The following is a 144,179-nucleotide window of genomic DNA, read 5'->3' on the forward strand; positions in this document are numbered from 1 at the left end:
CCTTCCAAGGACATTTTGTCCTCAGCTCTGTCTGGGATGGTTGCTACAAAGTTTCAGTCTGTCAAATTCTGTCCATATGTATAAGTGCCTGCAGTACCCCCAAGCATGACAGATCTCCACAAAAGCCCCTTTTGAGGCTGACTTCAGGCTCCCCCGTTTTTGACCTTGGCAGAAATACCTGGGTGGAAGACACCAGTCTGCCCCACCACTTCTCTGCCTGTGGCTTCCTGAACCTCCAGGTTGCAGTGACAACTATCTTGGCCATGGTGCACTTTTGTTTCGACTTGCAGGAAAAGATTCAGGAGCTGTTAGGATGAGTGGGGCAGGAGGGAAAAGGTTATTAGGGACAAAGAGAGGGTGACCTACTGTACACTCATCTTGACTGTGTGCTGATGTGGGAAGGAATGTGGGAGTCACTGAATTTCAGATCCAATGAATCTGATTCTGCTCCAGGATCTGAACTTAGAGGAGGCATCTATTTTCAGTGGCCTTGCACAGCCACAAGCATCACCCAGAGCAGCTGGAAATGGGAGTAGGAATCTGCTGAATCTCAGCATTTGATCTGGGACAGAAGACATTTTCTCCAACTCTCCCTTGTTCATGTTCTTGCTGACAGCTATTTCCACTGTCAGCATCTGCCCTGGACCAGTCTGTAGGAAAATCTTGACATTTGTTCCTTATACCTGTGCCAAAGTTTGTATCATAGAGATGTAGCTCATTTCACTGGATGTCACTTGTGTAAAGCTTTAAAATTTTTATAATGTCTGTGCCAAAACCCTAATTTCTGCATGGAAGCAGGTGTGAAAAAGTCTGTTCCTCTAGCTGCAAGCAGTAATCAAACGATTTCTTCATATTTACATTGCAACTGCTCCAACTGGAGGTCAGCCCTGCTTGCTCATATCTTGCAAGCTTTACTCTCATGCATTCCAGTTTGGATTGTTTTCTGTGATAGTGTGTTAAAAAATGATTTTTTTTACTAAAGCAAATAAAACCAAAAGTATCAAGATTCTATTTTAAATAATCTAGGAAGATATAACCAGTGTATTTTGGTGCCAGAGCACAGAAGTGATGTTACAGCAAAAGAAGTGGTGAAGAATGAATGGAAAGAGCCTGGGAATCTTAATGCTTTTTAAGATCCCATAGAGGAAAGTTGATATATTTAGCAATCAATGGCATGAAATTTCAGAATGCAAGAATTAGTTTCTTAGAAAGACATGAAACTGAAACAGTCCCACAGTCATCACAGAAATGTAGTGAATTTTTTCCCTTGAGACATAGAGGATCATGTAATTAAAAAAAAAAAAAAAATAGAAGAGCTGCAATCTTACAAAAATCTTACTTGTGCTGGGAAAAGGTGGCCTAAGAGTCAGTAAACAATAAAGATTTTAAATGCTTTGTTTTTTACTAGCAAATTTATTTTCTTAAATGCAAAGATCTTTCTAGTTTGAGGTCTGATAATATTAATCTAATACATTATTTTAGACATAAGAAAGAAGTTTTTTTATAATGAGGGTGGTAAAAGAATGGAACAGGTTGTGCAGGGAGGTAGTGGCAGTCCAATCCCTGTAAACATTCAAGATCAGGTTGGATGAGGCTCTGAGGAGCCTGGTCTATTTGAAGATGTCTCTGCTCATTGCAGGGGGGGTTGGGCTAAATGATTTTTAAAGGTCCTTTCCAATCCAAACTGTTCTGATTCTATGATTCTTTATACCATTTTGAAGTCGTAGCCACTCACTGCCTACAGTATGTCCTTACTATTCCAACTCAAATATATTAGGAACCTCAGAAAACATATTTGAAACTTATTTGTAAGTAGTTATTGACCCCTTCAAAGTCAACATTGCTTTATTTGCCTTGAGCGATTAAAAGAAAGTATTAAGAAACAGTAAATAAGGTTTAAGAAAGAGTTGGAGCATGGGATTGTAGCACAGGGGAAGCAAATAAAGCCTGTGGCTGGATAGGCATCAGGCACAACACTGTCTTCTGTGTGAAACTAGAACCCAAGACTACATTCTGAAACATGAGACGTGGCTGAAAAAAAGGCAGAAATCTGCTACACTGAAGAAAGGACTGAAGCCTGATGAAATAAATTTGAAAACTTAGGATAATTTGGGTTTTATACTGCAGCTTAAGCAGAATAGGAGGTTAAAAGATGAGGATTGCTTAAACAAAAAAAACCACTTGATTTTCTGTTTGTTTTTAAAGAGAAACAAGTTGAGCAGCATTCCAATACACTACCACTTTAACAGAATTCCTTGTAAAAAACAGCTGCATTTTTTTTTAGGTGACATGCCTGTATCTAGAAATGTCTTCTCATTTGCCCTTGAATAAGTTCCCATGATGTGTACGTTAGTGGAAAAAGGCATCTTTTACCATTCTTACAGTTTTTAATGCCAAACTGCAGCATCGTTTATGACAGTTTCTCAAAAATGTCTCCAGTTGCCAAGGAAGAGATAACTGAAAGAATGCAAATAACCTTGATTCACAGACCTCTGCTTCTTTTCAGCTTGTCTTGACAGGCACCTAGAGTATCCAGGCAGTTCTTTTAACCCTTATTATTGCAGAATACAGACCCACTCTTCTTACAGTGAATTTCTTGTATCTTTAGTATGTAGAATAAAACATTAACACGAAATTTGTGTAACAAAGGTTGGCTGTATATCAATAAGAGAAGTCATAGTACTGGCAGTACTGATGTGTTGCTAAACTTATTTACAGAGAAGGAGCTGCTTTGAGTTGATGCAGACCTAACCTCCCCCACACAACCCTCGCCCCCGCAATCTCATGACAGAAAAAAAGGTCTCAGACTCATGTTCCACTGAAATCAGATTATCCCATATATAATTCAGGACAGTACCTGACACAGGATCACTTGTTTAGCCACAGTAGTTTTATTCTGAGTTGGTCACTCATGGTCCAGGGTTTGGTGAAAATGTGCTTCTAGGAGTAGAACAGCTGCTCCAGACTACGTGTCAAATGCCATTATACAAAGCCTCAGGAATTTGCATGAGGCAAGAGGAAATTCTGCTGGACAATATCGCCCCAATAATTTTTTTTTTTCACCCAAGTTTATAGTGCATTTTTATGAGTTCTGAAGGAAAGCACGTTGTGGAAGCCCATGATGTGAAAATAACTTTGAAGTATTTAAATCTCCTCAACACATCCAGTGTATGCAGTCCTGTCAGGTAAGGAGCTATTATTAAGTCCACTTGAGATGGCCCTGGAGCACTTAGATGAACAGCATGATTTGTGCAAGATCCTATAGGATATGCCTGATAGAATTTGGAATAATTCTTATTTGTCAGTATGTTAACCGTAATATCACTTTTCTACCTAGAATATGGACATATATTTCTATGGACCTTAAAACACTCATAGTTGCATTTCCTATGATAATTTGGGTTTTAGCTTTCTATTTTTTTCTTTTTTTGATTTTGTGGGTCTGGATTTCATATAAGGGGATAGTAAGGTATAGGTTTTCATATAGAGGGATAGTAAGGTCTCTTCATAGAGTAGGTAGACATAACAATTCCTTCTCTAGCTGGGAACCCAAGGACAACTGATCTGGATCTCAGGCCCAAATATGTAAACAACGTGGACTGAAGAGAGAAAAACAAGAAAGATGGGACTTCATGGGCTGGGGCTGTAACTGGACAATTAGCTTCAATATGCTAATGGACCAAAACTTGTAAAAATGTGAGATCTTGTGACCAAGCCCTCTTTTACTTATTGGAGCCATCTGGGCAGAGCCAAAATCGTGGTGGCTCTGGTCCTGCCAGGTGTAGCCTTTGAAGGCCTTTCAATAAATACCCTTTTATTCCTCCTAACTCTGTCTAGCCTCTGTTCCAGCTGCTTAAGGCAGCCGTTCTTGCACACCAGATGGGACCCTGAGGCATCTGGAAAAACCCTGGTCCAGCTGAGATCCAGAGGGATCAGAGCCAAGAACCCTTGAACAGAGGGACTTGAGTGACCAAATAGCATGTTTAGCATCTGGGTTAGGTGCTAAGAGGTATTGGTAAATTGTAATCTTGTTTGGGGAACCCTAGGGTTCTGGGTGGATATATTTTGCTCATTACCCTTGGGCAAGAAGGAATGCCCTCTCAAAAGTGGAAGTTTAAATTGTAGGAGGGTTGGCCTGAAGCCAAAGGGTGAGTAGCTTTTGCTTTGTGGTTCGAAAGGTTTTGAGTTCTAATGTCGATTTGGATTTGCATGTTTTGTGCCTCTTTGCTCTTTATTTTTGGTCATCCGAATGGCCTGTGTATCCTCTTGTGCATATAATAACAATAGTATTCCAAGAGATGGCCCTGGGGTTAATACTGAAGAACTGGGCAAATTTAACCAGAGAAGAGTCTATGCTTTTAAAATCTAAACTAGTTAGACTCTCAGAGAAAACGTGGCCAACGTATGAACTAGATAATGGAGAAATATGGCCTAAATTCGGAAGTTTAGACAGAAAATTAATGTCAAGCTTAATACCCTCCTTACACAGGGACTGATATTTTGAAGAGTTGCAGTATACCTGGCTTTTTATGGTGGTAGCATGTGAGCAAAGCCTAGATGACAAGAACATATATTGCTCTTAAAAGGTAAAAAGAGCTGACCTTCATTAGGGAATATGCAAACTCAGAAGAGGCAGACCTAGACGTGACTGCTCCGAGCACGAGGGTGGAGGCGGCCCCTCCCCGCCACCACCTGCACCACCGCCGCGAAGCGGGGCCGGGGCGCTGCGGCTCGGGCGGGGCGGACAGTAAAGCAGGAGAAGGCAGGGCTTGGCAGCGATGGACATCGCCCCTGCCTCCGTCTTCTTCAGGGCCTTTCACGTAGAGGGAGGAGAGGGAACATCCTGGAGGAGCGTGGTGTCTCCTCCGTTCTCAAGCCCGTGAGTTACCATAGCGACCCCGAAGGCCAGGGAGCTGCCTCCGGAGATGGCATCATCAAAGGTGGCAAACACACAGCCCAGGAGCTGCGTCGGAGTAGGTCCTGTGTGAAGGAAATCCTATTTTTTGTTCTTTTACCTTCAGTTTTGTTCTAGGAGAAGAGATAACACAGTCTTGTCACAATCACTTAAAGGGAGCCTAAACCCAACCTGACCACTGAGCGGTTGCCATCACTGCTAAAATCAACCAGAATCAGCTTGCGCTTACATAACAAGTGCTGAGACCCTGCCCTGTCAAGATGATGCAAATCCTTCAGGCTTTCATTTGTAGTAGTAGAAATGGTCTTTACTTGACTGCAGATGAAGCCCTGATTCTTAAAGAGGACATTGCTGTAGGCAGGGCAGCTTGTATTTATCTTTGCAAGTGTACCAGAACATTACTTGTTATCTCTTTGTGTGCCATTAAAAACCGTCACAAGCAGAATGCTTATGCAAATTAATCATGTCACTATGAAGGCAGCCTTTTCCATGGTCATAAAATGGTATAAAGATGGAACTTTTGACACCAAATGTATGCCAGCTTTCCCACCCATTACAATAACAGCATCATTCCACAGCATTTAGATTTTTCCAAGCTACTGCTCATGATGATGGTAGTTTTTTTGTTTTCCTACTTATATTTTCCTTTGCAACAAACCATCTTCTGGACCAATCAGGAATTATGAAACAAAAGGACTGTTTTATTCCTTTGTTTTTGTAACTTACTTTCTGTGTGACTGTGTATTCTTCAGCATGTAAGAGTTACTTTTATGAAGTGTTTTGTGAGGCCCTAATGGTGTAATACTTCTGCATAACATTGTATGTATTCTGTTACTGTTTTTTTCCTCAGGGATTTTGTATATTCTGAAAGATATGGGGTTTTGGCATGTTGTCAGAAGAAGCTTATTATGGACTTAAAAGTACTATACTAACTATATAGAATTATATATTACTGGACAAAAATTAGAGAAAAATTAAATTATATACAGGTGTCTTCATCATGAGACATAAGAAATAAATTTGTTACAGTCAGAACAATCCATCAGTGGAAAAACCTCCTCAAGCTTGCAGAGGACCCACCCATCACTGGTCCAAGGTGCAGCTGGGCACAGTGCTAGATAATGTCATCAAGGCTCCCTTTCCCACCAAAAACTGGACTGGGTGAACTCAGAGGCCCCTTCCAACCTGAGCTCTTCTATGGTTTTGTGTTTATTGCATGACTGGACTGCAAGGAAAAAAAATTGCTTTCTAATATTTTCATTACCAGTAAATACTGGCAGTGTTTTAACCTAAATTTTATTGTGATTTAAGTCTCATTTTGATTTTGCTCTTTAACTCCAATACATTACAAAAATGGACAAAATACATGTGCTGAAGTTTCAATACCTTGGCCCATAATAGATGAACTAGCTCTTGAGAGATGTCTGAGTCTTGCGCTAATCCCAGAAAGAAGTGCAGTGGGGGATAAGCCATACTTTTTTACAATCAGTCAGTGATCTGCATGCTCTAAAATGTAGAAGTCACATTTTAGGACATAGGTGATTCAGATACTGGGCGATGTCTGGAAAAATTTTACCACCACTCTTCTCAAGGTATTTAATGACTTTTCAATTGACATCAAAAAAAGCAAAAGCACCATGAACTTCAGTCAGCTCTGCAAAATTTTCACTTTTGTGTTTCTCTTGTGTGGAGACACCATGTTCCAAATAACAAGAAAGCCTAAAGCAAATAGCTACAAACCCAAACAGAGAAATCCCTTACTGCAATATGGGCTATATGCCATAACTGTAAGAACACCATGACCTCCAGATTCACATAACAATTGTGTCATATTCTCCAGAAATTTCTGGGGCTTTTAGATAATATTATCTGCAGCATGCAACTCAGAATTGGTTGCTTGCCTGTGCTCTAATGAAAAATATAATGAAACTATTTTGTAAGCTTGTAGGAGTTAAAAGAGCTGTGGAAATTTTTTTGAGACCTTTGAATAAGTAGTACACAGATGCTAAGTTAAAGAGATTCCTGCTATTTTCAAAGGTAATAAGAGTATATCACAGCTATTCTGTCTTCCTCTAGTGCTGAGGGATTTCTGCAGGAAAATGGACATATGCACAATCCAGTCTTTATTGAGACTGAGTAGATGGTCGCAATGTCCTTGAAGGACATGAAAGAGGAAGAACACACTCAGCAGCAGATGGTTCAGGATGTAAAGGCAGACAAGAAAACCACACGAAGAAGAAAAACTAACTAAATTAACTGAAAGCTTAAAACATGCACAAAAGGATTTAGCCAATCATGTGTGAAAAACACCTATCACTAGTTTTTAGAATTTTTAAAGTCTAATAATAATAAAATGGTTAAAAAATAGTAATACAATTAGAATTATAAGAATTTAGAGTTAAGACAATTACAAGAAAATAAAAAGCAAAGAATTATGGACATCCATATGTTTTTGGACACTAAGCTGCCAAAAACATGCCTTGCGAACAAAGGGATAACCCTTAAAAGCAATAGCCTGTTGCATATTCATATATCTTATACATGATGCATAAATGCCTTACAAATTAAGATTTTTTCTGGTTTTTGTCAACTTCTTCCCCTTAATCCTGGTGCTTCCATAAAGGCAGAAAGAAGGCAGAAGGATGTTTGTCTTTTCTGATAAGGAGGCTGTAACTCCTTGTGTCCTGTCACTGTTATCTCTGTGCGAAGAGTTCCTTGATTATCTTATCCCTTGCTTGAGCTAGTAAAAAAACCTTACATCACAGAGTTTCTATTTTAACATTATGTTATAACCTAAAACTGTATTTTACGCACCACTCAAGTGGTGCGTTAAATATTATTATTTAGTATTTCGTATTAATTTTAAGAATTAACTAAATAATAATTTATTATTATTTAGTATTCAGTATTATTATTATTTAGTATTTAGTATTATTATTTAGTATTTAGTATTACTTTTAACAATTAACTAAATAATAAATTATTATTAAGTATTTAGTATTAATTCAGCATAACTTTCTAACATTACACATATAATATTCATTTTAATATTTGCCAAAAGCCAATCATAAAATATGTATTTTTTACACATGTATTAGCTTGAGGCACATGAACAATAGAACACAGTATAAATATAGCTTACTTTTTGCAATAAATTGGCTTCACTTGATCACACTGATCGTGGCACGATGTCCCATTTCTGATCCTCTGCACTCTAATGGTATGACAGTAACTGTGTAAAACAGAATTTCCTTTTTTTAGACAAGGATCTTTTTTTGACAAACTGGAATGGTCACATAAGCAATTATTTCAGCACTTCCTATATGAGTGAGAGGGTTGGGTGTATTGCTTGGTAAAAAGTATGTAATTCAGGAAGAGTAAATCCTATCAGCATCTCCAGAACAAGACAGAAGTCTAGATACAGACCAAACAATCAGTCCTACAGCTGGAGGAGACATCCTGCACAGATGCTCAGTTGTAAAGGAAGGGTCATGTCAGCCATGCTGTACCCCTGAGGTGGAGGAGATCACATTGGCTCCATTCGAAAGTCCTGGAGGATGGGTAGCAGAACGTGTCCTTTTTGTAGTATCTGTCATGGGTTGGTTTTGAGAGCCTGAATCACAAAAGGGGGCAAGAGAAATTTGTAAAACCTGTTTGCACTTCTGAACCCATGGCGGTGCCCACTGTAGTCATTAAAAACAAATACCTCCTGCTTAAAACTTGGCATGAACTCATTAACAAAACAAACAGAAGATCCTGCCAATCTTTCCTGGTGTGCTGCCAGACGTATGCTAGTGCTGAGATCTGGATTGGAACATATTTGAATAAGTTGACCTAGTAAACTTGCACAGATTCTTTATTTGTTTCTTGATATAGAAATATCTCCTGACCTTTGGGCATCTCTTCCTAGGAGCAGTCATCTTCCTTTGTGTCACCAAGATTGTCACTTCTGTTTCTCATGAAGTAAAGCTCAGTGCCACTCTCCCTTGCTAAAATCCTGTCCAGTCCTTGGTGTTGTAGGTGGCATGTTCTTTACTGGTTAGAACTTGGTTTTCATGCTCCAAAACACCTAATAACCTTCTGCTACTGTTATTTTCACAATTGGCTTCATACAGTCTTAATGATCTCAGGGAAGTGGCATTCACATATTACAGCATTGTGAGAGACTGAACTGTTAAGGGATAATGACTCAAAACATTCCACCATTTGTGGAGAAGCCAGGGTGCTTTGCTGAAATGGAGGAGGTGAGCTTTTGGGTGTGTAATGGATGAGCTCTGATCTCACAAGACAGAAGGTGAATGATAGGCTACGAGTGAGTTAGGAGACAATCTCTGGAGACTGGATGATGCCTCTTGTCATACTATATTGTCCTCCCTTGCACAAGCCACTGGGTTGTAGGGCTCTTCCTCCTCCTCGGATTTTCCTGGGGATTTTTCCCCATCATTACTTTGGGACTTCTGCCCCCACCCAATGGATCTGGTCTGCAACCACCAATTCAAACAAGATTGTGCAGCAGCCAAGTTTTGTCCCTGGGCCTAGAGGTGCTGAGATCTTCACCCTCTCATCCTTTCTCTCTCATAATTTCTTTGTTTTCCCTTGTGCATGTCCATAGGTGATGTTGTTGCACATTCATATTGCAATGTTTCCATGTTGTTATATAACTATAAATAATAACAACAACCAAAATTGCTACATACCTGTTTTTCTTTGCAACCAAATTGTACTATAATAAACCCTACATATGAATATTTACAAACACCAATCATTTTGTGTTTTCACTCCAATCCGCTCCAAGGGATCTATTAAAAAGAACTTGGGTTACCCTTGCCTTCTGTAGCAACCACACGTAAGTGTCTGCACCCCATTAGAACATACAGGGATGGAAGCAACAAGGACATGAGTCTGAAGTTATTGACCCAAAATTACCTAACAAGAACTGGGGAAAATTATGTATCTAATTCAAAACAAAACTGTACAAACCCACCTTCGTTTTATTATTATTTCAAGTTTGTTCCAGGATGACTCATCTCTGACCACAAGCCTCATGTTTTTGTTTCTTCTGCTGCTGCCAGCTGTCGGTTGCCCATTCTCCAGATTCCTTCAGGTGTCACTACTGGGGAGACTTGCCAGTCCTAGCCCTACCAATGAGCCTCAAGAGGTGGCTTTCCTTAAACTTTCATAATCCCTTCTCATCTCCACTTTTCTCTTTCTTCTTTTGCCCACTCCTCCTTGCTCAGCTCTTTTGCCTTCAAAACAAATAGATTGAGGTGACAGGTACAGAAGGAGCACATTTCTTTGCCCTGGTCACACTTACTGCTCTCCTTGCCCATTCTTTGTCCCTTGCTTGGCTTTGTAAGATTATTCAAACTGCTCCCACAGGAGTGACTACACTTCTTATAAGCAGTCTTGAACTGGCTGGGTGATTCCAAATTGTTTAGAAGCCAGAAATAAAAACAGGAAAGGAAACATACTGTACTACAACTGTTTTAAGTGTGTAAAGAATCACACTGGAGAATGGCTGTGTTGGTAGCAGACACAAGAGGAACAAAAATCTGTGTATTGGAAAGAGGACCAGAGATTGCCTGTGCACGGCTGAAAACTGTACAATCATACAGACTTCTTCATGGGGGACAAGTAGTCCTTCAGGTGGTTTAGGAGTGCAATGGTCTACATGATGCTAGGACAGGTGTGGTTAAGCAGTCAGGCTTTAAGAAAAAGGAGTAACAGAAAAGGATAATATGCAAAAAGCATTAGACTGGAGAGATGTAAAGGGATTTTTCAGCATTAGGGTAACTAGCAGCAAAATAACAAATTAGGCATGTATTTGCCATTGCTTGCACTGTCCTTTAATTATTATGTGCTTAATTAAAACTTCTTTTAAAGGTATTATTCTGAAGCACCAGATTTCTCTGAAACCTGTTTTTTGACTCAGAAATAAAGCAGGGCAAACAGAAGTCAATCACCAGTATTACTATATAAGTTGGAGATAGGCTTTTAAAGTCAATTAAACATCCTGAAATAGTCACGCTGATGGAAGCTGCGGCTTTTTACAAAACCACACCTACACCACAAACTTTTACCCTCATAGCTGTAATAGCTGTAGTTATTGTTTATGGCCAGCATTTTTTTGTTGCTTAGCTGTCTTGTGTGGGGCCGTTATACAAGGAAATACATGTTTTTCTGTGTGTGGTATCAGGGAGCAGCAGGGGCCAGCTCCTTCCCAAGGGTTGGGGACATGAAGAGATCCCCAGGAGATAGGCCAAGCAGAGGCTTCCCCAGCCAGGGTTCATTCTTCTGCCTTCAGTGAGGGAGCTGGCAGGATGGGAGGAAGCCAGGCACAGTCCCTAGCTCGGGGCATTGGGTAGGTAGCCCTGTAGGGATGGGGATGGGCTGAGGCCAGTCTGGGATGTGTGCTGGCTGGTATGGGTCAGAAACAGGCTTGGTGAGGGGAATGAGGGTCAGATTCAGCCCTGTGATTGCCAGGCCCATGTGTTACCTAACCTCTGAAAATGAGAATAGTACCAATTTTAGCACTAATTTTTCTGTGTTATAGAGAGCATCATTTATTTAAGGGCCTGGAAGGCATGGGTGATCACTCCTCCTAACATCCCCCTGATTGTTACAAGCAAGTAACAATATACAGTCACTACATGCATATTATGATTTGCCTATTACCATAAAAACTCTCCCCATGTCCTCCAGGTTCCCAGAGTTACTCCTTGTTTTGGCTGTAGCTGTATTCGTCAGCCAGATGTCCCCTCTTTATGTTCTAATATCCTTGCATGGGGAATAATATCTGCATGCCTTGCTTCTCTGCTAAAGGCCTGCTGACACGGTGCTTTGTTCACAGTCAGTGTCTTTCTACTAAAAGCTCACAGTTACAATAGGAATTGAATTAACCTTTTTGGAATCACAGGGGCTGAAGGGTGCCCCAGGTGAGGTTGGTCAGGGCTCTTGAAGATGGTGGATGTCTCAAGGCCCTCATGTATGGTGTAGTTTGTCCTCAGAGGAGAGGGAATGATGTTTGTTCCCCATTTCCATTTGTGCTGATGTCAGGCACATGTTGCCACTGCAACAGATGCACTGCCTTCAGAGCTGAGTCTGCCTCACAGCAGGTGCAGGTCTGTGATAAGATGCAGCAATATTTGACACAGGCTTGGCATTGTACTCTCAGGAGCCAGGAGATGCTGACTGCACAGGAGAGCGAGAGCTGTTGGTGGAGAAGCTCTTTCAAGCTCAACATAACCCAAGGCCTGTGACATGCACCGCAGTTCTCTTTCCTGGATGTGTTATGAAGGCTGTTCTTCCCCTTAAAGTGAGATTTGCCTATCATTGAAAAAGAAGTAGAGATAAAAAGAAGGATTGCTAGCACCAAGACCCATCCCTTCCATGCAATGGCTATACATGTATCATGAGTTCTGATGTACAGGTACGTGTGTTGAGTGATAAGGAATTTGAGGGATCTATTACTGAATCTACCATGCAGAAGAAATGTTTTCCCTTTGAAATGTATCCACACAGACACCTCTACTCTGTAGCCACAACAGAAGCGATTTAGGAGCTATGTATAAATGGCTTTGTACATCATTTTCTGCTGCCTTACTGGTCTTTATGAGCACCTCCTCCCAGTGCTCTTTGTCCTTTATGAGCAACCCATATCAACCAGTACAGATAACTCCTTACTGCTTACAAACAGTACTGCCTCTCCAAGTGGGTCCACCCTTTCCAGTTTCTGCTTCTTCTGCACTTATCAGATCAGGAAATGCAATAATTTGCAGACTCAGTAATTCACTGGAAGTACATGTGATACACTACATGAGAAGGAAACGCCCTGCTGAACACCAGAAAGAGGCTTGCAAGCTGCCAAGTTTCATTTTCACAGCAGACTTATTAAAAAAAAAAAACTAGTTTTGTTTTCTGTCTCATGACTGTTTTGACAAACACACCCACACTGCCAACAGATGTAGCAAAGAAGATTGTTGTGCCAGTGACACCGGTCAGAGTCCCTGCTGAGTCAAAAAGCAGGGAGTTTCACTTTCTGCATCGGTGTTAAAGTGGGTTGGTCCTTGATTTCTCTGTGCTGCACTGAAACATCCCTAATGATCCCCTAAGACGGGGAGTTTGGACGTGTCAGAGACTGCAGAGATTGATGTCTTGAGACATTTTGCGGTGCATGTGTATGGGGGAAGGGGCGGGTGCCACTGCCTGAATGCTGGAAAAGAATGGAGACTCGGACAACTATTCATTACGAATAGGAACCACAGCTCAATTTATTCATTTTCAGCTTCAACTTTTATACAGTTTCTACCCTCAGCCCCAAGCGATAAGCATTGTTCTTATTGGTTTCTTGCCTTGTGGTTACATCATAAGCATGCAGTGAATGGTTACATACCTTAAAACTAAATATATCATATAGTTTCCTGATAACCTCATTGCCAGATTTCCACAGCCTTAGTTCTTAACCAGGAAGCATATCCTTTATGACTCTGTTTACCAGGAAGCATATCCTTTAAGACTCTGTTTACTATCTAGCTCTCATGCCAAGGACAGACTAATCTTGACTCTTTGTTTCAGGGAAATCGTCTATAGGTGGGCTGAAGAGTAATAGCCCCCACCAATCCCCCAACATCTCCCCCTCTTTTTTCAAAGACAGCATCTGTCATTTTATGTATCTGTCCTGACAAACATTGTAGGATACATGGTCCCATAACCAATACAACTATGATTATTAAAACAACTACCAAGCAGATTTTTATAATTTCTTTTACCCATGCAGAAATGCCCCAAGACATAAGCCAATCATCAAAAGGATTGTGTCTGACGGTAAACTTTTTTGTATGATCTTGTAACCATTGCAATTGTTTATGAATAGAATCACAGTGATCTGACAAATTAAAACAACACATTCCATTGAAATCCTCACAGCCCTTTCCTTGGGCTAGCAAAAGGAAATCAATGGCGGCTCTGTTTTGAAAGACGGCCTGTCTAAGACTGTTCATATCTTGGGCCATTTGACTAATTATCATGGTAGTCACATTAGCTTGTTTGGCAGTCCAACATGCTAATCGTTGTATTTCTTTTAGAGATTCTGCAGTTCCAATGGCGGGTATCAGGGATCCAAAAAATCGGGCAGTGACACTCCAAAATTCTACCTCGTCCTGACAGTCAGGGTTTAGGTTATCAATGCTTCTCTTTTCGCAATGGGAATGATTCAGAGATTGAAGGAAAGTTATGTTTGGAGTAAGTAAGGTAAGGGAGCCTAAATAGCAGGGTCCACCATAAGCACTGCAAGGGATCCCTTGCCAAGCACAATCACCACAAATTAAGTAAATACTCTGAGGTAAAGCCAATGGTTTCTTTATCTTAATAGGGGTCTGACCTCACTGCCACCCATATGGCTGCTCCCCACACAGAAAGGTTGCGTTCTAAAAGGGACTTCTTTTAGGGGTTAGCCACACTTGTTTCTCATTAGATATATTCCAATGCCCAAAATTTATGCATCCTGTTTTGTTGGCTTGTCTACTGCCAAGGAGGTTAAGCTCCTGAGGGTCCCACTGCAAGGTCTTGTTTATGGAATTTATTAATAGAGCCATACAGTGACTGCCGTTGGTTGCTTTGGTACAATTCTGCACGGTGAAATCATGAAATTGGTTCTCCTAAAACCCAGGGACTCCTATAAGGCATGTACGAAAAGGGTCAGTGATAGTGGAGAGATGAAGACAAAAGGCTTGGTTGCCTGTTTTGTTTGCCCAATTAATCCAAAAATTCTCATCCTCTCCCCGTGCCCCCAAATACAACAAAAGGGATAAGCTAAAAATCAGAGCCTTGTCCATGCTGATTACAAGGATTCAAATAAATCGTTCTTGTTGCTGTACTATTTTTAACTAAATATGCCAAATGCTCTAATCTGGTTAAATCAACTACTTGCTGGGCTAATTGTCGTTCGTCTATGGATTCAAATAACTGTAACGCTTGATTTCGAGTTAAGTCTGGGTTAAGTCTGGTTTACGTCTAAATAGCTTGATCTATAAAAAGCACTGCAATCAGAGCAACCTGAGAAACAATTACCTATAAATGTACTTTGAAAAATACCCCCGCAACCCCCATATTGAATTTCACCCAGAACCCAGTTGCGACACCCGCACCCAGGATTCAAAGTCTGTTTAATCTTTGTGTCTAAAAGTCTATTGATTATTCTCTGGATCGCGTGAGGCCTGGGGATGTCTGGTAGATCCTGCTGTAGCGAGTGTTTCAGTAGTGCTTTAATCCATTGAAGATGTGTCAGCCACCTCGTCTTTTGTCCACTCTGTGGTGACATTGCCTGCGCCTGGGTGTTTGAGCCAAGGCCGCACCCACTTCGCTGGGACCCACACCGTTCTTGAGCCTGTAATGATACAAGCATATCCCCGACCCCATGTTAACAATCTTTTTGGACCCTCCCATGTGGACCGCTGAGGGTTCCATGCTGATACCAGGACCTCCGCTTCTAATAGAGGTTTTGATGAGCTGAAGTGTAAGTCTTTTGGTCCCACATATTGTCCAGTATCTGCTGCTTGTACATACAGTTTCCAATTTAAAACATATAGTGCCTTATGTAAAACTTCAGTAGGTGTGAGGGATATCTCCCACTCTTTTTTCAAAAGTTGAATAAAACATTTAAGATCTTGGTGTTTTCGTTCAACAATAGCCTGTCCAGTGCTATTGTAAACCACCCCAGTCACATGCTCTATGCCCCAACAACGGAGGAACTTCCGGCTATAGTTACTAGCGTAGTTTGACCCATTGTCAGTTTTTATTCTTTTAGGCAACCCTAAAACAGCGAAAGCTTAAACCCAGTGACGGCACGTAGCTTTCGATGAGGAATTGCTCAGAGCAGTGGCCCATACGGCCTTGCTTGAGGTATCCGTCGTAACGTGGACATGTTTCAAACGTCCAAATTCTGGAACGATGGTAACATCTGACTGGTACAAAGTCCGGGGGGCTAAACCCCTAGGGTTAGCCCCAACAGTTTGTAAGGGATTCAGTCGCACACAGTCTGGGCAAGCAGCAATGATCTGTCAAGCTTCTGTTCTTGAGATATCAAATTCCTTTTGTAGACTGAGGGAGGACTGATGGAAAAACGAATGAGAATGAACAGCTTGATCCCAGGTGTTCAGTGTAAGGCCAGAGGCAGAAACAGCAGAATCGATAATGCTCTTCCCGGTAGCTAGGAATCCTGGGGAATCAGAATGACTACGTATATGGTTTGAAAAATAAGGAAACTGTCAGAGGTTTATGCAGTTCAGCAACCTCATGAGCAAACAATTTATAATCATATTTGTTGTTTTTCCCAGAAAGGCATCTTCAATCCTCTGCAAGATGGATGCAACATACATTGAATCAGTGACAATATTCAGAGGTATTGAAGAGAAGCATTCAAAAACTACTACTAATGCTTTCAGCTCTAACACCTGGACAGAGCCTCTTTCTTCTGTAAAAATCTGAGTATCCCAATCAGTTCCCGTCCAGACAGCATACCCATATTTATGTGTCTTCCCGCTGGCATCCGAAAAGACAGTAGGAACATTCTCCAAGGGGTGTGCTTGTCTTAATGGAGCCTCCTTAAAGTACAGATTAGTAGCAAATATAGGACATCGAGGGTAATGATTATCAATAACCAAACCTAGGATGGCAGTAGCAAATACATATGAGGCAGATTGCCATTCTTCTATTATGGAGCATAACTTAAAAGGCATAATCACAGAACCAGGTTCTACAGTGAAAACTAGACGGATTGTCTTGTGTGCTTTAAGAATCAATGATCCAAGAGCATCAATGCGACTCAAAATTGTGCTAGATGGTTGGCAAGAAGAAAAGATCCATTCCAACAGGTAAAATTTGTTACAAGAAGGTTTTTAGCCTATAACAGCAGTTATTTCTTCAGTAGCATGTAAAACATAAATGTTAATTGGAAAGGCAGGATCAAAGCGGTATACTTGCATAAGTCACAATTTTACATTGATGTTTTGTATTGCTGCTTTACAATCTGGCGTACAGGATCGTTTGTCCGTGATAGAGGTCGAACCCTCCAGTAACTGGCAAATAGGTTCCAATTCTTTGTTAGTGATGACGGCCCAGACTCTTATGCATTGTAAATCTCCCAATAACTTTTGAACATCATTCACAGTACTTATAAAAGTGTGTAACTGAACCTTTTGTGGACGGAAGCATGTAAGAGACACTTCGAAGCCAAGGTAAGAACATGTATCTGTCCTTTGTATTTTTTCTTTAGCCACTCTTAGGACCCAATCACTGAGTGCATTCATAAGTTCCTTCTCCTTGCTTGGAGTCAATTTGGTAGGAGAAGCAACTAGAATATCGTCCATGTAGTGCAATGTAAGGTACTCAGGATTGTTTAAGCGCCATTTTTCGAGAGCTTGATTGACGAACCATTAACAGATCATCAGGCTATTAAGCATGCCCTGTGGCAGGACGACCCATTCATATCTTTTCATTGGAGCCATGTAATTTGGTGTAGGAAGGCTAAAAGCAAATCTTTTGGTATCATCCGGGTGTAACGGGATGCTGAAAAAGAAGTCTTTTATGTCTATGATAAATAAATGCCAATCTCGCGGCAATCCTCCTGGGGATGGCAGTCCTGGTTGCAATGCTCCTAATGGAATCATTTGTTCATTTACTGCTCATAAATAATGCAAAAAATGCCACTTCCCTGACTTCTTTTATATAACAAAAAACAGAGTGTTCCATGGGCTATGTGACTCCTGCAAGTGTCCTAGCTTTACTTGTTCCTCCACAAGATGATAAAGATGCTCTAATTTCTCATTTGACAGTGGCCACTGAGCCACCCACACCAGTTCATCAGTCTTCCATCCCAGGTGAATAGTGGGGCGAGCATCGTTCTGCCCAGCAGCTGCAATTAAAAATGTTGTGATGTGAGTGACATACACCACTGACTGAGAACATCTCGGCCTAGAATCCATAATGGTGTTTTCATGACGTATGGTCTTACCATTGCCGTATTACCTTCCTGGTCTTCAATTTGAAGAAAATATACACGTTGAGAGGTGGAAGTACACCCTGCAATTCCCAATACCTTTTCTGAAAGAGTTTCTGTAGGCCAATCTGCTGACCAGGCAGTATGTGGGACAGTAGTAATGTCTGAGCCAGTGTCCATCATCATGTGTGCATGTAGGGTCTCCATACTGCTTATTACTTGTTCATTGGACATTTTAATCATCACCTGTCGAAGTGGCTTCTCAGAAGTCAGCATTTCTGTGAATGCTACTAAAGGGCCTGTGCTCCCAAAACCTTGGGCGCCTCGTTCTCTCAAGTTATTATGATGAGGTATCTGGCCGTGAAATGGAATCAATTAGGCAATCTTGCTCCCCTTGGGAATAATCACAGGAGGACTCAATACTCGAACCATAATCTTAATGAAGCCAGTATAATCGCTATCAATGAGGCCTGGTTGCACATATATTCCTTGTCGTGTTGCCGAGGATCATCCTAAGAGTAATGCCGACAGTCCATGACCTAAAGGGCCTTTTGTTGTTGAGGGCACCAAAGTGACACCTGTGCCATCTATTTTTATTGTTTCCGTGGTTACCAAATCAAGTCCTGCGCTTCCTCGAGTGGCTGGTTGAAGGTCATCAAGACAGCCATGGTCATTGGGGAGTTGTCTATTGTCGCCACGCTCCCTATGCGGCTCCTGCCATTTCCCTGCATAGTAAAACTTTCAAGAGGGGTACCATCCTTTTTGAATCTGGATCGACATTCATTGGCTCTATGTCCAAACTTGTCATATTTTCAGCAAGTTCCTGCAAAGGGACTGACTGTACCTAAAGGTGAGGCTTGAGTCTTTTGTCCCTTTACTGGGCGGTTTTTTTGGATGCGTCCCGGTTGCCCACAATTAAAGCACTGGCCTCCTTTATCCCCTTTTCCTTGTTTTTGCACCTGAGTGAGAGCTACTGCTAACGCAGAAGCATGTATCTTTGCCTTTTCTCTTTCCTCCTCAAGAGGGGGCTGGGAGCAGCGATCGATAATCTGAACTAAACTAGGACCTGTAGGTAATGTTGCGATGAGTTGTCTAGAGTTAGCATTGGCATTTTGGACCGCTATCTCCTTAACTAAAGTATCTTTCATATTGAATGGTATATCTGGAGCTACTTCAACCCCCTCTTTTATGCGATCAACAAAAGCAAGAAAAGGTTCATCATCCTTCTGACGAATTTGCAAGTATGGTTGTTTAGGTCGTCCAACCTGAGGTAACAAAGTGAAAGCTTCTAAAGCTGCAGCTTTACTCTGAGCAAGCAATCGTGACCCAAGAGCGGCTTGTCACTGAGGGTCTACATACTGGCCTCGTCCCATGAGCTGATCTATAGTGGCAAACCGTAATGGATCACCTTGTGGCAAATGCATGTTGTCCATCTGCTTTGCTTCCAAGTGTTCTTGCCACTTATTCAGGAACATGTAACTGGTTGCTCCAGCAAAAGTTCGAACAAGATCTTAATGTCAGCTGGTACCAGCTCCTGATGTTTTATCACAGCTTCCACCTGTCTTCTTACTAAACGATTATCGATTCCGTAGTCTATAACAGCCTTCTAAATTCTAGCCACAAAATCCCAGTCCAATGGTTGCCAAGAGTCCCCATTTATATCTCTAACAACCGGTGCCGCAGTAAAGTCCCCTGTCATTTCAGCATTTGTTATAACTCCTTTCCATCTTTTATTCATGTTAAAGCTTGGATCCCAAGGTATATCATCTCTCTTTTCTTCATGCTTTTTACTTTCCTGCTGTCCTTGCTCTCCCTTCAACCACTTACTGAATCTCTCTGCCAGTCCTTCAACCTGAGCTTCTTGGTATCCTTTAGCACTATGATTTTTGCAGCGAAATTCAACAATGTCCATTAATTGCTGAGGCAACAAGCACCCTTCAGGACCGAATTCAGACTGAAGAAATTGGTTAGCTGTTTCGATCAACCATTCTCCTTCCTTTACCATATTTATCACCCAGTCTGTCTTTCCTTTCCTTGCTTGTGACTGAGGAGTTAGTGTGGGTGTTTCAACAGAAGCTAGTTGTTGCTCAATATTCTGCAACCCATCAACTATAGCTGAATGTGCTTTTTTGTATGTGTCCTTAACATCAGCCGCTTTGGAACCTTTATCTAATTGTTTCATTTCTTGCAATAGATCAGTCATTATCTCAGCCTGTTGCTTAAGTAAAGTCTGTAGCTGCTCTCCTGGCTGATCTTCGGGTAGGGGTACAGAAGCCAGGTCAACCTCCATAGGAGGAGCTGATGGTACAGCATCAGCCGACTTCACTTCTTTCCCATCCCATGGGGGACTCAGATCATCATAAGGGCCTCTCTCTACGGGCTCCAAAACTACCCCTGCTGCCACGATACGCTTATCGGCGGCTGCAACTATGGACCGTGCCGCTGCTTCTATCTCAGGTTCAGCTCCCATCTTTTCTATTAACATTTCTACTTGTCGATAGATAGGAGCCAATGATTTTGCTTCCTTACTCTTGGATTGAACCGCTTCCCACAACTCTTCCCCACCTTCTTCCAGGTGTCTTCACAGAAGACATGAGCGGGCTCAGTCAATAAACCACGGTGCTTTGCCCGAATAATAAATCTGTTAACAAGGAGCAGTTAAGCGACTCCCCCGGCCTTTGCGCCAAGCGAAGGAGCGTATTGATTATAGCCTTCTCCACTGCTGATGCAGTGTTCCCCATCCTGCGTCTAAGCACAAAGTCCAGCTTTAAGTGCAAAGTCCAGCTTTTCAAGCTGCTGACTCACTGGTCAATCTATGGCACCACACACGCGTTACTCTCGAATGCCCGGTCGCAACCGCTGCGGGAATATCTTCGTCCTCTTCTCCGTAACGCACTCAAACAAAGATCACGTTGGGGTCACCAAAATGCTGCTGCCTGAATGCTGGAAAAGCATGGAGACCTGGACAACTATTCATTATGAATAGGAACCAGAGCTCAATTTATTCAGTTTTCAGCTTCAACTTTTATACAGTTTCTACCCTCAGCCCCAAGCGATAAGCATTATTGGTTTCTTGCCTTGCAGTTACATCATAAGCATGCAATGATTGGTTACATACCTTAAAACTAAATATATCATATAGTTTCCTGATAAACTCATTGCCAGATTTCCACAGCCTTAGTTCTTAACCAGGAAGCATATCCTTTAAGACTCTGTTTACTATCTAATTCTCACGCCAAGGACAGACTAATCTTGACTCTTTGTTTCAGGGAAATTGTCTATAGGTGGGCTGAAGAGTAATAGCCCCCACCAATCCCCCAACAGGCAGGTCAGGCCTTGTCCTGGCGAGGTGGTACACTGCCCTGTACACTCCCCCTGCCCTAGAGCCTGTATCCCAGCCTAGCAGTGGCTGCCAATCCCTGGCACATCAGAGGCAACATTCCATACCAATCTCTGGAGCCCCATACCAAGCTCCTGAGTGGCCAAATGACCAGAAGTCCCACTTGGGGGAATGGACCAGGAAGGCCAAGGTGTATTTAAGGCTGAACATGAGACAAGCATATGTCTTGACCCTATCTCCTCTTGGAACTTTTACCTGAACACTGCTGGAACCCAGTTGGGGGTAGCTGTATGTATCCTTTTCTGTATCTTTTCTGTCTTTCACTCCTATTCCTTATTCTAATTTCCTCTTCTTATAATTTTTGAGGAACTTAAAACTGAATAGATGTACCATTTGCCAAGTTGAATGGACCAAGTTAATGCTTTGGGAAGTGTTTCATGTTGATTGAATGTTGCTCTAAACATTTTGCTAAAGTTCTTTGATTTTCTAAAGATGATGATAAAGTATTTTTTTGTTGTTTTGACCTTTTGAGCATATCTTGTCAGTATTTCTCTCATTCCCCTAACTCAAGAATACATGAACAACCATAAGCCCTTCTAAAAGTCTCTCAAGCGAGTTTTCTGGGGGCCTTGCAGGAGGTCACATAAAATTCCAGATATATTAGTATCCATCAGACACTCATTCCTCTCAACCTTTATATAATGTTGACTCACTCAGGCACTTTTGCCTGAATAAGAACTCTAAAATCCCACCCATGTACTTTGATATCTTCAAATCACTCAGGAAACAAGATTACACTGTATTTCCCCACCTCGTGTGGATGCAGCTACAAAACAATTGTGGTTGTATTTTGACAGTTTTCTTTCAAAGCAGATTTGCCTATTGTTTTGATGCACTCCCCTAGGAGTCAAGTGATATAAAACCATATGTGCCAAGGTTAGTATTACTTTATTTCTCTAGTCCCTAAATGGGTAGTGGGATAATTTATGTGAAAACTCAGCACAGAAGATGGATGCTCAGCAGAAATCCATTTTTTTATGAGAATGGGATGGGTTGACACCAGGTGACCATCAAAGCCACTCTATCAGTCCTCAGCAGAAATAGAGGGGGGGAATAAAGTGGGAAAAACCCTCATTGGTCAAGACAAAGGCAGTTTAATAAAGCAAAAAAAAAAAAAAAAAAAGGCTGAGTGCAGAGGCAAAGGAAAATAAAAGATTTGTTTTATATTTTCAAGCAGGCAATAGCCAGACACTTCCTGGGAAGTAGGGTTTTAACATGCATAGTGGTTGCTCTGCCTCCAATACAGACAATTGTTGGCACTCCTCTGTCACTGAAAAGATACAGATGTGTTTCGTGCCCCTGCATCCTGATGGCACCAAGGTCTGCCATGGCTTTTTTACTTCTGTGGGTCTGATGCACCAAGCAATTGAATCTTCGTGGTCCAGTATGCCTGGCTATCCCTTTTCTCCTCCTGGTCACACAGAAAAAAACAAAGTGTGCCACGCAGCACATGCCTGGGGCTCCCTTTCCCTCCAACCAGGGCAGGAGAAGACTAATTTCTTGGGGAATGTCCAACTGCCAAGGCATTGACCCATAAGGATGAAGATGTACAGAGATGGTCTTCAAAGTTTTGGGAAAGACTTGACTCCAAAAATGGAGGTGTTGATATCTGGCAATACATTGCTACCAGATTGTTAGAATATTAAGCTGGAACACTTCCTCCACATGGCCTGTGTGCACAGGATATCCTTTGGATCTTTGGAGACCTCATAATTGTTTAGATCACTGTAGATGACTTTCAGCACCACTAATTCTCTCAGAATGGATCCTTTGTCTGTAGTAGGTACACATTCCTGTCAGGTTCTCAAGATCTTCCTTGAATGGGCACCTTGCTCTCACACTTGAGATGAACCATTTCCAGAGACTGTAAATTGCTGACTCTATTCCACTCTCTCAACTCTCCCGTTTCTAGTGAAGGATCCCAGCTGTTGGATTTCCTTACTCTCCAGCTGCTGACTGCTGCTCGGTTCTGGAACAGTGTAATAGACAGTCCAAAGATCCCTCATCTGCCTCGTGACCACAATCAAGAACGGAGATTGTAGCCCCCCCCCACAAGACTGGGCCTGAGACCCTTATAATTCTAATACAGGGGCGCTGGCTTGACTGAAGTGAGATGTCTGCCAAGTGTGTCCTGCAGCTGTGTTCGCTGGACCAAGACTGGTTCACCCATGCGAACCAGTCCTGAAACAATGGGTCCTGCTCACTGCTGGGACTGGTTTGTCCTGTTCAGAGCTGGACTGTCTGTACTTGTTCTCAATGGACTTATTCTCCACCATCCTGTACCTGTTCCCTTGACATACTGTCCTGTTCCCCACCACAGCAGAAGACTATAAAAGACCCCTGAGTTAACCAAAGACTTGGAGATTCTCCCTGAAGTGACAAGACAGATCTATTGGCCAGACCATGAGGATTTTGTCTCTCCATTGGTAGCTATTCTTTTTCTCTCTCTGTCTACCCTTTATCTCCTTGCTAATCCTTCTATTGCATTTGCTGTGGGCACTCAATAAAAGGTACATTTATTTTGATTTATACTGAAATCCCTTGCTGTGTGTCTTTTGCACTCTGATACTGGTAAAATGAACCATCACAACTCCTCTTGTACTAGCAGATCATGACAAGCAGCCAGGCAGAAGTCTGCTCACTTGTCTGGTATCTGTGATCTTCCCACATATCTCAAAATTCTGATGAAGTCAGGGACTGGGTAGTTTCTGTTTCCTGTATGAATTCTCCAATTTGTGTGCAGAAAAGGCACACTGTGAAAAGCCAGTGTCCACAAAGGAAACAGAAGAGTCTTGCAATTTTCTGTAAATAAAGGGAGAGTGTCCACCAGGCCATACTCCCTGGGTGCTCTCTTGAGGTATAGAAGGTGCAGCATCTTCTAATCCTAAACTCCCCACCACATGTTGCACTCTTCTTTTACCTGTTGGCTGAAGTACAGCCTTCCTGAACCACCTACTACACATTCTCCCCTTGGACTTGTATCATAATTTTCCCCTAAATTTTGGACATTCAGGTTGTTCAGGTTCTGCAGACCCATCAGAGGCTCAAACTGCAAGACTTGTTGCAGACCCATTTCTCCTATTACCCTAAAGTTCAGAAGTTCAAACTGGATCAAACTGCCTGTGTTCTGTTATAAATTTGCAGGTCTTGATGTTCGTAGAGGTGTTAGACCCATTTTGAAGACATTAACACCCACTTCTCCTAAAGAGCCCCACAGCTGTTCTTTCAATATCTGATTGGTTTTTTCAGACCTAGGCCTCAGTGAAGACGTTAAAACCCATGTCTGCTACCATAGTGAAGAGTCCAAACCCCATCTTTCAGACAGAGTAATTTGTGAAGACATTAGCATTTTTTTATCATTTCTCAAAGAACCACCTTCTTGCTCAGACCCTTCCTCTTCTTCTTCCTCCTCCTTTACTAATTGACAATATGGATCCATTGTTTTCTTCATCCACTGTTTCTTTCTCATTACTGGGAGAATTATTGTAGCTGTCAACCACATTCCTCTGAGAGTACTGAGAGTACTGAACTGTGGCTCCATAGGTATAGGCCAGGACCCAGTACAGCTGCTGGCTTTCCCTGGGATAGGCAGGGCACCTTTATATCAGTTTGTTACATGCCAGTTTGCCAGGGTAACCTGCCTCTTCAGGTGTGAATTTTCAGGATTTGGTAGGTGATAACTGCCCCAGGAACCTGCCCAAATCCTTCCACACATCCTGCCACCCCAGGACCAGCTGTCCCAGGGCACATTTCAGTATCACCTCATCCAAAAATTGTCTTCTAGATCAGGATGACACTAGGTTCCACAAACCCCATAAAATGTTACCAGTGTTAATAAGTAGTATTAAACAATTCATGTAAGGATGAACAAGAATATCTGAAGCCTGCATAATAAAACCATCTGCATTATTCCCAGGTATGAAGAGGATATGTGTTTCCTCATGTTCACCATAAAATGCTTCCTCCAGAAGAGCAAGGCCAGAAATCCCAGGGCAAAAGACAGAGCCATTGTTTTTATTAACAAGTTCTCCAGCTCAACTAAATAATAAGATAAGCGGTGCAGCCAGCAATCTCTGTGACCTGCGTAGGAGCTTGATGCTGAGTAGCCACTATAGCTATAGCATGCTTCATACAAAACTCTTGTTATCTCATGCCCCATACTGGGCATCAAAAAGACAGTAGTGGGTTCACTTTGTGTGGAAATCAAGAGGCCATCAAGCAGCTGTCACTCCCCTCCTCAGCAGGATGGAGGGAGAAGGAACTAAGATGGAAAAAATCTTCATGGGTCAACATACAGGCAGTTTAATAAAACAGAAGCTCAAGCAATAGTAAGAAACTCTAAAAGATTGCTCTCTACCCCCCATCAGCAAGCAACATCTGGCCATGACCTGGGAAGCAGGGCTTCAGCATGTGTAGTGGTTGCTCTGGAAGGCAAATGTAAATAATGAATGCCGCACCTTCCTACTCCTTTCTATTAGCTTTTGTATTTGAATAGGCGTCACATGTTCTGGAATATCCTTTTGGCCAGTTTAGGCCAGCTGTCCTGGCTGTGTCCTCTCCCAAGATCTTGCCCACCCCCAGCCTACTGCTGAAAGAGGAATGTTGGTTTTAGCTCCCAAAGCAAAGCACAGCACACTGGGGGCTGCTGGCAGTGAAATTAACTCCATCCCAGCCAGCCGGATACAAAGGAAGACGTCCAGGCAATAATACTCAATGCCAGAGAAAAACTTGATTAGAAACGTGGTTCACAGAGGGGTAAAGCATGGAACTGTGAAGTATTTTTTTACTTATTGATCCACTTTTTACGGCTTGAAAAGAGCATGGGAAACGATAAATTAGCAAACAATTGCATCGCAGGAGGAGAAGCCTTCACTCCCCAGGTGATGCTTGCCCAGACCAACGGAGCCACAGCTTGCTCTGAGCGGGGGCTGCCGTGGGAAGCCAGAGGGACAGCACGGCGCCTCCGGACGCGGGGGTGCTGGTTTTCCAAGTATCCTGAAGGCATTGCTACGTCATTTAAAAAAAAAAAAAATACTCTACAGGCTTCCCGCTGCGGAGGAAGCCCAGAACCATCCCAGAGCCACTTCCCGAACGTTCCGGCGGGGAGATGGCCGCCTGGTACCTCCCACCGCCAGCACGCTCCCTGCTGCGGGTGGGGACGGGGAGGGGGACACATCCCCCACGGGCGGGGCGGTCTCGTTTCGATTGCCGGATTTGCGCCATGGATTTGTTTCGATTCCCCCATTCCCACTCCCACGGTGACGCGGGCGGCGGGGCGGGACGCGGGGCGGGGAGTTTAAGGGCGACAAGCGGAGCCCGCCCCGGCGGCGGCGGCGGCGGCGGACGGGCCGGCAGGGAGGCAGGTAGTTAGATGGATGGCTGGATGGATGGCTGGATGGATGGATGCGCTTCCTCGGCCACCCCTTGTGCTCCCCTCGCCCTCCCGGTACGGGCAGCCGGCCGGGATGCGGGTGCGGCGGGCCGAGCCGCCCGCGCCCCCGCGGCGCTCCATCGATGCTCGGCGCAGCGCGGCGGCAGCCGCGGCCTCCCGGGGCTGGCTTCCCATCTCGGGGCGGCTGTTGGGAGCTTCCTGCGTGCTGCAGCAGTTCCGGAGGGGGACGTGCTGCCCCGACGAGGAGCGTGGGTGCGGGATTTGGAGTGTGGGCAGCGGGGCTGGCTGTGCTGGTTGGGAAGCATGCCAGGGAATGTGTGGGGTGGTTGAAGGAAAAGGAGAAGAGTGCATTCTTGCTCCGGCCAGGCATCTGGGAGTATGTGTTGGCTTGGTATGGTTTGCGAGGAGGAGCTGGGGGAGATGGGATGCCGTGTCCGTGCTTGAAAAGAAGAGGGAGAACTCCTTTAGCATAGCCCGGAGCGAAGCATTGTTTTCAGTGGTTTTGGATCCTTTCCCTGAAAAACAAAACTCTTGTACAAGGTCGTGCAGTGGTCACTTAACAAAACAGACTTTTTCAACTGGAAAGGAGTTTGAGCACAGTGTGCACTGCCGAAGAATAAATGCAGAAGGATCTCTCACCAGCTTTTGATGGTTTTTTTTTTAGCGATTTACAGAGAAATAACTTCAGATTTATTGAGAATGGGAAGAGGCTTTGCTTTCCCATGAAAACACGCCAGAGGGAATATTTCCTATCAGTGTTTTTTTATCAACATGCAATTAAGTTTTTCAAGCATTGGATGTGAACTGTGCAAGCTTGAAAACCTTGATGTTAGGGCAATTTTGGTGTTTTTGTCTTGGGGTAGTTTTCGTTTGTTTTTTTTCCTCATTCCAGAGTGAATACCCTCTGGAGTGAATCTATACAAAGGAAATATGCAGGCTGTTTGTTGCCGTTTCTCTTAGCCAGTCACAGAATCATAGGAAATGCTGAGTTGGAAGAAAGTTATCAGGATCATTGAGTCCAAGTCCCAGCCCTATACAGGACACCCATCCTGATAATCACACCATGTACCTGAGAGCATTGTCCAAATGCTTCTTAACTCAGACAGACTTGGTATTGTGACCACTTCCCTGGGGAGCCTCTTTCCAGTGTAAACCTTTCCTGATTCAGCTTCAGTCAATTTTGTCAAGTCCTGTGGCTGGTGACCCCTCCTCTTTCCCTCATGGGGAAGTCACAGACAGCAAAGAGTTATCCCCTCATTCTCCTTCAGGCTGAATAAACCAAGTGACCTTAGCTGCTCCCCATACAGGTTCCTCTTCAGACCCTTCACCATCCTTGTGGTCTCCTTTGGATGGTCTCTAACAGCTTAATGTGTTTTTTATTTCGTGGTGCCCAAAACTGCACGAAGTATTCAAGGTGAGGCCACACCAGTGCAAAGAAGAGCGAGACAATGACAGGAACATTGCCAGGCTGAGCAAACAACTGCAGCAGTGTAAACAGCTCCCTCTTGGACTGAGTTAGGTCTTGTATGGCTGAGCTAGACTAGGTATTTCGAGACTCTTGTTATTTCAGAGAGAAACAGAAAGATGAGCATTTCCGCTGTTGTAAGGTTTGGTGGTTTTTGTGTTGACACATTAATGACACTGTGCAAACAGAATATTGAACATTCTTTTGCATAATTTTTTTGTATATAAAATGGAAAATGCAAGTCTTTTTTTCATTTACTGGAAATCATAGGTATTTGTGTGTATAAACAGATGTGTTTCTTGAAAAAGCAACTCCAAACATGGCTCAACCATTAGTTTTCTTAGGTATGACTTGTTACTGGTAAGTTGCAATGAGGGAAGACTCATTTGAAGCTGAAGGCAAAGAAGCCTGTTTTGTTTCCCTTAACAAAACAGGATATGCTGTGGAGCAAGGCCAGACCTGTTGCTGCTGCAAGCTGTGAAACAGTCTTCAAGGAAGGCTAGTCAAATGTGCTTGGCCTGAGCCAAGCTTGCAAGGAAAGGAGGAAGGATGTTCTGAGGTGTCATCTGGTTTTGGCTGGGATAGAGTTAATATTCTTCCTAGTAGCTGGTACAGTGCTATGCTTTGGATTTAGGATGAGAATAATGTTGACAAAACAGTGATGTTTTTGTTGTTGCTAAGCAGTGCTTATCCTGAGTTGAGCGTTTTTCAGCTTGTCCCACCAGTGCGGAGTCTGGGTGGATGGCACAGAAAGCTGGGAGGGGCAGCTGGGGCAGGTAACCTGAACTGTCCAAAGGGATATTCCATACCATGGAATGTCACATCCGTTTCTATCTTGTCCATGGGTGTGAAACTGTCATTTCCCAGGGTCTAAAGCAGGCACAGAGCTGGTGTCCTGGGGTGTGTACACCCACCTCTTTTTGTGAAAGGTGTTGTCTTGTTCCTGGTAAGGTGCTTCTGGTATTAATTTCCTTGCTATGTCACTTCCTTGCCTAGTGCCTTTCCTGTATGCAAGTGAACCACAAATCTCTGCTCCAAAGGTCAGTAACATTTCAATGTCCTCTTCTTGAGGTTTTGCATGGATTTCTGCTTGTCAGCAGGGCTGGTTCAACTTCTGGCTGGGTTTGGGTCCCGTTTCTGTAGTCCTGTTTGGTGGTCATGCATCTGAAGAAGAATTGAGCTGCCAAGCTGTGTCAGGTGTGAGTTTGGTTGGAGACATCAGTTAGCTGGGCTTTATTATTAATAATTCCTTTCTGGCAGTTTGCACAAACAGAAAGCAGCACAGAGTGGTAATCTGAAAAAGGAGGACCTTAGGAGGTCGTTCAGGCCAGCTCTGCCCAGAACAGGGCCCTAGCCCAGAGCCTTGTGTGTGTATTCTGCTTGTAACCCTTGTTTCATTCAGACCTTGCACAAATCCTCCCTATCTGGTTTGTATGTGGTGAGACATCTGTGCTAATTGCATCCTGGGCTGCATTTGCCAAATGTTGATAAGGATGTTTGTCTTGTTTCTGACAATGTCTGTGCCCTACAATAATCAGATTACAACAGCACATTTCCAAGGAAAGCTTGGTATAAAATGAAGAGCATCCTGGGAAGTTCTGTCGCACTCTGTGCTCTCTCACCCCAGCCATTTAACATCTTTTGAAAGCACAGCCAGAACTTAGAAGTCTCACAGCTGACTCCCAAAATACAGAAATAGTGCTTGCCTGCTAGACCCAGGTCAGGTGAGAATTCCTCCTCAATAGTGAGAGATCCTTTCTGCTGTCAAGGTGTGCTGAATCAGTGTGGTACTGCATAGGTGAAGCTACAGAACAGTAGCCTGAATTCCCCAAGTAGTACTTCTGCCTTTAACATTTAGGAAGGAAGAGTGTGGAGTTGCGGTTTGCAGAAGAGTATCTAGAGAAACAAAATTCTGCAAGTGGTGTTGAGGGTTGCTTGTGTCCAGTGATGGAGGTTGTGCACAGATCTCCCGTTCAGATTGAAACAACCTGATAAAATGTTCTCTCTCACTTACCTGGGAAATGGTTCTCTTTTTCTTTTCAGAGACACACAGCTCCAGAGATGCATGCTGTCTTTATCTTTGGTGTTCCGTCATGTATAGGACGCTGACTGGCCATAGAGCCCAGAAGCAGTAAAGAAACTTCATTTGGTCCAACTTGTGCTGAGTTCAGGACAACATTCTCATAAGAAGCTATCACTATGCTTCTCTGCTTGCCCTAATCTAGTCCAAATCTGCTCTAGAATCTCATTCATTATTTTCCAAGCGGTGCTGGCTTTTACTGGAAGCTAAGGGTCTTTGGAACATCCAAGGTCTGGTACAAATCTGGCAAGGTGACTTCTTACAGAATTTTTTTTTTCTTGTTTTGTAGGACTGGGTGAGAATCTATCTATAGATAAGGCTATCTCTATCTATCTATCTGAATATATCCCTAATGATAGGGATGTGTGATGACAAGCTGTCTAAATTAGAGGCTCTTCATTGGAGTTGACCAGTTCCTCCAACATGAGCTGACATTTTACAAGGGCTGAATATGAGATCTTCATGTTCATTGTCATCTTCTTCAATATCTCTTTTTATGAGATACTGGCTGAACATTCAATTAAAATATTGTTCTGATAGTCACAAATGCCACTATAACCATTTTCAGACTAAGCAGATCCATGAGGATGTCTCTGTCTAAATCTCAGCTTCTTTCCTGTCTTCTTCATGAGATTTCCAAATGTGTCTGCTTGTAACCTGGTCAGTTATAAGCTGTTATTTTTTGTCTCTGCTGTTTCCTCAGGGCCTCCTCTGAAAATACAGGTGATGTCCAGATTTTTCATTTCACTTTTCAGCATGCAGTGGAAAACTGAGAGAAGTAAACTTTTCCCTGCTTTTCACTGTCAAGGTTAGGCTTATACACATTGAAAGGTGACTGTGTTCTCTAAATATGTCTTTGGTAGCTGTTGTTGTCAGGAAAACAGGTAAAACTGGCTAGCAGGCAGAGCATTGCCATAGTTACGGCCACTTTCAGCCTTCTTGACCTGTATTTTTCCTTCTTTTACTGGGTCTGCTGTGACATTCAAATATGTCTGTATCAGGTCATGAGGAAAGTGTCATTTGGAAGATCTGAATATAGTGTCCTTTTGCTGGGTGACTGCAGGGCTGCCTGCATGGTGCCAGATGGTCCTAGTGGTGGGCATGCAGCTGCAGATGATAGTGAAAGGGTTTTAAAATCATGGGGATTTGGGGGTTAGAAGGAAAATTAAGCTTAGTAGGCCCTGGGAAAGTATAGGCCTTGTACTTACTAGAACTGCACCTATGTAGATAGTATATGATAAATGATATAATTGTTAGATGTGATGATTGTTTAGTAATTAAATATAACTATTGTTTAATCATAAGAATAATCATGAGAAACTGTGGCCAGGGGCTTGAGAAAGATCACGAGAAACTCATGCTTGGATAAAGTCAATGTATACAATAGAACAATATAAGTTTAATAATTAATATGTAAGTTATATAATGATAGAATATAAAATACATTCAGCTCGAAAGCCATGTGAGTCAGATTTGGGTCTGTACCTCTGATTCCCAAAGCTCTTCATTAAAAGCACCTGCATATAATCATATCCTGTGATTATGTGTGTTCCTCTGGTGTAGCAGAAGGGGTGATGGCCTTTCTTGGCATCATGCTCTTGGAGCCAGGATGCTTTTGTTAAAGGAGAGCTAATAGAACCCTGAGGTTTCCTGTTGTGAAAGCATGAATTATTTGAATGCTATTAAATGTGTTTAGTTGTAACTCAGCCACAGTGTAGATGCATTGTTGCATCTTTTCCAACCTGTTGTCAGTTTGTAATATCTACATCTTGGGTTAATGAGGAAGAAGGAATGATTTTCCTGCTTAATAGGACCGAGGAAAGCACAGTCTTTAGAAGTCAGATTTCCTGAAAATAGGAGGATTCTTATTTGTCACCATTCTTTAAATTCAGATGCAGAGCTCCTAAGATTGCTGTACTTTATTTGTTCTTTGAATTATGGAAATCTACTGCGCTTGGAGAATAAAAACATTTTTCTACCACTGAGTAATGCCATAGGGATGGATCCTTAAGGCTTAACTTTCAGGATTGAAAATAATTAAAAGCATGGCTATGAAGACCTTCTAATTTTTTTCTGTGAATTAAACAATGTCATGCAATTTCTCTTTTTAAAATGTGTAAAGCAGATGCAGACAGAAAAATCAAAGGCTGGGGTTCAGTCTCAGATTTCTGAAATTTTTAGCACTGCCAGCTTCAGATGTTCAGAAAGCATAAGCTGGCCTCTTGAGACCCATAGCTGGCATAAGGACCACAACATTTTTCAATAGTGACAAATGGCTTTTCTGGGCAGTCTCCATTTGTGTTTTCAAAATTATCTTCTGAAGCAAGAGGAATCAAAACTTAGCATTGTAACCACTCTAAAGCTCCCTGCTTCTGACAGCAGTCTGACTGAAGCAGTTCAGTGGGACACTGACAAGCACAGTAACGCAAGGGTTGATGACATGTAAAGTAAATGGGAATTTTGACCACTGGCAGCAGTAGGGTTTAGAGTAGATTGTTTCTGACTTAGCTGTATAATCTTTTGGTTTAATTCTGTGAGTAAAAATTAATGTGCTTCATTTTGCTGTCACATTTGGGCTGGTCTCAGGAGTCATGAAAAAAGTAAACCAAGTAGATCATGTTGTCTGTTTTATTTTTTTTTTGTTTGTTTTGTTTCTGTTTTATTCCTGTGAATTATAAGGTCTCAACAATGCCCTGGGAAGGGTCTCTCATACCTTAGGGTGGCCCCACACCTTTTTGTGTGAGAAATCCCTGCTTCATGAGGGTGACGTGTCTGGCTGGGATGTAGTTAATTTTCTTCATGGTAGCTAGCATGGTGCTTTAAATTGGTAAGCAAAACAATGCTGATAGCACAGTGATGTTTTAGCTATTGCTGAGCAGTGTTTGCACGGTGTTGATGCCTTCTGTTCCTCACTCGGTCTCCCGGTGAAAAGGTTTGGGGTGCACAAGAGACTGGGAGAGGGCACAGCTGGGCAGATGACCCAAACTGACAGAAGGGATTGTCCGTGCCCTATGGCATCATGCTCAGCCATGGTGATGAGAGGAGGGGACTTAGAGGGACTAGCCTTCCCTCTCTTGGGAACCTGGGCATTATTCCATGGCACGGGGGTGGTTAATGACTGCCTTTGCATCACTTTGTTATCTTTCTCTCTTCTTCCAGGTCTCTTTTGGTTACTGTGCAATTTTTATCTTGACCTGCAAATTTTTTTGGTTTTATTTCTTGTTTTCTCTTTCCCTATCCCACGAGGGGTGGTGGGATGCAAGCACTTAGCTGCCCAGTGGGGTTAACCCACAGCGCTCACCCCCAAAAAATCTTTCTAGAGTTGTATCCAGATACAGCTGTGGCTTTTACCTGTGCCAGTTAAGGCAGAGTAATAGACAAGTTTCATTTAATGCTCCTCACGCTTGATAGACTTTACATAATAGGCCCTTTGTTAGTCTGTTGGTTTTGAGTTAAAATTCTTTGTGCTGCAGGAAGATGTTGGGCAATAGCAAGACATGCTGTGCTAGTCTTCACAGCAGTTCTTTTGGAGAATTAACTTCGATGTCAGATCTGCATACCCAGTGTATCTCATGGGTCTGCAAACTTGGGTGTAGTTGCTAAAGCCTGCAGCAGACATCCCAGTTATTTATATGATCTACAGTTTAAAGTTTTGGCTGGGAAACTCCAGTTCTGGAAAAGGATGGGAACTTTTATTCTGGTGAAAATTCTTGCTGCCTGGAAAGGGGAGGAAGGCATGCTGCCTTCTGATCTTAAATGGGGAGTTCAGTTGCAAAATTTATCAGCACAGGACACGTTGGAAAGTTGTTTTAAAATGTTTGTTGTTGCTTCTGCTGTACTGTGGGAAAAACAATCTTTTAAATATCTTGTAAATGCCTTTTATTTGTACTTGTACTTTTAGTATATTCCAAAGAAAAGACAAAAAAATACAATTCTGGGGGAAAATATTACACTGAGTAGAAGCATAGCTTTCTTTAAAAAAAGAAGAAAACTGAAATTAAGCTATAATTTGGAAAACCACCAGTTCATATGTATTCCTACTTGAAAAAACTCCTGTGTAGCTGACCTATTTTAGTATTTTTCTTGAGAAAATAATTTGTCAAACTTTCTGATGATAAAGAATTGAAATCTGAAAGAATTAGACAAAAGATGAGGTAGAACCATCTTTTAGCACTTGTTTTTTTTTTCCATTGTTCTGTTGCTCTATTTTTTAACCTTTTTTTCACCTTAATAATGCTCATACCATACATTTCATGCAGTGTAAAAGAAGCCCTGAATATGTTATGAGTACAGTTGATTTGCTATCTGGAGAAGTAGTATTTTTAAAGTATGTACTGTATGCACATTGCTCAATAAAGTAATGATTTCATTTGCCTGGGAGAAATGTAAAAATTACACCTCTAGCATGACTGATTGTCATACATCCTCCAGGTAGCTGGGACCTCTTTTTCTTGAGTTTAGTTTTTATCCAGGATTTAATCTATTCTTGGTCCTTCCCTGGAATTAGCAAGCTGATGGTTCAATTACAGATATCATCATGGAGTGTTCATTTGTTTAATTAAGATGTGACTTCTGACAGGTCATTTCCCAGTCAGTCTGAAGCAGTGCAGATCTGAGCTTTATGGTTTCACCTGATTTTTCTGCTGTTGCCTTTTGAGAGCTGTGGGCTGCTGCTCTCCCATCTGCTTAGTGCACTTTGTGAGCCTGACAAGTCCTTTTTGTGCTTGGATAAATGCAAAGGCACAGTGCCATCTGTAGTGTGCTTCATCATACCTCTGTGCTCACAAGACAGCACTGATTCTTGGTGTTTCAGCCTCATCATGAGGAGTACTACAGAGAAAATACATCAGTAATGTTTCTTGCTTTGTCTGTAAATTCATATACTTAAAAATATCTAGTTTGCTGTGTAGTCAGGAGATCTTGCAGGTATTTCAGTCCTGTTTTCAGCTAGGATAATTTTCTACTCAGTAGCTGGTACAGTGCTGTGTGTTAGATTTAGTATGAGGAGAATGTTGATAACACCCTGATGTTTCAGTAGTTGCTGAGCTGTGTTTGCCCTAAGTCAAGGACTTCTCAGTTTCTGATGCTGTCCTGTCAGCTGCAGAGGGGCACAGGAAGCTGGGAGGGGACACAGCCAGGACAGCTGACCTGAACTCACCCAATGCATATTCTCTATTATAGAATGTCTGTGGAAAACTGGCCAGGGACACTCCTCAGGAGCTGGCTGAATGTTGTTCAGTGGGTAGTGAGCAATTGTACTGTGCATTAGTTGTTTTGTTCTACGTTTATTATTAGTACTATCAATGTTAGTATTTTCCCTTCTTTTTCTATGATGTTAAACTATTTTTATGCCAACACACAAATTTTACTTTTTTTTCCCCCTAATTCTCTCCCCCATCCACTCAGGGAGTAGGGGGGTGAGCTGAGGTTTATGTGGTGTTTAGCTGCCTGACAGACTAAAACCTTTACATTATGTTAGCATGTAGCAAAGGTTGCAGATCTTATGGGTTTTGTTACAGGCCTGTTAATACCTGGATAATAAGTAAATCTCTGCATTCTTATTTGGTGAATTAATCTTACTTAATTGCACTGAGGTTTGTGAGATTCATACAGGTTTTTACAGGTAATGGAAACAGCTTTTAATCATAAAATTAATCTATAAAGAATGATTCTACACAGCACTTTAGCACTGGATATTTCTCTTGTCTGTTTCTTGTGTTCTGTTTCTCATACATGTAGCATGTAACTGGTTTTCCTCTTGGGTTTGTTTCTTTCATCTAGCTGCTTGACCATGTGATTAGTTTTCTTTAATGACACTGATTTTAGAATTTTAATGATGAAATAGGTTTTCAGTAAGTTACAGCTGATGCTAGTTTCAACCTTTGTTTTCTTTGGCCACTTCCTGTATTCACTTTAATAACTATCTTAAGTCTGATTCAAGGTCCTTCAGCACTATTACTGTACTATGTTACAATATTTTCTTGCAGTAGTTAAGTTTCTAAGCAGTTCTGTATGCATTGGATTGTTGAGTATCTAGATGGAGGGCCTGGATAAAAAATTCATAAATAAAAAGCAAGTAAATGAGTTTTGTGTTTAATTGAAATGTGTAGCTTCATGTGTTTCTTAAGCATATAAATGCTGTGTTTTCTTGGATATTTTCTCCTGCGTTGAGCATATGCTCCCACATTGAAATAATTTAGACTCCTAATTTAAAAGATACAGTTTAAGACCCGAGGATAAAAATTGAAACAACAACCAGTGGTAGATCTGGTTAGCTGAAGTTTATTAAAAACTAGATTAAAAGTTGAGGAGGCATTAACAGCAAAGAGAGCTCTATTTTACTAGTCTATTTTGCAGGAAACAAAAAAGATGTGCTCTTTTGTCCTCCTTACCAAATATGCAAAAACTAAGATGAAAAATTAAGTAAATTATTCAGGAAAAGAAATGTCTCATAAGTCAGTGCTTCTGTTTGATTATTTTTTTTTCTTTCTTTTTTTGCTTTCTTTAGCATGGATCCCATGACATATGCACAGTTGAAGAGGCAAGCTGGGAACCAGGATTTTAAAAATGGAAATTACTCTTTGGCCATCAAAAACTATGATGAAGCTCTACAAACACTTGGTTATTTAATGCAATGGGTTCCGTAAGTATTCTTGAATGATGAGATGTAAACCATATGACAAGCCTGAAATATGTAAATATGTACAGCTGCACTGTTAATTCAAAACTCTGTTTTTTGACCTAACAATTTTCTTGTATCTTTTTTTCACACTCTTTAGTGTACCAGTTTTATAGTTATTCTGTTCCATACATTTATGTGAGAGATTAATTAGTGACTTAAATCTGGATATTCTTGCATAAACATCTATTATAAATTAGTACGATTAAAGCTCAGATGCTGAGATTTTGCCATGTCCTGGCAATCATCTGATTATCTGTATCTGTATCTGTAAAATGATTCATGCAGGTTACTTTGTTCTTGTTATTCTCAGTATTCTGTGACTTGTTAAAAATAGTTTTTCAGCAGGAGATTTCTTTGGGTATTTCTTTCCAGATGCACTTTTAAGTGCTTTTTATCAGTTGGTAATATTATTAATGATTAAATAGTTAGTATTATGTTAACTATTAAATATTCATTACTACTGTATATTAACGCTGCTGTTAACCTAATTGAACACAGGCCACTCATTTATTTTAAATGTGGATTTTTCTGTTGACTTCACCAAGTGGTGATACACCAAAATGCATTGAGGTTGTTTTTTGATGACCCAAAAGTGTTTAGTCCTCCTTCCATCTCACAGCTTCCATTCATGTGTCTGTTTTCCCCCATTCCTGGCTGCTGGCGTTCACTGGCCCATATGGAGGTGTATTGAGGTGGTCTGAACTCTTGCTAAATCCTCATATTACTTCAGAAAACACCAGGTTATCTCTATGGGTGTCACTAAAGTATCATTAGGATATCTCCATGACATTTTATAGCCAATATTCAAATGATCTTTATTATCTCCAACTACATTTTTTTACCTCTGATTTTGTCAGGTGGGTGATATGTATAGTTTTTTCATTTATTTGTCTCACTGACTATAAAGTATGATCCTTTATCAAATGAATAAACAGTAATGCTAAAACCATATCTTTAGGTGTTCCCGGGACATAGCTGTGTTGTTGTGCAACAAATCAACTGCTCTGTACTGCCTGGGCAAATGGAAGGATTCAATGGTTTTGGCCCACCAAAGCTTACAGTGGGATCCGGAGTATGTTAAGGTATTCAGATGCTTGAGCTGGCAGTTTTTGCATGCCTTGCTTGCTTTTTTAGAATTTATTTTTTATTTAATAGTGGTGTAATGATCTTCTTTTTATTGTGTTTTTGCTTTGGGGCATGATGAGTAAATATAGCATAAAATTCCAGAATCAGTGTTGATTCTACACATAAGCATGAGATTCATGGCTGTAATATTATTTTTAATGGAATGAAGCAGCTCTCTTTTGCACCGGGAGATGCTGGTTCTCTCTAGGTCTCAGTGAGAGAGGTACCAATGCTTTCAAGAAATGTAACTATCAATATCCCAAACAAGAGTTACATTTTAATACATCTCCAGTTCCTGGGAGTGGTACTTGGTGACCGAGGTCATATTGTATTTCCTGTGGACAGAACAATACGTTACACTTGGCTTGTGATTAAATGCACATTGATTAAGTACACCTTGACTCAAGTAGACATCTCCTAAGAATAAGTAGGAGTTGTACAATATTTATGATACAGAGTTTACTCTTGGATTGGCTTTTATGTGCAATAAACAGTCTTCTGGTCTAACACAAAAGACTCCTGGAGCCTTTAGTAGAACGTTTTTTGTTTAGATATGGTGAAATTGCATCCAAATGCCCATTTAACTTGTGCTGTGTTGCAACATTGCTAGTTACCTGATTTGAACAAATTAACTCCACTGTGACTCTGAGCTGGTACAACCTAATTCAGGGTGAATATAAATATGTTTAGGTGCTGTTGGCTGAAGAATACATGCATTGTGGGAAATACTGCAAAATGCAATGATGTGGAAACATAAATATATATTCTGGACCTTGTGACACAAAAAACTTCAGTCTTGTCCAGAGGATTTTAACATACAGCTGCTGAAAGTATGTCTTTCATCCTGTAGTTATTTTCCAAGCTTTAAATTTCAGGATTCCACTTTTAGTGTCTGTGATAATATGAGTAACATACTGTGAATTTCAAGGGATTAGAATAAAATAATTTATTTCAATTTTTTTTTACTCTGTGTAAAAGAAGCAGTGGAAATAGTCCTACATGTAATTTTTATAACATAATGTGAGAATTAAAAAAAAAGAAAAAAACAAACTTTTTTGTTTGGTAGTAAGTATCTCTGAATATTTTCCCAGCATCTTTTTTTTCTCCTTTTTTTTTCAGGCTTATTATAGAGCTGGCCACTCATTCATCATGTTATCAAAGTCTAATGAGGCAGTTTCTATGTTCCACAGAGGTCTGGTTCTCCTGAATTCTGCAGATCAAACTCAAATTGCTGAGTTTATAGCAGGAATCTTCATAAGTGTCAATGGTAAACTCAAATTAAAACCTTAATTTTTCTAAGAGCCTTTCAGTAGTGATGATGACACTTAGTAGCATGTCCTTTGTGAGATCATGCCTTTGATTCTTCAGTGTGTCAGGCCTGTTTGAGGATTATGAATATACTGAGGATGTGATGAATTTGGTCCAGTTTGCATACAGCAGACACCAACAATCTCAAAGCAGTGCAGGGAAGTGAGTTGTCTCACAGGAACACATCAATTATGGAATAGTTAGGAAAGGTCAAAATTTACAGTCAGGAAGACAAGATTGGAGATTGGGAGCTCCAGATCCCAGAGGCTTTAAGTGGGTTTTGTCCAGATCACCCTTCTTTTCTTTTAGCCAGGTAGATTTGAAAATAATTAGAAGATAGGCAGTTTAAACTTTGTTACAATGGAGTGTATTTCAGTGTGGATGATTTTCTCGCAGATAGTAATGGACAACAATGTGGTCTTCCCCTGGGATTGTATGGTTGTTTTTCAGCAATGTCCATTGTCTGTCTCCCTGCCCTCTCTCCCCAGTCTCTCCTCCTCTACTTGCTTTTAGTCTGTTTAGTATGCTTTGTCTGATGGGCCTACAGCCATGGCAGGAGATTTCAGGCTGTGCCTCTGCTGCCTTTTCTTGAGCCTGTAGCCCAACGTTAAGGTCCTTGATTGATGGTTGCTGAGTCAGAAGCTGATTGACATGTAAGTGAAAGAATTGCCATGAGGTTCACAATGCCTTGGCGCTTTGAGGTGTTTCTTGAGAGCAGGGATTAATTTCACCCCCCTTTAATGAAGTCTAGACACTGATAAAGAGGGTGCTGAATCAGTTGGGTGTGACCAGTGTTTGTTAAGCCCTCACTGGGCAATCCCCTGGGTATTGACCAGTGCTAAAATGATCACTGTGTTATGAATTAATTGAGCTGGACACTCTGACCTTTGAAGTGCTGTGTGTACCAAATAGTCTTCTCTATTGCTTATTCTTGCAGACGAACGACTCTTGCCACCAGCTTTCTACCCTGCATATGATTATATCTTCAGTGCACGTTTCAATGCGCTGATTTGGCAAGCAGTGATAGAAAGGCTGGCCCAGAAAGGGAAGTGGCGGGTAAGTGTGTCACCACGTCACCGTGTCACCGCGTCACCCTGCATTGCATGTTGGGCACTCATGTCTTACCACTTCAGCATAGATTTGTGTTGCCTTTAAAAGCCAAAACTGTGAATATATATTGCTGCCTGGTTCAAATGTCTTGATTTTTAAGACTTGGAAAAATGCTTTCAGTGATAAATAATTTCTGAAATTCATTTCTGAAAGGGATATGATAGACTTGAAATCCTGCTTGTCTCTTGCTGCTGTCTGTTGTCTCTCTTACAGTACCACCTAGACTCACTATTCAATTCAATAATATTCAAATTAGAGGGGAAATATACAAATTTATTTGTGGTCCCTTTTACTTTTCCTTCTGTATGACAAGCTGGATTTTTGAAACTGTCGGTGAAAAACCCACAATAAAGGAGCATCTCAATGGAAGTACATGGTTGTTGAGAAAAAACAGATAATAGAAGGTAGATAATCTGAAATTATTTTAGTCCTCTCAACTGTGGAAAAAACTGATCATTGTCAACAACATTGGGATGTTGTTGGTGAGGTGCAGTAGGGGCAGCAGGGCACCTGTGAGGAGTGGCTGGAGTGTGTCACTTCCAGCTGGCTCTGCTGGCCCTATTTTAGAGCATGGCTCAGCCAAGGTGGTGGTGCCTCAGAGAAAGTGTGTTTTAGCAAGGGCCAAGCTACCTGGGAGAGTGAGGGGGAAAGAGTGGGAGAAACCATCCTGCGAGCCCCAGGGGTAAAGAAGGAGGAGGTGCTCCAGGCCCAGAGCAAGGGGCTCCTCTGCATCCTGTCACAGGCAAAATGGAAGCTTCAGCTGAGGTTTATCAGGGAACCCTCTTGTTAAATCATAAGGTTCAGATAGGACCCACTTGCTTTTTGAACTCTTCAGAGGGTCGCCTAGATACTGTTGGATCCAATCCTACTCCCAGACTTGGTGAATGGTTTATGTTTAAAGGATAATATACATATAATTGAACTTTTATATGACTTTGTCCCACTGGGTTAAGGATGGCAAACCAAATACATATATATATATATATATATATATATATGAATAAAATTAATAACTTGTATAAATTTATGGTAATGATCAGACTAAAATACATTAGTCAGAATTATTTATTACACGGAACAGATAGTTTTAACAGTTAATAAATATTGTATAATAATATATACACTATGTAATAGTGTGCTATTTATTGAAGTAATAATAAAGCATTGGTATTAAAAATGGAAAAATTGTTATTATGTAGAGATTGGTGTTACTCAGCCATGCCAGTGGCCATGAGCAAACCTCTTTTGCTCAGCCTCCAGGAGTAACCTTGAGGGCAATCTCCACTCAAGGGAGGAATCTCTGCACACATATATGAAGGGTTATGTTAGAAGACCCTGCTTTTAAAAAGTGTGACTGTGCTTTTGTCATATAAAGTGACTGTCAGTCATATATTTCTAGACTGGCTGTGTCAGCTTAACAGCTTTAGATAAGTTATCAGTAGTATCACCTGTTGGTTCCTGTATCAGGAACTTTGCTGTGTCATCACTGGTAGCAGTGTCTGTCAGAAAACGCTGTTTTTCACATCCTCAGAATGTGTAACTGGGATTGATGAGTCAGGCTGGTCTCAGCATTCTTCAAGACCATAAGCAGTGTGACCTTCCCTTCTCTATCCATCACTGATAACTTTTACAAATAAGGTAAAGTTCAAGCTGTTTTACCACCACTTTACCATCACTCTGCTTAGGCAGAGTAGCTTGTGGAGAGGCCATGAAGGAACAGGGTTCTGACAGTAACCACAGCCTGTGGAGGACTCACACTGGAGCTATGGACTCACTGGGGCCCCACATTCCCCATGCAAGCTCCTACTCTGGGCAGGGACATCTTTCACTAGATCAGATTGCTGAAAGGCCAGCCAAACCTGACCTTCAACACTCTTAAGGATGGGGCATTCAGAGCTTTACTGGTCAGCCTGTTCCAGTGCTTCACCACCTGTATCATAAAACTTTTTTTTCTTATGTCCAATGGAACAAACTTTCTTTCAGGTTAAAACTGCTGCCTCTTGTCCTGTCACAAAGGCCTTGTTAAAAAGTCTTTTTTTAAAGCCCCTTTTTTTATATTGACTTTATTGCAGTAAATTTTCCCTGCAACCTTCTCCAGGCTGAATAACTCCAGAGAGTTGCTCCATCCCCATCTAATAGGGGGATGGAGAGTTGCACCATTTTGTGGCCCTCCTCTGGACTCATTCCAACAGGCCCATGTCTTTACTGGGGATCCTAGAGCTGGATGTAACATTCCAGGCTGGTCTGCTGGTCGAGCAGAGTCACCTCCCTTGACCTACTTTTCATGCAGCTCAGGATCCCCTTTGTTTTCTGGGCTGTGAGTGCACATTGCTGGCTTTTATCCTATTTTTCATCCACCATTATCTCACAGGTCCTTCTTCTTTAGTCTGTATTGATACTGGGGATTGCCCTGGCCCAGGTGAAGGACCTTGCACTTGGCCTTGTTGAACTTCCTGGGGTTCCCATTGGCCTGCTCCTCAAGCCTGTCGGAGTCCCTCTGGATGTCATCCCTTCCCTTGAGCATTATCAACTGCATCACTCAGCTTGGTGCCATCTGCAAACTCGCTAAGCAATTGAAGGCACCTGACTGGCAGTGTCATTAAAGAAGACAGTGAATGTACTGGTCCCACTAGAGGCACTGGAGGGACACCACTCACTGCTGGTTTCCACTTGGACACTAATCCATTGACTACAGCTCTTTGGATGCAGCCATTCTGCCAATTCCTTATCCATCCAGCAATCCATTTGTTAAACTGACACCACTTCAATTTAGAGCTAAGACTGTTGTGGGGCACTATATTGAAGACCTTATAGATGGCATACATAGTCCTTCCCTTGTCTTCTGGTGAAGCTAGGTGGGTTTTCAAGAAGCAAGGCAAAGTTTTTTAGAGAAACTGAGAAAACCGAAGAAAGCAGAAGATACAGTATGCATTTCTTGCTTTCTGCTTGGGATGTTGGTGTTAGCTGGACAGTGTTGTCCCCAGGATAAATGTCCCTTCCTAAAGCAAAGCACTGGAAGTATTCCAAGTATTGGAGAATGTTTTAGGGCCTAACTTTTTTAACAGGGTTTTTATTTCTGAAGAAACTTTCATCACTTCATACCTTCCTACACTCCAGTGTATATTACATTAATTCAGTTGAAAATTAGAAACTGAGATTCAGTTGTGATGTGACAAAAGACCTGACTGAAATATTGTTAGCCTGTGTTGGCTTTCTGACAAGATCTGATGAGGCAGTGGAAAACAAAGTTTTAAGTGTACTTATAAGAGCATTAATGTTTGGGTTTTTTTCAGTCTTGTCTGTTGTTGTTGTCTGAGAAGCAAGAGTTGCCCCGTGATCTCAGAGTTAACCAGGTATCTCTGAAGAATCTCTTTGAGGTAAGTTCGTGTTTTCTATTTCTTTTCTTCCGAATAACTTTAGTGAGAGATTTTCCATCTTGAACCAAGAAAAATAAATTGAAAAATAATACATGGATGTTATATGAATGTACTTTATCATCTATTTGTTTGAAAATTTAACTTCACGTAATGTAGTATTTCTGAATGAAATTTAATATTTCCAAGGTGCATTAATATTACAAAGGTGTAGTTGGAAGCTGTCTGTGAGCCAGGAGCTGCTGGGAGTTCACCAGCTCTGCAGCTCCGGAGCAGCCAGTTTCCATAGCAGTGACATACCAGCTTTCTAAAGGCATCTCACAGTGTTTGTGAGAAATTGAGAAATTCCATTGGGCTTACCATTGGACTCTTAGAATTATTTGGGTTGGAAGGGACGTTAAAGGTCATCTAGTTCCCCTCCACCCTGTCATGGGCGGGACACCTTCCACTAGGCCAGGTTGCTCAATGGCCCATCCAACCTGGCTTTGAGCACTGCCAGGATTGGGCACCCACCACTTCTCTGGGCAACCTGTTCCGATGCCTTGCCACCATCACAGTAAAGAATTTCTATATTTCTTACAGTTTCTTTCCTGGCAGGAACTTTAGAAGACATTAGCTGTAGTATCTCTTCTTGCCATTAAGTTAAGGTTTGGTGATGTATGAATGCAAGACTCACAAGCTGAGAGCAAAATTAATCTGTTTATTGCAGAGTTAAGACAGTATTTATACACTTAGTGTGAGAGTCTTTGTCCAGTCCTTCGCACGCAACCTGGCTGCAGGCCTGTAAGAAATCTGTCGGCCTGAACAGTTTGTTAAGTTTCCTCAAGGTTTGGAGGCTTCGAAGAAACAAGATGTCTTTCCTGTTCTCAGATAGTGCGTGGTTTCTCTCATGCTTCCCAGGAATTTTGTCAATATCAGGTTTTGCTGATTCTCACAAAGGTTTATGTTGCCCCAGGCCCCCAGCCGGGTAATAATTAGCATTGACTCTATGATTCTCAGAAGGCTGATCGATCCCTTTATTATTCTATACTTATTAAGAAACCCACCCTTATAGACAGTCATGATACAAGTGGACCCAATTGGTCCTTCCATCTAAACACCATCACCATTAGCCAATTAAGACTATTTTTACCCTTTGGGTAAACAAATCTCCGTAACACATTCCACACGTTCACAACAACAGGTGCAGCAAGTGAAGATAAGAATTGTTTATTGTTCTTTTCTCTGTTCTTCTCACTGCCATTCCCAGGACAATGCCTGGGAAAGTTGTACCTGTTGCTCTCTGTGGCCAAAGACATGCTGCCACAGGTTTAAGTTGTATTGATGGAATATACTAGAATTTGTCATTTGGCTGTTAACAGTCCTTGTGCTACTTTGGTTATAATAACTTAAAATTGGTGCTTTTACCTTAATTGTATTTCAGTTAGGTGCCTGACAGAGTGAGCAGGAGTAATTCTAAGGGTAATGCAAGGGAAATAAATTCTCATCTCCTTGTCTTTAGAGGTAGTGGAAGAATTAGTGAATGGATACATGCAAGCATGTCTTGTCTGGGTATCATTGGTGTGCTGTGCCAATGCTAGCACAGTAGCTCCACACTGGCAATGAAGCCTGGAAACACAGCAGAAGACCCATGCAGAGCGTCTTAGCAAAGTATCTTCCAGCAAAGCAAAATGCCCCATTGAGACAGGAAAAATGGGCAGGTTTTACAAAATAGTACTGCCCTTTTTTTGTTGAATTGGACCAACCAGTCTTACCTGTTCTAGTGGGTTTCTTGTACACATGGAAGGCTGAAAGAATCAAGACAAAAAAACCTTAAGTACTGATCCTCCTTTGCAAAAATTAGAAAATGTGGCTTTCTGACAACTCAAACTTCCCCTGCTGCTGCTATATTCTCTCTATAACCTGTTGTATTTTGGTTTGATAACTGTGCTCAAAGAGTAATTCTTGCCAGTCAAAATTTGGCATGAAGTATTAGAAAAAAAGACTTATTTGTAAATGTTGCAAGCATGTGTGAAGGCTGCTATTTAAAAAGATGACTGTCACAAATGGAGAAGTTTTGTCTGAACACTGTTTCCGACCACCTCCTCATGTCCTGATCCTTCTGGCATATTGTCTCAATTTCCATCTTAGCTTCTGCTGCACACCTCCAGAGTATCCTATATTGCTATACCCCTTGTAGACTGTGCTTCATGTTCATTAAGTCCTTGCTAGAATTTTTAAGTTCAGCTTGCTTCTGCTCAGGCTGTGTAGTTTCTCAGAATCCCAGAGTCATTGAGGTTGGAAGAGACCTTCACAATCAACACAGCAGCACTATAATCATCCCTAAACTCCAACTGACACATCCAGATGCCTTTTGAACACTCACTGGTTGGCAGCTTATTCCAGTGCCTAACCACTATTTCAGTCAAATTTTTTTCCTAATACCCGATCTGAACCTCTGCTGACCCAACTTAAAGCCATTTCTCCTCCTTCTTTCACCTGGAAGGTGGTGAAAAAGATCAACCCCCATCTGGCTACAGCCTCTTTTCAGGAGTAGTAGAGAACAAGGAGAGACGTCCTTGTTCTCTACTACTCCTGAAAAGAGTCTGTAGCCTCCTTTTCTCCAGGCTAAACAATCCCAGTTCCTTCAGCCTCTCCTGATCAGACTTGTGCTCCAGGACCTTTCACCAGCTCCATTGCCTTTTTCTGGACATGCTTCAGCACCGCAGTGTTTTTTTCTGTAGCGAGTGGCTCAGAACAGAACACAGGACTTGCAGTGTGGCCTTGCCAGTGCCAAGTGCAGATGGACCATTCCCACCCTGGTCCTTCAGGCCGCACTATTCCTGACATCAGTTTGTTGGGACTGAGGCCACCAGAGGAGGCCACCAAGATGATTACGGGAATGGAGCGCCTCTCCTGTGAGAAAAGGCTGAGAGAATTGCAATTGTTCAGCTTGGTAAAAGAAGGCTTTGTGGTGACCTAGTTGTGGCCGTCAGTACCTGAAGGGAACCTACAGGAAAGATGGTGAGAGACTTTTTACCAAAAGCATATCGTGACAGGAGGAGGGGGAATGGATTCAGAGTGAAAGACAGTCGGTTATCAGGAAGAAATTCTTTACTGAGAAGGTGCTGAAGCACTGGAACGGGCTGGCCAGAGAAGTTGTGAATGCCCCATCCCTGGAAGTGTTGGACATTGAATGGAGTTTGGAGCAGCCTAGTGTAGTGAAAGATGACCTTGCCTGTGGCAGGGGTTTGAAACTAGATGGTATTTAAGGTCCCTTCCCACCCAAGCCATTCTGTGTAAGTCTATGAAATAAATAGTTCCATTTTACAGTGGCTATGGCTTTGTTGTTGTTGTTCTACTGATTCTTGTCAAGAAAATATAGAAGTTAGTGAAAAAGAAATGGTTTTTGTGTATGCAAAAATAATGTGTTGTAATTGCTCTCTTTGCTACCAGACTTCTGAGTTGTATGGTCACGGAGAGAAGCTGCAGGAAGTAGCAGAGTTAGTCAAGTGGCTGATTTCCATTGGGGCGAAGGCCGAGTCCATCGGACTGTATCCACTGCATGCAGTTATCAGACTGTGTATCAAAGCAAGTGAGTGACATCTGCAGCTAAAATAAAACAATGCTGGCTTTTATCAGAGGACTGACTGGACCGTTTTTAAATTTAAAAAAATGTCCCAACATTTCAGGTCAGGTGATCTAGGTATAATCTTGCACATGCCAATAAAGCACTCTTTTAGAAATGTTGTAAACACTCTCCTTGATCAACCATGCCTGATAGTGCTGGAAACTTAATATAATTGTTCTTTTCTGTGTTTTGAAGCAGAAGTGTGAGTGATATGGGTGTTTTGTAACCCAAATACATCAGTTTTAAAAAAAGGTACAGTTTTTCTTTCCACCATCTCGGTGTGGAGGAACAGTTTCTTTGTGTGTGGTAGAGTCATGAGTCAACCTTAGATTTGCATCTTGCCACTCCAAAGGGGAAAAAGCCCCCAAGATCTGTTTCTTTAAATGTTTTTTTTATCATTTCAGCAAAGAACCATCTCTTCAGATGGTTACTGACTTGGAGGCCGGAGCTGAAGGATAGGATCAACCAGAAAGACAGAGATGGACAGACCCTGCTGCATATTGTGGCCTCTTCCAGTGAATATTCACAGAAACGCAGTAAATACTTTTTTTTTTTTGTGTGTGTGTATTGTTTTGTTTTTGTATGGAAAAATCTATAATGAAAGAAGGTTTCAGACCCTGGTGTTAACTCTTTCATACTAAGGAAGAAAATGAGAAAGTACCTGAATGCAGACTTACAGTAACAACTGATATTTAAACACTCCAAGTTTTCCTTTTTAAATTTCTGTGCCTGATGTGTGACCATTTTCTTTACTCTTTGATTTGTCTGGTTAGGGTTTTCTCATAAGTATGCTGCAGTTTTTAGAATCCTAGAAGTTACCTTTTAAATTTTGATGTGCCCTTAAAATCACATTAGACGACCTGGAGGCCTGAAACAAAGAGTTTTAAATCTAACAGCAGAAAGCTGTGAGACAAACATTCCTAGTAACAATTTTGAGTCAAAATTGGAAACATATTGGGAATTCACTTGCCATAGACATATTCAAAGAAACAAGAACTTTCAGATTGTATATAAACAGTCATTTATATACACTATATCATCCAACATTTTTATAGACACTCCCAAAAGCCTGCCCAATTTTGTGCATTATGGTATAGGTGTTTTGTTCTTAATTACCAGCAGAACATCTCATCTATCTTTTTAAATTAATAACTCAAGTTTTATTCAGCTAAACAGTACTTTATTACAGTTCCTGTCCTGGTTAGACAGTTACTACTGATTAGGTTTTCTGGGCTGTATAAACCTATGAAGTGGCTCCTTTACTGCACCTGCAGTGTATTAATCAAGTCCTCCTTAACTTTCAGGATCTTTCTTGTTCTATGGTATTTAATTAATCTCTAGTTATATGATAGCATTAAACAATCCTTTATTGAATTTTGTCCTTCAGCTATTGATTATGTTCTCTTCAACTATTAAGTTGTTCTTCAACTATTGATTAGAGGGTATGGGTCCATTGAGTTCCTTTCTGCAGGTCAGTGAGGTAATTTCTCAAGGTCTTCTACTGACATTCAGCCAACACAGGTCTAAATTAAAACCAGCTAATTAAACACAGTCGAACATTTCTTACCTAAGTAAACATAGTTCATTATAAAATTTTTAAAGGACCACAAAATTCGTGGGTCAGATATAACTTGCTGTCAGGCTTCTCCTATTCTTTTACATAGTTGAAAATTTAAAGCCTAGATAGCAGTATGCCTTGTCAGAGGAGGTAAACTAAATGCTTTCCTTCACAGTTTCTGTGGGATTTCATTTTGTTGCCCTGGCTTTTTTCCTTGTATCTCTTACTCTGCCCACAAGGTGGCAACAGGAAGCAAACATGACAGCCACGGCAGCACCAGACTTTTGGTTTCTTAAAGTTTATTTGGTAATATTCATATGGAATTTATTATGTAGAGAGCACATATTTTTGATATGTATTTATTTACTAACATTTATAACTTTATGTATTATATATAATATTGGAAAATATGTATTTTTATATGTATCTGCTAAAGTTTATTTCTTTATAGCTATATATAATAAATATTATAAATCATAAAATCACAGAATTATTACATTTGGAAAAGGCCTCTGAGATCTTCAAGTCGAGCCTTTGACTGACTTCCACATTGTCAACTGGAAGAATTTAGATTGTTTTAAAGTTAAAATTATGCTAGAAATTGTGCCAAGTAATTAAAAATAAAAAACAGAACAAAATAATATGAATTTGTGAATGTTAATTATTCTTCCCCTAATTTTTTTCCATGTATTGCTTTAGGACAAACAGAAGATGTGATCATGCTCCTGAATTTTGGGGTTGATCCCACTGTTCCAGATGCTCAGTCAAGATATGTCATAGACATGTTGAAAAAGAATAAAAACTTTGATGCTGTAAAAGAAGTCAGCAAGCAGATTGAGCAAAACACTTCCTCTGGGAAACAGACAGGTACTACATGCAGTTGTGCTTTCCCTGTTTTAAAATTACAACCTTTAGGTACAAAATAATTTTATTTCAAATAACTAATTGCATGTGTGTTTTATTGTAATTTTTCTTGTGAGTTGTCACTGTGATCTCCTGCTAGTCAGTAGTGAATGAACATTTTGTCCTTTCTTGAAAGCAACTGCTGTCTAAGTGATGTTCAAATCAAGCTTGGCATAAGGAAAGTTTTTAGGCTACATCTCAATTTTCATGTGTGTATTGCTTGTAAGTTTATTGGAAGACACTGGGTTTCATTGTGCTTGCATCTTACGGCTCCTGGAAAAGGAGATTTTATTTTTTTACTGTGGAGATCTCTGCTCTGGAGAAGGTTTTAATACAGTGATTCTCCATTAGGAGGTTAACACCAATACCTCAGTGGTAATAATGGCTTTGGTTGGCATTTTGGGTTGCACTGTCTTTTGTGGCCAGGATTTTTTTTGGTTTTTGGGTTTTCTTGGTGATGCACAGCCTGCAAGTTTTCTAAGCTTTCTGCAAATGAGAGGCTGGAGAATGAGCCTCAGCTTTACAGGTAACAATCTGAAGTTAGTCTTTCTTTCTAAAAAGATGACCAACCTTGTCTCTCTCTTTGTCCTAAGAGGTAAAGCTACTGTTTTGTGTGGTCTTTCATGTATCTGAATTCCTTGAAGCATTTAGGAAGTCCAAGCCAAGTTTTTTGGTGTTTGTTTAAGGGCATGTATTGGGACATTGTTTAAAATCTGCTATTTCTCATTACATAAATATCTCTTAAACTTCTAGATAACATTTTGGTGTGGTGTATATTTTTGGCTTTGTTTCTTAATTTTGAGAGGACAAATTCTTTTATGGATGTATTTTGTAAATGGCACTGGGGAATCAGACAAGCGCATTAAAAGTGCATGCTGCAAACATTACTGGGTTTAGTCATCTACTCAAAAATTTTGAACAATTATATAATTGCAGCATTTTCCTGCCTGCATACAGAAGATAGTACAGTTTTCAGCCCAGTGAATTATGGTAAATAGAGCCATGGTTTGACCTCAGTTGCCAACTAAGTATCAAGCAGCAGCTCACTCCCCCCTCCCTCCCATGGTGGGTTGAGATAAGAACAGTCTAAAAAATGAAATAAATTACTACCACTCCTATTATTATTATTATTATTATTATTATTATTATTATTATTATTATTATAGTTATTAAAAGGAGTGAGAAGAATGAACTCCAAGAAACACAAGTGATGACCAGTACAGTTGCTCACACCTCGATAACTGATGCCCAAATCATCCCCAAGCAGCAATGGTCCCTTCATGGCCAATTCCCTGTAGTTTATATAATAAACATCACATTTTTTGGTATGGAATATCCTTTCGCCAGTTCAAGCCAGCTGTCCCAGCCATGCTCCCTCCCAGTTTATTGTGCACAGGCTCGCTGGCAGAGTATGGGACTTGGAGAAGTGCTTGTCTCAGGGTGAGCACTGCTCAGCAACATCCAAAACATCACTGTGCTATCAACAGCATCCGCGTCCTACATTCAAAGCATGGAACTGTACCATTTACCAAGTAGAAACATAACTCTGTCCCAGAAAAAAACAGGACAAGAGTGTATTTGATGAAAGTATCAAACTTCCTTTGGGGTCAGAAATTCATCACAGACTGGCACTGGCAGTAAGAGTTTCAGCCATCTGTTTTTAATCTGCCACTACACATTTCTTAGAGCTCTGGCATGTAATGCATTACAGTCTTGCCCTGAAAACTTGCTGACAGGGAATTGGATTTTCAATTTCTGTTTTGTTTTGCAGGAGAGAATGATAGTGCCACAGCTGATACAGATTCTCTCCAGGATGTTCTGGAGCAGTTTGTCCAGTTCTACAGGTGTGAAAACGGAGCACATAATAAAAATGTGTTGAAGGAAGATGCGGTTAAGCGATTTCTGAAATGGCTGTCTTCTGTAAAAGGTACAGTGAATTCCCAGTTCTTCCTTTCACAAAACTTAATTGCCATGAAAAATGTGTTTGGTGCTAACATAAGCTTACTGCCCTTTTACCCTTCCTTCTCTTATCTGTTTCTCTAACTTTTATGACTGGAACAATGTGCTTTTAATTATATTTAAAGTTGTGTTTTGCACTTAGAACCAATGGAATATGCACAGAAATCAAAATCAAACATCAAAATGTTTAAACTTACTTGGATGACAATATAAGAATGAAAAAATATTTTGCTGTTCCTTACTTTCAATTTACGAGTTAATTATTCTGAAATTAGTTTGCAATGAGGTGGGTTTCATTATGTGTCTTTGAGTGAGTTATGTTGTCTTGGCTGTCTTACAGAAATCCCTGAAGAAATCTCATGCAACATCTCCAATGCCTGTGCTAGCAGCTTCATAAAACAGTTGCTGGGAAAGCAAATGTGGCATAAAGTTCTGCTGCTCCTAACAGGGAAAGCCAATGGGGAAAATCCATCAGGTGGAGGACTCTTCAAAGCCTGCAGTCTTTCAGATGTTGACATTGGCAACATTATCCAACAGTGTGAAAAATTGGACGCGCAAGTGCACCTCATAAGATGCTTGCTTGAACGAGGAGGTGAAAAAGTGTGATATTACTGTGCTATAAGAGATGCAGGATATTATTTGACATGTTGGGAACAAGATAGTCTCAGAAATACCAACACATGGGGTTTTTATGGCTCTGTGTAAGTGCAGCAGCTTGTTGGAGAACAGTGCATTGGCTGTATCTGCTGTGTGGGACATGGTGTAGCTAGTAAGGCTGCATGGGTGGAAGATGTTTATCAAATGAAATTTTCTGCTAGGGTTAGTAAAAGACTAAGGACTACCATTGCTCCCACCTGTAGTTTCTTTTGGGCCTTAATTTCTCTGTCTTTAGCCACAATGTTGTCCTGGTAGAAAGTGTAAGCTACAGCCTTTGAGTTCAGTCTGCTGTTATGGTACAAGTAACAGACTACTTCATTGATTTCAAAGGCTTGACCAGATGTCTTTCTTTTTTTAACTAGTGTAGACATCATCATACTTCATGTTTTGCATGAGCTTATTCCTAGGATCCCTCTGGCATATTTCATTTAATCTTACAGCTTGATGTTAGCTGTAAGTTATGGACACATGGTCCTGTTGAAGCCTTTTGAATGCCAGAGGAGCAAGGAGGTCTCTTGTTTCGGTCAGTGACTGACTGACTTGGAAAAAATATGTTCTGCCTTTATGTCTTCCTTTATGCCTACACAACAGAAGGACTGGTTGTTCAGTTTAACGGGAGACAAGGGGAAATGATGAAGATCTTCTTAGTCAAAAAGTGTTTTAACAGATACATGTAAAAAACTGGCAAAAAATACCCCTATTACCTGCCCGGCAATCAGCATCTGACTGCATCTGTTGAGAGCTTTCTGCAGTTAGCAGATAAGTGTATGAATTTTAAACCCTGATATTTTCCTGTCCTTTACACCAGCTCTGCCTGATGGTTTTGGAACCAAGTCTGAAATACCACTGAAAATATGCCTCAGAAAGAATTATTTTGAACTGGTATATTTGCTGCTGACCAAAGGTGCAGACCCTCGAAACCTCTCTGTTACACAAGGAGATACTCCTTTGCATGCTGCAGTTTTCATCTGTTTAAATAATAAAGGTAAGGCTTTTGCTGTTGAAAATGTTCCCCATTCCTGCCCATTCTGCTGCTGCAGGGGGAGTGGATCAGGATGTCTGAGTGTGTCTCAGCTCCCAAACTCTGCAGGCCAGAGGATACACAGCTGTTAATCTGATGTGTTCTGCTTTGTGGCTGCACTGGCTGGATCTGTGAAGAGATGTTCAGGTGACATGGGGGAATCAAGGAAGGCTTGTCTCTGAAGCTCTGTAAAATGAGTGCTAGGTGGGTTGGAAGAAGCAAAGGTATAGTTAGAGCAATGACAGCAGACTTTGAAGGAAATCCTGCAGTGGCATCTGAAATCTGTTTATCAGTTTTTGTTGAGTTATAAATCAAGTGAAGTTTTGCTCAGGGGAGAAGTGAGTGAAAGAACTGCAGGGCCTATGTAAAAATGTAGAATCTTAGGATAATCTGTGAAATTGAGCCCCTAAATCAGGTTTGATTTTAATTTAAAATAATGCATTTTTGAGTTGAAGGATTAAAATTATTTCGAATGTTGAATTTATTAATCTTTAAAGCACAAACATTTTATTGAATGGCTTTAGAGAGATTAAAAGCATAGGTAATGCCAATTGTAATTTTTAAATCAAAAGTCTTAGAAGTCCTGTGACAATGTTCTCTGAAGTATTTTTCACTGTGTAAAGTTTTTGGTGTGCAATTTCTTTACAGTGATATTAGCATGTCACTATTTTGTAGCTAGAATAGAAATGTTTCATATATATTGTCTCATTTAAATCACATCTCTTATCTGGATGAAATCCAGAAAGCTGTAGAATATATATGTATTTTTTTCCCCCCAGGGAAGTAACTAATTTTATTTTGTAGGAAGTTGCTCCAGGGACTTCAAATATCAGGAAATAATTGGGATTTCCTGCAGGTTATTTTAGTAAAGCAAAGTTATCTGCAGCAGATTACTTCTAGGCGCCTTCTTAAAGTGAACCAAAGGACCCCAGAGCACTATCTGGAGCTGCTGCTTGTCTGGATGACAGGGCACCAGTGTCCCTTAGGTAGCAGTCAGGACTGATGTTGGAAATGAACAAATCTGTCTGTACCCAGAGGTTAGAAAGGGAATGAAATTGACTGATGCTATGGGAATAATTGCAGCACTAGGAATTTCTAAAGCTTTGCTGCCTTTGTATTGTTTTCCTGAAACTTGGGAAAGCTCAGTTTTGAGATGTTTCATGTGAGCATGTTTTATAAACATGAAATGTAGATCTTGTTTTTCTTTTTAAAAGCAACTGATTTTAATTTACTAGCAGCAGAAAAGTATTGAAATTGTTGGCATATGATGCAGACCTGTAAAGCAAGTTAGTTTATTTTCTGTTTGTTCTGCTTTCAGATTGTACTGGTTTAAACATTCTGAATTATTTACTTGACCTCTTTGCTTCAAGACCATCTGACTTTCCATATCTTAATCCAAACATACAAGATGACAATGGAAATACAGTGATGCATATTGTTTTCCAGAGAGGATTTTCAAAGCAGACTAAGAGAATAGCGGAGTTATTGGCAAAATTTGACATTAACTTCAACATAAAAAACAAATCAGGAAAAGATGTGATGCATAGAATTAAAAAGAGAAATCCACTGCTAGAAGCTTGGAATAATGCTGCACAGGAGAAGAAGAGGCACCGCCAAGATAGAGCAGGGCAGTTGGTTAAAACATCTAAACCCATTCCAGCCTCTGAGATTTCGCAGTCAAAGAGCACGGGGCGTTCTTCATCTGGGTTCTCATTAAAGGCACCATCTGGAAACGCAGTGCATAATGATTTAAAAACCCCATGTTCCATAAAAACAAAAAAGGGTCAGTTGGCAAAGCAGCAAACAGAAGGATTAAACAGCCCCTTAACACTGCAGGAAAGTCTAGTGCAGGCAATCACAGTTTTAATTCAGCAATTGAAAGTGAGCGACACCCTGAAAAAGGATCATCCTCTGGTGCAAAAGCCACCTTCAGCCCAGACTAATTCGGAAGAGGGAAGGAGTTCCTTGCAACCTTGTGGAAGCATAGCTCATCCTGAAAGAAAAGGAGGTGATTGGGAGAAAAAGAAGGGAGCAGAGGAGTTTAGTATGGCCCTGCCTAATGGAGAGAAGGAAGAACTAGAGGAAGAAAAGGGAAAGAGTCTAGATATTGAAGCATATGTGCAGGAGTTTGATAACATGACTTGGGAGATAGAGTGCACTCCTGAAATGCTAAAGACTTTGAGCAGTAAAGCTGTGCCTCATTTTCTGAAAGCTAAAACCATAATGACAATTAAGCGCCTTGGCAACGGGGAATGGTCTAGGGGCCTCCAGAAGCCACTGAAACACTTGAAAGCTGATATCCAGCTGTATGAAGCCAAATTGGGCAAAGGTGCAAGAATGCTATGGGAACTTGCCATTGACTTTTCTCCTCGTTGCAGTGAGAGTCCAGAAAAGATAATGGAGACAGAACAGACAAAAAGTCATCTTGAAAAATCGGGTAGAGTTTACACAGAAATAATTAGAATTTGGGCCATTGTTCTTGACCACTGCAAGTTGAACCGTGCCTTAGAAAATATATGCATTTCCTACAACCGTGGCTTATCCTGCATTTTGAGGAAAAAGCTCAAGGGTATAAATGAAGGACATCAGAATCACAGCGTGACAACACAGAAGCGTGTTCCACGTTGTTATGTTGAAGACATGGAGGCAGAAAAATCAAAAGAACATACCATGCCTGAGTATTTCCCTCCAGCTAGTGCAGCAGAACTGGAATACAATATAATGAAATTTCACAGCTTCAGTACTAACATGGCACTTAACATTATAAATGATGTGCAGTCTTCTGTTGATTACCCTTTCCGTGTTGGGGAGTTGGAGTACGCAGTGATTGATCTCAATCCAAAGCCTATGGAACCAATAATTTTAATTGGCCGAAGTGGGACTGGGAAGACAACTTGCTGCTTGTATAGACTTTGGAAGAAATTCTATTCATACTGGGAAAAATCCACCTTGGCAGATGGGCCTCTGTTGGAGAGGCAGACATGGCAGCAGAGACAGTGCAGTGAGGTTGAAAAAGCTAGTTCAGGGAAGGAAGACGGTGAACTAAACCACGAGAGTGATAATTCAAGTGAGGAGCAGGTGAGTGATGAGCAAAACCAGGACAGTGAGGATGAAAATGTTCCCGTGGGCACAGCTGGTGCAGAAATGAATTTTTGTGGTGACCATGAAGGAGACCAAACATGTAGCACAGAAGCATGCAACAGGCTGGAGCACCTGCACCAGATCTTCGTAACAAAAAATCCTGTCCTGTGCCGAGAAGTTCAGAAGAATTTCATTGAACTTAGCAAGTCTTCCAAGGTGACCAGTCACTTCAAACCTCTGGACCCAAATATTCACAGGCTACAGGACATTAAAGATGAAAATTTTCCCCTGTTTGTCACCTCCAAGCAGTTGCTGCTGTTACTAGATGCATCCATGCCAGACCCATTTTTTCCAAGAAATGAAGATGGAAGTCTTAAAAGAGTAATTGTTGGTTGGAGTCCTCAGGAAGACTTTGTTGTACCAAATTGGCAGGATGAAGATGAAGAAGGTAATCTTGAAGCAGAACATGGTGATGATGGAGGTGCTGCAGATGCATGCTCTAAGGAAAGTGATCCTTGGATTTTTGTGACTTACAACGTATTTGCAAATGAAATATGGCCAAAAATGATAAAAGGCAAAAGCTTGTACAATCCAGCACTGGTTTGGAAAGAAATCAAGTCATTTCTGAAAGGCTCTTTTGAGGCACTGAGTTGCTTTGGCGGCAAGCTTACTGAGGAGCAGTACAAAAAGCTAGGCCGAAAGAGATCGCCGAACTTCACGGAAGACAGGAGTGAGATCTATAACCTCTTCTGTCTTTACCAGCAGATACGGTCACAAAGAGGTTACTTTGATGAAGAAGATTTGCTGTATAACTTATCTCAAAGACTTTCGAAGCTCAGGGAGCTGCCGTGGTCCATCCATGAGTTTTATGGCGATGAGATACAGGATTTCACGCAAGCTGAGCTAGCCCTGTTAATGAAATGCATCAATGACCCTAATGCCATGTTTCTAACTGGTGACACTGCCCAGAGCATAATGAAAGGAGTTGCTTTTCGATTTAGTGACCTGAGGTCGCTGTTTCATTATGCAAGCAAGAGCTCTGTGAACAAGAAGCAGCGTGTTAGGAAACCCAAAAGGATTTATCAGTTGTACCAGAACTACAGATCCCATTCAGGTAGAGTAACAAACTTATTTATGATCTGAGCCTGTGCTCTTCAGATGTCACTAATAATTGAAGTTTTCTGCTGGCCAGTTGAAAGCCAGTCTCTATGTAGCCTGTTTTTCAAAAAGATCAGATGGACATCTTTTTCTGATATGTCAGTTCTGGTTTTTGACATCTCAGCTGGGATACCAAAAATTAATGTTTTTAAAATTACAGTTTTTTTAACTCTCATGCTTACTGGATGCTTTGGCTGTGTTTGAGGGAAAACTTAAGAAATGGTCATTCTCATTTCTGTTGGCCTATCCCCAAAGCACTAGATTTTTTAGTACTGGTGTGCTGCTGCTTTTCTTAGTTGTTTCTCATTTGTGATCTTTATTTTGTGAGAATGCTGCAAGCCACTGTAGCATGTTTTCTGGTCTTCAGAGGCCCAAGAATGGCATCCACTCAAATTGGCAGAAACATGAATTGAAGCTTACAGCTCCACCCTTCCCTGATTAGTGTTTTTGTCTTATTTTGTCATATTTCTTGATTCCAAATGTCTAACAGAACCTTTTTAAAGTGTGTTTTCAAGGACTTCATGCTGAAATTTAAGACCTTATTCTGCTTTTTGCAGGTATTCTCCGTTTAGCATCTGGAGTGGTTGATTTGCTCCAGCATTATTTTCCAGAATCTTTTGATCGCCTTCCTCAGGACCGTGGTCTCTTTGATGGGCCAAAACCTATGGTCTTGGAGTCCTGCAGTGTTAGTGACCTAGCAATTCTGCTGAGGGGCAACAAAAGGAAAACACAACCCATAGAATTTGGAGCGCATCAGGTTTGCTTTTCTTAGGCTTTTTGCAGATTCTGCCAGCTCTGTTGCTAAATAATAGTCTTGTATGAGCTGCCCACAACTTTCCTTTTTAAGCCCTTGTCTCACTGATAAATTAGACATTTCAAGCTTAGAATCCTTTATTGTGTTGGTTTCTGTTTCTTCTTAATATGTCTGGTTCTTTTTGTTCTTTTTTTGGTGTGGGGTATTGTGTGAGGTATTGTCTGACCTGTTCCTTTCTAACTCCAAATTTTCTTACACCAGATCTAAAACTGTCTGCACATACCACGCATTTGTCAGTCTTCTAGTGGCAGCTTTGTGACCTTTTTTGTGGAGTGTGGTGAAATTCTCTGTGAAATGTCTAGTTTTTAGAAGGCTCTTGTATTATCATCATGTTTGTCTTCCTCCGTGCAATTGTTTTGTTTTTTTTTTCCTTTTTTGCTTTCTAATGTTTTTTTAAATGTATCTTCTGGCAGGTTGTATTAGTGGCAAATGAAACTGCAAAGGAGAAGATACCTGAAGAACTTAGTTTGGCACTTGTCTTGACAATTTATGAAGCAAAGGGCTTGGAATTTGATGATGTCCTCCTTTACAACTTTTTCACAGATTCTGAGGTATTTAATTCTTACCCTTTTTCTGCACTTTTTCTGAAGCCTGTCTTACTTGTGGTCTAATTGGTGATTCAGCTGGGAAAGGATTCCCCCTTTTCTCTGAAGATGAGTGGTTTCTTTACAGTAGAAAACAGAGAGGTCATAGGTTTATGAAATAAGAACATGTTCTTTATGTGCTTCATTTTCCTTCAGATTTACTGTTAAAATTTAAGGGAGAGCCTTAGGGTACACACAACATTGCACACACACACACACACACTCTTCTGCTGCACACCAAGACTACTCCTTTGACCCCAGTGAGGCAAGTATTCCAAGTATTCCTTACTGAGCATGCCTGCAGACACTCCATGTAGCCATGACTGAGTTTCTCTGTGATTAAACACTCAGTGTGAACTGCCCTTTTGCAGATGTCTTCTGCCCCTCAAAACAGTGTCTCGTGGTTTTCAGCAGATGAAAACCACAAGAAAACTGAGGGCAGCTTACTGGTATCTCTTCACAGAGGTTAGTGAATGTTACGTGATAAGGGCAGAAGGAAGGAGTTTGAGGTAAATACTGGCTGTCATGGTAGATTTCTCAAAGTTGATTTGTTTCTGGTGATTCAAGTTGTAATCAGAAAAACAACAAGACATTTATCAGGATTTAGCAGAATCAGTTTAGCAGAGTTGAGTTGTGTAGAGCATTTTAGCTTAGAGTAATGTATGTCAAGCTGTTTTCATACAATTCTTCCATGTTTCTGTGAGTCATGAGTAATTGAGTTGATTTGAGCAGCTAAACAAGCAGGCAAGAAAGCAGCTCACCCTGAGGTTTTCTAATTTAGAAAAGCTGAATCTGTGAACCATTGTAAACACAGCAGTGTGGCCGTGTGCACTTCATAAAGTGTTGGGTTTTCTTTTTATTTGTCTTGAAAATGAGATTTAAGAAGAGTCTTGTTTCAGGAAACAGATGTGAATGAAAAATCTAGAAGGCAAATAGACCAAGCCCCCAAAACACAGCAAGCTCTTGGCCAAACTGATACCTTTAGCTGGTTGTCGTGTTACAGTCTATGACAGCCTTAGGAATATCTTCATTTATGATTTTTTGAAATCTTAACTTCAATATACATTTTGCAGGAAAGATTTCCTGCTTTTTTTACCCCATGAGAAGACAGTTAAATTGTTTTGTGTTGCTCAAAGCTCAGAAATATATAGATTGTAAAAACGTTATTTCAGCCTTATTATGTGTATTTTTCATTTTGTGCCAGAAACTTGGCAGTATTTAATCACATTTCAATTAAATGGAATTTTCAATACCAAAAGGGAAAAATGAACTTCACTTAGAATATAATCACAATTTTAAGGTTATTAGTTTTATAGGGATCAGGACCCTGCAGAGCAGTGTGATCAGGAGCTGGCATTTCCTACATGGCATGAGAGTGCACAGCACTGATCTGCTGCCACACTTAATTTACAGTTTAGAGTGCCTGTGCATATTTATAGATATCTTTCACATGTCTCTGTGTTGGAGTCCAATATTTTCTGACCACGCTTTTTTAGACTTTCCCATGAGTAGGTTTTTTTGCTCACCTCTGAGTGTTCTTACAAGAGGAGGTGTTGGCAGGTGCCATTCCACCCCCTGGCTGAGACCAGCACTAGCACTTACTGGTGTTCAACACGAAGCTTAATACATTCATCACATGAATGACCAGCCAGATCTTTTCTGGGAGCCCTGAGGATGAGCATATAAGCCAGCATGGGATATGTGTGGGTCCCGCTCACTGAGCTTGTCAGTCTTGTAGAGTCAAGGAGACTTAGTGGCTGCCCATCCTAACCTGAAGGCCAAGATCCCTCCAATGTGTTCTAGATAGTAGATTTTAGTACGACACATTGCAGCTTGTGAGTGTTTTCCCACCACCATTTACCTTTCATTTTGCTCCAAGCTGTCAGGGAGCTGCCTGCCCCTGCACTCAGCACACCCCCCCCTCAGTGAGTTTGCCTGTTGTGGTATCGTGGGTTTGTAGGAGAATCCTCATCCCTAGGACTAAAACTTGACCCTCCTCCGTGGTGAAGGTAACCTCACTTCCTTCACACTGTAAGGGTGTTTGGCTGAAAATGTGTAGTCCACCCAAGGAGGTTTTAATGTTTAATATAAAATTACTTATTTGATATCTTGAGCATTGCATATGATTTGGATCTACACTAGTAATATAGCAGTATCCTGAAATCTGAAGGCAAGCATAATAAAACAGTGGCAATATACATTGGAATCACAATACAGATGAGACTCCCATTAGTGCTCCCTGTGTACACATACACATACACATACACATACACATACACATACACATACACATACACATACACATATGTATGTATGTGTTCTCATTGGCTTCTCCATCATGATGCTGTCCATCCCCAGTCCCTGAAAAGTAATATGCAGCTTGTAGCCAAATCAAGCCAGTTGCACTCTTAAAGGTTTGTTTTGTTTGCTCCTCAGATTTTCCACAGTCTGCTGGGCTGAGGCACATCTTTGCTTTTGCCTGGGCAGCTCAGGAAGGTGTAATTGTCTATTAGCTGGTTTAGGGAAAGTTGTTTATATGCCTTTATGACCACCTGGTACACATAGTATCTTAAGCAAAGGCTGTGTTGAGATGAAGTTCAGCTCTCTCATTGAAAATTGATGATTATTTTTTACATTCTCCCCGGAGATAATTTTCTCCCCCCGTCTTCTCTTCTGAGCCTTCTTCCCTTGTAGGGTTGAACAGGTCACACCATACAGTCTTATCTTGTGCATATGTAGTCATTAGTAGTTAGTACATACAAATAAACCTTATTCTCTTGATATTTCAGGCTAGCAAAGAATGGAAGATAATTTCTTCTTATAGTCCTGATCCAGATGTGCAAGTGGGAAGTAACTTGCTAATTGAAGTGCCATTAGAGGATGCCACTGGTATGCAGGAAAGGACTCCATTTAATGTAGAAATGTACAAGGTGAGTTTTTTGTAACAATAGGAATAGAAAGGACAAATTAAATTCTTAAATCTTAAAAGTAGGGAAATTTCTTAAATTCTTTCATCCTGTTAGTTCTGTGTTTATCAAGGTTGCTTTACCTTTTATAGTTGTTCACATTTGTATAATATAATATAATATAAATATAAAGTAATATAATACTAATTTTAAAAGATAAGAGATTGTTTGCAAATGTAATTTGATTAGAGAACAAAACCTGTGTCATAGACTTTTGGGTATATTTACAGAAGAACTGTGGTTAAAGCAAATAGCAATTCAGCTTGTCAATATTCATTATTCCTGTAGTCTGGTTTCTGATTGGTGTCACTACCTTGAAATTAAGGAAGTTGCTTAGAATCTGGTGAGTCAGATATTTTCAGGATTGTATGGTAATTAATAGTTATATGTGTAAGTGATTAGAAGGAAAATAGCCTCTCATATCTGTTGTAAGTTAGCTAGATAATGGCTTATGTAATTGAAGTCCCATATTTAATATTTAGATTTGCTTACTTAAAAGCACTTTTTAACTTGTTATTCATTCTGTATAAATTCTCTGTTTTCTTATAACTGCAAAGTTTGTTTCTTTCTAACAATTTAGCTCATCTGGCATTTCATTTATTTAAGCTAATTTTTTTGTTCTGCTTTAGATGCTGAATGGAGAACTCAAGCAACTGTACACTGCAATTACAAGAGCCAGAGTCAATCTTTGGATCTTTGATGAAGATCGTGATAAACGAGCTCCAGCTTTTAAGTATTTCATCAAACGAAAATTTGTTAAGGTTGTCAAAACAGATGAAAAGAAAGGTAAATTGTCCTAAAACTTTCTTAAAAGACTGTCAGCCAAAACTTCTTGTTTTTGGGCTGTGTAATAAAGGTTTAATGCCTTGGTCCTTCTAACAGTATGCATTGATAACTGCCCTTGCAAATTTCCACTTATTTCAGTGGGTCTTAGTTATTTTGTCTCTAAAGATCAGTTGAATATGTTTAAGTATAACTTTATTGCTAATTCACTAGTTTAAGTTTTGTCCCTCAGATGGATCTGATCTTTTAATTAGTTTATTGAGTTCTAACCAGTAAATTCAGATATGTAAAATATTCAGTAAGTATGGATGGATTGGTGGTCAATATTCTACTTTTTACATTAACTTGCCATACCTATTTTAAATATTACACACATGCAAAAATATAATTTACCAGCTCATTGATGTCTGGTGTTGAGTAAGGGATCCCTCAGCCTTGAGGGGTGACCTTGAGAGGTGTTGCTACATACAGGGAGATCAGGTCACTGCTGCTCAGCCAGTTACCGTGGAGAGAGCTCAATGGACCCTGATGGCTGCAGATATTTATAGCTTAAAGTGGTCAATTTGTAGTCAGATTTCTGCTGAGTTAATGCAGTTTCAGCCACTTACCAGCCCAGTCTCCAGCTAAGCTCTGGGGCTTTTTGTATGAACTGGTAACTTCACACAACAGTGTTACCACGCTTGACTCATAGTTACCATTACTGGTGTAAGCACAAACACAGAGCTTGGAACGTTGTGAGATAATGCTTAGTTTTGGTACATGATAAGTGGTTTCTGTGGTTTATCCATTCTAACATAAAATGGTCACCCTTGCCCTTGTAGACTTAGATGACAGCATGTTTGCTAAAACTTCAACTCCAGAAGAATGGATTGCACAGGGAGACTACTATGCCAAACACCAGTTCTGGGAGGTAGGAACATATGTTTATCTGAAATAAGGATTCTTGCTTGTTCTGAAGCCTTTTCTCTGTATCTATAAAACCATCTGTAAACCTTCAGTTGCTCTGTAGCAGTCTGGCTTAATTTGTGGTTTGTAGCTGTGTGTCTACTTGTAAATGACTTACAAGAAGTGAGCAGGGAGAGCAAGCCTTTTGTTTATAATCTTAAATTCACTGCCCAGAAATTTGCAGTCTCATGAGGGAAATACATTTTAATGCAAGCAAATTAAAGACAGTTGGAAAAACAATTATTAGCATCCATCAGAATTGACTGATATGCGTGATTCTAAACCATATTCTTGACAGTATCATTGCACATACTGTAGAAAAATGAAAGCATTTCTTGGAAATGTACTAATTTGGGTAGGAAAATGATGGTTTTATTCCCTTTGTGTTTAAAGAACATAGAGATTTTACAGTCTTTAGTTTCCTAGCTTCCTAGTTAATACAGTCCAGATACAGGATGACAGTTAATGGCATTGAAGCAGAACTCAGCCAATGTGACAACATCAATGAAGTATTCTACAGGGAGATAAAATAAGGGATCTCACTAGATCAAATGCTTTTTGTCCTTATGGGTGATTTTAACTTCCCAGACCTAAACTGAGAAAATCATACAGTGGACACAAACAGGAGCATGTTGAGATTAACTTCTGGGTGCAGGTACTAGGGGAGCTGACTAGGGAAAGATAACCTCCTAATAAACAGAAAGGCATTTGTGAGGAACGTGGGGATTCGTGTCTTGGTCACAGTGACCACAAAATAACTGAGTTTCAAGTTGTTGACTGTAGGAAAAAAAGTCCTGCATACCTTTGACCCTGGAGTTGGGGCAAGCAGACTTGGGCTGTGGAAGGAGCTGATTAGTAAGGTCCCTTGGGAATTCATAAATGACAGGTACTTTTTAAGGGCTACCTCTGAGAAGTGCAGAGGCAGGAAATTCTAAAGGGTCAAAAGTCAAGCAAGTGGGGCAGAGTCTGGCTTGGATGATCAGGCATCTTCTTGAACTTAGGGGAAAAGGGAAAGTATGTAGATGTTGGATCAAGGGGAGGTGACACGGGAGGACAGCAGAAATGCTGTTTGTCACTGTAGGGAGAAAATTCATGTGGCCAAAGCTCGAGTAGAGTTCAAGCTATCCAGCATTATGAAGGACAACAGAAAAGTCATTTTAAAACACATTAACAGCAAAAGAAGGATTGAACATAACATCAGTCCATTACTTGATAGGGTCATTTACCTCACAAACAGGGACATAGGCAAAGCAGAGACATTTAATGCCTTCTTCACTTTTGTCTTTAACACTGATGATGTGCTGGAAGACTGTGACTTGGGGGATAATAAACTCCCAGCTGACTCTGCACTAGTTTGAGACTTGCTGCTGCAGCTGGATGAATATAAATCTATTGGGCTTGATGGGATTCATTCCAGGTACTGAATGAGCTGGCCCATTTTATTGTAGTCCCTTTCCATTAATTTTCAAAGGTCTTGGGAGTCTGGAGAGGTCCCAGTCAATTGGAATCTGGCAAATGTCCCAGTTTTCAAGAAGAGTAAAAAGGAAGACCCTGGTAATTACAGGCCTTTCAGTCTCTCTTTGGTGCCTGGTAAAATTATGGAGGAGGTTATTCTGGGAGTTACTGAAAATAAAATTTGAGTGACAGTGCAATCATTAGTCATAGGCAGCATGGGTTCACTATTGGAAAGTCCTACTTAACCAACTTAATTTCCTTTTATGACAAGGTCACTCATCTAGTTGACCAAGAGAAGCCAGTAGATGTGGTATATTTTGGTTTTAGCAAAGATTTTAATAGTTTTTCTCACAGTCTCTTTATTCTGGATGGAGTTTCAACACACAGCCAGACAAGTCCATAATACATTAGGTGAGAAACTGGTTGACAAGTCAGGCTTCAAAGAGTTATTGCAAATGGGGTTATATCAGGCTGGTGGCCCGTCACTGTTTGGATTCCCCAGTGCTCAATTTAAGGGCAAGAGCTCTTGAATGTTTTTATAAATAATTTGGACACAGGAACATTAAATATGTTTGCCAACTATGCTAAACTAGGAGGACACTAAACTGGGAGGAGCTGCTGATTACTTTGAAGGTAGAGAGGTCCTGCAGAGATACCTTGACAGACTATTGGGCTATCACCAACCATATGAAATTTTATGAGGGCAAGTGCTAGATTCTGCACCTAGGATGGAGAACTCCTGGTTATACATTCAAATTAGGGAATGAGAGGCTGGAGAGCAGCCCCATGAAAAGAGATGTGGGAAGTTTGGGTTGGTGGCAAGTTGAAGATGAGCCAGCATCGACAACCAAAAAGGCAGACAGTGTCCTGAGTGCATCAAATTCAGCATTGTGAGCCAGTCAAAGGAGGTGATTGTCCTGCCCTGCTCTGTGCTGGTGCAGACTCACCTGGAGTAGTTTTGGACTGCTCACCTCTGTGCAGTTTTGGGCACCACAATATAAGAAGGGCAACAGACTATTAAAGTATGTCCAGAGGAGGGTGACCAAGATGATGAAAAGTCATAGAATCATGGAATGGTTTGGTTTTGAGGAGGCCCCCAACTCATCCAGTCCCAACCCACTGCCAATACCACAGGCAGCTCTAGAGGACATGTCTTAAGAAGAGCAACTGAAGTTGCTTGTCTTATACAGCTTGGAGAAGAGATGGCTGAGGGGTACCCTCATCACAGTCTACAACTTCTTCAAAGGGAGGTCCTGATCTCCTCTCTCTGGTTACCAGTGATAGGACATGGGGAAATGGAATGAAGTTGGGTCAGAAGGAGATCAGATTGGACATAGGAAAGGGCTCTTCACTGAGAAAGTGGTCTGCCACAGACACCCCAGGAAAGTAGTCATGGCATTAAGCCATGAGTTCAGAGTTTGAGAAGCATTTGGATGATATTCTTAGTCGTGTGGGTTTATTTTAGGTAGTCCTACAGGGAGCACTAAGTTTGCCTCTATTATCCTTATAAGTCCCATTCAATTTGAGATGCTCTGTGATTATATTAAATAAAACTTCAGATACTTTTTTGATCACAGCAGAGGGGAAGCTTCTGTGTTTTGCAGGTGACAACATAAAACTCTTGGAAGGGAAAATTAATATTTTTAACAAGGCAAAAAAACAAAGTAATCAGTTGACACTATACAGATAGTTTTTATTTCCTCTTGAAAAGAAAAGGCAGTTTTCTAAATGGACAGAAAAGAGTTGAGATAAAAAACACACACAGCTAAAAAATAATCATCTTGAAATCTGAAATATATAACCCTCTATCATCTGTTTTCTTTATAACCCTGATCTTTGCTTATCAATGCTACCCAAGATGACACTATCTGGTGACTTTGGCACTTCCAAGAGTGGCTTGCAGTGTGCAATTTCCAAACAGAAGAAACACTAAATTAATGGCTAGAATAAAGAAATCATTGCAGAATAAGCAGGGTGATAATGAAGAAAACCTTGCTAGGAGCATGGTAACTCCTGGTGTTTCTGTTTAGTTTTCACAGAAAGAGCCTAGTATGATAAAAGCATTGAGCAAATATTCCTTGCTTTTCAATTTCACTTTGCACACATTAGTCTTCCTTACTTGTAGTAATATATTGTAGATGCCTGGTGACTTACCAGTTAATGGTTTAGGCTATCATCCAGATTGCATATGCTGTTTGTTCTATCAAACAAATATGTTCTATCAAACAAAATGTTCTATGGGAATTCTTCTTTCACTATTTCCATATATAATATTGTAAGTAATATTCTAATTTTGATAGTTGCATGTGGACTGATTTTAGAGCTTTTCTTTTTGTCTTAAAAATATACCACAATGTATACCTTTTCCTTTTTCCAGGCACCCTGCCAATCTTTCTGCTTTCCATTCCAGTGACTGTAAAATTAAGTATTGCTTTTATGTGATAAGCCATGGGCTGGATGCACATCTGTGAATGCTGTGTGTGATTTCACCCCAGGTGGCTGCCAAATGTTACCAAAAGGGAGGAGCAGCTGAGAAGTCAAAACTGGCCCTGACACACGACGCTGTTCTCAAAGTGCATGCAAAGAAAAGTAGCCCAAGGTAGGGTATCAGTGCAGCTGAGTGAGTGTCACTTTGTGGTGCAGAGGGTGAGATTCACACCACAGCTGTGGGACCGGACCGGAGATACCAGAGAACAGTGCAGGAGGGATGTCTTTATGTGATTGTGGTTGGCAAGAGAGATTTAAAAAATTGGAAGGTCTAGCAGCATAGGATCCTGGGACACTGCTCCCTCTAGGGACTAGTGGAAGGGCTGTCCAAATGAAATTTGCCCTTGCAAGGGCTTACTGGTTGTGTGAGAAAAAGCCTCTTATGTCAAGAGGCTTTACATCCTTAGATATAGATGGGAGAACATATATCATCAGCAGGGCTGATGGCAACTCACTCTGTTGAGTGAATATGCTAATCCCACTGCATAGTCACTCAGGAAAGGAGAAGGAATGGTGGTGTGCATTGGGGAAAGTTGCAAGCAAAAAGTGAGTTTTAGAGTAAAACTAATGTTCCAGTCATTTTAAACTAAAAGAGCAGAACCAGATCTGAACCAAAGGACAGTTTTAAAGGAACAGATTTTGAGATTAATCATTTAGTTCATGATTTCAGCTGAGTAAAATAGCTCAAGAGTTTGACAGGGGAGAGAGTTTTCAGTTTCCTGAAGAGGCTTGGAAACTCTTTGGGGACTCATCTGAAATAAGACAGAATAAAACTTAATGGAGAAAGATCTAGACCTAAGTGAATCAGTTCCTTTTCATGCTGGGGAGACCAGAAACTAGCAATGATAGCAGAATGGGAAAGGAATGACTAGATCAGAGGAAGCTGGCACACAAGGGTGAAGAGGGAAGATCTGAGAGAAATGCTATTACTGGAGTTAGTTGAGATTTTATCTTTTTTAATTACCTGCTTTATATTAGTGGCCCTGGTTATAAGTATAAGGATACTCACAAATTTTCATGATTATAGAGAAATTGTTGATGGGACTGATAAAACTTTTTCTCAGTTCACTGTGCTTGTCAAAAGCTTGCATAAAATTTGAAGAGAAGGAATTTGGTGTATTAGGAAATGTTGACAGAACATATGTAATAATGAAGCTGCCAAAGTTGAATTACTTTTTTTAATAGAGGTATTAATGCTGGTGTAAAAAGCTTAAGTAAGATTTTTGTGTGTTCTATATGAAATGCTCTGTACAGTTCTGATTCTCTAGGCTTGATTGTAAATTCAATCTAGATCATGCTGCAGTGATAGCTGGAAGGCTTGGACTGTTTGATCATAAGAAACAAAGGCTGAGAACACATTTGCTTGTGTCTCTAATGACATTGGTGCTAAACAGCAGAAAGAAGAGAACAAGCTAAGAAAAGAGAAGCAGTACAAAATCACAGTACTATACATTAGCTAAAAAACCTCAAAATAACTGTTTGACTGTCAAAGCTATCATATTTTGGAACAGACTTCTGGACAGAGCAGTGTCAGCACAAAATATAATTTTAAGAACATAACTCATCAGGTAATATATTAAGAATGAATGTGTCATGTCAATGTTGGTTGGATTTAGTGACAGGTCACATGATCCTAAAACTTAATTTGGATGTTAGTGGTAATTTTCTCTTGCTTTCTACAGGGAAAAACAGATGGAATATATGACATTGGCTAAAACTTACTTGGAATGTGGAGAACCAAAACTGTCACTAAAATGTCTGATTCAATCAAAGGAGTTCCGTCTTTGTGCAGAATTGTGTAAAAAATTAGGAAAGGTATTGAATCCTTATCATATCACTTTGCTTTTCCTACAGAATTTTTTCCTCTCATGTTGCTAAGAAAGTAGTAGTGTCTTTTTGTGTCATGGCAATAGCAAAACTGAACAAGCTCTTTAAGTCGGGCTGCTCAAAAGGAGTAATTTGTCAGAGAGTAGGTAGAAGAGGAATGAAGTGGAGAGTGATGCAATTATGCAAGCTGGCTTTATTTCTTTGGCTTTCCTCAAATGTCATTATCAGTCATTTACAGTCAAAAATTAGTGAATGATTGATGTAATGAAACTTAAGCTGTTGCTTTCTTCAGTACTCTGATGATACTGAAACTTCATTGATAACATCCATCTAAATGGAACCTTAAAACTTGGAAGGGTTAAAGTAGTGTGCTAAATATATATAATATTTTTATTTTCAGTGTGTTTCCATTAAAAGAATGTAAAGTGATTGTTTCCAAATATTTAAAGTTTAAGATACAAAGTTAGTGTTCTCATTCAGCATCCATAACTGTTTTAATTTAATACTAATCATTCCTAGAAATCTGTAAATCAGCAGACGCATGTGTAGTGTTTCCTAACAACAGGCAGAGCTGGGTGGATAAAAGTATTTTGAAAACCTTATATAATACCTTTCATTTTATACTGTGGTTTTTCAGACACAAATATTCTGAAGTTTTTTTAAACTGTCTCTTCAGTTTTAGTGATGTCTGCTTTAATAGGTATTTGATTTTATTAAGATACTTTAATTACATTTTTTAAAGTGTTCTCCTTTATTAGACAGATGATAAAATTACAGGATTTATTCCATGCATGTAGTTTTGACTGTTTACAGCGCTTCAGTTTCTTTATTGACTTCTGCATTGCAGATTAAAGATGCTGCAGTTTACTATCAGAAAAGCCAGTGCTACAGAGAAGCATCTGAATGTTATGAACTAATTGAGGAGTTTGATCTGGCCATTAAAATGTATTGTCAGGAAGAACTCTATGAAGAAGCAGCAAGGGCGGTTGAAAGGTATGTCTTGCAAGATGGTATTGGAATATAACTTTTGCATTTCCAAATTCCTTATAATGCACATTCACTGAAAAATTTTTAGAAGGGTTTTGTCTACTGACTTTGTTTACATTACCTTAGTAATAGCAACTGCTTTTTTGAATGATTAAAGCTTCTTTAATACGTACAGATTGTTCAATCAAAACATTCAAGCATTAAAGTCACTTTACCAACAAACAAGTTCTTAAATCATCCCCTCAAAACATTCATGGAAATTTATCAGCATAGACACAAAAAATCCACACTACCACATTTATCATGAGAAAGATGATAACGAAAAGCTGATGATAATTTACTCATCCAACAGGAAAAAGTTACTCATCCTCAGCATGAAGGAGAGAATATTTCACAAAAGTGGCTTAGGGGATACCGCAATAATTTTACATCAGCCATTAATAATTAATTACTGAGTATTCTAAAGTGCATGTTACAAAAGATGCAACCAGGTGTTTTGTTCAGACACTCAATAAGCAACAAAGTATATGCAGATACATACAGCAAGCTTGAAATAATTCTCTCTAAACTGACAAGTTTATGTAAATTTTAGAGAATACTGTATATATTGACCCTTGGAGGATTCAGTGAAATTCATATTTTTTTATAAATAGAAGATTAATGTTGATAAAATATGGTAAAATTATTTGTACATTGATTTGACAGTGTGGAGAATGCTTCACTAATGCTGTAAACCTTGTGATCTTGTTTGTACCAAAAGTTTTAGTACTCTTGATTCTGACAGCCTCATGTTGTAATTAATTTCTTTCTGTAGATCTTTTAGGATGATGTGATCCTCTTGCACCTGACAGGCATATCACATGGAACAGTTGGCCTTTTTGTAGGAAGGGTTTCTAGGGAAGCTATTTGTTTAATGGTTTTGGTGGGGATTTTTTATTGCAGTGCTTTTTTTTGTCTAGATTTGTAATCTGTGGCAGTAAATTGACATATCTATTATTTCAGATATGAAGATATGTTGAATGCAAAAGGACAAATGTCTTCCAAACTCTCCTGTACAGCGAATCAGCTGTATTTGGAAGCAGCTGCAAAGTACCTGAGTATGAACAGGACTGAGGAAATGATGCAAGTCCTCTCAAAACTTGATATAGAGGATCAGCTTGAGTTTCTGAAGTCTCGTGGATGTTTGCACCAAACAGCAGACTTACTGAAAAGGAAGGATCGCCAGGAGGAGGCTGCAAAGTTAATGAAACAGCACGGGTTTGCTCTGGAAGCAGCCAACCTCACGGCTGTAAAAGAGTTTCGCGCATCGTGTTTGCTTGCTGAAGCACGTGCCAGGCTGAGTCATGGTTCAGAATTACACCCGGGGAATGTGGAGAGCATCCTAAGAGAAGCCCTTGAACTTTGTGAACAAACTGGGCAGAAGTCTGGCATTGCTGAGGCCGTGTTTTTGCAGGGAGTTCTGAAAGGAGACTTCATGAAGCTGAGGGATGCATACTGTCAGTTCCTGTCTCTGAACCATTCTGCTGGTGCAGTTGAAGCTCTCTTTGCATTATGTCGCTGCAGTGCTCCTAGCCAGAACATCCTCTTCATGGCAGCACGTGGCTTAATGGCTCTTCTGAGTCTTGTTAGGGGTCTGAAGAAAGCAGCCACCAATGCAGAGAAAGATATGGTGAAGTTATGCTTTGCTTATTTTGGAATTGTCCCAACAGGTGATAGTTGCCAGGTGTCTCAAAATGAAGCTGAACCGATTGTCAAGTTTTTGTTAGACAAGCAAAGTCTAAAAGATAGGAAGGCGAAAGGTGATTTTTCAGTAAGCACAGAGAAAGTAAAATCAGCTTTGAAGCATCACTTGTTAAGCAGGTTGTGCTTTATCACCCGTGAGTTACTGAGCAAGAAGTACCCTGATATTTGTATGAAGTTCATTGCTGGATTGAACTGTGAAGACAAAACCTGTGAGGGTTACCACAGGCCTTTGTTGCGTCATGAAGCAAAGACAATATTTCAGTGTAAAATGCATCTGGTGGCAATAAATGGACTGTTGTTGGAAGCCACATGCACTTTCCCTAAAGAGTTACTGAATCAGTGCAAAAGCTTTGAGGACATTTTGACTTCTGACAAATATGCATCATGTAAAGCCCTCTTAGGAATGTTTTTTCCTGATCATTTTCATTTGAGAGTACTGTCTGAGAACCCAAAGGCATGCAAAGAAATACTGCAATTCAGTAGCGTTATTTCCAAACCTTGTAGAGAGATGTTGAGGAAGTACATCATATATAAGTTTAATAATGAAAACATTACAGCCAGAAGAGAATCAACTGACTTGTGGCTAAGTGCCATGAAGGTCCTCATCTTATCTTCAGGATATCCTGAAGAATTTGAGAAACTTCTTCTTAAAGAAGAGGATAATTATAACAAAGAGCTGATGTTTGCTTTGGCAAAGGCAAAAAGTTCCGCAAGGAATAAAGGCCAGGAGGAAAAGACCAAAGGAATAGAGGGCAGACATGGTATGTTGCTACCTGACAAAAATGCTGAAAATGCAGGAAGAACACACTTGTGCTTCATTCGGCTTCTTGAAAATTCACTTGAGCAATTCTATGTTCATAAGAACCCGGAAAACTGCAGAAAATTTTTTTTCCGTTTCATGAATGTCCTGATCAAGAAATGCACAAGATACCTGATTCCAAGCATAGGAAATACGGTGATGTTGCTGGAATTTCAGTATATTCTGTGTTGTGCTGTCCTGATGCGTCTTGCCAAGAACATTACTATCTGCCTTCCAAAGAGTTACATTGCTCTCCTTCATTACTGGGAGTTTTTGTTCAGACGCAAGGACCATTACAAAGAACTTAAAGACACATTTTCTATTATACAGGAGTATAGACCTCAGGACACAAATGCAGCTGTATTCTATTTCAGATCTCATCTCTGCTATCTAGCAGAAGTCTTGTGTGGTGTTCATGGAATGTTTAATGTCCTCCTGGATGCATTTGGGGATCCTGACTGCATAACTTCAGGGGAGGCTGAGCGGACAGTAGTGCTGTGCTTAGTGATGTTACTGAACGCTGACCAGGTGCAGAGTTCTAAAGATAGATCTCTGTTACGCCACCTGTTTCCTGAAATCAAGGTAATGCTGGAATCAATGAGAAAAGACACTCCCTCTAAAGTACCTGAAAGATTGCTGAGGGTCGTAGAACAAGTGGGTGGTGCTACACATGTAAGAGAAGTTGCTGCAAGCCTGCAAGAGCTGCTGACAGTGCGAGATGAAGAGCACTTGGTTGACTGCCGCTGGAAGTGGCACACTGCCTACACTCAGGGGCATCCACCTATACGGGGCATCCAGTATGAACGCGTAAACCTTGACAGATTTATAACCTCTTTGGATGAAACACAATATGCTGATGAGCTGGAAGAGGAATTTGAAGAGGTTCATTGCTTAGAGGACCAAAAGGATCTCCTGGAAGTCATTGCACTCAGCAAGCAACAGAAGCAAGAGCAGAAAGCATCTGCTCGACGCCAGCTGAGCCGTGTGTTCCATTTAATTTCCCTATATGTGAAGTGGAAAAGGAAGGCCCGCTCCAGAGTTCATCCTGTTGCAATGAAAGAAGAAGAATTTTTATCAGAGATATTCAAAAGAGCAGATATTGACCAAACCCAGTGTGACCTCTGTGGAGTCAGATTCATCCAAAGCTCTGAGAACTATTTCAGCCGGTCGGAAAGCATGGAGGCAGACACTTCTGAACCTCTGACACCAACTGAGAGCAGTGGGGAAGAAAAGTTGCACGCAGAAGGAAATGCAATTTCTGTGGCCAGTGAGGCCTATATGGAGCACAGAAACACAGAAGAACACATGAATAACCATGCTGCCTACAGACATTATGCCGAGTTTTTCAGAAGAAACATAGATCCAATAATACATGGTGGACTGGAAGTAGTGGAGGCCATTACAGGAAGGGATTACACCCGAGACCATTTAGCATATAAAGAAGGTTCCAACTTACGCCAGAGGAAAATCAAAGAGAATATTAAAAAAATTTCAGATGCAGTAGAGGAAATCTATGAGAAAAAAGCCTGGGCTAGAGGTAGGACATTATCAGTTTTCTTTAAAAAAATTAATATGTAGTTTTTTGGCCAAACTGCTAGACCTGGCAAAGCTCCATTTGAAAATCTTTAAGTGGTCAAGAGAAAGGTGTTTCAGGTAGCTGAGGAAAAGAGAAACTGAGAGAGCTGGAAATATTGAAAATATATTCTAAACTCTTCCAACTTAATGAATTACATAGTAGAGGTAAAGTGAATAGTAGTGAATTTTTATAGATAGTAAAGTGAATTTTACATAGTCATGATGTTCATGGTCATGTTCATGTTCTCTGAACTTACACGGTTTTACACTACAGCAACTTTGCAGTTTTACTGACAGGTCATCTGTACTCATTTTGTTATTGTTTCTACTGTTTCCTATTTACTTCTGCTAGCCATAGTAATTGGATATGCAGGGGTAGCCTGGTAGGAGTATGTGGAGTTTTTGACTAAGGATATCTCTGATTATTCTGCCCTTGAACTGTTAATTTTGCTGGGGCTGCACAAAAGTGGATACTTAACCACAAATCTGTGGTGTGTCAGGTACTGAAAGGCAACATTGGTATTAAAAAGTTTAGTAAATTATGGTGCTTGAGATACATATTTTGATATTAGATTCCCCACCCCCCTCTTATATGCTTAAAGCATTATTCTATGCTGATTTTTGCAAGCCAAATTGAATTAGTGAATGAGTGGCCTAGAAGCAAAATTGTTTAGTATACTTGCTCTGGGAAAGTGACAATTTAAATCTTAACATTGTTACTGGCTTCACTGGTAGAAATCCACCAATCCTGTCAAGCTGTCATTTTGTCTTTGATGTCTGACAGTAGTGAAAAACTATAGTACTTGATATGTTCATCAGCTCTGATCAGTGAAATATGTTAAATTTGTAACTAAATGTTAGGTTCTGCTCTTCACGTGTAAGCATTATCTTTACTCCTAGTGGAAAGTTTTACATATGGATGAAGTCCATGAAATTTAGCTTATTGTTTACTTGACTTCCTGCTCATCCTGATAGTGATGAATAAGATGGATATAGTAGGCTAAATTAGGTAATAGTGTATTTCATTATGGCAATTGCTTGATGAATGTTACCATGTTATTCTACTCAGTGAAAATATATATAGAGAAATTATTTTTTTCTGAGACTACTTTTCCCTCTCTTTATAACAGGCTTTTTCAGGTTCTTAATGGTGCAGTTCAGGAAAGACTGCACTATTTTAGGTTCATGTTTGACTTTGATTTGTGTAATTTCAGAGAGATAATGAGACTCAGGAACTTTATAACCCAAAAATAAAGTAGAATGTTTTCAGGATTCAGATGTAACTCAAAAGGGGCAGCACAAGGATGTAGAACTTCTGATAGTGCTAGTAATGTTGATTAGAATGGGGAGTAATACATATACTGTCTTCAGCCACATGAGTGAATTATCCCCCACATGAGATCATTGGTGACCATGATCTCTGAGCCCAAAACATCGTCGTGTGACACGGCTCTGTGTAACTTCAGTTTGTGCTTGATTTTTAGCTGCTTTCCATTTCTCAGCTAAATGTTCTCACAGAATGTTAACTGTGCTCCATTTCAGCTGAAGAAGTAATAACCAGACACACCAAAAAATTGTTTGAAACCATTGATGACGCTCGTAAGTGGCTGAAGCAAATGGACTCTCACAGGAGAACAGAAGAAGGTATGTTTTAGAATTGCACACCTTTCTGTGCCCACTACTGCTCAATGGTAGTCCCTAAGCATCACTTCAGTCTCCCACTCAGCAGCATTGAGGGTATTCACTGGCCTTTGAGAGGCATTCCCACAGGGGCAATCTGGAAAACATGAGTAACCAGGCTTTCCCTCAGTGACTCTTCAAAACAGAGCAGCTGGGTGCAGGGTGGCCAGAGTGGAGCAAGACTCCCTTGCCTTCAGTGGATCCCAGCCTGATAAAGCAGGCTTGTATTTGGTTCTTTTATTTTCACTTCCATTTCTCTCAAAAGTAGCATACATTGATGCAGTCTATCGCATCACAGATCTCTGAAGTCAAGTTCAAGTCTTAATTCTGCCTCCCTGAATGTTCATATTTAAACATAAATTTAGGCGGTGGGTTTGCAACAGTTGGCAGTGATGAAGTGATTAGACTTACAAAATGGGTATTCCTGCTCAGTGAACCGTGATATGTAAAGCATTAAACTAGCTCAATTTTAGAAAAATTGGTTGTGATAAAGCCTTGGGTTGCCTCTTCCTATTCCAGCAGATACAGTTAATAGGAGAGAGTGTGCTCTTGTAGTCTCAAAAGGAACCTTATCGTCTGTCTTGGAAGTCAGCAAGGAAATGAATTGTCTGCTGAAACTGAATCTTGAGACAGACTTCTTAGAAAAGTCAAAGGAAATAACAATAGAAACAGATTTGCAGTGTGAAAATTAATTACTGGTGAAGTAAGTGGCTTAGCAGTCACTGATTTGTTGCAGAGCTCTTAAGCACATTGTCATATTAAACTAAATATTTCTTAAACATGATTATGCACATACGAAGGTATATTGCTAACATATAAAATAGCAGTGACATAGGTTGACATGCTGTTAAGAGAAAAAATTGTTGGGGTTTTCCATTCTGCATTAATTTATTGTTTTTAATATAGGCTTGGTGCATCATAAAGACATGGAAAATGAAGTGGAAGATGAAATTATGGCTTTTAAAGAACTTGTCCCTAAAAAACTCTCAAGGAAAAAAGGAAGACATGGGAAACTGTAATTTGAAAAATTATGCCAGATGGCTATTTTATCCTCTTAACAATCTAGGTTTAGAATGAAAAAAAATTAAAAAAAATAAAGGGATGGGATCATAAATCAGAAGAGTCTGAAGAAAAAAGAGTAACTTATACTGTGTTTTATTTTGGGTTTTTTTAATTGCTTGTAGTGTGTCAGAATAATTACCTATGTTATGATAATGTAATTGTTAAAATCTATGACTGGACCAATCTACTTTCAAACCTGTGTGATAGGGTAAGAGTAACAAAAGCCAAAGAAGCAAGTAGAAAAAAATATTAATGTTCTGATTTATCTCAGGGGTGTTTTTCCACTCAGTCTTTTTTTTTTTCTTCTTCCTTGCATCATCATTCTTCTGAGCTGGAATCCTCAGAAAAATAGATTGATAGTTTCTCTGATTTTAAGAATCTTGGTATGTTTAGAACTTTTTTGAGTCTTCAGGTGAGATATTCACAGTATCCCTCTTTTCTATTTTTATAGACAAGAAATCTCTAAACACATTCATATTTCTGACAGTTTATATTCTGATTAGATAGGTATGAAAGCTAGGGGTTGTCTTTTATTTGATAAAGTTTTGATATAAACTTATACCTGTACCTATTGAAAAAATGGATAATCCTAATTTTGAAGAATGTTACATTTTAAATGCTTTGTAAGATTTAATTATAAGGGGGGTTTTGATACATTTTTGTAATATATAATGTTTTTATAAAACCTGTACAATTTTTAAAATCACTTGATCTTGTCTTGTTTTTTGAATGCTTTCTGAAAGCTGTATATGCCTGCATGAGTGAGATTTGTAAATTGGGTTCAGAGTGTCACTTTGTTCTGATGGAATCTCAGGATACTGTAGTGTCCTGGCTTTGGCTGGGATAGAGTTAATTTTTCTTCTTCATAGGTGGTACAGTGCTGTGTATTTGAATTTAGGATGAGAATAATGTTGCCAGCACACTGATGTTTTGGTTGTTGCTGAGCAGTGCTTACTGTAGGTCAAGGACGTTTCAGTTTCTGATGCTCTCCTAGAGAGCAGGTGCACAGGAAGCTGAGAGGCAGCATGGCTAGGACAGCTGATCCCAGCTGGCCAAAGGGACATTCCTTAGCCTAAAACATCTTCCCAGCACAGAAACTGGGTGGAGGGGGACAGGAGGGGCTGACACTGCTGGGTAGGGACTGAGCATCGGTCAGGGGAGTAAGCATTTGTGTTGTGCATCACTGTTTTTCTTGGGTCTTATTCCACCCTCTCTTTTTAATTTCTTTTTTCATTGAAATTATTGCTATTATTATTGTAATTATTACTGCATTTGACTTAGTTTCAGTTATTTAACTGTTCTTATCTCAACCCACAGGTTTTACCTTTTCTTCTAATTCTCCCCATCCCACAGGGAAGGTTGGAAGGTGAATGAGCAGCTGTGTGGTAATTAGTTGCTGGCTGGGGTTAAACCACAACATGTAGTCTCCTTTAGTAACCTTTTTAATTAAAACACTTGTGTGTTAAACATAATTAGAATATTATTTAGTTGTTGAAATATTTTGCCTTTAAAAGGGTTTGTCTTTGTATACATAATAAATTGCTTCAATAATTACCTTAAAAAAAAAACCAACTTAATCCCTTATTATTATGCTCAGTGTTGTGGAAATGGGGCATTTTACATGGGTAAAAAATTAAATGCTGCTGTAGAATGGAGCTATGTGGGTAGCATTAATAATTTTCTATTGCATTTTAGAAGTCTCTTTCCAGGTGTTTCTTCTTAAAGAAGTCTTATTAATTAAGCCAGGATTTAGAAGATCGTTTAGAAACATACACTGATGAAATGTAATGCAAGTCACTTGCACTGTATAGAAGTCAAGAATTAAGAAAGCTGGATCATTAATGTAAATTATTTATCTTTGTTTTCTGTAATGATGGGTATTTTGCAGAAACTTTCCTGATTAGTTTCCCAGCTTCAGTATTTACATTTGTGGCAGTAAACACTACCTAAACTTTTTAAGGACAGTTTCAATTTCAAAATCCTTGCTGGCCACATTTTAAAGATAGAATTACTATATTTTTCTTTCTCTTTATGAAACAAACCAACTTAAACATTATTGCAAAATACCAAGCAAAGGGGAAACAAAGAAAAAGAAATAACATCAGAAGTTCCCAAGAACATAATCTCAAGGACCTGTTATTCTTGATGTGGTTCTGTGCAACCCACTGGTTTTTTTGACTTTGAATCAGCACTCCCAGATGGAACGTATTTCAATAACATATGAAATACTGACTGCTAGACAAAAATAATGGCAATTCAAATTTCAGAGCTTACAGTTTCAGCGATAGATTAGGTCAAGATTTCAGTAACGTTCAAGCAGAGATGGGAAATCTACTTGGATCTCTGGATCAAAGCTTTAAGGGCTTTTTCCCCTATGCTGGTCTCCATAAATAAGCATGAATATTCCTTTTCCATGGCAGTCTCTTCAGATAATAGTGATCTCAGTGCATTAATCCTATTTACATATTACATTAGCAAAATGAGTTTGTCCAAATATACCCTTGGGTTGTGGGATTTTTTTTTGTTCTGTGTTTTTGCCTTATTTTTTAAAAAATCTTTCTCACCTCTGGTGGAAGCCCCAGTGTTCTGGCACCAGCTAGTGCCTATGACTCAAAGGGCTTAAGATCCACGACAGGTGCCTTGGTATGTGTGAGATGCATATTGCACTGAAACCTTGGAACTAAGCAGTGGATGCAGGCTGTCGAGCTAATCCACCCACTTCTGCCTGTCTAAGCCATGTTGAAAAGAATTTTGAAAAGGCTTCAAAAGCTCAGAAACTGGTGACTTAAAATCTCTCCCTGGTGATACAAAAATTACACCTAAATGAAAAAGAACAAAGTATTTGCTGCAGTTGGAAGATGGGTGTGTGGTCCTAAACATGACAAGTCTCCAAATTTCAGACTCTCAAAGAAAAAAATCTCTTGCTTCCTTGAACCTCATATTGATACAAAGAACTGTGTGGTAAATGATGTGTACTTTTCACCTCTTCCCTTTCTTTTTCTTTAAAACATTTTTTATTACACTGCCCACAGTTTTATTTCAAAACACTTGCCTAAAAGTCAGCTGTTACAAACTCTGACTCAGCAAATAATTTAAACACTTGCCATTTTTTAAGCATTTGCTGTCATTCCTAAAGGGAAGCCGTTTACCCCTGCACTTCTGAAAACATAGGAAGAAAGAAATTGTCTTGTTCCTGTAAATAAATCAAAATGTTTTCCTGCCAGAAACCCCCGTGACAATATTTGCTGAAATACAATTATAAAGCACCCTTCCTTGCATGAAAGGGACCACAGCTGTTGCTACTGAGATTCACCCTTTTTTGTTGGAGCATTTAGAAAGTTAAATTCAGAAAAGAAGAGTTAAAAAAAAATATAACCAGCAATAACAAAAGTGGTAACAAAAATGTGATAGACAGGGACACACTACTGTATCTGACTCTATCACTTTGGATGTCTCTGAAATGGTTATTGTTGATCAACACAGGAAGGGTGTAGACCTGCTAGAATGAGTCCAGAGGAGTGACATGAAGATGATGGGAGGGCTGGAGCATCTCCCATGTGAAAACAAGCATGAGAGAGTTGGGGTTGTTCAGCATGGAGAAGGCTGCGGAGACCCCTTAGAGTATCTTCTGCTACATAAAGGTGTCTTACAAGAGAACTGGAGAGGGACTTTTACAAGGACATGTATAGGACAAGGGGGAAATGCTTTTAACTGGGAGAGAGTAGGTTTAGATTAGAGATTAAGAAGAAATTCTTTGCTGTGAAGGTGATAAGGCACTGGAACAGGTTGCCCAGAGAAACTGTAGATGCTCCATCCCTGGCAGTGTTCCAGGCGAGGTTGGATGGGGCTGTGAGCAAGCTCGTCTAGTGTAAGGTGTCCCTGTCTATGGCAGTGGGGTTGGAACTACATGATCACTGAGGTCACTTCCAATCCAAACTAATTCAGTTTTCATTAAAACCTTCACATCTACACTTCCACAGCAAGACCCAGAGACACCTTGGTGTTAGTTTTCTGGCATGTCTTTTTGTTAGCTTGTAACTCAGAAATGTATTAGCAAAGTACCAGGCAACAGCCCTGCTCTATATCTTGGTGTGGTGGATGGCAGAAATTTTGAGTGTCTTCCCTAACACTCTCTCTAAGAGCTGGTGTGGTGGAGAATGGAAGAGTTTGCATACTTTCTTTTGTAATTTTCATAACTACATTTGTACACCAGGGTTTCTGACTGTACACATACTTGGCATTGGTGTGAAATACTTAAAGAGCCAGATCCTAAACACCTGAGTAGTTGAATTGTTGGATTAATAACCATGACAAATAAGTATTCTGAGAATTAGCACATTTATTTCAGTTTTCTGACATGGACTTCTGTAACTGTTTTCAGCCTGTCATCTGAGCATGGTATATGCTTGTGCACAGGTAGTGTGTGTGCATACTCTTTGCTGTATTCATCCTGCCTTGTTGCAAGAAGATGGATTGGAAGTGTCTTGGAAGCCTGTATGATCATTCTGTGCTGCTTGATCTATGGAAATAGTTTCAATTTCTTTGGAAAGAGATTGGTAGAAGATTCTTACCTTCCTACAGCTCATCTTCTGCTTATGCCACACAGATTTTCATGGTTTAAAAGTGTATAGTTGCTAGTGATTTAAATAATGGTCATATCTAGACATTTAGAAGTTACTTTCAACGGTCTTCTGATTAACTGGTTTCTAAACTGTCCAGTGCTGAAACTTTGGCAAACAATTGACAGAATTAGGTTGCCTCTTCAACATTCTGCAAATGTCAAAATTCTCAAATAAATAATAGTGATACCCTAAAATAGTTTTCATTAGGTCTTGTGGAAGTAAATCCTTGCAATTCTCTTCTGTGAAGGGGTGAGTAGATATTCACTGAAGCTACATTACATGAGTCTAGTGCTATATATCTCTCTGTACTATTCATTGTAGAATTAGCTGATCTTGTACTACATTAATAGTAGTTATGGACAGGCTCTGCAAATCTAGAAGAGCCCTTGAACACAGAGGAGCTTGACAGGATGCTGAAGCAGAATAATTTAGATGCCTAATTTCTATGGAGAAAGTTGGTTACGTCATGGTTACAGAGCAAAAGAGCTGAAAGGTGCTGGTGATATAAAATGGTGTTTCAGATGTCAGAAGATGTGCAGAAAGGAAATTGCTGAATACAGGTGAGTTACAGACCCTCGGTATCACTGGAGCTTTGACTGGGGAAGTCTGGGTGAAGGAGTGTCTGAAGTGTGGAGCATGGAAACCTTCAGGCATCTCCCTGTCAAAAGAATAGATCAGAGTTCTTCACTTTGGCCAGGAGACAGAAAATTTTGCTTGGAGGAATATGTGATGATGGATGCTTATGTAACAGCTAAGTGGCTGGAATACTTCTCTAGGCTGCTGAGACGGCCAGGTTTCAAACTCGGGCCTCCCAGGAGGGTGCTCTGAGCCATCGGATGCCAAATTGCCTAGAAAACGTTCACTGCAGCTGCTGCTGAAGGTGCCTAATTCAGGATATTTTGGAGCCAGGGAGAGGGTGGAAGTGGAACCCATTCAGGAAGGGATTAGGTGCATTTGAGTTGCAGGTGCCAACACAGCAGTCCTACATGTGAAAGAGATCCACCAGATCTTGGAAGGAGACCTGCACTTCCAGTACTGGTGGTGCTTGATTTCCAGGGCAGGGTTGAGTACACTTTCTTTGATAAATGTCTCCTGAATTGTGCAGTGAAACAGTTTCAGTAGGAGAGGTGGATTACCAGCAGCCCCCCAGCCAGGGTCATCACTGTTAAGTGACAGGTGGATGTGGAACTAAGTCTGGATCTTCTGTTCCCTGGGAGAACACTCTGGTTCAGGAGCTAGTCAATGGTAACTGTTTTATGAAGATGCCCCTGGTATGCAAGAACCTTAGGAAGTGCTTTACTGAACTGAAGTAGATGATGAGAAAGAGCTACCTATTTTCTGGATCATGGTTGGGCTTGGGGGGTAGGTGACATGCTGAGCTACTGTGTTTGTCAAAATATGGCAGTTCTGGACATATAACAGAGGTACAGGGTCAAAGCAAGTGTAGTGCAGACCAGTATCTTGGGTTTGATACAGGCCAGTTGCTAATGCCACACATTTTCTTCTGAAGCCCTTTGCCCTGTCAGTCTGCTGCTGTGCAGGGTCATGGTCAAACTGACATTACCTTCAAGGTAAGGAATGCTGCCTCATTCCTATACTGATGGCTATCCCATGGTGATGAGGCTACTCAAGCTACTCAAGCCCTTGAATCCCTTAAATGCAGATACTAACATTTATCACATAAATCCATCAGTTTTGGAATTGGGAGATCTTAGGGCAACTGGTGCTTTTCAATCTTGTATGATAACCTTTCACTAGAGTAAGTTAGCAGTGCTATTGAATGTATTTGAACCATGATTATTGGGCAGATATAAAGCACTTAAATACCTAGTTTTAACAAATAATGCAGAACCATGTTCTCCACAGTTGCTAGATAAAACATGGTCAAGTTTCTGTAAAAGATGTACTCTAACTTGAGTAGTTAACAAGGAACTTTTGACTAGAGACCTGTATAAAGAACAGAAAAATCAAGCTAAAATAAATAAGTGCCAAAAACCAGTTTCCAAGTTGTTCTGCTTGTCTGTAAATAACATGCTTGGATAACTTATTTTTTCTTGACCCTATCACTTTGAATATCTCTGCTGTTCAAATCAGTGTTACTCAGACAAGATTAAACACCAGCTAATTGGAAGGAATTTCCTGAAGTTACATTCACATTTTGTCACCATTCTTTACTTTTGATGGAGGAGTCTGATGTTTAAAAAAGGAATAAACTTGTAGTACAATGAACTGTACCTGTGAGCTGGGGTATTTATAGCTCTATGCAGCAGTCTGGTTGCAGGGGCGAAGAAAAGTCTTTGGTTGTTGTGTGGAGTATGTTTTGCATTATGAGTTAATATTAAGTTAGTGGTTTTTTACTGATCAGTGAATATCGATATGGAGAGGGGATTTTTTTTTCCTATTTCCACCACCTACCTAAAGACATGAGTCCTTCTTTATGGCCTCGCCTTGTCCACTTTTTGTTGTCTAGTTCATAAATTGCTAATTCCATCTGTTTTTTGCTGGAGGATCCTTTCTGTGTTCTTGTGGCTTGTGAATAGGCAAGAAAAACATGCTGAACTTCCCCCTTTAGGACCTAGTTTAGCCAATCCCCTTTGTCTGGCAGGAACCATAACTCTTTTGAGCAGGTGTCAGGATTGACTGAATCTTGTCCAAGGCTGGGATCATCACTTGGGACTAGTCACCATTCCCCAAATGGTGCATTTTCTACTAGGTGTAATGAGTTTTTAATAGGAACTATAATCATCTAGTAATTTAGCCTGGGCCTCTACCTGGAAACTGTGATGCATCTGCTTGTCTGAAGCCTTTTGATTGAAATTACTAGAGCACAATCTGAAGAAGTTGTGTCCTTATGGAAAAAAGGAAACAGTCTTTACAGGTTCAAAGTTGTGGTATGGACCTCCATCCCCATATTCCTTCTAAATAAATTGAGGTGAGACAGAAGAGAAAATGCCATGTCTTGTCTGATGCTTATCTTCCACATGTCCCAAAATATGGTTCTTTAACCCAGCATGTACAAGGTCATTCCACATACACAGTTGAGTTATTTATATATGGTTCTGCACAAAAACGGGTGCTGGGTGGCAAATACACAAAGCCATCACGAAGGCTGTCAAAACTTCTCACTATAAATTTTAGCAAGCAAAGGCTTTAAGGTTCACTTGCTTCAAGTTACACAGTTCTCTTATTAATTAGTATTCTGTCTTCTGTTGGTTGAGTCCCTCACTTCTTATGCTGATTAGTCCACGTGCTCAGTTTTTCTCTTCAGTCGGTGGGTTTCTTGAGTCAGTGGTCAAGAGCTCCCCCTACCAGAATTACCTTGTCCCACTCAAAGCTGATTTCAGCAAAGTTGATTGAGTTGGCTTGTTAGTTTTTTCCTTATAATGGGAGTTTTTTCAACTGTCCTTGTGGCCTGTAAATTCTGTATTCTTTGTGTCTACTATAGTAGTACATCATTCTTCCCTATGTCTGAGAGCACTGAAATCTTCAAGCCCTAAATCTTAACAAAGCAATTCCACCAAAAAGTAACTTGCCTTTCTAATGCCTGGACATCATAGCCACCCCCATTTTGTAACTCGTTCTGCAAAGATTACTAAAAAAATTACCTGAAAATGTGGAATAAAATTATCTGTTTACTTAGTTTATTGATAGATAGACCACTATAGGTACTTGGGGGAGAGTTCCTTTAACCATGAAAACTGACAAAAGTCACAAACTATACAAACCTTTCTCTTTATGAAAGCCACAGTATCCCGAGTAAGAATGAATTTGGGAGGTTTTGAAGTTAAGAGGTTTCACCTCAGTGATAAATAAGACAATTTTGTCTAATTTATCTTGTATTTTCTCTTTCAGCAGCATCTCAAGTCCAGACCTTGACATCTGGACTAAAATACTGTCTGAAAAAAGGTTTCGCCATTCTGCTTAATTACATAGTGGACAATTGTGTATTCCATGAGCACAAACTTCCCCCCACTCCTGATACTGCCAGATCCACAATTTAGAATTGTTGCACAGTTGTGGGCTTAAAACCATAGGATTGCATTTTGTGTTTATTGAAATTTGATGTTTTCCTATATACCTTTATTTCCTTAGTCTTTTCTGTCTTCAGCCAAACCTAGTTTTCCTCCCTATCCAGGAATACTTGACTTACTGCTTTCTTTAAAAGAAACAGAAAATCTGAAGTGAGCACTTCTTCCAGGAGCTAGGTATTAAAGATAAATACAAATTTGCCATAAGACTCAGGATTAAACCTCAAAATTTGGAAATAATGGGACATAAGACTGAATTATGCCCCATGCCACATGTTTGTGACAGGGAAAAGAGGAAGAAAAATAGTCTTTACTGTCGGATATCCTCTGTTTCTTTCCATTCCTAATAGGTAGGGTGGAGGTGATCAGCAGTGAACACCATGTGGGATTCTACAGCAGCTTTTTAGTCATCGCCTAATAAAATGGGCTGTAGAAGCCTCTTCTTACACAGGGGATTAGCTAAGAAGCAATGTCATATTTCAAAATGAAGCACTTGGGCAGTGGGTGTGTGTGGAGGAGAGAGTAGGATCATGCTGTAAAAAGTGCTCACATTTTTAGCCAGACAGCAGTTCTGCAGCAAATAAAATCTCTCTCTCCAACAGATGGAGGAGAAGTGAGTGGGAGGGAAGTTTGGAAGCGCACTTTGTCATTTCTGTTCGCTCACTGCTTCGTCTGCAAGGGAGAGTGCATGAAATACCAGTTGATAAAAGGGTGGATTAAAAAGTGTAGCAGCATCAAGGAGGTAAAGGCAACTCTCCATGGAGCAACTTCCATCTGGGACTGTCAAAATGCTTTATAAACACTGGACCACTGAGCTTTGTCATATCCCAGTGTTGTACAGGTATCGATCATTCCTATTTAGAGATGAAGAAATTCAGGAATAGAGAGTGCTGACAAGATTTAAGTGCAGAAGAATATTGGTTTGTAGGGCTGGACTTCATGCTACTGTCATCTCCAGTGCAGGACCTCACTGGATTAGCATGGACAATTCTGCCTGACCCAGCCTCCCCCTGGAATACACTGCCATTTGCTTTCCATGATCAGGCTCAATTTACCTGTCATTTTCATTAGAACTGATGACTTTAAAACTCTCCTGGAAAGCAAATGTTCTCATCTGAAAATGGCAGGGAGAGAATCACGAAGCAAGAGTATCTGTACTGTTTCCACCTGCAAAATTTTATTCCTCCCTCAACGTTTGTTTTAGGGAGGGGGGAGGGGTAGTGAAAAATAATCTCTGATAATTTGTTGCAATATAAATTAATTAGCTTTCCACATTTCCTTAAAAAGGGCTTCTGTTATAAAACAAGGTCAAAACTGTGGTTACATGAAGATATATGTATTTGGGTGAAATGTTTAAACATGAGCTCAGAGAGAGCTGTAGGTTCTGCTGCCCCTGCACTGGAAGGAACTTCATTTGTACCCAGGATAAATGCTTCCAAACACATCTTGATCTTATTTATACTTAGGGAAAAGTGGAGTAAACCTAGTAAAAATCTGATTACTTTCATTGCATAAAGAGAAAACAAGCAAAACCAGACTCAGATTTTTCAGGTGCAAGGGCAGTCAGGTCTCAATGTACAAGCTGAGGTGTACTTTCTGAACTACTCTGATTTTCTGACCTGTTCATCTAGTCAGAAATCAAAACAGGGATGTTCTCTTGCCAGTTGAACTGGGTGTTGATACTATTGAATAGAAGGCTGCAGGACAATGAGCCTCTTGTTTGCTTTCTCAGGTTCTAGGAAGTGTGTATTGCTGTGGCTGGGAGAGTGTGTCTCTGTACATTAGAGAATTTCCTAAGCTGATGTTCTCAAACTGCTGGTTTTCAGCCTTTGTGAGGTGATTCTGCCTGTGTTGCACAAGGGCCTGGTGTTCTAGCTGATTGATTAGGTAACCAAAATGTGGATTCATCCCCTGCGTTCATGCTTTTGAACTGTGGTATTTCAGATCAATTAATCCTGGTTGTTCCTGCTTTGCTAAACCAAAGTAACAAAATACATTCTGCCAATGTCTGATATTCATCATCTGACTATATTTGTAATTGCAAACTATTTATATCTTCAATGCTGACTCATAAAGCAAGGTATTTCACTGAGGCTGAAAGGGAAATGACCCTGCATCTTTTCCAGCTTATTTGTCATTTCATTTTTTTGTCCTGCTTTGGGGATGTCTGTCCTACTTTCTGTCACACATATTAGCCTTGGCTGATTGATATGACAAGGTAAAGATCCTTGAGCAAAACCAGCCTTATAGACATTGATAGAGAATTATTTTGCTTCATGTATCAGAAAAATATCTTAAGCAGAATGAAAGAGCGTTAACTGACCCAGTCCCAGACTAAGTTATGAGTAGGTTAACAAAGAAACTAAAATGTGAGTTTGCTGGTTTATTTTTCTGCCTTGGTATGAAAAGACAGAATAAAACAACAGTGGCTTCAAAAACAGGCATGCAACTGGGCCCTCTGTCATGAATATTTTCTGCTAAAATGTGTTTACTGCTTATGTCCTGAATATTGCCATGAAAATGTATATTGCAGATTAGAGTTATTTACAAAATCCTTGTAAATCATGCTGGGGACAATGTATGTATTTGCTGTCAGTCACAGGAGTCCAGTCAGTGTAATAGGTGAAATCACCTCCCGTGATTTGGTGTGTAGGATTTGCTGAAGGAATAAATTATATGCTTTTTTTCTGCATGAAAAGCTTAATACAATACAAGGACCATTAGAACTTGACAAGTTGATTTGGTACTGAAACCTGGCTTGAAGAGAATTTACAACCTAATGACAAACCTTGAAGGGGAGGAGTCAACCCCCTCTGATTCTAGATGTCTTGAAGGACATATGACTACATAAAAGTCCTTATTCAAATAGTTTAAACTTCAAAATATAATTCAATAAATGTGTTGTTATTATTCATAGTATTCAATGTAATTATATTTATTTTCTTAAAGTAATCAAATTTTTACATATTATATGATTGATATTTCCCTCCAAATTAGCTTTACCCAAATCATGAATAGAAAGGAATTCCCTTTGAAACAAAAAGTATTATCTGCCTTTTTCTAATACAATACAGTCTAACAATTATGTTACCTAATTGTCCTCAGGTGACTTTATGATGCTTGTATCCCAAAACAGTAATCTGTTCCATTTATGCTGGATATTAAGCTTTGCACCAGTTTAAGACAGGTTCTGAGAGCAAAATGAGGGAAAGAATTGTGGAATGTGTTATCATAAATTGCACTTGCTCCCCCGCATCCTGCTCCTGGACTTTGTTGTCTGTAGCATGGATGGACAGCGGGACAGAGCTTTCTTTCCTTTGCTTTTTCGTTAGTTTTTTTTCAGCTAGCTGAGGCAGTGAAGTTCCCCGGACTGTGGCTTTCCTTTTTCTTGGAACTGATTTGCCCTGCTTTAGACTGAAAATCCAAAAAACACCAGGACCTCACACCTGTAGCCCATGGGGCCCGGGATGCAGCATTTTCCAGCACAGGAGAGACTGGTAAGAGACTGAGCAAGCCTGAATTTGCCATTTCTTCAGAACAGCAAGAGGTTTTATTGTTTAATATATATATATATATATATTTTTTTTTTAATGCTTGTGAATACTTTGCTTGTTAAATAATCAGGTTTTTCTTCTACTTTTTCTCAAAGGAGATTTTTGTCTCACAAACTGGGTGGGGGAGGGGCTACTTGAATTTGCTTTCTAGAGGGACCCCTTCAGAAATTTCCTTCCTAAATTTGCCCTAAATCAGAACACTAATATACTTTCTTCTAGTTACCAAAGAAAAGGCATCAAATTTAGTAAAAACGCCTCACTTACTTGCAGAATAGCTTGCCTTAATAATTGCTAAAAGTGAGAAACAATCCTCAGAAAAATAACTAAGTATAACCAATGTGAGATAAGAATAAAACCACATTTTAAATCAGGATGTGTTCTTTGCTGAACTAAATCAGGTTAAATTTAGCTTTTCCAGCCTTACCCATATGTTACCTTTCTCTTTGAGCTCTTGTAGGATTTCTGTACATTTGATGATCGCTGCATTTGTGAGGTTTTTTTTTAATTTTAGGTTTTCTTTTTGGTATAAATTAAGTAATGAACAATTAATAGATGACCTCAAATGATGTGCAGATCTCAAATGTGCATCTTTCTTTTCTGTTTAGTGAAAGCACATTAAGGCAAATATATTCAGTGAATATGTTAGGCACTTAAATGCCTGGTGCTTGGCTCCACAATGAAATCCAAAGTCTTCTGTCCAGAAATGTATACAATTCATTTAGAGAATAAATCTCTTCAGGATGCAATCCAGTGCAGCCATTACACTTATTTTATGAGAACAGCTAAAATATATAGCTGCCTCAAGCTAGGCATGTGGAAATAATGGAGAGGAGAATCAATCTCTGCCTGAGGGTGCTCTGGTGTCTACATGGGATCCATCTCCCTGAGACACTTCCTAGAGGTCCATCTTGAAGACAACAGCAAAATGGTGGGAGTATTTGTAGACAAAATGGTAGCACAGAGAGCCTTTTCTCAGAACATTCAGACCATCTGCCACTCTGAGATCACAGCACAAAGCCAAAGTGGATGCAAGGTTCTCTCTTAAGCCTGGTCCTTTCATGTAAACAGTCATTAAGAGACTGAGAAAGTCAGGGGGTTCAGAGACCGAGCTCTTGTTGCCCAGTGCTGGGGTGGTAAAGCCTGATCACCTCTCTGTGGTTATGAATTCTGCACTAAACACCTTCTGGATAAAACAAAGGTGCTGACAGAACTTAGACGTGGCTGAGGCGGGGGGAGATGCCTAAGAGTGTGATTTTGGTTTGGCAACCTTGTCTTATTTCTGTGACTTCCAGCTCTTTCTTAAATCTAGTCCTTGGTCACTCCTCTGAGCATTTAGAAATAAAAGAACCGGCTCCTCTTTGTTTCTCAGCACATGAATACTAATTGTTTCCCTTTGGATTTATGCCATGTCATCTAATATTCAGTGAATAAACAAAGCTGCAAGTCATGTGCAATCATCCCCAACCTACTGGAGTTATTAACAGCACCCACTCATGGACTTTTTAACAGAGATTCAGCTTTCCTTTAAATTCTCTCTTGGAAAAGTGGCCATAAAACATCCTAGGCTCACACAGACTCTATTCTGAAAGAATTCTTATTGAAAACTTTCAATATTTACCACAGCATGATTCTAAATTGTCCTCCTTTGGAGTGCTTGCTGAACATTCAAAACTAACAAGCTGATAATATTGCCTCCAGAAATTTTCTGTGCCCTTGCAATGTAGTTGCTTGTATAACTGTAATGCAGATATGGGATCAAAACCTTAATTTTTTGTTCTAAATTAAATTAATTCACATAGCTGACTTAAAACCCCACAAATTTAAAATATAAAGCAAGAATTTGTTGACATTGTGCTGCTCTTTCCTTTATCAGCTCACTAGGGAGGTAATTTTTTGCTACAATCTTGATTTTCAAGTGTAGTTCACACTCACCACAGGACATGAAGCACTGAATAAAAAGAAATAATGGGTGTAACTTCCTTAAATCTTCCTGTTGAAAGGGCAGGGGAACTGCCAGTCTGCACTCTTCTCAAAACTTAATATTAAATATGGTTCTGCACAGACTGATTTCAGTTCCTCATCTCCACTTCTTAGGAATTTGTCACACATTGGACAGTATTGATGTATAACCAATGTATGCATTGGCACATGTATAATCTATGTATGTAGATCTGTATTTAAAAACACATGAAACTCCAGATATTCTCAACCAGTTACTTGAAGCAGGTGAAATTTATACATGGAATACCCGTTTTCTCTTTAAAGACTAGAGTCTCTGCATTTGTCCCTAAAATGAGGAAAATTATCCATAAAAGATTCTCTTCTGCATGGTTTAAGCAGACAGACTAGGAGTTTTTACATCTTTAGTTAAGACTGACTCTCTGTTTTGTTCATATTTGATGGAAAATTTAGTAGATAATTCTAATTACTCAGATACAAAGATGGAATATTGATCTACATCTGCAGTTTCACACAACTGTCTCATGTATGCCACATTTCAGCACCAGCTTCTTGTAGGGGAAATGCATCCTTGGAGTGTGTTTCACCATCCTTCAGCACAGGCATGGGAGGATAAAGCCTGGCTAACAACTCTGATCAACTTTTCATTGTAAACTTCACTCCTTTCTCTACAAAACCTGTAAGACAGATGCTCTATTTGTATCTTGTTAAGTAAATAAAAGACATAGCTGGTGAGATGTAGGATTTCTCATTCACATTAGCTGGCACATACTATCCACAAGGCTTTATTGGTGATGTGAAGTTGCCTGGGTAGCAGAATATTGTCCCCAGGCTGAGAGCAAGTCCAACACTGCAGGCCTGTTTCTAATAAACATAGAGGGATTAGAAAGTGATTGCTTGCTTTGAACTGCTTCACTTCTGCTTCCTTACTTGAGAGAGATTTATGGAACATTTAAGGGAGGGAAAACATATTTGCAGGAGACAATTTAGAAGTGAACTTTACTTTTTGGGGACTTTACATGTTGTTTTAGACAAAGTAATACTTAACTAGATGAAGTGATGCAAACAACAGGTGCTCACTGCATTGCTGTGCCTTTGCTTGAAGCGAAGTGGCACATGGGCTTTTGGGAAGTGAGCTGCTGTGGATCTGTGATGGCTTTAGAGACACTGAATTTTCTCAGATGGAAATTGCAACCTGTTTTTCTTTTCTCACCTTTTCACCATTAAAATGTCAAGTCTAATTTTCCTTGGTTTAGACAGAGAGTGTCAGGAACACTGGAAAATAAGAAAGGTATAAATTAAAGGTTGTAGCCATCTGTAACCATAACAATAAATATCATTGTCTGTAGAGTGCTTCATCTATGTCTGCTGCCTGAGAAGATTGAAAAAGCATTCATGTCAATGCACTATTCCTCATTATTCTGCATGTACAGAAGAATTTAATCCCTTTTAGCAGGAGGAAAATTGTCTAGTCTCAGGTCTTTGGGTTCAAAGCAGTTTAAAATCTTGGCATAGCTGTTTAGGAATGAAATTTGAGCAGAGGTCTGGTAGAAAGATGGTTTTCATCTCTTGCAAAATGGCTAATTTAACATTATAACAGGTCATTTCTGCAGTGTGCACCGACATGAACTGTTTCAGTTTGAATCACCTGTCAAAGCAGGACATCAAAAATAGCATTAGGTAGAGCAGTAGAGAATGGGCTGGAACCACAAATCTGTGTCAGGGAAGGAGGGACAGAAAATTTTAACAGAACATCTTATGCCAAGTTCTGTTCCAACAAATGTCTCTTAGATAAGGGCAGCTCTGATCTGCCTGATCTGGGAGGTGGAATGAAAGATTGTGCCCACACCATTTGATGTGTGAACTCATTGTGTGTCTGGAACGTGGCAGAGGAAAGGCTATACTAGGCAGAGTCCTCTTATCTGATTAAGCATGGTTTTGGATGCCCCTCAAATATTTTTTCACTGACCACATTGTGAGAAGAGGGACAAAACCAGAAAAAATTATCTTTCTGCCATGTGCCTGTGTGCTAAAGCACCATATCCATCAAAAATCCTAATAACATATTTAACTGCCTGTTCTTGTCTTTTATATCTTTCTCCTTTACTTGGGTATGAGTATACTGGCAGCTACATAGAAGCACTTTTAGTACTTTTGCTTTCTCTGGTGTTCATTAAAGCCAATGGAAAACCACACACTTTCTCATGAATTTTCACCTTGTCCAGTTATGTGTATCTCTTGCGTTCTTGTTTTGAAGGCTAAGTCAAGAAAGCAGTGAAATTATGCATAAAGAGCTCAAAACCTTATACATCATGTATTTCATCATATTGGCCTAGGAAGCAAAGAAAGTGCTATAAAAAAGAGGTGACAAGGCTTTTAAGATGCTTTTCTGATGAGTCAAAATTAATGTTGTGTGTTCATTTTACTGTGTTGTCCTAAGATTGACAGTGTGTCTATGGTTCCTATGCAAAAGCCAGTGAGATTTAAGTGAGTTTTTCTGTCATTGGGGAGAGTAATTAATCCTGGTTTCCTATGAATTGTCCTTTGCCTCCAGTCTGTTATCTCTTCCCTTAAGCTTTCCTCGAATTTGAATAATGTCCACTATGTGCTGTTGATGCAGCAGCTGTCAATGGTATCCCAAAAAATCAGGGCCAGGGCTAATGTGCTGCTTACACATGGATGCTTACACATGTTCTACTGCCAGTTGGTTGTCAACAGTTGCATATGTGAAAAGCAGCTACATCCTAGTTGCTTTGCTCTTGTGAGGGAAAATAATTTGGCTCCCTGTGTGCTAGCCAGCTTAAAGTTTTCACAAAATTTGTACAAGGCAGTTATATTTCAAATGTCTAGTCTCTTGTCAATTTCGGTAGAAATTAGTCAGTGCTGTCAAAATTATTGGGCAAAGAGAGGGAAAGAGACAAATGAGAAATTGAAGAGAAAACCACAGCCTCAAAATTCTTTCTTTCGTGGGAATTCAGGCCTGAGACAGTTAATGCCAGTATGGTATATTTGATGCTTCTTTAACCGGTAATGCTGGTATTTTCAAGATACTCTTTCTCAGTCAGGAGGGCCAAGCATTTTTTTATGGTAATGCAAATTCTCATAGAACTGTAGCTGAGGTTTCAAAAAAAAAAAAAAAAAAAAGTCAGATTGTGATATTAATGAAATATAAAAAATAACCAGAACAACTTCTCCTGTTTTGGTTGTCCGGCTGATTTCATATCTTGTTCATCAAAGTCCAGAATAAATAATTCTAACTGGGGCTCCCAAAAGTTATGGCACCAGTGGCACCAGTTGTCCTAAACATGCAGAGAAGGAACAGCTGGTGACTGTTTTTACACACAATCTTCCTCTAAATATTAGAGGATGCTTTGCAATATGATATTTTTATTTATACCTCAGTAATACCAAGATGTCCTCGCTGAAAGTGGAGCCTGAAGGTATAATTTTTTGGATCTACAATGCTATGGGAGACAGTCTTGTCCTCAGTTTTCCCCTATCTCTTTCCTCCAAAATATCACAGCTAATTAGGAAGAGGAAAGGTAGGCGCCATGAAATGAGGTGCCTTGTGCCAGGCTCCAGAGCAGATCATGTGCGTGCTGAGAATAGAGCTCAGTCTCCTGCTGCCCAATGGAAATCTCTTCCCTGGATTCCCCGGCTGCATCTCAAGGCCCTGAGTAAAGCGTTGCATTTCTAATATGGTGTCACAAAACTCAAAAGTTTTAATGAAACATTATAAAAATTTCATAAATATAGACAATTCTTCAAAACACTTGAAATACCCTGGGTACAGCTGAGATGTATTCATTCACTTTAATGCAAGGTTGTTAAAATCTTTATTGAGACAAGGTATTTGGGAAACTAATTTGTTTTCAAGGATTCTGCCTCATTGCATGCTTTTCAGATGCTCATGATTTGACATTCAGTTATGACTTCTCATGAAAATTACATTCCTAATAAATACATTTGTGTTTACATTGTCATTAGCATAAATGTCTGAACACTCCATGCATTTACCATGCACAGGCTTGTCTTGTCTCTTGGCCTTGTCAAAATGACAAGTTTTTTTCCCCAACACATTCTGTTCTTTAATATACTTTTCTGTTTTGTAGAATGTTTCTTTCTTTGTTACTGACTTGGATCACAAATGGTCTTCATTTCCATATTCCTCTAAACTAACTAGCTAAATACAGGTTCCTGTGGATGTGAAAGGGGTTATGACTCATACAAACAAAAATATGTTAACTTTTTGTGCATGCTGTAATCTATTAGAAACATTCTTATACCATGTGGCTTAACCTTGTACTTTCTTACTATTGTAACTGACAATCATCAATTAATTGAAGTGTAAATTTGGACCCAGCTCATCAGACTGTCAGAACTGTGTGTTGCAATGCATTAATTTAATTCCAGATTCCATTTTACATTTACACTTCTTAATATGTACTAGGACAATAATAGATTGAATAACTGGGATTGCAAGGCAGTCTTTTGAGGGTTAGTGTTATAAAAGGGAAAGTAAGCTACATGCTCTAAATTCTCCTCCCTGTTGAGTACAAAGCTCTTTTGCAGCAAATTTATATTTCCACATAGAGAGAGATCTGGGTCTCCAGTCTGGTCCTGTATTTTCAGATGGTTTGACCTGCCTGATGTGATTGCTTAGGAGTACCAATGAGATCATCACCTCTGTAGGCTCTCCCCATCAACTCTCCTTGGGGAGAAGTTTCAAAATGCCGAATCCCTGTGTCCCTGGATTCCCTCCATGTCATGTGTGCTTTTTATGGTGAGATGGAGGCCATCAGGAACGCCACTGTGGCTGACTCTGCAAAAGCATGGGCAAAAACAAGTTCCGTCCTGGGTAAGAAATGCAAAAGTGATGCTGCAAGCAAAGTAGAGATGACAGTGCCCTGTTTGCTGTCTGAGTTTTAATTACAGTGGAAAGTATTCAAGAGTGATAAGGAAAATATGGATCCTTTATCCATTTTCCCTAAGAATCATAAGCATTTATTAATCAGACTGGAGCTTGCACAAAAGACAGTTTTCAAGTGTTCTTAATGAAAGCACAGAAGATGATGGTTTTTATAGTGATGCTAAAGTCCATATTTTGTATTATTTGGAAATTTTCTCCCATAATATCTACAGTTTTCAAATTAATTATTTTTCCGTCAGCCACAGGCATTGTTTGCATGAGAAGTCCTTATTTTAAAAGAGAAGTGATCAAGAATTTAAGGAAGAGCTACAGTTATATTACACAGAAGACTGACTGCAGTATTTTAGCCCCTCCCTTTTGCATGTATGAGCATGACACATAGTGGCCACATTTCCCAAAGATGCAGCAGAGGCTGGGCAGCTTGAGTCCTGCTCACCCACTCCTGCTTGCTCCCACCCACATTCCTTGCTCCGGCCTTTTCATTCAGTGCAGAAGTGAGGAATTGAATTTATTCATTAGGCCCAGCTGCTGAACATGGGGAGGAAAACATCTATTGCCTCTCAGTTTACCTGAAGAGACACCTGAAAATCAGTGGGGCCTCTCTTGCCTTCCCAGCACAGCCCCTTTGCTCTGGTGTCACTCACAAGTCCAGCCTGTTCATCAGTACTGACCAGTGCCAGATAAATGACCTTGGGTAAAAGAGGATGTCAGACTGGTATTGCTATTTCTGGTTTACTGGTCTGTTTTTCCCATCCATCTCTATTTTTCTGGTAGTGTTCCATTTCTACAGTGACAATACAGACATAATTAGTAAGTATGAGCTGCTTGCTTCCAAACACTATGAATTGTGTAATTTAAAAATGTATCTGTACAAACACTGTCTCACACTGTTTGCAGATAAATTTTCTGTTGCCTGAGCCATCAGTGGCAGTGAAAACCAGTGTCTCCAGGAACCTAATGTTCCTCTTCACCTTTTATGAGGCATGAAATACGCCGATATGTAGCAAATAAAAGTATTCACAGCAGGAACCATGTTCAAAACTTCAAAGCAAGGAAGGGAGAGTAACTTCTAAGCCAGAAGAGGAGTGTATTTTTAAAGCAATACTGTCAGCCAGGGGATATATCTTCTAAAAAATCCACAGAGAGTTTACGTAGGTGCATAAATACCTAGGGTATTTTCAAAAAAAAACACATCCAGCATCAAATATTGTAATAACAATGGCAAATACTGAGGCAACATGAAGTCAGGCAGTTGAGGTTTGGATTCTATTTTTGTGACTTGCCATGTGACCTTCACTGAGTGTCTCCATGTTTGAAACTTCTTAGTTTTAATATTCATTTAAGGTACCTAAATACAGTTTATGTACTTTCACTATTTTTCTCCAGCTGTAAGTTTTGATCAGGCCATCTATTAATGAAGTTCCTACATACCTTATTGTGCATTGTGCAAGATTTCACTGAATGTTGATGACCTTTGCGATACCTGAATGAAAGATATTATTAAATGTAAAATATAAATAAAATATAAAATGTCTCCTTAGAGAAATGTCCTAATGATAAGCATACCATTCTGTGAGTCTAAGTGAAGTTGCAATTCTGTATGTATTGCTTAGCACAGGTAAAGCTGAAATCTGGAGTGTCAGGGGATGTCAGGAGGTCACAATTTCTACTAATTTGATTCCAATGAGTGTCTCTTTAATACATGAAAACTTTCTAAAACAGGTAATGGAAAATTATCCCACATCATCAAAACATTGCCATTTATAATACACCTGTTATCAATGCCCTTTTCCATTGCAGTTTCTAATTATCTGAATTTGACACTGATTAAGTATTTTCATGACTTAGAAGCTGAAATAAGGCAGTATGCTAGAAGAAGATAACAGACCTTACTTTGGTGAGAATAAAATGCTCTTTTCTAAATATGCCCTTTAAATAAAAAGTTAATTCAGGAAAGAAGTAGTCAATTACGTTCATTATCTTCTTTCTTGGTTAGATAATATGTTGCCGAAGTCTGATTTTCACTTTGGATATCTGCTGGCCTGCTGACTGTGGCCAAGGAAGCTTTGGATCCTGAGTTTTTAAATTTGATCTTGTGAATTTGTTCAGCGCTGTTGTTATGTAAATGCCCATAATATCACTGTTCTGGCAAAATTATACATTGTCTTGATTCCACTCTGGTATTAGAATTTGGTTTCTATTGGGAACTCTTTCCTTCATGACATTTAAGGAGTAGCATGGATGTAAACTCTTTGATTTTTCTTTAATTTATTTTTGACAGTGGAGGGTAAATCCTGTGTTGTTCACATATAGCTTGGCATTTGTTTTTTGTGATTTGAATAATGCCTGTCATTTTTGGTATTTAACTGATGGGTTTTGATTTCTTTTTGAAGAGGTCTGAAATATTAGCTCATGGAGCTCTAACAGCAGCAGACTGTTAGCTACCATCACCTTCATTCAGATTAATTCCTTCATCTTTTGCCCCTTGTACTTCATATACTCAAGCCATAGAAGATGAGATAGAAATGTGGTTTAGAGAGAACTCAGTATTATTTTTAGTCCTCTGTAAAGGTCAAGGTTTTTTTTGGCTTTCATTCTTATATTAAATGCACTGGGTTTCATTTTTTTCTTTAAAAGGAGCCATATTAACTGCTGTCTTATTTATAATATAGGTATTTTTGCAAATATGAAATAATCCCTGATAGTTCTCCCAGAAGCAGCAGTGTCAGGTTGCTTGTCACAGCATTTCAGCCTCTGTATTTCAGCCTCTGTGTCAGTTTTACACAAGCTGCTTTACACCACATGATGTGACAAAGTTTAATGTGCCCCAAGCAACCACTGGCTCCTGGGTGTTTGGAATATCCCAGTGACATGGGATATTCATATTTGTCTGAAAACAACAGATATACTTTTCTTTCTAGACTACGGAAAAATTACATTATAGCACTAGGCTCCAGGACTTCAAGCCTAATTTGCCACCTCAGGGACTATTAGCAAGCTGGAAAACCACTGTGTATGAATGACTTTCACATAAAAATTATAGACTAACAGTTTTGTTATTGAAACCACATTATGAAACTGATATTTCTATGCTGATTTATTCAATATCCTAGATTAGATTTCTGGACATTTGGAAGACAGCTCTCATCAGACTTTGTAAATAAACTGATTAAGTTTAAAGTAGCTGATTTTTTCTTGTCACAAAGCAATTCTATGGTTTGTATAGGTGATTTATCACTTTCAAAGCAATGTGTTGTGATAGCAGAAGGGATGATCCTATCTGGAGTATGAGCTAATAGGTCCACCATGAAAAAATGTGGATTTGTTTTTAGTGATATATTTTTAAGAATATGACAAAAAACAAATAAAGTGCAATTTCCAAGCACGATCATCTAGAGAGAATAATTCCTCAAGAAGATCAGGTGGAAATTTTGTTTTACATATCTCCTTTAATTTAAGTACAGCCCTTGACACAGAACAGGTGCCAGCAGAATCCTGGTCTCAAGGGAGGAGAAAAGGGAGACAAATAAGCGTTTTCTAAGGCATAAGAAAATTGCTGATTTTAGGACAAGACCAAAAGAAAGCAGTATTTCTTACTAAAAGAGACTAGACATCCCTCTTCCAAGGGTGTACCTGTTTTCAGTCATAGCCATCTGTAAATACTATGTATGAGCTGGTGTGCAAAACACAGAGACATGTATTTGACAACTTCCTGCTGATTTGTCTGTGAAATTCAGCTTTCTTACAGGTTAAAAAGGTATCATTGAGAAGCAAATCTCATGGTTCATGTTTATACTTACTAAGAAATGGCAAGGAAGTAGCAGATAGTTTAACAGAGGAATGGAGTGGTTGAGGTCACTGGCTGGTTAAAAAGTGGATTAAAGGAAAAACCACTTCACTGACTGATGATGCAGGCAGAGATGACAATTTTCCAGAGGCAAGTAGAAATGAGGTGTCTTCAGAAGTCCGTATTCACTCCTCATCTGTTTTTCATTTTAGGATAAGAAATGAGGGTACCACTGATCTAGTGTTTATTTGTGGGTCATGTTACATTCTTGTTTTGGAAGCCAACTGCAGAGTGATACTTAGCTGTTCTAAGGATTTTGCATCTATAAACAGCAAATCCCTTTAACTGATGTTATTGACATTTCCCATTGAAAAGGTCACACACAGAAAAGTGGAATGACTTGCTGGAAGAGTCCCAGAGGCAGGAACTGAACATATTCCCTGATTTCTTAGGACAGCATTAATAACTGAGATGCCAACAACTGCAGAAATTATTTGTAACACTGCTTAAAGGACCGGGTGAAAGATGGAGAATAGCAGAAGACACCTGCCGTTGCCTTTACTGAAGCCAAGATTTCACATGGGCATGGGTGTGTCAGAAGAGGTGACCTGTTACACAACACAAACTGCAGGTGTGAAAATGACTGAAAAGCAACACCTGAGTTATGCTCCTTCAGGCAGTTCTAATACTGAAGATCTGTTGTTCAAAACTAACTTTGGCACATAGGGCAAACATAATGATGACTGCAGGACTGGAGCAAGCAGTAAGCTCTAGATAAAGGAGTAAGGCAAAAATAAGAAAATAAATATGGAATTTGAAAGTTTCTGAGATTTTAAGCAAATACGAAGATTTCAAAAGATGGTGAATTTATACTGCCTTTTTGGAATTATGTATTGCAGGGTTTTTGCAACCTGAGTTTTGACTTGTTTATTAGACAGCTTTTGTCTATGCTTTTATTTTACATACTTTCACTCACCACATACTCTAGCCAAATGCTAATTCTCCATGTCAAAGAATGAGTAAAGATATTTCAGCTTTATACCCATTTCTTTATAAGCACAGTGAATTATGTTTCAGGGAAAATATCGTTCAAGATCTATTTTTACATAGGTGTTTGTGTTAGACTCTGTTGCCCCCAAAATGATGAAATACCCTGGAAGCAAAATCATAGAAGACAAGCTGTTAAAAAGGGCAGCTTGACAATACTTTCAGTAAATGGCAAAATAAGAGTATAAGATAAACATTTAGCATGTTCTGCTTTGTCATGTTCATACAGTTTGAGGCCAGAATGACATAACATATTTTAGTCTGACCTACTGGATATCTCAGGCCACTAAATTTTGCCTGTAAGTCCGAATTCTTTGTTGGGATACTGTATTTACCAGTTATTTATACAGTATTTACATATTATTTCCCACAGAGACATCTTGTGTTACTAGGAGATTTCCAAAGAATAAAATACAACTTCCCTCCACAATTTGTGCCAGTGATTATTCACTCCCATCAATAACATTTCTTATTTGAATTTACCTACCTTCAACTTCCAGGCAGTATTTTCCCCTGTGAAGGTATGTATGTGTTGTTACCAAATTGCATCTCCTTTTGTAGCATGGTATGGGGACCAACCTCTATTTTCACAACCCTTAAATCAGTTTTGTGGCTCATCACTTCACACTTCACTTGCATATTTTTCAGGTGTGCTGGCCATGTAGCCAGCATTCCATGGGCTGTCTGGATGAAACAAACTCCTTTCTCATATTTTACATACATGTTGGGCAACCAGTTCTTCATGCATCCAGCATGCACTTTATTTACATTGCTTAGTGCTTGTCTTTTTTAATCCAAGCAAAATTGAAGTTATATCAGGGGAGGTTTAGGTTGGGTAACAGGAAAAGGTTCTTCCACCAGAGGGTGGTTGGGCACTGGAACAGGCTCCCCAGGGAAGTGGTCACGGCACCAGCCTGACAGAGTTGAAGGAGTGCTTGGACAATGCTCTCGGGCACATGATGTGACTCTTGGGGGTCCTGTGCAGGGCCAGGTGCTGGACTCGATGATACTTGAGGATCCCTTCCAACTCAGCATATTCTGTGATTCTGTGAATGATTTACCAAGTCTACTTGGCACCTACAGGGCGACAATAAAAGCGTTTTCACTGATGAGCGGGCTGGGAGCAATGTCCCACATGCCGCCACCCGGGGACACCCGCGGGAACGCGCGGAGCCCCCGGGCCCCTAACCAACACCCGCGCCCGGCCGGGGGCACACGGGGACACCGCGGCGGGGCCGGGCCGGGGGGCGGCGAGAGGCGGCGGGGCGGTGCCGCCGGCAGGGCAGCCCCGGGGAGGGCGGGCAGCCCGGGGAGGGCTGCGGGGGTGTGACCGCCGGTGTGGCCGGTGCGCGGCCCCGCCTCCCCGCCGGGTCCCCTCCCTTCCTCCCTCCCTGCCGCTCCGTGGCTGCCCTCGCCGGCGGCAGCGTGCGGTGCGGCGCGGTGCGGTGCGGTGCGGTGCGGTGCGGTGCGGTGCGGGCAGCCCCTGGCCGGAGCCGAGCCCAGCCCCCGCGCTATGCCGGCCGCCGCGCCGCCCCCGCTCCACCCCGCGGCGGGCGCCTGCTGCCACTGCCAGGGTGAGTGCGCCTTGCCCTTCCCTCAGCCCCGTCCCCGCAGGACCCGGCTCCGACCGGCCGCCACTGGGGCTCGTTTCGGGAGGAGGGGGCGAGCTGGCGGCGCGGCGCCCCGGCTGAGGGGACGTGGGGCGGCGGCGGTGAAAGTTCCTGCCCGGGTCCTTGCGGGAAAGCGGGGAAAGCTTTCGGGGGCGTTTGGGCTGGAAAATAGGGACGGAAGACTGGCGGAGGAAGGAAGGTACGATGCCTGTCGGCCGTGGGATTGAGGCGAGGGCTTTGGGAGGGGAGACAGATCCCCGAAGGTCTGGAGTTGGGGTGGTCATTTCGCCGTGCTCCTTTAATTGCGTGTTTTTTGGATTAAAGAGGAGCCCCTTCGTCCCCACAGTTCTGTGTTGTAGAGGAGGCTGGTGAAGCGGAATCGCTGGGAAGCGGGTTGCTTTGGGAAGCAGAGCAGGGGGTGCCGCGGCCCGGAGAGCCGGTCCCGCTGCTGCGCCGGGTCCCGCCGCCCCTGCCCCTTCCCAGGCTGGGCGACGCCGCGGTACCGGGGCCGCTCTGCAGTCCGAGTGCCAAGTCAGCGCTTGCCGCCCGGAAAGGCAGGCACGCTGTCCTCTGTGCCGCCGTAAAAACGGACGATTTGAAGTAACTTGCACTCGTAACAGTCAGCATGAGAGTACTTCACTCGGAGCGAATGCTTATGGGCTGCTCAGAGCACACTGATGCTCTGCAAAGAAAAGTAAATAGAATGCAGCGTAAGGGTTTTAAACCATTGCACAACTGTGTGTTAAAACACACTTGAGGCTGTTGAATCTTCCCGCAGCTGGGAAATCACAACTGGAGGTACACGGGTTACAGGCAGGGGCTCAGAGTGGGGAGGGCTCTTGTGTCAGATGGAGATGCTGTGACAGGTCTGTGGTGCCAGATCTCTCTCGGGAAGAGTGCTGGCTGTGCCCTTTCATCCCCTGGCTTCTGTAGTTATATCAGTTGTGTTTGCTTCTGTTAAATAAAGGAGCAGATATTTATAGGAGAACTACTCCATAACTTTTCTCCGTGCAGCATTATTTTCTGCCTTCCTCAGGGTACATTCAGTATGCAATGTCAGCACGACTGGACGGGCCACTGGTTTGAGCTAATGGAGCACTTTTCAGATTGTGAGACACAGTATTTGAGAACAACCCCATAAATTGAAACTTTTGCTGCACCAAATACTAAAATGTTTCCTTTCTCAAAAAAGAACAAAGACAACAAAAAATCCCAATGCCTTGCAATAGTGTAAAAAGTTTCTAGCTCCTTCCTCTGAGCATTTAGATTAAAACCCAGCCCGTGTGAGATGGGAGTTTATCCTTGAACCTGATAATTTGTTATGTATGCTTTATTTATTAACTTGATAGAGACACGAAAACATGCATATATGCAAGTTTGCATGCAAGTTTGTCTTCCCACCCCCTTGTTTCCTTTTCTTCTTGTCCCTTTTTTCTCTTGATGCTTCTTGTTTTTTTTTCCTATGATCTGAATGTGATTTTGACACTTTGAAATGTTGAGAACTCAGCAGACTCCCAAAACAGTCAGCAAGTGAAATGAAGCTTACAAAACATATTACAGCTGCTTTATGTAGTAGAAGTGCAGTTATTATAGCAACTTATGCTCTTCTCAAGAGGTAACTGAATTTTATATCTCAGGAAGCCACCCTTCACCTCTCCAGATAAAACTGATCCTGCCGAGTTAGTCTCTTTCTTGTAGCATAATGGCTATGGATCTTCTCAAATAGAATGCCCTTTTCCATGAAAATTTTTGTAGGATGTTTGGACACATAAGCTGAGAGTTAGCTTCTGATAGATCTCCATCTGTGGCTTATTAACCTGAATTGGCTAATTGGACTTAAACTGTCAGCAAAGATAAGATAACTTGGTTTAATTCAAGTTAGTGTCAGCTGTTCAAACCTCTGAATTTGAGCGGTGCTTAAGTTACCTTGTCTAGATTGTTTGTTTTTTTTTTTTTTATACTTGAGTTAATTACCTTGGGCATTCTAGCCCGACTTTTGAATGTATCTTTATCTGGTAGTGCCACTACGAGCTTTGTATCTGTTTTCACTGCTGCTTTTTCTGGTCATGTTCCGCAAAGCGTCACGGTTTTGGCACCAGCTGGACTTACAGCATGTGATGACTAAGGGAAGTTGTGTGGGATTCATTTCCCCGTTTCCAGGATTACCTAGCTTGGTTTGTTTTCTGCAGAAACATCTATAGTTTTATAAAAATAAGACAAGTTCATGGTACTTCCTTCTCTTCCAATAGCTCTAGGGCGAATTGAGTTGGTTTCTGTCACTGATTTTCTCATTTCCTTTAACTTAATAATTCCTTGACATTTAACAACATTTGAAATTAGTGTTACATAGATTTTCTTGTAAATAAAATTAGAATCTTTCTTGTAAATATAATTAGAATCAGAACAGTATAGTGATTTTAGCTGCCTCAGATCTGATCCAGATCTCACTGAAGCTAATGTGAAACTTTTAATTAGCTTCAGTGCAACTTGGATCATAGCTGAAAATGTGGTGGTTGGAGAGGTGAATGTAACATTTCTCTTCATAAAAGTATACTGTTTTCCATGTTTTTCTCAGTTTCAGGATATGGGCTCTGTCCTTTTGGAGTGTGTACTAGATTCTGGAAACAATGAGGAAAGAGTGGGAGCTACTGCCTTGATTGATTCTAATGTAAATTTGGAGTTTGGGTAATCCTTGCATATTGTCCATTTTACCTACCAGTAGCTGGCTTTCAGTGCAAATGAAAGTCAGGCATGTTTACCATCTTCTCTGTGTTGCTAGCATTGTTTACACAGTCTAATTATTGTAAGAATGCAAAACAATTATGCCGCATATTCGTGGAGGAAGCTCTCAGGAGACATTCTGAAAACACCATCTCCCACTCCATCAATAGTGCTAGCCTGCATGTATTCTCCAGGTTTTAGTTTTCTCATCACCCCAAATGTAATTAATGGAAATGCTGGGAAATGTCTAGTGATGTGAAAATCATGATCTGCTTGTCATCATGCTTTTGAGTCTAATTAGCGCTGGCTTACATTTTTCCCTGAGAAACCCATCTTCCTTTATAAGTCCTGTGAAACAATTTGTTTTGCAATATTGACTTCAATATATGAATCTCTTCTGAAAAAGTGGTTCTGTAATAATGGGGTTGGGAATTCTGCTTTTGTATGTGAGTTAACATCTCTTAAATGTGCTATATTTACAAAGAAAACTTCTGTGTGATTTCCCCTTTTGCAAGCCAGATGGAGAATCAGACTCTGCGTGTCTTTCCTTTAGTTATGCAACGAGGTTATTGGTAGTAAAGGATCTGAAAGCTTAATTAAACTCTTGGTGACACCTCTGCAGGCTCTTTTATTTTCACTGGGTTTGCTCAGTTGCAACCGATTAGTCATCAAGTTGAGATTTAGGAAGCAATGCAAATAACGGCTCCCACAAGAAGGAACAGAATCCTGCTCCTTTGACTGAGGCATTGTAGGCTAACAGGACTAAAAAGCAGTTGAAAGCTTATTTTATAATGAAACATGAATAATTAATTTGAAATATATGGTACTTCAGGAGTCAAGAGCATCAACAGTCAAGGGCTCCCTGTACAGTGAGCCTTGAGAAGCACATGGAGGGCTTTGCCAGATGGATTCTGGCAAATGCCACAGTTGTGTAAGATGTTTTTGTTTCCCTCTGTCAGTTCTGTCCCTCTCCTGAAAGATCCTTGATGGAAAGTCCTGGACTGCAGAGCTGACTTCCCTGGTTACTGGGGCAGACCCTAAAGCAGGAAAACTGCAGAAAGCAGCCATGGCTGTTCCCAATAAAATACACAGCCTGTCATCTTTGAAAGAAATTAAATAAATGAGCAGTTTCATAATATTCTTTTTTTGGTTTTATGCAGCTTAAACCAAGCCTCACACCTCCAAAGACACTGATTCATTTCACGTGCGGTCTTACATTTCACATAGTTCTTCACAGATTATACATCTGTATACTTCTCTATAAGACTTTTCTTTATGCCTGCTTTTTTAATTTGCTACCCTTAAAATGTCAGAAAGAAGATAATGAAAGTGAGGTTCTGCTCCAAAAAAAAGTAAAAATGATGGCACTTGTGAGTCATTACCAGTCTCTATGAAATCTTTACCTTCATCTGCTGCTCTGGGTGTGATTCAGCTCAGTTTAACACTAACACATGGCAGTAACCATCTGTGTTTGCTGTAAATATTTTATTTTTTAATTACAAATGGCTTGATTTAGAAAATCTGCAGTGGTACAGTGGGGTGGTTGTGGGCCTGCAGGGGAAGAAGGTAAGCACCTGGGAAGGTAATTTTTGCCCAAGCACTGTTGCCAGGTTGAAAGGAGGAGTGTAACACAGAGGGCAACCCAGACTGCCCTGCAGCAGTACAGTCCCTGCTGCTCCCTTCCCGGAGGAGCTGGACAGGAGAACACCAGCACAGACTGCAAAGGGACTCTGAACATTTAGCGAAGGAGAAGGGGGTGGGGGAAATAAGGCAAAGAAAACTCTAAGTTTATCTTTGAGGAGAAATAAGGAAAGGTGGTTGCTAAATGTCACTTACCCATCGTGATTCTCATACAGTAAATTATGGTCACATGTTGTGGCATGCTGAGCCTCCTACAAGCGTTTTGCTGTGGGATGACACTCACACTGGGGCTGAGGGTGTCACAGAGGCACCATCCATCCTCAGAATGGAAAAGTCCAGACCTCCCTTAGCCACAAGAGAGGGTTTTCCAATGTGGGCATCCCTCAGGCTCCCTCCCTCTGCTGACGTCCAGCCAGCTGCAAAGTTTTTCCATCAGACTGTGATTCTAGACAGGCCTTCTCATTTTAGGAACTTCTTTGCTGCAGCATCTGCCTGGTTTTAGCTGATCTGGTGCCCTTTGGACCTCTAGGATTTCCCACTAACTCTGAGGTCTGTGTCCTGAAAAGGGAGTGAGATAAATGGCCAGGGGGAAGAGAGTAGACTCCTTTCTTTCTAGCATGAGAGACTGGGGAAAAATGAGAACGGACATTTATGGGACTGAAGGATCTCTGGTTTGCAGTTTGCATAACACAATGTATGTTTTTTCTTAAAATAAAAAGCAGATGTACTGAAGATAAGGTGTACAATGCAAACTTTTGAAGTATTCTTGCTTGCCCTCATGAGGCTAGAGAGTGGGTCCAGAGGTGCATATCTCCCATAGTCCTGCAGTCCAGGTGTAGCCACTAAGAACATTTTCTTTCATTGCAGCTGACACTTTGGAAACTCACCTAATGGGACTAGACACATTTGTCCAGGAGAAACTTTATTTCTGTTGGTGACGTGTGGGACAGAAGGAACCCAACTTGACATGTAGCTGAGTTTGCAGGGCTGACAGTTCAAGGAAAAATAATATTGCATGTGAGTTTAAGCATGCTTGATGTGAAATTGTGAAAGATAAAGAACTTGGAATCCCATCATAGTAATTTTATATGATCTTTTAGGGCTAAGACAGTATATTTATGAGACAGAGATATTATTGTCTTTTTTTTATTTTTGTATGTGAGCCCAAATTAGTTTTTCTTTAGTGGACTTAGAACACTATCTTAACTGCTGAGTGATTTTCATTTTCTACAAATTGGGTTAGACTGGGTCAGTGATCGATCTCCTCTACAGTGGTGCATATCAGACATAGAAGTGCTGGCATGACTCTGACTGGAAATGCCCATTAGGGTACCAGAAAGGATGTTACTGAAATTTAACTGATCCCCCTCCCCCCTAGTTTTTTTTTTTCTTTCGTTGTTATAGTATTAAAATTGTTTTTGAAAAATCCAGCTGATAAATGATATTGAACATGGGTTTGTTTTCCTTCTGCTCCAGTAGCTAATGCAGATAAGAATTAATGCAAATACCATGATGAGTTTGTGGTGTTTTTTTTTCAAATTCAGTTAACCTAATTGAACAAACGACAAATTGGTAATTTAAAAAGACTGCTTCTTTTATTTTGTTTTGTAAACCATGGTTATAATTCCATATGCTTTACAAAAATATTTTATTGCATGGTATACTTTATAACTGCCTTAGCAGCAAATGTATTTCTGAGCATGTAAGGCTTATTTGATGTATTTCTTCAGTGTATTAAAAAATGTATTTCTACAAGGCCAGGTAGTTTAATATTATTCGGGTTACAAAGTCAAGCTTTTATGACTATTGATTAGAGCTGCTATTCCCCCAACCCATGTTCCTGTGCATTAAGATATATGCATTATTACATTATCAGATGCTGCTTTTTTTTATCCAGAGGGACTCTGTCTCCATCAGTGTATGTGATGGACAAAGCTTTCCTAATGAGCCTCTACTGTTTACCCTGGTCCTTCATACATCCTGGTGTTTGTTTTTTGAACCCTGCTGTTAATACAGGCTTATTAGCTTCTGGGCTTTCTTGTCATAGCTATTTCTACAGTAACAAATATGAATTAGCCTATCTGTGGTACCTCCAAAGAGAAGGCTTGTACTGCATTCAGTGTCAGCCAAGGTGCAGAAAATAAAGTTAAAAGTACTTTAATCTGGGTAAGAAAGCAACTTGAGATGCCCAGGTCCTGAATTTTGGGATGACTTAACATTATCTATGTGTTGTGTTATATTATCTTGTGGTCTGAAGTACCTCTTCCACTATATGCCCTTGCTGCTGTGAGCACTGTGCGAGTTTGTGGACCAGGTCTCAGAATATTGTTTTTGCTACCAGACTCTGATCCTCTCTGGAAAGTTGATCGCTTTGAAATTCAATGGAATTGGTTGAGACAAAATCCAGTTCTTCAGGGCTGCAGTGTCTTAAGCAGAGAAACTGATCCTCCTATATTTTTTCACACACTTTTCAGCTCTTCTAGTTACATATATTTCTCTACAACACAGTCCTTAATCCAGTTTGCTTGAAAAAGAGGGTCCTGGAGTGGACACAAGAAAAACTGTGTATATATCTAAACTGTCATATGTGCAAGGAGGAATTAAATTCACAAAAGAAATTATTTGGGTTGGAAGTCACCCCTAGATCATCCAGTTTCAAGCCTTCTGCCACACTCAGCTTGCTCAGAGCCCCATCTTGAACACTGCCAGTGATGGGGCATCCAGAACTTCTCTGATAACCTGTATCACCACCCTCATGGTAAAAATTTCTTCCTCATCTAATCTAAGTCTGTCCTCTTTCAGTTTAAGGCCATTCCCCCTTGTCCTATCACTCCATGCCCTTGTAAAAATCCTTCTACATCTCTCTTCTAGGTCCCTTTAGGTACTGGAAGGCCATTATAAGGTATTTCCACAGCTGGTGCCTTTTTTAGACTAAAGATCCCCAAATCTGCTTTCGAAGGAGGGGTGCTCCAGCCCTTTAATCACCGTCATGTCCTCCACTGGAGTTGCTCCAGCACATCCACATCCTTCATATGTCAAGGGCCCCAGAGCTGGTGCAGCACTCCAGGTCCCATGAGAATGGAAAAGTGGGGGAGTACTACCTCCTGTCACTTGCTGGCCACACTGCTTTTGATGCAATTCAGGATGTGGGTGATAACTCTAATTTTCTCCTGTCTCACTGAGGACCTTGCTAATGCTCTCTTATTGTATTCACCTCTTTGTGTGTATGTAGTTCTTCTCTTCTTTAAAAAAATATAAATCAATGTAAGCTAATATGTCAAGTGACAACAGAAGCAGGTAGATGTTCTTTATTGAGAACTGCAAAGGAGCAGACCAGTGAGGATAGTTCTATTGCTGACTTCCAGTCCCATCTCTTTGTCTAAGTTTGGCATTCTACCTGATTTCTTGATCCCCTCCTATTCTCATGTTTTACTGCGTCCCTATTACAGTCTCCATCTACTTCAACTGTGTCAGTGAAGGCCAGGGGAATTGCTATCAGCTGTTATAAAAGTTTGTAGGAACTGCAGTGTGTGCTGAGTATAGCACTATTGGCTTCCTTCTCTGCAGTCTGCCACAATTCCTCTTTGCTCTTATCCTCACAGTCCAGTTCTTCACTAGGTTTCCTTTTCCATTTTCAGTTCCATACCTCTGAGCTGAGTGCGCATTTGAAGCTTGCTCAGGCTGGAACTAACAGCAACTGTCTGCTACATTTGACACTGTCTTGATCCAGCCCTTGCAAAATTTGACTTTCTACTCAGGATTTTATCTGGTCAAACTGATGAAGTGTGTCTGCTTCTTGTTGTTGCTGAAATAATCACCGGTCATGACTCAAACAAAATCTCTGCCCTAAAATGATGTAAAACATGGCAGGGGAGGAAAGAGAGTGTATGACTCCTCAGAGAAAAATTCACCAATAGTGTTTCCACCAGTGGGGCTGTAGATAATGCAAAATTTACTTGCTGTAAAAGGATGCCTGTGATCATGTTTTGTTTCTGTGCATCTAATCTAGTGAAGTAAGACTTGCTGTGTTGCTGCTTCAGTCTTGGGCACTAACAGTGTACACTAGCCCTGGAAGTTGCAACTTTAAATAATTTACAGAAAGGAGGAGATCAAGATGGCACATTTCTAGAGGACTTGGATTGCATCCTGGAGCCGGCTGCTGATGCACACTGGTAACATGTGTGAGCTATGTACTTGGCTATTCCAAGTTCAGTGTCAGAGGCATTCTTCATACTCAGGTACTTGAAGATACTTCTTAGCACTGTGAAATGAATCAAATGTTTTCTCTTCCAAGTAAGATAATTCTTTTTTTCCCCCCTATGGTCATTGTTTTACATGCTCTCGGCAGGAATTTTCTTACAGAAAAAACAGGCATTTGTACTGCTGTCCCTTCTCTGCCCACTTTAACAGTGTTTTGTTTATCCTATACTGGGACAAGTATATCAAAACAACTCCCAGATACATATTTTCTGTCATTTGTAAGTTTAGTTGCTGCTAATATTTTGGGGTGTTTTCATAATTGCTTTTGTAAGTGGAAACCTTCTAAAAAAATTGGAGGGCTCAAGTAACACCATCTTATTCACAGGAATGCCATGCCTAGATCCTGTTTCGCTGCTGCCTTCTGTTTTGTGTTGTAAAACTCCTTGTAAAAATTTAATCCCCCTTCAACCTGTGACTTTATAGAAGAATGGTGAACCATTCAGTTAATTACTGAAACTGTGATCTCCAGCAGGAGAGCCAAGAAAAATGCAAGCTGAGTGGTAATATTTTAATTAATGAGCAAAAGCTTATGGACTGGCCAAGGGAAAGGTTAAGTTTTGAAAGGCAAATAGCAGCAATATATTTTTGCTTGCAAAAATGGGTTTGCATTGGGTGACCTCTGGCAAACCCTGTTATCCTCTTGTTTCAGCTGGCAAATTCCTTAAGAAATAGATGTTGATGCTCTGTATGCACAACTTCTTCAGAGCTGAAGTCTTCAGAATTAATTTAATTTTACTCCATGTCCAGAATATGATACAAAATACTCCAAGGAAATGTATTCTAGATGAATTTTTGTGATTTCTCCCCATGTTTTTTCACCCTTCCCACTCCCACAGTGGGTTGGACTGTGATGATCACAAATGATTTGTAAGTTTTAAAAATGAGACACAGAAGCTCTGTGCAGGGGGGCACATATTCTCTGTAGGGATCACCTGTGCTTTGGTCACAGGTGCTAAATTTCTTGTTTCTGCTACATGTTTGAGCCCCCAAATCCCAGTTGGTTCCATCCTCCATGCTTCTCTAGAGAGTTGGTGTCAGTGTTTGCCCTACAAAACCATCATGTGTTCATCATCATGTGGAGCTCTGTATTGCTCTGTGGGTTCTAGTTTTCATTTCCCTTTGTCCATGTGCACAGTTTAGGTGGTGTGCAGGGTGCCCTTGACCAGCTGTGCTGCCTCACCCCTGTCCTTCCACAGCAGCAGCCTCAGCATCCTCCTTGGCCATGCTGCACCATTGATAATCCATAATACACTAGAATATATGGCTAGATATGTATACAGATAAAACCAGACACACTCATTGATCCATCTTAACATTTCTAAGGAATATGTATATTTAATAATCATTAGCTCTCAGGAGGACAGTGAAAGAAAAAGCACATTTTATTCTCAGATGTATCATTTGCCAGTGCTTGAACTCATTGAAGTGTGTTTCTCATACCACCTCCCTCTTCCTCCTTCTCCCACTTGTATATAAATATGGAAACAAGATTTTGAAGCAATATAATTTGTAGCCATAGGATTTGGGTATGTGTGTGACCTTTGAAGGCTTTCTAGAAATGCTTGTTACCACTTTAAGCATATGTACTTTCCTGACAGATTGAGGCTTGCTTCTTGTGTATCAGTTAAATATAGCATAACTGGAAAATAACAGAAATTGACTGAAATAGTTGTAACAGGCAACTGAAGTGAATTTTTAATTGTATGTAATATATAGTCATTGTGACCACCACTTTGACAAAATTTGACACTTCCCCTTTTCTTGGAAAATATTAGAAGATTCTTTCTTGCAATGATTTAAGCAGTTATTTCCTTTCTCATCATAGAGGAATATGCAATTCTACTCTTGTAACAAGCATTGTTATATATCAACTTGTGCCTTTTGTCAAAGTTTTTGGCTAGGAATCAAGTTAGTTTAAAAAGAACAAAGCATTCCTGTATTGTTCTTAATAATGACATGAAACTGCTCTTATTCCATTAGTTACAGAATTAAAAAATAAGCTTGTCTTCTCCTTAAGGCTTAGCCAATTTAGTGGAGAAAGGAAACATAATTGATGCCTGGGTAATTGAAACAATCAACAGTACAACCAAGCACTTAAAATCAATGGCTTATAGAAAGATATGATAATAGGAGCATAACCGGGAGGAACATAATCTGTAGGAAAAGGCATTATTAGTGCACCGCTGTTTTTATGCTGTACCAAGATTGTAAGCAGTAAAAATGTCACTCACAGTTCCCATAGGCAAGATAAAGCTTTGATGACAGTGGGTACGCAAGAACCTGGAAATGTTGATTAAATTCAGAGCTTCCTCCGTTCCTGGTAACTAACATGTTGTGGAGTTGATTTAGATTTCAGAGAACTGTTATTACAGCTGATTTTTTTTCCCCCTCCATTCACAGTAAGCTTTATTCTGGGTGGAATGTAAATACGTGAATGTTGAGAAATCACTAGCACGTATGTAGTCATCTTTTGATAACAAGAGATCATCCTTAAAAAGCAGAATGAAGGCAGAAATAACTTGTACAACCACCAAGCATTAGTCACACGTAGCTCTTATATAATGCTTACGTCTTCAATCAGCATGCTGGCAGCTGGACTTTTTTGTAATATTTGTTTGGAGAAGAAGCGTCTATCTCATTTGTCAGGGGAAGAAAATGAAGCCAAGAGTTAAGGGACATGCCCAGGGGCACACAGTGCTTAGCTGGTGAGAGTATTACAACCAAGAAGTGTCCATCATCCTGTATCAAGCAGAGGCAACAGCAGAGTGGATTCTATAGCGGTGTCTCCTGTGCTTTCCACACTCAAGCCCTGGCCTATTGGGTATTTTTTGAGGCACACCAAGTGAATGCTCTGCTGCAGCACTTCTGAAATTTTCCATTTTGTTTGTTGTTCTAGGAAAGGAGGTGTATTTCTTCTTCACTCTATTATGCCTTGATGGAAAGGACAAAGAAAAATATGTAGCATGAAATACTGAAAATGGCTTCTTGCACTTGAAACCCAAAATGTAGTAGGCATGAGCCTAACACCAAGAGAAATGTTGATATGTACAGATTTTCCTTTGAGGATTTTCCCACTGCACTGTGACTGGGGAATCATGGTACTTATGAAAATAGATGTGATTCTCTGGGCGATAAGCCATTGGTGTACAGAAATTTCCTTGTAATGATTTGTTAACCATTTTGGCTGTTTCTTTTTGTCCTGGTCCTGTTAGTTCACATATATTTAATGTTTGTTCCCAACTGAAGAGCAAGGCTATTAAGTGGAGGTGGAAACACTCTGCAATCTCATTTTGAAAGTACATTTATTGAGGCTGAAAATAAATGCATTGTAAGCAGGTTTTAATCCTAGCAAGTACAACACCTCAGAATACTTTTGGGGGACATTTTTATTCTTAGCTTATTGTTGATAGACAGGGAAATTTCTTATAGCTTGATTTTTCCATAACCATATGTTATATTTTCAGTTCTTGTGTTTCACAATTATGCATAACAAATGGTGCCATTTTCTTTGATGATTTTCTAAGATGAAATGTCAATGTCCCCAGAGAATACTCAGAACTTTGTGTGACTTCACATAATTCTAAGAAGAAAAAAATCAACCCAAAATATTCAAAACCATGACTCCAATTATCAAACAAAAATAAAATGGCCTTTTTTAAGGCAAAAGATTAAATTGCATTGCTATTAGATGACCTATAAAATTACCGTAAAAATTAATAGCAAAAGTAATGTTTTTAAAAAATAATTTATTTAACTTGTTATAGAAGGTTTAGGGAAAATGAAGAGGAGATAATTATTTATAAAAATGTAAGGTTGCATACAGAGTGCCATCTGGTAGTAATTTTAAAACACAAGTAATTAGTTTAACTTACTTCATGCAGTGTAATTGTGCAACTTGTCGCCACAGGGTTTACAGAGGCCAAAATTGCAATTGGGTTCAGAAGGGAATTGAGTGAGTTTATGAGAAGTGTATTAATAAGAGAATACAAAAATCTGGATGCAATCCTGCTGTTCTTTGAGGATTTCTGCAAGATGTGAGTATTTAGAAGAAAGATCTATTTCTGTTCAAAATTATTATTTTTTTAGTGACATTTCCCTGTCACAAAATGAATTTAGATTTTCTCACAAACTTGCCAGTGTTGGAGTTGCAACTATGTGGAGATACTCCTTAGTGGTAGTTAAAGGTTCTTTATAAACCTTGAAGTCATCTACTCTCACTCTCTGGGAGGTCACATGCACTGACACGTAGAAAACTATTGCTGCCAGAGGTCTGCTGATGCAAAATGATAAATATTCCTACTTTTTGTTTGTCTTAGGACGCCAAAGCTTGTTGGACCATTCTCCACGCAACACCAGCTCTAAAGCAAAAGAGAGGAAACTGCATGGGACTTGTCCTCCTGTTGGTCGTGGAAACCATGAAAAACCTTGTTTGGGTGAAAGCAGCCACAGGTCCTCATTTTTCAGTCCCCACAATGGTTTTCACACAATACATTCAGAGCACAGTCCTGTGAAGCCAAGGATAATTACAGTGGTGAAACCCGGGGGACGCACGCTCAGGAGGATAACCTTGCTTCTCAACAGGAGGTCAGTCCAGACCTTTGAGCAGTTGATGGCTGACATTTCAGAAGCTCTGGGATTTCCTCATTGGAAAAATGACCGTGTGAGAAAGCTGTACAATCTGAGAGGCAGAGAAATCCGAAGTGTTTCTGAGTTCTTCAGGGAAGGTGATGCATTCATAGCTATGGGGAAGGAGCCCCTCACTTTGAAAGACCTGGAGGTGGTGTTACAAGAACTTTATCCTGAAAATCCTTATGCTGCCACTGCTGCCATTCAGACGAATGAGGAGCAGTCCCAAAAACTGAAGAGCAGGCTGTATGACAAGGCCTCGAAAGTAGACAGTGGCTTTGATGAGACAGAAATGACCAAGAACTGCAGCGATAGCTTCTCTTCCCAGCTGGTAGCTGGACATGAAGGAAAAAGTCAAGCCAAGACAAAGCAAGAGGAAAAAATGAGAACCAAAAAAAAGTGGACTAGAGAGAGCTGGGGTGGTGAGCATGGAGTGAAACCTTCTAGAAAAACAAGAGAAAGTGAAAAGTACCTTAACCATGAGAGGAGTTCTGAGGAAGGCTTAGAAGAAAGTTCTGAGGAGGTGCTGAGGTGTGAGAAATGTGAGCAGGAAAGGCAGGCTAGAGAAAAGTTACGGAGGGAAAGGCAGGCTGAGGCCTCATTTGAGAATAGAGACTTGAACACAGGCATGTGTCAGAGGTACCACGTAGAAAGAAATACAAAAGTCAAGAACTGCAGAAAGTCTCCTGAAACCTGTCTGGAGGGTGAGGAGGTTGGCTGGAAAGATAATGGCAGTAGAAGGATGTGGAAGCCGCTACACAAGATTATTAATGAAGGGCTTGAGAAGCAAAAAAGGAACATTGAGAAAGAAAGGGATGTGGAGAAGCATGAAAACCATGGGAAGGAAGTAGTAAAAATCAGGAAGAATGCTGTAGAAGGGCTCCAGCTATCTCATGAAGTGAAGGAAGATAATGGAAGTAGCTGTGTAATGAACCAAAGTGGTTGGCTAAAGAAAGACACTCTGAGGGATGCTGAGAAAATATCTAAAACGCATAGGGAGGGCAGAGAGGGACAAAGGGCTAAAGAGGAAGCTGCCAGAAGAGAGGGGAATGGCGCATGTAGAGAGAGTGACATGAATCGACGAGAAAAAACAGGGGAGCGTAGAGTGAGTAAGGAAGACAACAAAACTCAGGGATTGGAAAGCACAAGCCGGAGGCATGCCATTAAAAGCAGAACTGATGTGGAAAAACACTATGAGATTGGCAGAACTATTGGGGATGGGAACTTTGCAGTGGTGAAGGAATGTCGCCACTGTGATTCCAATCAGATCTATGCAATGAAAATTGTTGATAAATCCAAGCTGAAGGGGAAGGAGGACATGATGGAAAGTGAAATCCTCATTATTCGGAGTCTCTCTCATCCCAATATAGTAAGCTTAATTGAGGTTTATGAGACAGAAGCTGAGATCTACTTAATCTTAGAGTATGTCCCAGGAGGGGACTTATTTGATGCAATCATAGAAAGTGTGAAGTTCACAGAGCATGATGCTGCTGTCATGATCACTGACCTGTGTGAAGCACTGGTTTATATTCACAGCAAGAACATTGTCCATAGGGACCTCAAGCCAGAGAATCTTTTGGTAAGTATTGTCAAACGTTTGTGTTTGTGCGGGAATTTAATTTATTTTCCTTCCAGTTATGGTTCGTTTAATTGTTTTAAGCAAATCCCATACAGAAATAATGTTCTGTGGCAGGACTGTTTGAGAAAAAAAAATAGGTACAATTTTGGAGTGAAATTACAATTGCAGTTTGCTTTACATAGATCTGCTGTGCATTGCAGATAGCAGTGGTTACAGAAAGGAACTCAAGTAAAATTATCAGATGTTCAGGGGTGGTGAGCATTTATATTTTTCAGAAATCAGATCTGTTATTTAGCATCTGACTTTTAGGTGTCTAAGGATGACTCATAAAGCATCTTCCTTGCAGAATAAAGTTTATTAAAATTGCTAAATTGTCTTATTTATTTGTTGGACTTTTTGTCCACTGCATTTGTATATCTTGCAGACTACTGTGGTAGTCGTCTATTATAGTGATTTCTATCTTGTGACAACTTCTTTGCTTAGAAGCAGAAGTATTACACAGTTGATTGAAATAATCTGACAGTAAAATGTTTTGGTTAATACAGCATTAAAGTCAGCTAAAATAGTAACTTCATGCCAAAGACAAAAATTCTTGTTTCCATCACATTTCTGAGGCTGCATTCTTTGTATCCAGCACTGAAATCAATGTACTTATTGACTTATGTGAATTTGCATAGAGATGTTTGTAGTATTGGCATTTCACAAGATATCCATTGTAGAATTTTAACAGAAAACAACTCTTCCTTTCTAAGTGTGTGTTACACTTTTGTATTAGGGTTCCAGATTTCCTGATAAATAGCAAGTATTTGTCAGTTTCTAACAAATTGGCTTTTATCAGCTTTTTGGAAGTTCAAGGTTAGCCAAACAACAACAACAACAAAAAATTATTTAATCCTATGGACCATTCAGTGCTTTTAAGAGAATTAATTTTGCACAGGGATCAGTGTGAATTTCTGGAGAAAAGCAACAGTGTAGCCTCAAGGATAATGCAGAGGCTGCACAAGGCTGGGCTGAAACAATTTGCTCCCAAACCTTTAAACTAAGCAAGAGCATATTTATTAGGTCCTACTATGAATCCTGCTTAGTTTAATGAAAAATCTTTGATATGTGATCTCTGTGTAAATAAAAGAATGAATGTAACTCTGAATGCAGCGAATGCAACTGGCTGGTTTGCAGGAAGAAGTGGGCTTATAGGCCCTGCCTTTGTGCTTCATTTGCACAAAGTTTGAACAAAACTTCACATAAAACTGTATGGCTTTTTCCAGAAGCTGATTTTCCATTATGAACCAGGTCCTGCTCCTTCCTATTTGCTGAAAATAAGCTAGTGCTCAGTGAAACACCTGAGATCTGATGCTTCATTTCCCTCTGCAATACATAATCATCACAGTGATGTAGATAAGCAAAGAAGGGCAAGATAAAGGTCTGTTTTGGTTGTTTTCACATTTTATTCACAGAACTGCAAAGCAGAGAATGCTGGGCAGTGGCAGCATTGTGTAGTGCTAAAATAATAATGTTGCCCATTTTTAAAGTCAGAATGCATTTTTCAAGGACAGAGCATTCCCAGACAGTAGGTATTTTGTCATACAAGAACAGTGTTACCTAAACACTGCAGAAAATAAAATTTTACCTGTTCTAGTTTCAACTTACTGTTAATTTTCTGTGCACAACAGTATTAGATATCATGTACACAAAGCATACTTTTGAAAAGCAAGTCTATTCAACCATGTAAATGAGTTTCTAAGGTTCTGATAGTATTGGATAGGTCACCTATCTAATAAGTATTCCTATAAATACAGCCCATTTGAGCAAGATTCTGGGGCATCTATTTTTTTTAGTGTGCTGCCTCTGTCTCATTAGAGTGGCTGGGGTACCAAAGGAGGAAGGAGAGCTGCCACTAATCTTACCATCAGCCAGTGCTGAACAGTAACAAACAGTATTGAAGCAAATTTCATGGGTTCATTGGCTTTGGTGGAGCAGGAACTTCAGGAGTTGAAGCAAAGTGCTCCAAGTTCCAGCATCCTGCAGAGATGTCCCTGTTTCTGGGATACCTCTTTTTTACACTGAAGATGCTTAAATTAGTCTACCTAGACTTTGTACACAGTGGTCAAAATATAAGTATGTTCTTTTAGGCTGTTGACTTGTTTGTCCCACTTTGGGTCTTCTTTTGGTCAGGTGAACCTTGTGATCTTTATCTACTGTTCTTCCCCTTCAAGAAAACGGGAAATGGAAGAGAAAGGATCCTTGGTCTATTTTACTAAGGAAATGTGTATGTCTATTCTGAACCTGCATTGCTCCTAATGACTTTCAGACATAATGACTTTTAAATATACTGGCTAATTGTCGTAAGAGATGACAAAGAAGCAGCAATCTGGGAAAAAATATTTCCCTAAGTTCCATGAAAATAAGCAACAGGGGAAAGAAGGAAAACACTTTCTGTCCCCACAGAAGAAAAGGTGCAAATATACTTTGCTGTCTAGTAAATTTAGAATTATTGGCACAAGAGAAAGTTGGAAATTTCTCTTACGGAACTGTCCTGGAGCAAACTTCTGCACCAGGCCACCATCATCCTTTCTGCTTTTTCCTCTCCCTCTTTCACGACTGTGTCTGCCCACATTGATCAGGCTCCTCGCAGCATAGCTGTGAGGCAGAAGGGTGGTGACTTGCGCTACAAAAACAAAATCTGTTTGACAGCTGGTGTGAAGACAGCTGCTACGACTCCCTCCCATCTGCTAACAGAATCACCTCATTTAGGACTAGGTGTTCAGCAAGAAAACCTTTGCTGCCAAGGATGGGCAATGTCGTGTGTTTAGTCTCACAAATGAAGCCAGTCACTTCTTTTGTGCTACCTCATGGAGCAAGATTTGCTGGCAAGGTTTTTAGGTAAGAGACTGTTTAATTCTACAGCTGCTGGCATTTCTTCACTTGTGAGAAATTAATGCCCAAAATGTGGTGTTGCTTTTCCAGGTTGTAGCTGTAAAAGACATAAAGTCACCCCTTTTTAGGGGGAAAGGGAGAGGGCTGTATTTGCGATCGTGTATTCATCTCCTTGTACATCTCTCACATGCTAACGTGGTAATTCTTCAACACTCAACTTCATAAATATTATAGCTTTTTGTGCATTTGAGATTGTCACCCTGCCCCATTTTCTCTCTCAAGTTTTCAGGTATGTGTGAGAACTTCAAGTATAGCCTTTCTGCCCTTGAACTTTGTGACACTATTTACATATATACAAAGGACTGTCCATTTTCCGACACTATTTACATATATGCAAAGCACTGCCAGTTTCCTAAGTGCATGTGAGTCAAACTCCTGTTTAACCACTTACCTGCAATAACTTTCAGAAGTTTTTGTAAGATTTTTCATAGAGATTCTTCTGGCTAGCAGCAAGGGATGTCTGAAACTCAAATGTGTAAGCAGTAATTTTTCTTAAGCTCTACCTATTTCCCATATACAAAATTTTGCATGCTCAAGGTGATGCCAGATCTTGGAAAAGTAGACTGGTCAGTAGTAAGTTGAGGATGAAGGGAACTCTCTGCGGTGACTGAGTTCTTCTGAGCACAGTGTTAGTAAGCTGCTGAGAAGTTCTGGGGTGAGGTTTTCAGGCTTGCTGACAGGTTACATGCTGTCTCTGAAGTGATTGTCACAAAACTGTGAAAATATACCCACCGTGCCTGCTGTTCCTACCTGCTCCCTTGTTAAGTAAAGTGGAAGCTCAGTGTTTTGTCCTGAAGGAACAGATGGTGCTGTGTTGCCACCTTGTGCTGCAATGGGAGATTAAAAGTCTGGCATCCTGAGAAAAGAGAAAGTGCAACAGTGCATTTTACAAAGCAAGAAATCTCCTGAAGATTTCGCGACTGGGATTAAGACCATTGTGTTCTGCACCCTTCCCACCACCCTGCTGTTTTCTAAAAATGTATATAAACGTTTCAGTATTGTTTGTCTTAGTACAGTAGCATGTAGGGTAGTTGAAATTCCATGTGACATGCTTTTCTTGTATAATTAAAAAAAATATATATAGAATAGGAAAATACATTCATGCTTATATTTTTGTATTGCATAAAAATTGAGCATTTCAGTTGTCAATTTTAGTAACATCTTACCACTATTACCCCTATTGGTAGAATATACATTCTATAGATAGATGTTGTTCTACAAAGCAAGTGTTACTTTTATAATTTTTTTGTCATTTTTGTCAGTTTCTGTCCACAGGACATGATGGGAAAAGATTGTCACATAGTTGCCTAATATAATAGAGAAAATGGCTGTGGCATTTTAACTGCTTTTTGCAGAAGTTTTGACTGCATGGTTGTAGTAAACTTTATTTTCAGTTTCATACTGAAAACTATTTTTTCATGGAAGAGCAGCAAGAAACCGGCCAAAATATTTTGTTTAATCAAAACTAGAAGAATGCACAAGAGCACTGCTGGTTCATGGAAAACTTCTTGTCCTCTGGGACCCCCAGCTCCTTCTCTGCAGAGCTACTTTCCAGCTGGTTAGCCCACAACCTATACTGATGTATGGGTTATTCCTGCCCAGGTTTTGGACCAGTTGAATTTCAAAAGGCTTTGCCCTGCCTGTCTCTAATGTCTGTTGAGATCCTTCTAAATGACCACATAGTGTTCTGGGGCATCAGTCACTCCTTCCAGTTTTGTGCATTTTTTAAAAAAAAAAGGTTAAAAGGGATTAGTAGCTTTACTGTGTTATTTTGTAATGCAATAGTTTTTTGTCTCTTAAAAAGAAAAAAAGAAAAAAAACACACCAAGAAGTCCAAACCCATTTTGCTTAATCAAAACTGAATGCATGCTTATAGTGTGCATAAAGATGTTGAATGGGGATTAGTCAATCGTAATGTATAAGAGCAAATGTTGTCACATCTGTGCCTTTAATTATCTGGTATTTTTGGCTTCTTAAAGCCATCTCTGATGGTGAAATATGGGGTGCTAAAATATGAAGTATACGTGTCACATTATATTCCAGTTTGTCCTTTCAAAACCAAGTTCAGGTTTACTTGGCTGTTTTGTAAGACATTTTAGCTGCTGGTCTGTTCCCCATAGTTTCAGGGACAAACAATTTTTCATATAAAGGAAATTAATGACTTTTTTTTACTTCTCAAAGAATATTTGGGTGTCAATCACTGGTATTAAGCATACTAATTTATATAATTATACTACTGCATTGTTTTTGACTTTGAATATGGAATCTTAGAATGGTTTGAGTTAGAAGAGACCAAGCTCTTCTAATGAGCAGGGATAGCTCAACTAGACCAGATTGCTCAGAGCCCTGTCCAACTTGACTTTGAGTGTTCCCAGGGATAGAGTATCTACCACCTCTCTGGGCATCCTGTTCTGGTGTTTTGCTACCTTCACCATAAAGCATTTATTTTTAGTATCTAGTCCGAATCTACTCACCTTCAGTTAAAGTTATTGCCCCTTGTCTTATTGCTGCAGGTCCTGCTAAAAAGCCCGTCCCCATCTTATTTTTAAGCCCCCTTTAATTATTGACAGGCCACAATAAGGTCTGTCTTGAACCTTCTTTTCTTCAGGCTGAACAACCACAACTCTTGCAGCCATTCTTCACAGGAAAGGTGCTCCATCCCTCTTTCCCAGCCCTCTCCTGGACTCACTGTAACAAGTCCATGCCTTTCCTGTGCTGGGAGCCCAGAGCTGGACACAGCTCTCCTGGTGGGTCTCACTAAAGCAGAGGGGCAGAATCACCTCCCTTGCCCTGCTGGCCATACTGCTTTGGATGCAGCCCAGGATATGGTTGGCTTTCTGGACTACAACTGCACATTGCCAGCTTATTCCAGTTTTTCATCCACCAGCTACCCCAAGTTGCTCTTCACAGGGCAGCTCTCAATCCATAACCCAGTCTGTATTGATACCAGGGATTGCCCCAGCTCAGGTGTAGGGCCCTGCACTTGTCCTTATTGAACCTCAGTAGGCTTGACCTTCTTGAGCTTGTTCAGGTGCCTCTGGACAACATCCCATGCTTCAGACATATCAATCTCATCACTCAGCCTGGCGTTGCCTGCCAGCTTGCTGGGGGTGTGCTCGATGCCATGGTCTATGTCATTAACATATTTAATTTCTTAAAATAACCCTTCATTAACTGTAATGCTGTATAAAGTAATGCTAAAGACCGGTGCATACAAAATTAGAATTGGAGAAAGTATTTTGACTACTTGCCAGGTGGATGTAAGGAGATGAGAACTGCTAAAAAGGCCCAATTAGGAGGTCATTCTGCATGGACCTATTTCTACAACTTTTGCTGTGTGGTGACCATTGCTAATGTGGTTTCAGGGCAGCAGGTAGAGTATCAGAGTAATTTGGAAATAACGTAAAGCTTTTGTTGGTTTGTATTTTATTGTTAGACCAGTATGATGGAGATAGACTTTCCGTGTGTCTTGCTGGTACAGTGCTGTACTTTGGGTTTAGTATGAGGATAACATTAATAACACACTGATGTTTTGGTTGTTGCTGAGTGTCCCATGCTCTGCCAAGGAGCAGGTTTACCAAAAGCTGGGAGGGAGCGTGGCCGTGGCAGCTGACCCAAAAGCATATTCCATGTCATGGAGCATTATGCTCAGTAAATAAACTGAGGAGAGTTGGCCAGGAGTTGCTGGTCTGTGCTGGGGGTCAGTGGGCAGTGAGCAATTTTATTGTGCAGCACTTGTTTTTCTTGGGTGTTATTCCTTTCTCTTTCTCTTGTTCTCTCTCCCTGTCCCCCTTCTCATTATAGTTGTTACCATTCCTACTGTTACTATTATTAATATACTTTAATAATTTATGATTATACTTTAATAATTTAAATTATTAAATTGTTCTTATCTCAACCTACTGTTTTTCAGGTTCTCCTTCCCATCCTGCTACAGGCAGATGGGGGATGAGTGACTGAGCAGTTGTGTGGTACTTAGTTGCTATCGGGGGCTAAAAACCAAAATCGGTACTTTACATGGGCTCATTGCATTTAAGTCCACAGCATTCTTCTTTGCTTTCCCTGGGAAAAAAACCAGTTTATTTTCTCAAGAGGAAATAACAGTATTTAATTGACTCTTGGTTATTTTTTGTGTTCCTTCTATTAATTTATTGGAAATTGCAGTTGCCAGAGTTTGTAGAGCAAGGTTTTCTTTTTTCCATAATTGCTTATCCTCTTAAAGAAATGCACCCTCTTAGTGTATGGGGAAAAAGAGCCATGTTCTGAAGATTATTTCCATTATTAGTACTATTATTAGAATTCCCTCCTGTTTAATTTTCTGCTTCCTTTATATTTTGCTGTTTTAAAATTCATCTGGACTAAACATACATATATTTTGTGTGATATAGGTTCAGCACAATGCAGATAAATCTACTACACTGAAACTGGCAGATTTCGGCCTTGCTAAGCAGGTTACAAAACCCATATTTACTGTCTGTGGAACACCAACGTATGTTGCTCCTGAAATACTTGCTGAGAAGGGTGAGTGTATATTTTTAATTTGTCATAAATCTTTCAATTATGCTGAACTTTCTAATAATGGAAGTAGTCCAGAATGTTTCAACCTACTGAAATATCTTTTCAGGGTAGGAGGTTGGCTAGCAGTGTAATTTGGGAAAGGAAAACTCTTAGTTTTTAAAACATGAGCATTACATCAGTTATATTTGCATTATTAGTGGCTGTGCTAATACATCACTGACTTCCAAGCTAATAAGCCATAAAATATCATAGATGGTAATAGCTAAAGGGGGCAAAATGACCAAAAATTAATGTTTCAACCTAAGAGTAGCTAGCCCCGTTTTATTACTATAATCCAAACAACTATCCAAAGTCCCTGATGATGCAAAGTCGTGAACATGTAAATTTATGTAATAATTCAAAATCTGTTTCACATCACAAGGAATTTTGAAGATTTCATCTCCAAAAATATTCAAACCTGGAAAGAAGTCAGTTTTGTTGGTGATTCAAATCTATTTCTTGTTCTGTGGAGCTGGGTTGCACATCTCCAGTTATATCCAATTTCAATGGAAACTTGGCACTCCTAGTTCTTTTTTGAAGGGAATCTGAGAATTGCTATTTTAGAAATACGTGCTCTGTTTTCTCAATTAGTCTCCAGTTGACACTGGCCTTGTGAGACAGTGTTTGTGAAACATGTTGTGGAAAAGAGAGACTCTGTGAGAGCTGTAGCTAATAATGGGCAGCTTATAAGTGTAGTGTACCAGCCACTCATTCTTTTGCTCACCTCATCTTTTTGCGGAACTGAGAAGAGAGTCTGTGTTTCTTTTTAATTCTATTTCCAAGAAATAGTTCCCTTGCAGTTGTGAGTTTTTTTTCTAAAACAAGACATGGTTTGTCCCTTTTTCCCTAGGCTATGGCCTCGAAGTAGACATGTGGGCAGCTGGCGTGATCCTTTACATCCTGCTCTGTGGTTTTCCCCCTTTCCGCAGTCAGGACCGTGATCAAGAGGAGCTGTTTCAGATCATACAGCTGGGTCACTATGAGTTCCTATCCCCTTACTGGGACAATATTTCTGCAGGTAAGATTCTGCACTTTTAGCAAATCTGAGAAGTGGCAGTCTTCTCTGAGTGGGAGAAACTCTTTTCAGGGCAGTGATCTTGATCACCTTGGGGTGATTTTACAGGTCTCTTGTGTGAATCTGTGCTTCAAATGTGAATTTATTATACTCTGGTACTATTGACATCTGTGTTTCTGCATATTAGTTTGGAATGCTTTAATGGGGTCCTCAATTCCTCCCTTTATAAGCAAAAGCAAGGATTTTCCTCATCTTGTTTATGTGTCTCTGCAGACAAAGGTGTGAAACTAATCTCGAGGGCTATGTTACATTGTAAAGATAGTATAAAAAAAATCTCAAAAGCTGAGAATGAAATCCTTGCCCTGCAGAACAGTGTCAATTTCCTATTGACAGTGGGGTCTGCACAGAGTAGTTTTTTCTTTCTCACAGGCTAGTACAGTGTCTTTTGTGCACTCTTCAAAATCAGAAACCCTAGAACTCCTTTAATCCCTGTACAGTCTTTTAAAGGACTTGTTTCACAGCATTTTACAACATTTATACCTCTTAAGAGATTAGATACCCAGAGCTCATTCCTGTGAATGTGAACACTTAGCCTGATGCCTTCAGTACACTTTTGAGATTAAATTCCCTTCACTTTCTCCTCTGTTTCTGAATGGGAGAATGACATCAGTCATGGACATTTAATATTTTTTGTCACTAACTCTTTACTGCAGTTGTTAGAATAGCTTCTGGGGATAGTTACAAAAACCATGGTAAAACTAATGAAAAAAATAAGAAGGACATTTTGTGTGGGTGTAGCTGTCACCATTGCAGAATGGGTAAGGTTAGAAGTGACCATGGTGGGTGATGTGTTTCAAACACCCCGCTTGAGCAGGGTCATGCTAGAGCACATTGCACAGGATTGCACATCCTAGAGCACGTTGCACACCACTGTGCTTCACCCCTCTCTCCTTTGCTTTCTCCCATAATAGCAGCAAAAGACCTCATCACCAGGCTGTTGATAGTGGATCCCCAGAAGCGCTATACAGCACGTCAAGTACTTCAGCACCCCTGGATCAGAACAGCCGGGAAAACTAACAGTAGGAATCTGCAGAGGGAAGTGACAATCAACATCGAGCGCCATTTCCGGGCCCAGCGCCGAAAGGAAGTTGTTGATGAGGACACGTGAAATCTTTCATGCTAATTTTGTCTTCTTTTTATTGATTAACAGATAATTTATGGTTTCTTTTCTAAATGAATTGGGAATTTAATGTGTAGCTGTTGATGGCTATTGCCATGCCTTTTTTTCCTTTGATTCTGAGATTCTGAAGGACAGGGATCAAATTCACATCCACGTCTTCTGATGTTACTTGGGAATCTCTGTGTTGAAAGCAGTGGGGATTAGATAAATTCTGGAGGGTGTCTATTCTTCTTTAAATACTGATTTGGGCTTTTATATCTTTTACAAATGTTTGCTTCTGTGACTCACTAGTGTGAAGTCTTCTCTTATCCTTTTTGTATGATATCCTCCAGGAGATTTGTGTTTGCAATGTTTTCAAAATAGCTGTCTGGATACACATCTTGCAGTAATTCTTTAAACAGTCTTTTCACTAATTCCTTCTAGCCACAGAGAAGGAAGAATAAAAAGTAAATATATTCTATAGCTGTAGGATATATTAAATAAAGAGCCAGATACTGTATTTATTAGGTTGTGAGGGAATACAAAACCTTATTGACTAAATCTGATATCTTCTTTTTACGATATCTCCCTTGGCAACATCTTTCGTTGGTTGTTCAGGGTAATAGATGGTACAATGTTCCTGTTACAAGAAGGTGGTGCTGTGTACTATGGAGGTTTCATTTGCTTTTTCGAAGGTGGAAGATATGGCTGATACCTTTTTAAGATTCAAATAATAACAGCTTTCAAAGAGGATTTCTTTCTTCTCTGGGCAGTAGGAAGTTAAGCACTTCCTACTAAGCACTAAGCAGTAGGAAGTTCTAAAGACACTTTGCTTCTTTTCCCAAAATCATAATTATGAGTGGTAACTCAGTCATTTTCCATATTGAATTTTTTCCCTCTTGGAGATATCCATGTGCATTTGTGACTTTTCCATGCTGATGGAGAAGAAGAAGCTTTGAAATTCTGACTAAAGTTAACCTTGCCTTCACAGTTTCCCTGTCATCAATGCGCTTTACAGCTAAATTGCTTTTTTACATTTTTTCAGTGTAGTATAGCAATTGTTTTGTTTGGTTGGATTTTTCCATCTCTTGCCCTCACTGTGACCTTTTTCTCCTTGCTTTCATGAGAATAGGCAATGGGATGAAATTAAATGAAAATCCAACTTGAGGAAAAACAACTTGTTGGCTGTGGAAAGGTCTCCCAGGGGAAGCGTCAGATGCTTTATTGCATGTGGTTTTTAATATTTTTATTGTATGCTGTTTTAAAGAAATCCTGTGGGGGAAAATTACAGTCCAGAAAGGGGCCATGCTCTAGACCAGCTTTTGAATCTCAGAACTTTTGATTTATTAATTAAATTAAAAAATCACTTGAGTTTTCCATTTTATAATTCTTTGTCCTCAGGTTCCATATGCTAGCAAATAATATTTATGTTAGAATATCAGTGGTGTTGGCATTGAATACCCAGCCTGTAGAAATGAAGGAGAGTGTTTTACACTTGGAGAGCTGCTGCTCTGCCTCTGTATTTCATAATGAGAAATGTCAGAAACATTTCAGAATCAGTGGAACATTTTCACAACTATATGAACCAGAATATTATTTTTTGTTGAGTGCTAATATTTTGTGTGAACTTGCTGGATAACCAAAAAGTGTTGGGTGCTGTCATAATGTTTCTGTTTCATCTTGTGACTGTTTTGCTGCAAGAATTATGTATAAATGTAGCCATCACTTGACTCTTAAAGGAGAATTGCACTTTAAGTTGAATTAGCTTATTTCTAATATTACTGGAATAAGACTTGCTGTGGAGTTCAAGAATTGGTGAAACAAACCAATCAAATCTTTACTGTATGCCCAAGTAGTAGGTGTATGATATATCATACTTCTGTTTTGGAGTCTCTGAGTGAGGAAGACTTTTCCTTTTCCTGAAAACAAGAACGGATTTAAGCACTTCCCTGAGTTAAGGGAACCTAATGTAACCTAATATTATAATATTGTATTTGAGTACTAGTAATAATGTATCTTCTGTTAATTTAAGTCTATTTTGCATAGGAAACTGTGGAAAAATAGCTTATGTGCAATACTATATTTTGTAATTATCTTATTTTTAATATAGATGTTTAGGAATAAAGTCTGAAGTGATAAAAAGTATTTAATCAATAATGAATCTGAAAGTTTGAAGATTGTGTTACAAGTTGCCTTTTTCACCTTTAAGAACCTATCTGCAGCCTTATTCATAGTGCAAAAGATGGAGAATTTGCTTGTAATGATTATAAAAGTAATTATTTTTTCAATTATTTTTGTTTTTCTTTCACTATCTTTGTGTTCCAGACAGGCTAAACATGGACTGTGCCAGGTGGTCACTGCATTGACCTCTTAAGTACAGATGCTGCTGTGGTAGTGCTGAGGCACAGGTTTGTCACTGTTGCTAATAGATGTGTGTCATTAGGCCCTCATCCTTCAGGTTGGAGGCTGGAAAAGCTTCCAGGTGCTTCTCAGGGTTTTTACTTCTTTCTTTCTCTCCTACTTCATTATTCCTTCTTTTGTTGCTTCCAGTGTTCTTGATCTGCCTTTGTGCTGTTTGAGGGAGTCCAGGTCCCCAAACATTATGGTTTAATTTATTTGTAGCAATGAAAACTCATATGATTTTGGAGAGCTCAGCCTCAAGCTTTGCTTGCTGATGTTGATTGGGCAGGACTAAGACAAAAAGTGGTGAAAACCCCCTCTCATCTGCTACTGCCTTTTCTCAGGCTTTTCCCTCTGCGTGACATTCTAATGCAGACCTGATCTTTATGCTCTGTAAGAGGGTTTCTAAGATATGAACGATGTTCACACTCTGTGATTGAGGATTATCACTGTTCTTCCTTTCCTGAGGTTTTTCTAATGTATATTGTCTCCTTGGGTTGTGGAGTCATCTTCCCCTTAATATTTTTATTTCTTGATTGGTTCCTTTCTCTACAGTAAGCTCAAAGCTGGGGGAGATTATAGACTCAGAGCAAATTCTTGCTGATTTGTTAGGAAGAAGAAATATCCCTTCTTGCCCTTCCTTAAGTCTTTGTGCATTAGATTCTCAGATGGCTTTGTATTCCACTGACAATAAAACAAGTTATGGTGTCCTCATCTCTTTAAATACTAACAATATATCACCAAGCAAAACAACCCTCCCCCAAGAGCTAACTGCAAAATACTAATATTGCAGACCTCAACAGGAAAGTTCCACTTCCAGAGAATTTGCTGGGTCTAAGGCAGTAGAAGGCAAGTACATTTTTGTTTGCTGCAAGCTTTAGCAGATCAGCTGAATAGGAATCCTTTCATGCATCTTAAAAGGGTTATTTCTTTACTATCTGGTATTGATGATTCAAAAAATATTCTCCTTTTAGAAACCAGAGTGTGTCCACCATCTTTAACCACTGACTTGGCTCTTCTTTAGTTGAGTGCAGCTTTTAAGCACGATTGCATATTTTCATGCTCTCAGACTTGAAGCAAGCACAAAGATCCAGGCATATAGAATTGAGTCATCAGTGTTTCATTTTGTAGTAAAACACATGCCTAATAGACAGAGTTGCTTTTATAACTTTTCAACTGCCTGAAGATAAAGCGGTTTCTGCATATCCCCTCCATTTGCCACCAAGGTCAGCCTCTTCATTTTCCCATATGTTATTACATTTCATTTGCCCTAGACCTCACCTACCTACATATTTTATATCACCTGTCATCTGCCTACTGTCATTGGCCTCTTATCCCCTTGGATCATTCCTATTATTGAAATATGGTGAAATCTTGACATATTAACACATGTTTTTCTTCAGGAAATTCTGGCCTTAGAAATGGGAATGAGCAAAAAATTTTGGAAATGTTTAGACATGTGAGACTGCAAAAGACTGGTGTTTCACACTGCATAGTGCATAACTGCCTGACAGTGAACAATGAGAATTTGGTCATTGTTCGTATATTTAGTTTCTTAATATTTAAAAATGTGTGCCCAGGAGACTTGTAATTGAAGCTTGGCAGTACAGCAGAAACTGTTTCCTTTGACACACAGATTTTTATTCAGGGACCTTCTTAATCTAAGATTGTTTAGCAGCTGGAATACCTGGATTACTCTGGAATAGCTGGACTCAAACACCATCAAATCTGCCACCTTGCTTTTGACTGGTCTTAGAGTTGGATTTCCTACATCTCTGTTACTGCAATTTATGGCTGTAGGGTGATGGAAGGATAAGTGGGATGTTATCCCCTGAGTTTAGGCCTCTTGGGTTTTGGTCCTCTTGTTAAAGTGAACTTCCAGGAATTGACTGCTTGTTTTTTGGCAAGTACCCACACCTGGGGAGGTATTCAGTCTGCTCGAAAATATAGCAAATTTGCTGTGTTTATAAAGTGATCTTCCCAAAGACACATAAGTATCACTCTTAAATATTTTTCCTATAATTTCTTCTGTCACCTGGCTTTCTTTTAATTTAAGCAATGTAAGGAGGAAAATGCTTTTTATGTTTCTGGGCATGCATTTTTCTGTCTTTTTTAAGTCCACAAGTAATACTTTACTGTTGACATTCTTGTTCCTGAAAGGAATTATGGGCACTTTAACTGGGCTGACAGTGTATAATGGCACTGTTTGTTCTGTAATATGGATTATTTGTAACTAGGCTGAAGGTGTAATTTTCTAAATTAAAATACATTGTAGACTTCAGCAGAAAAGTTGTTATTCCTCCCCTGTACCTCCAATAAAGGTAAATTATACAGTAAATGTTATGTTTCAGTTCTTTCCAATAAATTGGGAAACAAATGTGTGGACAAGTATTTTGAGTTATTTTGTTTTGTTTTTACCTTCTGGCAATGTATCTGTTTGGAAATGCTTGTTTTAAAAGGTTTGCAATTTCAGTAAGTATTGTGTCTACCTTCATTTATGAGTAGCAGAACCCATTGTAATGCTGCAGTCCTTTGAATACTTACAGATGTGTTTTTCTTTGCTGCTGCATGTAATCCCATTAAAACCAACACAAATATTTGCAGAACTGGAGCTGAGATTTATTCTACAACCATTTTTTGCCCTATATTGTGTTATTCATGTATGTTGTGATGTTAGGGTGATCATGACAAGCAGACCTAGCTTCAGTTAAGCTTAATGCACACAGGACTGATTTCTCTCATCATTAAATCTTTTTCTGTAAAATTCAAGTTTGTTTAGAAAAAGGTTTGCTTTCTTTATGGAAACAGGCATTCTAGTTGAAATTGAGTTGCTTGCAAAAAGTGGCATTTTCAAAGGAGACTGTTTCTTAGTAGCCTGTGTATATTTCAGTTCTTTTATTAAAAATGGTATTTTCCTGCACGCCTGCAGTATCTCCTGAAGCAGTGGAAATAAAACTGTGTCTAGGATATTGATAGTATTTTTGAAGAAGCTACCATCTCTGCATGTGTGACAAAGTGGCTGCCGGTGAGAAAAATTTATTGCATATTGGTTCTTAAAGACATTACAGTCTCCTCATTACTCTAAGAATAACTGTAAACTCTTTGTAATGACTGACTTTTATGATAATCACACAAATTTATTGCACTTTATTTTAACAATTTGTATAGGCATCTAATTAAATTTGATTTTATGCATTGCTGTAAGGAGTGGGATTCAAATGTGTTTTCTGTGTCAGAAGTAGTTGAAGGCAGAGTCCAGTAGTGCAATAAATTTGTGTGATTATTATAAAAATCAGATGCTGTATTCTTGCAGATTTTTTTCTTTTTAAATTAAAACTTTTGACAAAGTAACAATTGGAAAATCAGAAAAAGTAAAGCTAATAATCTTAAACTGTCATTGGAAATATATCTTGTTTTCCAAATTCAGATACTGATGTGAAGATCTGGAAGCATTTTAAAAACTGAAAAAATACATATTCCCAGAGTGTTTCAGCAATTAAAGCAATAAGAATATTTGGTGCAGTAAGAACATGAAGTACCTTGGTAGGGCTAAGCAGGTGCTGCAACAGGAGCTGTGTGAGATTGCTAGATTGGATAAGGAGTGTAAGTCTAACGAAGGAAAAATGTATTGAATCGTACTGGAAAAATTTATTGAATCATATAAAAGATTAATCCTGCATTGTCATTGCTGTCTTTATAAAGCTTTCTAAATTTCAGTGACAACCGCTGTACTGTAAGAAGGCATTTCCCATGAAGAATTACAGCATAAAACATTTTAGATAGTGTTTAAGATAAAGGATTTCAGCAATGAAAATAATTTGCCTAGAAAATGGAAGCATGTGATTATTAAACGGTATCGTAAGTTGTCAAGAAAACCTTATTGCTGGATTTTCAAGAAGAGTTCAATTTTGTGAACCTAAGCATTTGCAATTGCCCAGCTCACAATGTTGAGAGCTTCAATGACATTGCACCACTACATCATAAAAATGTTATTATTTAACAGCTCAGAAGAAACTTTTGTGCCTACTGTAAGGCTGTAGCTAAATGGGTCAAATGTATCTTAATAATTTCAGCTTGTCTGGAAACATACTGGCCAAAATACTGTTCACATGGTGAGTGATGATGGATGTAAAATGTGTTATTGACCGGTGTTTCCAATGGAAGCATAGAATTGTTTTTGAGAATGGGAGCATGTTGGCTGTTTGGCTAAAAGCCAGCATGTTCTGGTAAGGTATTATTTCTTCAAATAAAGAAAGAGGGAGGGACACCATGTTAAACAGCCCCTCATGATTTGAAACAAACAAGATTCTGGAAGAAAAAAGTGGGAAATAAAACAGGAGGAAAAGCTGAAGGAAAACATAACTTTTTTTTCAAAATGTTTTATTTTCTGATGTAAATCAATGCTCTAGACAAATCTAACAGAGCTTCATGAGTGAAATAAAAAATGTCTTTACATTTGCTGGTGTGTGATATTCCTGTGGTGGTACCCCACTTACTTTGGTGTGTCTGGAAATAGCTGATTCCAAGCAGATACTATGGCAACTGCTGGATTATCTCACCTGGATCATAATTTTCTAATGACAGGATAGGAGAAGAATATCTTAAAAGAAATAAGAGCAAAATAACTGAGCAATTATTCATCCACTGGAGAATTTTATGCAAGTTTATTTTTACTTGCTTTCATAATTCACAGTTAATGTTCAAGGGACAGAAGTTAGAACTGGATGTTAGAATGTGACAGTCTAACAGCTGAAGCCTTACATAAATTAATGGCTGAAAACTGGTACATTTATAAAATCAGAATATTCCAAAACCTGTTTTTAGGTACAGACTTACCTGGGGAAAGTTAGGAGGATATATCAGGAAAACTGGAACAAGGATATGCAGATAAATGCCTTAATGACCAGGAAAAAGAATTAGTTCTCTAACTCCAAAAGAAACCACTGAGTGTGATGGTCACTAAATGAAAATGAACCAGTATTTCTTTTATGATGGAATATTTCTTTCAGTGTTTGTTTAAGCTTTGCTGGTGGGAATCTTAAAAGATACAAACATGGATTTTAGATTATCACTTCCTGTGAAACAATGGTAAAATTTTTCCTTTTCTCTTGAAAATCCCCCCTTGTTTAGAATATTTTCTGCTGCTCCTTAATCCAGGTTTTAAGGAAAACAAACACGTAGTGTTGTATTTCTGTGACACTAAAGTTAGTTCCTATGTACTTTACAGTAGCAAAGATGGCTTCATGAGCATCTTCAAAAATGTATGTTTTGAAATTAAAAGATCTGCTGGTGTTTCTGAGGGCAATCCTCTCTTTAAAGTGATTAGAGCTGGTGATGGAGACTTTTTTCCTCTTAACTGGAAGTAGCTATTGTTTGAGGCTCTTCAGGTTTACAGCTTGTGTGTGTGCACATGTGTTTCAATGGTATAAATGGTGAATTCTGTGCATGCCCTCTGTTGTTTTAGTTCTTGGGGCTATCTGCCAGTGTTACTACTTCTCCTCACAGCAGAAAAAAATCCTCAACAATTATTCAAAATGCGCTAGCAAAAATAGTCTCTTCAGGTAATTGTTTTAATGAATCAGTGATGAGACTGCTATGAATTGTACCAAAACCTAAACAGCCTTCATCAGGAGGATACTTTGGATGAACTTCTGGACAGATCCCATACAAGGGATTCTGGGAGAACAAAGACTTCAGCAGCTTCATTCTGGCAAGGTAAATCACCAGGACTGACTGTTGTTTAATTTGTTTTCAATGTCAAATGGGCTGACAGAGGAAGGGTAAGGATGGGACAGTTTTGTTTTTTAGTTGGAAACCTCCTTACTGGCATGCTACAATGGTTGAATTCTGATGATTTTTTTAATTAAAAAATAAATAAATTATTTTTAAAAAATATTTTAAAATTTTTTTTAAAGAATTGTATTTGGTGAGTCAGTCATAATTTGAGCCAGTCCCAAACTTAAAGTTTTTCAGTTCACATGTGCATACACATTTGCAATTTGTGTAAGACACTTCTATGTGCGCTGAAAAAAACTACTTATTTTCATTGGTATATTAATTAATATACTTAGTTATTTTACTGATTTTCACGTGTAAGTAATTTTTGGTGAAGCATACAACTTGCAAAACTGAATCTGTATTTAACCTCATATAACCAGAGAAATTTAGGTTTTCAAGGGTGAAACTTTTTGTATGCTTCTTTGAAAAGAGATCTTTTGTATCACTGAGGTGTGTGGAGATTTTCTGTTAATGTGAAGATTTCCTAGGTATGTGTTAGCTGGTAATAATACCAGTGCTGCTTTTGGGCAGCCTCAAAGGCCTCTATGAACTTGAGCTCTTGTTTATTTATTAGTAGTGTGTGCCTCGATGCCTTAGTGAATGGCACTTCTTTAAAAGCACAGACAACCTGAATTCCCTCCTGGGAAGAATGCTGGAGAACAGGGTGCAGAACAACTGGGATCCAGAATTCACTCATGCCCTGCCTGCTGATCTGATGCTGGTGTGGTTCCAGTGTGGGGGAAAAAAACCTGGTGTGAGGTGTGGAGGTCAGGAGCTGCTGCCATCCTTCAGAGAGATGAGAGAGGTTTTGTGAACACAGAGCAGCAGTGATGTTTATTTACAGCAAAGCCCTGCCAGACATCACTGTCCTCTCCCACAGCTGTGGTCCCCAGTGGCATTGGGTCAAGGTCCTTGTCTGCCATCCTTGTTTTTGCCACATCCAATTTTGAAGCCTGCATTACTGGGAACAGAGAGAATAACAGAGCAGGTACAGCACTTCATGTGTTCAAAGCTCTTCACAAACATTAACTAATTAAGCCTCAGCAAGTCCTTATGAGGCAGATATTTCTTCCAGCTGAGTGTTTGTGTCTGCAATCAAGACTTAATCCTCCTGTCAATCAGCCTAATTGATTTAAATGTCTAATTGGGTAGATTTCCTCAAGTAAGTTCTGTTTAAGAAAGGTTAGCCTGGGGAAGACAATTATGCAGAGAGAAAAACCTTGCAAGAGGAAATCCTCAGCCAAGGAAAGGCAAGGACAACTGTCAGTGGTAGTTTTAAAAGCAGCTGGGGAGACGGGCTATTTTTTCATTGCTGCACAGTATCTTCAAAGAAGTTCGAATAACCTAGAATTAAACAGTCAGTCTTTGTAAATGGGTTTGTTTTCTCCTGGAGAAATTCAAAAGGAAAAATTCAAAGAGAAAATCCCTAGTAGTAGCATCAATGAGTAGTAGCATCAAGGAAAGCAGTGAGGGACTGAGGGACACTACTCTGTGCATGAGTTCCCACTCTCTCATCTGCACTTTGTCTAGAGAATGACAGCTGCCCTCTGCATCTTGCAGAAGGCTGGCATTTTGAAACTAGATTTTTAGAGGTCCTTTCTGACCCAAACCATTCTATGATTCTAACAACACTTCTTACTGTGGTGTTGAATGGTAGTTAGTGTCTAAATGTGCTGCAGACCCACGTTGCCATGGGGGTGTGGAGAAGGGGAAAAAGTTACAAATTGGACACCTGAGGTGAGAGGTGTTGCATAGGGAAACCCCCAGGCTCAAAGAGGTGTTGTGCTATGGTCTTGTCCAGACTTTTTCTGTGTGACACTTCAGGGGACCAGAAGGTGTTTTAGGAAATCACATCTCTATCTTCTTCCAAGGTAAGATTCCTGTGGCCAGTGGCAAGCCTGATCTTCAGATGTTTAATGAGAAGGATCCTATCCTTTCCTCAGTCGTTGACAATAGCTTGTGTTGATCAAGGCTGCAGTGGGTCTGCTGTCTATGCTGGAATTCATGTTTCATCCTTCTTCACTGTCTGTACCTCATTACAGAGCTGTGTGTAAGCTACAAGTGCTTTCGAGATAATGTCTTTCCCCCGATTTCACACCAGTCTCATACCTTTCTGTGTGGCTTCAGCACAAGCAAACCTTTATAGCTTGGGATATTACTGCTGGAGAAATAGTGAGAACTGAGTTTTCATGGCACTTTATATGAATATTTTAGCTACGTTTCTTAGATGCGTGCTATAAGGTTTAGGAAGAAGGAGGTCTACAAAGACTGTTTAAATACCTTCTTTGGTGCAGCATCCAGAGACCTTCTTTGTTGTGGTAGGGGATGTATAAGTAGAGTCTAAAGAGCAGCTTAGAAACAATTAAAAAAAAAATCCAATGCCATTCTTCAAAATTTCACTACTGGAAGCAATACTTGTAGAAATCCACAGTGAAAGTAAACAGAAGGTAATTGTTTTGCAGTTGCTGCAGAGAAACCATCTTCTTGCCTGCATCCCTTTCTACAATCTGCAAACAGCTTTGAAAAGGAGATATGGCTGTAGTTTCAAGCTGACAAGGACTGCAATATGAAGTTCATTTCATGCAGAAAAAGAATTGAAAATGGATGTCTGCAACAGGACATGACTCAGGAAGCTCCGTTAACCAGGGAAAATGTTGCTTTGCATATTGTAACATCAAGAACCTTTATGTCAAAGTAAAATCCAATAATGTTACTACATTTTAAACACAGATGTTGCTTTTGTGTTCACCCTTTTCTTATGAACAAAGGAAGGGTGGTTAAACAAAAATAACAGAATACATTTTCAAAGAGCTTTAAGTGTAAGGCAGATAATTTAGATAATGTTCATCAAACATCTGATAAACCTGGAAAAAAGTATGTACACAGGTAATATCACTCTATATTTCTAATTAGTCAGGGCTCCAATTTCCAGTGTCTCTCAATAAAATTGGGCCCTTGCAATTTTAGAAAATAAAAGTAACATTACATTTTGTTACACAACATCTTCATTCACATGTACTTATCTCATTTTTTCCAGTGGTGCTGACTTGTCCCAGAAAATATGCTGCTTACAGTACAAAACAATTGAGAAGATTTTTCTATTAAAATTATAAAGGTTTACAGTGCTGTGGTGTCTTGAAGTGTCTCTTGAAGTGAAGAGCCTTTTTGGTAATTCTGTCTTTACTAAAACAGCTTTGATATTTTAGCAAGAAAACACCTCTCATGGTGTGGCTGTATTTAGATGAAGTGACATCCAGAAGATAAGCAGGACAAGTTCATGCTGGATGTATTCATCCCACATTTGTAGTATTTGTCATAGCTATGGCTGCGTGACCTGCCAGCTGGTCTGGCTGCAGATGAGACAAAGTGCTCTTCCTAAACTCATGAAGAAAATATGCTCAGGAAAGCAAAAAAAAATGAGAGCAGGAAGAGAGGTGAAGGATTGTCTCAGCTGACAGGAGGCTTTTGCCATGATTCCCATGACCTATGAGCTAAAGGTGCCTTGGGTGACTCGATCCTACACATCAGGCTGGGCTGCCAGGCTGGGCCCATGGACTTTTGGTGTAGGCTGCTCATTCCCAAATTAGCCCTGTCTGACCCTTGCCTCCTTCCTGCTCATGTTGTTGTGAGCTCTTTTTATTTGTTAATACTTTAGGTAGCTGGTGAGCTCATTTGCCTGCTTGATAAGGTCTCTAGTGCCAGGCAGAGCATGACTTTCTTCAACACTCTTTAATTTTCTCTCTGATCCATTCAGCTCTTATATGAAACCTTCGGAACAGAGTACTAAAAGAAATGGTCCTTTTTTATCCTTTGCACATGGGCCTCAAGGCATAGCTACTGGGAATTATTTGTTATATGGACACGCTCCTTTTTCATCTAAATAGAAGCATACATTTTCTTTTTCTTCCCAAAGGTTTCCATTAACAGCCAATAACCCTTGTATAAATTGTGTCCCACATGGCTCTCTTCCTTGCCAGAACTGAATTATTTAATGTACTGCTGCTCCAGGCAGCAGGAGGATGCACACAGAAATCCCACAGTGCTCAGGGAGGTCTTCTCTGGTGAGCATGCCTCAGGGAACCCAATGACTGCACAACTCCAGCCAAAGCCTGTGAGCAGTATATGGAAAACAACTCATGAACACTTGTTAAATCCTTGCTTTTAGACCTCAGGATCATCAAGGCTTCAGAAAAACTTGAAGTGACCCCATTAAACAAACTGTGTAGATGCAAACTGATAGTGAAGGGAGGGTAGAAAAGGGGAGGTGGAAGCCCATCACTACCCAGGTCAGCAATAATGAGCTGTCTTGGCTTGCTGAGGGTGCAGGGAGCTGTGCAGGGAGAAGAGACGGCTGCTGTGCACTGCAGCACCTTGGGGTGCTGGCACTGCCCCCCACGAGGGCAGAGATGCTATCCTGGGAGGCGAGGTGCCAGAGAGGGAGGAGGTGAATGCCAGCCCCAGCAGGACCATGGCTCGCTCTTTCAAATCCTCTGCAGCCCTACACATTCACCTGCTCCCAGCAAAACCCACCCTGTGACTGTTTCCTCTTCTTCAAGACACCTGTGGTGCAGGATTTTTCAATTTGCTCTTATTCTGGCTGGGTTTCAGTCAGTAAGCACACCAGGGTTTATATCCACCTTATCCATATGGTTCTATACACATCTATAGGCTTCTGATTTTTCCTTGCCCTTCAAATGTTTGGATTTTATTAGGGTTTCTGAGGGAGAGAGCCGTAGCCGGGGAAGCCACCGGGTGGTGCTCTTGGCACAGGAATGGGGGCCTGGGATGCTGCTCTCCTCTCGGGACTGAGCTCCGTGTAAACGTCTGGCCTTGGCTGCAGCAATAATTTACAAATGAACTTCGGCACCAATAGCTGTTCCTACCCAGGATGCACAAAAGTTTCCCGATTTTGAAATTTGTCCAGGAAAAACACTTTTAATATAGACATCTCCTTACAATGTCTCCCAAAGGAGGAAAAGGACCAGTTTTGAAATGGGAATCTCCTTGACACCCCCGCAGCAAAAGTTGTGGTGTAGAGGATGGCTCTGATGATGCCTTGAGTGGTGTGCAAGAGAGGTCTGGGAGATCAGTCACGCTAGCACAGCCTTTGTTACGTGTACCACAGCTGCCATGGGCAGTGGGTGTGGAAATTTAGTGGTTTGGTTTTAAATCTCCCCAGGGGAAAAATGCAAAGATATCTTCCTTCCACCTGCTTTCCTGGGAAAACTCTCCAGTGTTCTGGTCCCAAGGCTCTGCGCCGGGGGGGGGCTCCCAGCAGGGATGGCCCAGCTGCCCCAGCAGCCAGTGCTGTTACACCCCTTGGCTGCCTTTGTGGGAGCTGGGCTGAAACCTTGAATGAAGGTAGTCTTTTCTCCTTTTCCTACTGAGAATCCCTTATGTCTTCCCTGCTGGAAAACTCTGCAGCCCTTTTTTATCTGGAATGGTTTTCCATTGCAAACCGTGCCTGTAGCAGTCACCCTTTGGCAGCAAATGGCACTCTGTGTTTTTCACAATTTGAAGACTTGGTTGTTTTGGCCACTGTTTTGCTCTCACCTCCCATTCAGCTTGTCTGTTTTAGAGATGAAATCCAAGATTCGTGCCTATTGCTGAGATGAGTAGAACTGTTGTCACTGATGTGCCATCTGACGCCGTCAGATACAAAGAAGGATCCAAGCAGAGATGAACAGGGCACAGTCTTGTAAGTCATGTCCCAGAGTGATAAATAGATTGAGGGTGGATGGAGATGCTGGAGATAAAATGTGTTATTTTGTTCTCTGTTTTACTGAGCAATGTGGGCTGTTTCCTTTCCTCTGAGTCAGAGCTGAGGAGCTTTGTTCCTGTATTACTAAAGCTGACCTGTGCTGCTGGAGCTCGGACACTGGTCCTGGCCCAGCCATTCCCTAGCAGCTGAAACTGCTGGGTTAGGCAGGAGTCAGCTGAAATGGGGGCTTGTTGCCAGGCAGGGTGTCAGAGCAGGACTTGGGACCTCAACAATATCCCTTTCCTCAGCTTTTTTTTTTTTTTTTTTTTTTAACCTGATGTTTTACTTCTCCTAGGGGGAAATACTGAATTTTTATAGGACTTTGCCTCTTCAAATTCCCCTCAAGTTACTCAGCTTCTTCCCACAGCCTCCAGCAGCCTCACAGGAAGATGAGGCACCTGGCACAGCAAAGGCTTTTGAGGTGCTGGTGAGCAATTCTCTTCCTGCTGGCAGCCCAGTACATGGTCACTACCTTTCATTTTGGGCATGGCACAGGTGCTGCAACAGCACTGGCCTCTCCAAATTGCTGCAGGAAGCAGCTGTCCCTATATTAACAAACAAAGAACAAAGACCAAACCAAACCAAAAACACCACCAAGAAAAAATATCAATAACTAGTGTTACTGTTGTAACAGGTGACACTAACAAAACCAAACAAGATGCCAGAATGAAACATTAGATTGTCTGTGTGCAGCCATCCTTTAATGACTCATCACTGCTCTTAAGAGATGAACAGCCAGGGTCTAACATCAAATTTATTTCTTTTTTTCCCAGAGTGTATTTGGGGAGCCACAGGTGTGTCTATTTCCCTTGCAATGTCCAGTAAAACAATTGCAGCCACCTCTGGTTCCTGATTCTTCGGGCCGTGTCAGAATTCTGCTGGGATATTTTAGCCCAAGCTTTGGGATCTGATCACCCAAGTCACAGATTCCAGCTGTTCCAGTGCTGCTGCAGGGCAGCCCTGAGGGACAGACTGCAGGTCCCTGTCCCACACTGAGTGCAGGACCTGTGCTCTTGAATCTGGTGTTTAAGCCTGTGTCAGAAATCGCCTCACTGGGCTTGGTGGAGTGCACTTTGCAAATGTACATGGATTTGATTTCAAGTTTGTTGAAAGAAGTCTAAATTTTTATGATGGATGAAAATCCATTCTCCTTCTTGAGTTAAACTGACCTTCCTCTAGAGATCTCCTAACAAACGAGCAGGAAAAGCAGAAGCAGGAGTTTGTTTCCTTCTGTTATTTTAGGAGAAGACTGTGGTGGGTTGTTCATTTGTGGAGTTGTTCACTTAAGGAGCCCATTAGTAAGGAAAGAGGGAAAAGACAAGAAAATCGTCTAGAAGGTGTGTGTGCATGTGAAGGTGTGATGTGTGTGCTTGCAGTACATCGCTCTTTCACAAGAGGTCTCTCTATTGTCTTCCAAAACTCGGGAGAGATGAATTTGCTAATAAAAAGTTCAGCTATGAGGGAGCCTCTCTGCAGATGATGATGATGATGATGATGATGATGATGATGATGATGATAATTATTATTATTGATAAAAAATGCTTTGGATACAAAAAATGGTGCCAGACCAGGACAGGGAAAATGTGTACAATGCTCTGATTTTTTTTTTTTCTTTTTATAGACCATCTCTTTTAGTAACATATACTGTTAGACTTGTTGGATTTCAAAATCAAATGGAATTGAAGTGATCATTCTTGGAAAGGAAATAGATTAGGGGATCTGCTAGACCCTCTCCATCTTATAAGAGATCAAAACTTTCCAGTTCTTGGGGTTAAGTTTACTGTTCTGTTGCAACAACAACAACAGAAGCAACAATTAAAAAGAAAAAAAATTGTCTTATTCCCAGAAACTTGAACTACCAAAATGACAGTGTTGCTGGCTATGCAGCAGCTGGAACTTGTTTGGGTTGTAAGCAGTTCCAAATACACTGCTTGCTTTTTCAGCACCTCTCGGCCTTGTTCTTTGCTGACAGCTGTAGCATGTGCCCAAAAAGCAGAACCCAAGGCCCTGAACTATCAGCATTTCTGGTGGGAGCCCTGCACCAGAAGGGGGTCTGATGTGGGAGTGAAGAAGTCAGAGGCAGGGATTTGTGACCTGAGGTGGACCATGGGCTGCAGCACTCCTTATGGGTAGCTCTTTTTCTTGTGATAATGCTTGTCTCAAAAATAAGGTGTAAGCAAGGGGAGACAAAGTTCTGTGAAGGCACTGAGTAAAATGGAAATTCATTTTCTTTACGTTTTCTCTTCTCACCTGTAGGTGGAAGTTGGAGCCCTTGTTGTGCTGGCAGTGTCTGAAGGACAGAGTCCTGTGGGCACTATCTGTCACTGGGAAATGCTCGTGCCCCAGGCCCTGGGGGTGACCTGGCAGAGGTGGTCACGGAGCTGGCAAGGAGGTTTGCTCTGGGCTTGCATTGCTTTCTCTTCCATGATGTGAGTTGTACAGCATTTGCTCTGTTTCCTTGGCACTGCTGGCTGTTTCTTAGTAAAAGGCACAAGATCTTGGGATTACTAAATGGAGTGTTGTCTGAGAAATCATGTGGTGGGATTATATAATAGCTGCCTCTGGATGTGGGAGACTGTGTGTGCATGAGTGAGGAATTACACCAGAGGAGTAATCGTGTAAGTAAAAGGACACTTGGGTACTGAAAAGGATCATCATTTCTCTAATTTAGTGTCCTGGACACTAAATGGGCTGGCTTGAATTGCTGGTTGA

At 40.1% G+C, this 144,179-nt stretch overlaps 2 protein-coding genes and 2 pseudogenes across 3 annotated transcripts; 2 read left to right on the top strand and 2 right to left on the bottom strand.

The window, feature by feature from the left end:
• Window positions 1-18,517: 18,517 nt before the first annotated feature.
• LOC146768222 (uncharacterized) lies at window positions 18,518-20,650 on the bottom strand (annotated as a pseudogene).
• Window positions 20,651-22,528: 1,878 nt separating this feature from the next.
• Window positions 22,529-23,443, bottom strand: LOC146768223 (uncharacterized; annotated as a pseudogene).
• Window positions 23,444-26,535: 3,092 nt separating this feature from the next.
• On the top strand, window positions 26,536-78,205 carry TRANK1 (tetratricopeptide repeat and ankyrin repeat containing 1). 2 transcript variants are annotated; one of them, XM_021553324.4, is made up of 24 exons: window positions 26,536-26,672; window positions 36,755-36,889; window positions 37,887-38,010; window positions 39,173-39,320; window positions 40,299-40,417; window positions 43,765-43,848; window positions 47,281-47,419; window positions 47,860-47,991; window positions 49,713-49,880; window positions 51,688-51,843; window positions 52,216-52,467; window positions 53,341-53,517; window positions 54,872-57,748; window positions 58,350-58,549; window positions 59,020-59,157; window positions 61,980-62,120; window positions 62,786-62,942; window positions 63,761-63,849; window positions 67,835-67,938; window positions 69,509-69,641; window positions 70,501-70,646; window positions 71,643-74,719; window positions 76,300-76,401; window positions 77,344-78,205. In XM_021553324.4, the coding sequence occupies exons 2-24, from the start codon at window positions 36,756-36,758 to the stop codon at window positions 77,454-77,456; spliced, it is 8,910 nt and encodes a 2,969-aa protein (XP_021408999.3). In that variant the 5' UTR covers window positions 26,536-26,672; window position 36,755; the 3' UTR covers window positions 77,457-78,205. The 2 variants fall into 2 exon arrangements, with proteins under 2 accessions (XP_021408999.3, XP_077642724.2); XM_077786598.2 differs by lacking the exon at window positions 26,536-26,672 and adding an exon at window positions 29,060-29,206.
• Window positions 78,206-102,778: 24,573 nt separating this feature from the next.
• DCLK3 (doublecortin like kinase 3) lies at window positions 102,779-127,680 on the top strand. Its single transcript, XM_021553220.3, has 5 exons — window positions 102,779-103,000; window positions 115,975-117,863; window positions 125,186-125,318; window positions 126,205-126,372; window positions 127,341-127,680. The coding sequence occupies exons 1-5, from the start codon at window positions 102,940-102,942 to the stop codon at window positions 127,535-127,537; spliced, it is 2,448 nt and encodes an 815-aa protein (XP_021408895.3). The 5' UTR covers window positions 102,779-102,939; the 3' UTR covers window positions 127,538-127,680.
• Window positions 127,681-144,179: the final 16,499 nt, after the last annotated feature.

The sequence above is a fragment of the Lonchura striata genome, chromosome 2 (assembly GCF_050655825.1).
Source record: "Lonchura striata isolate lonStrDom1 chromosome 2, ASM5065582v1, whole genome shotgun sequence".
NCBI lineage: Eukaryota > Metazoa > Chordata > Aves > Passeriformes > Estrildidae > Lonchura > Lonchura striata.

Coding starts and splice junctions, on each gene's coding strand:
- TRANK1 (XM_077786598.2), top strand. CDS start 29,175: ATGCAAGTGAACCACAAATCTCTGCTCCAAAG. Junction 40,418..43,764: donor CCCAGAAAGGGAAGTGGCGG/GTAAGTGTGTCA, acceptor GGTTTTTTTCAG/TCTTGTCTGTTGTTGTTGTC. Junction 49,881..51,687: donor TTCCTCTGGGAAACAGACAG/GTACTACATGCA, acceptor TTTGTTTTGCAG/GAGAGAATGATAGTGCCACA.
- DCLK3 (XM_021553220.3), top strand. CDS start 102,940: ATGCCGGCCGCCGCGCCGCCCCCGCTCCACCCCGCGGCGGGCGCCTGC. Junction 125,319..126,204: donor TGAAATACTTGCTGAGAAGG/GTGAGTGTATAT, acceptor CTTTTTCCCTAG/GCTATGGCCTCGAAGTAGAC. Junction 126,373..127,340: donor CTGGGACAATATTTCTGCAG/GTAAGATTCTGC, acceptor CTCCCATAATAG/CAGCAAAAGACCTCATCACC.